The sequence below is a fragment of the Nyctibius grandis genome, chromosome 6, assembly GCF_013368605.1.
Source record: "Nyctibius grandis isolate bNycGra1 chromosome 6, bNycGra1.pri, whole genome shotgun sequence".
NCBI lineage: Eukaryota > Metazoa > Chordata > Aves > Nyctibiiformes > Nyctibiidae > Nyctibius > Nyctibius grandis.
Genome location: NC_090663.1, coordinates 59,020,727 through 59,164,905, shown reverse-complemented (window position 1 = coordinate 59,164,905; position 144,179 = coordinate 59,020,727). Strand labels below are relative to the sequence as shown.

The following is a 144,179-nucleotide window of genomic DNA, read 5'->3' as shown; positions in this document are numbered from 1 at the left end:
AAGCAGTTTGGGCTATTTTTCCCCCATAGAGAGTGAAAAAGAGAGAGCAGGAAGCTACAAACTGGGAAGGACTAATGCCAAAAGACAGACACCCTCTGCCAGAGCTGGATTTCACTCCTCTCCAGCATTTCAGAGGAAAACCCATTAATAGGTTCAGTCCCAGAAGGTTTAAATTGGGGGCTGCAGGTGATGGAGCAGTTTTGCACCAGGAAGATATGTGAGGTGGTGAAGGTCATCTTGGAAAACTGACACCTGGCACAAGGGGTACAATGACAAGGATGTGTGTGCTGCATCCTCTGGGAAAACAAGGGTGGTGAAAAAAGGGGCTCTGGGTAAAGAAAAATTAAGTGATTCATGAGTGCGTTGCCTCTGTTTTATGCTACTTTAGATCAAATCACCACTTTAATATTTGGCCTGTTTTATCTGATCAAAATTTTGAGTGTTGTATACCACAAATCACTTTGCTGACATGATAAAACTTTTACTAGAATGAGAAATAATGTGGCATGGTACTGAGTCCCAGTGAAAAGTCTCCTTGTGTTTTCTTGGGATACCAAAACAGGGATTAGCCCCCATTCCTCTGCCAGTTCCTTACCTCCTCTCTGTCTCTATGCCCTTCTTCGCTTTCAGGAAATCAGGATTATCTGAGGGTCACTCAAGCATCCTCAGGTAGAGCTCTCACAACTGACAAGCTGCCTCCATTTTGCCATTTCTTCCCTTTCCTCAGACCCTTCTTCCACTTTAAATTCACTGCAGGACCAAAGAAACCTCATGTTCTTCAGCAACGCTTTGCACAGTTGTTTTTGGGCTAGCGCTGACAGCAAGCCTGCAGTATTCAAAACCTCCCAAGGGGCCTGGATGCTTTTGCATGGGGAATCTGTATTACTCAGACTCTGAAATATCCCAACCCAAGACCTCCACATTTTTTTTTTAGGAAATGAATCTATTTTCAGGAAGAAAAAAAACAACCAACCAAACAAAAAAAAACAACAAAAGAATTTTTCTTCTACTGAAGAGAGAAAGTAACATCTTCTGTCCTCTGGGCAAATTTGTCCTCCCAGATCATCATGACAGATTGCATCTCAGATTGGGATCAGCTCAGACATATGGGGAGTGGGGTAGGGACCTCTTTTCCATGCAGCATGCGTGTAACCCTACAATGCTGGTGTTAGTGTGTCAAACTAGTTGTCACCCCCTGTCACACAGAAGTTTAAGCTGAATAAGTACTCAGCAACTCTAGTGATTGTTTGAAATGCTTGAACTGGCAAGATTAATCTGATTTTTCAACCTCCAGACCCCCAAGTTCATGCATGGGGTTTCTAGTACTTGTTATGTCCTATACTGACTGAATGCAGCAAACAGGCAAAGCCCAGCCATTCTGCTGTGACAAGATCACAGAAATCTAAGATGAAACAAGATCTGTTCCACACTTTTATGTAAGTAAAATTCAAATTTCTTAAAAAAAAAAAAAAAGGCAAGAGTTGGAGGATGCCTCTGTTCTTTTTCTCGCTCTTATTTGTCCCATTATACTCATTACTCTGCTTTCCTACATGACATCTGTAGGAGTCCAGCTCCTATCCCAGGGGCACAGCAAATCTTTCCCGTATTGGAGGAAACTAGTATTGGAGGACTCTAAGCCAGATGGAACTGGTTCAGTTTTAAATAAGCCTGAAGAATAATGCTGTTCAGTTAACAAAAACCTTTTGTCCTTTGCTATCAATAGCTTTGTCCTTTTCTCATATATTATTATAGGATTTCTATGCTGTGTGTAAGGCTCACCCTTACATGTAGAAAAAAAATATTCTAGTAAAAAATGTATTTTATTTCACTTGTATCCTTCAACTTACTCTAATAAGAAGTATTAATGTCACGAGCATTATATACCATGGAATTCAAGCAGTCAGTATGAAATGCCATATAAGCATACGTAATTGAGTCCAGCGCACTGACAACCACAGTGGTGGCTGCTGAGATCCTGAAGGTTAAAGGATGCTTTGCCTCTGGCGCGCACCCCTTCTGGAGGTCCCTTGTGTTGCACAGGGGCTAGAAAGGAGAAGAGTTTCCCTGTTTAGTTTAATGAGAACATGCAGTTCAGGGCTACTGCTTTCCAACTACAGTTTTACCAGAACCTATGGCAGATTTCCCCTCAGCACCTCCTGGTTGTCTGCCCCTAATTTGTCTCTCTCCCAGGGGTGGGGGAAGAAAATGTACCTGCATTTCAGGCACTGCCAACATAGTATAAAACCACTGATCACTGATTTTCATTGTGTGAGGACTGTGCATGGTGGTTAAAGCATGGTCACACAGCTTGGTCTGCTCCCTTTCCTGCAAGAAAAATAATGTTTACTAGGATGGCAGCTGGGGGAGGGAATACCTTTAAGCCTTGCATCTGAATCACTCAGACTTCAGCTTTAATCACTCCTCCAAGGGGCTGAGTAGGAAGTTAAAACAGCTGGAGCCACAATTTCAGTGGTATTCCTGAAGGTGATTAGTCTCTCATTTGCAGGATTTTTATTAAAGTGCCTGACTATATCCTGTGACAATTCAAAAGTTTAGCCACGGTGTCCATTACAAATGAGGGAAAACACATATTTTTTTCCAAAAACCCAGCTAAGGCTTAAATCAGAAAAACCAATACCTGTTTACATTTGACGGGGGAAAAAAAGCATAATTATTGCAAGAAAATACTGTCTTGGCACCACTCTCTTCTGCTGGGAAACGCAGCACCTGGAAGGCCCCAGAGCCACTCATGTGCAGGGAAGATGCTGCCATGCTTGTAGGGCAACAAGTCCGAGAGAGAAGTTTTCAGATTACACTGGGTCTTGTGTTAAGAAAAACAAAAGCAGCCTCAGGTATGTCTGCAACAAAAGGAGGGAAAAGTAGTTATAGGGAAGGTGGGAGTAGGGGGAGATGAGGGCTATGAAATGCATTTATTTCAATCTTGTGACGTACCGTAGATATCAAAGCACTTCAGTGAAAATCAGGAGAGATGGATTTTGACACAAATGTGTCTTCTGAATCAGCTAGATGCACATCTCTGCCAACATTATTCATAGGTGAACTTTGAGAAGTGCTAGCCTCATCAAAATGAAATCTAGATCACTTCTTCCCATCCCCAGACAAGCTAAGCTCTGAAGGAAAATGTATCATTAGGTGCAGGAATGTGAACTTTGACGAGCATAAAGGACTGGATGGACCTCCAGAGATCAGCTACTGATTTTTTTTTTTTTCTGAGAGTCTGTGTAGCTCTACAAGGAAAATGTAATTTTGTGTTACTGAAATACAATAAATTTCTCATTTCTTCGTATTTCACACAGGCCCTAACTTTACCAGCTACTGCTGCAAAAATAACTAGAGTGTTCATAACTGAGAATTTAAATGGAATATGACGTGCTATAATCCATCAGCACACAGCTTTTCTTGCATGCAGTGCAGGAGGCTTATCTGGAGCAGAGGCAGAACCTCTCTTCTAACACCACCAGGATCCATCCTGCTGTTGTAAAACGAAATTCTCTGAAACAAACTACGCAGTTCCTAGCGGCGTCAGGAAAAACCTTCAGCTCATTATTTTTTCTCCTCCAGTTTTCCAAATGGGTATTTTCTGTGGAGTTGCTACCAAACTCAGTCTGCAACCACGCTGGTCAAAATGCTGTTGTGCTGCTTGAGCGGCCCAGAGAGCTGTGTTAGTAGTGCGAAAGATGATGAGGGAGGAACAGGGGAGATGGAGATCAAATCATCAGGAGCTTGATACACCACCTAGAGCTACTCTGGCCTGAGGGGACTGCCACCTAGATGACAGGAAAGTGTGCTCTGTCATCACCGTTCTGTATTATGTTGTGATGTTGGCAAGATCTGTGTCTATCTGTCTGCAATTACAATACTTTCTTTCATTTTTTGGATGTTTCTGTGGAAGGATTATAATAGAAAGGAAAATGAGGAAATATAGGACTATCTTTTGAACTCAGTCCTCAGATCAACAAAGGAATATATTTGAAAATTATTTAGGTAGATTTTCAGTCTGCAAAGTAACCTATTTTGCCACGAAAGTGCCATGTAGCATTCCCTGAATACTTAAATTTGATTCAAACCCCACAAAATCATGCTCTGATGTGGTGCAGAGGAAGGTTTTTAAGATTCCCTTCTCTGATGACCACACCCAGAGTAGATCCATAAGTAGCTAACGTTTACATGAACAGCCCAGCTTCTTGGCTAGCTGTTGCCCAGGGGGCATGCTCTGACCTCCGGCAAGGCTCTCCTGGCCCTCTGGCACGCACCCTCCCAGTCAAGCCTGGACCCTAAGTCTGAAATTTAGGAAACTTCAGGCTCTTTCACCAAAACTAAAGAAAAGCCGCATTAGTTGTCAGTACTGGCGAACCTCTGTTCCTTCAAATCCCCATCGCCCCTGCCTCTGCTGACACTAGCAGTAAAAAAGAAAAACATTTTTCTGTTGACATCAGTGAGGCAAGGAGTGGGCCCAGCTTCATTCACACCCACACAGTATGTTTAATTAGAAACTATTTTCCTCTAAGAACAGGCATTTGAATTTTTCGAGATGTTGCAAAGAACTTCAAGAGGTTGTTGCCGAGGAGTGGAGGTGTTTCAGGTAGGAGGAGGCAAATAATGGTGGGAGGAAAAAAAAAAAGGGTCTTGGATCAGGGTAGTTTTGTAATGATGCATAATCAGAGACTGTTTGCATGTTCTTTAGATTTTTCAGAACAGTTTTCCATCCCTTTTGGGATAAATTTGACCATAATCTAGCTAAATCTATTTTCTAACCAGTTAACATTGGCCAGAATCACCCTGTGTAAGGGAACATATCGCAGCCACGAGGAACCTTTGCCTCACGCTGAAACTCGTTTTCCTTGAACCTTTTCTATCGCATGCTTTCAGTCCTGTTCCCAGGGAAATATTTATTAGTGTCATAAAAAGGAGGTTTGTGCTCGACCTAATTAACAGAGTCTGTGTCCATTGACTGCTTAGTGCTCGGCCGTTGGGATTTATGAAGGAGCCATTAACCGTTCGCCTTGTATGTACAGTTAGATGAAATGACTGCAGATCACAGCCCACGCGTGACAGTTTACTGGCAGTGGTAAAACGCGGTCAACGTCAGAGATTTCACAAGAGCTGTCCTAATTCGTGCCCTAATGACATGCTTGGAAGTTTGCATCTGTAAGTACCCTCACTGCTTGCACGATGTGCAAAACACAGAATTTGGGGCTGAAAGTTGATCTCTGACCACACGGAGGTCATTAGACATTAATAAAAAAGCCCCTTTTTACTGTAGTCAACAATATCCAATCCCTCCTTGTGCGAAGGCTCTGGGACCAAAGTCCTTTGAAAGCAGCTACTAATTTTTTGAGAAGTGCAACCACGGAGTGAAGTGTTTCTGAGGCTGCTCCTTTCCTCTGAGACATATGAAGAAGAAATTGCCTTTGGCCTTCCAAAGAACCCATACGTCCCGCTGTGTCTGTCACAGCTGGTGGAGCACAGGAGAGATCGGGAGTGCTGACCAAGTGCAAGTGCCGCTCTTGGTTAAAGGTGCAAGAGGGACTTGCTGGGAGTTATTAACACTTTCAAGCCTTCTTATTAGACATTTCAAAATAGATAAAGACAGGCAGGCATGCATGCTTAACCGTCCTGTGGAGAGAAGCTGCACTGACAGCTGTTTCTGAAACCCAATGATAAGCGTGGCAGGAAGAGCTGGTTTCTTGGGGGATGGGAGCTGCCCAGAGATGCTGTCTGATGGCAGAGGTGAGGAACCCAGAGTGGTAATGTAAAGAGAGAGATATGCAGTGACTCCCCGAAGCACTTCAGTGCCCACCGCTTTATTGGATCCCGGTGCAGTCCTTCCTGCTGCTGCTTAATTCATTCTGATTACTCAATAGCTGACTAAAATTGAGTAAAGCTGTCACTACCAGTGGTGAAGACTAAAATGTGCTGTGCTACTCTTGTTTATTTTCCCTTTAATTTGGAGAATAATGCAGCGCCGAGGCACAGCAGTGCTATGCCTACACCGCAGCCCACTGTTTCACTATGGCTGTCCCTTGGCTCTGCTCAGCAAAGCAGGGAGGAGGAGGAGGAACGGGTGGGGTGGCACAGGGAGCTACCCTGTGAGCATCTCCGTCCCGGGGGATGGGATGTTCAAACGAGCTGCTGTAGGCAATGCACTGCGTGCAGCTCATCAAGTGGAAAAATACTGCGTCAGACTCCAGTGTGGAAGGTACCTTTTGTCGGCTAGAAAAGATGACAGTGTTATTTAGCATCAGCACACCGACTGTAAGGGCTTCTGTAAGAGCGATGCGATACTGGGGGAGAGGGATGTCACTGGGGACGTCTGGGAGAGCCAGGGAGGGTCTTAGGGAGTGTGAATGTTCCAAGGGAAAGAGGTGGGCAAAAAAAAAATCTTTATTTATGAAGGAAGGACTGTGCAAGGGAGTGTGAGCTGGTACCACCTCACTCCACTGTCTGCCATTGATTTAGCCCTCTTGTACTTTGATATTATGGTTCCGATTACAAAAAATTGCTAATCTGTTACTGGATATTTTAACAGCTCAGTAGCAGCTGTTAGGATCATGCAGTCCCGTCTTTTGCTTGTAAATACTGTTCGTTAGGAATTTCGTGTAAAAATGTAGCTCTTTCACAATCAAACTTTTACAAAGCAAGAGTTCCGGTTTTCCAGAAAGGAAAATGCAAAGAAAATCTCTCATTTGCCATGGGGTTAGGACAGACTGAAATCATCATGTTTGTAGCACAGAAACAAAATACAGTATTTTGAATGAGTTCAGCATTGACCAGTACCACCCCCAAAACGCTTTCTGGGCGATGCATGTTGTGTGCCCAGTTTCCCCTACTGCAGCTCCCCAAACCGTGCCGTGCTTGTCCATCTTGAAAGAAAATGGTGCACGTAGCAGGCCAGTTTAGCTGTATCCTGCAGTCCCATGAGTGCCCTCATTTTTTGGGGGGGCTGGGAAGCCTCCTGGTAAGAACTAACCTACCAATTTTCTTTATCCGAGGCCTAAGCTGCAACATAGGAAATACATTTTGCATGAGAATCTCCACTGTGGGAGAAGATGTGGGGAACATGGAAACCACAACTGGTGGAGGCACTGTTAGGCCGTGCAGAAATACTATTTCACCTTGAAGAGAGACAAAGCAACATATTTTGATTTGCCTCAGCATACACGACTGAAACATTCTTTTTCGGTCAAAATTAACTTGTTGGAAAAATGTCGCCTTTGCGTTAAAGACATTTCATTCAAACATACTGAAAATTCCCTTTTGCATAGCAATTCAGATTTTTGCTCAGATGTGACTGTAATAATTGATGATTAGTTTGAGATACAGAAAAATAGTGATTGTTGTAATGTAGCATCAGGGGCTGATTACAGTTCTGGTTTTTTTCAGGGAATGCTATTTTTCCATTATAAATTTGAAGTTCCTATAGTATTTTTTTTTTCCCCAATGGCTCTAAAGCTAACATGTCCAATAGAAAAAAAATACATTTGGAACCATAACAGTTTCTAAGTCTACTGAACTCTTAATTGTTATACCTCAGCATATTAAAGGGCATAGTATCTTTGAAGTAATTTGTTACTATCGGTGGAAGGAAACCTGAGTAATGCCCATAACATTTTTAACTATTCAGCTTCATAAACATCAATTCATGGGATATATAATAAGTGCAATATGTAGCTACAGACAACTAGAATTTGTATTTGGGGGTACAGAGAATGTAAACCTATCTTGAAGACAAGTTACAGTACGTTTTAAAAACAGTAACAAGCTCACTTTCAGGGAGATAACTTTAAATGAGGAGACATTGTTTAGTGTTATTTGCTGGCTGAAAACGTGACCAGCATACAAGCTAACTGTGGATTTCTGACCTGCTCTAATGTTTTCTTCTGGCTTGATCCAGAATTGTTCCTTTCCTCCTGATGACTTATTAGACTATTTTTTTTTTATTATGTTTTTGTATAACTACTACTTGAGAAAGGGCACTAACCTTCCATTATAGGCCTTCTGGCACAAGGGGAAGCTGAGCATGATTGCAGCTTTAATATGCAATCATATTATAATAAGGGTTTTGTAATCAGGAGCCCATTGTAGATCGATTTTTTTTCAAGATACAGTTAAAAATGTCCCGGTTTCAAAGAAGCTTGAAAAGCAGTTATCTGCTAGAATTGTATTTTGCATAATATTAATTTTATAATATCGTATTTTGGCTTGTGCCTCTTTGAAAACTGTTGAACCACCAGACCCATTGCAAGAGTCTGGAAAACTGGGACGCCTTCTCATCAGGGACACATGATCCCACAGCCAAGATCTACAGGTTCATTTCATTTTGGAGAACCATATAATAAAGGCTGTAGCAGCTCATGTACTGTAGGAGTGAGTTGTGTCCTCTGCTGTGGCAGCCTGGGATTAGGGGAAGCCAGGTTTCCTCCTCGCACAAGCGAGAGACCAGAAAAAGTCGCGCTCCTCAAATGGAGTGACTGGGTTACTTGCTGTGAGGCACGTTCATGACTAAGTAACCGCTCCTGCTGATGCTGCAATCCTGGGGGCAAGCCAAAATGAAACACCAGCCAGCAATCAATGCATGAATTGATGCAGCTAATTTTCTTTTACTCTTTTTTTTCTTTTCTTTTGTGCAATGAAAACAAATAATTAGATGCCATGGACAGCTGCTTGATCCAAGGGCTATACCTTCTTCCTCCTGGTAAATATAATACTGAATCCCCCTCCTTTTTTTTTAATCAGTTATTGAGCAGCTCTGTGGGAAACTCAGAATCCTTCATGTAATAGTACGGAATTTATTCTAATGGAAAATTTACCATTCCTAAGGGGTGGAAGTGTAGCATTAAAAATCAATAAAGCAGTGCTGTTTACCCAAGACAATGAGAGTAGTCAAGTTTTGCCCTCTTCTGCTGCTGAGCAAATTCACACAGAGAAGGTAAGAGGCCTTTCTAGGGAGTCTTTGGTGGGGAGAAAAGCTCCACGGGCAACTCCACCTTCCCAGAAATAATGATGCTTTCTAAAGATATTAATAAACAGTGAGAAGTTCCTAATTCCAGTGAGATTTACTTGACTTTGTTACTGATACTTATTGTGAAAACCTCAATTCAAAGGTTTACTGGTATTCTAGACAAGGAAAAAAATTGTGAATGCTTCTAAACTGACTCAACATTTGGTTAAGGCCAACCTGTCAGTTTGATAGGTCGTTATCAACCAATTCTTAAACTGATTTATAGTCTTGGCTCCTCCAGTGCTTCAAGAACTAGAAAATTCAGAAGCTGAAGCTTACTGCTAAAGTTGCCTGCTGAGTTACTGAACTTTGAGGAAGATGGCAATGGGAGAGCATATTGTTTATCTTCTTACTCAAGTAGTTATGAAGGGGGCTTTATAACAATAGAATTACAAGTAGGAGTTTAAAATTAGGCATGAAAATGCAGTCATCCTCAAATAGATTATAAAAATGCAAAATCTAGAGATGTTAACCTAACTGTAGGTTGGACAGATTCTTACATTTTAAAAAATGAACACTTTCAGACTGATAAGGGTCCTTCAAAGTGAAATGTCTGAAAAAAAAGGGAGTGGGATGACAAGGATGGGTTAAGAAAGGAAGATGGGTAGTACAGATCAGAAAAGGGCCATTTAAGCAGCAATGTTGATATATCAGATGAGATTTAGAAGATCCATGAGACAAAAATTACTCCTTTTATATGGTTTTTCCAAATTCAGAAAACACAGATGAACATAGTAATTGTTCCATCCAAGCAGCAGAGAGCAGATGTCAGCCAACTGTCCCAGCTGAAGAACCCAACAGTGCTGTTTCCAGACCAAGAAGGAAATGAGAATTTGAGTCTGAGGCATTATGGGAAAGTTGTATCTGGTAGTTAATTCATTCAAATAGTGCTCAGATGTTGGGTTTTCCATAGGACAATACCCCAGACACAAGAATTTCCAATCTATTTCGATTTAAGCGGCAGTGAGTTAGTCTTTTGTGGGGGTTTTGAAAATCTTCTGACAGAAGGTAGGTCTGATGATCATTGTATTCATACAGGATGTGGATAGTTATAAGTGCAAATGGGAGTATTTTGTGTTGTGGGTGAGCATCCTTCCAACTGGCAATTGCCAGCTCTGTGGTGTGCCTCTCCCCTTCTTGAATTTGATGTAATTTCTGTTTAAGACCTGAGCAATGCTGCCACTAAGAGTTTCACCAAAACCAATATGTTACTGCAAAAAGAGTCAGTTTTGGCTCATCATACTTTTTTGATGAAAAAGGTGGTTAGAAAATTCCCAATTCAGCTCTCATTTCAAATGTCATTCTTTCTGTAGAGGAAAAGCTTTTCAGAAGACGGATTAAATTTTTGTTTTACCTGTGTCCTCTGAATGTGCATTTCCAGAGGCAGATCCCTTCAAATGAGAAGGCTTATTCTGAGCCACCACAAGCTTTATCCCAGGTTTTTTGTGCTGCCTTTTTTCAGAAACATGTGGCAATTGCTGGTAGTGATACACTGAAATTCAGACTTTAGCATAGCTGGACTTTGAGTTTAAAGCCTTAAGCACACACCTGAAACTGAGGAGCAGAAAGGCTTGAGGACAAGTCTCAAATACTCCTCTAGACACAGAGAAGGCAAGGAAGTGAGCAACCCCACACCCTATCCTAACTTGTACCCTAACATACTCTTCATGTCCAGCATCAGGTAAAGAGGATGCTTGCAGGTGAGTCACAAATATCGGGGTCGTTGTGGGTAAATTCTCATATGAGAGTTGTTAGCAGGGTTTCAAGCCACAAACAATGCTGCCTAGTCATCCAGGCTTAGCAGGGTCAAACAGAAAGCGTGCATTGCAAGACTTGGGCATGTGGAGGAGATAGGGAGGAGGGGGGAGTGTCTTCACTGGTTCTCCAGCTTTCTCTTGCTTCTTGCTAGCTTTTCATCAAACTAACTTCAGCCAACTGCTCTTCATTCAAAAGCTGTTTTCTTGCAATCATTTTGACTTGTTAGGAATGGGGTGGGACTTAAACCTACAGACTCCTAAAAAGTAATTGCTGTTATGAAATATGTTTAATTCTGGCAGAAAGCCCTCAAACTGATGATGAAAACAAACCTGAGAGTATTGACTGTATGAACCCTGCTTTAGAGAAAGCCTTGGTAAGCAAGCACTCACTGTCACTCAGCTCTGTAATTGATTGCAAACTACTGTGGAGAAAGGTGGGCAAAAAAAGACTTTATTAAAGACAGCAGTAAAGATTGTTCTGTTCAGCTATCATAGGTAGGAACCCAAGTTATCTTCCCACTGGGTACTACAGCATCAGCTGGCTGACAGAGCAAAGGAAGCGGATCCCCACAAAGTACTTACATGGAAAACCCACCATGACTTTTGGCAGATCTTAATGTTTTATTTTAAAACAAACAAACAAACAACACACGGACATATGTTGTAATTAGCACACGTCTAGAGAACAGCCCTAGTGGTTTCCCAAATTCAAAGTACCATAGTTGTTCATTACAGGGAGTGCTTGGTGCACAAACACTGCCACAGGGGCACTCTCAGATATGAAGGTGCTAGTTATATTTTAGGAACAGCTTGGGGAGAAATGGAAACCTCTGTTGTGATCAACAGAAGTCTGTCAGTGGATGTTGAAGTTCTGAAAGAAAAATCGCAATGTTTTAGTCACACTTCCTCTTTCTGCTCCACCCTCAGCCATGAATCTGTCCTTAACAGTGGTGTCTTGGTTTAGCAGCCAGTGAATAGGGGTCGATGAGTTTATTTTTTTTTAGAGCTGTAATGTGGAGAATGGAAATAGAAACCTTGGTAAATATTAGGTTATATATTGAAGAATGTTTAATTGCTTTGAATTATGAAGTGTATATGTTACCAGGGGACACAACCAGTTGTTTAAACTTAATTTTTACAAGGAGGCAAAAGTACAGACCAGAAGAGAAGGGGAATACATTAAAGAATATTTAGATAAGATGGATGTATTCCAGTCAGCAGGGCCTGATGGAATTCACCCCAGAGTACTTAAGACGTGGTCTGAAGCAATCGCTGAGCCATTAGTGATTATCTTTAAGAATTCACAGAGGAGAGAGGAGGTCCTTGAAGGCAAGAGAAGGGCAAACAGTGTATTATATTTTAAAAAGGGGAAAAGGAGGACCCAGGGAATTACAGACCTGTCATTCTAACTTAGGTCCTTAAAGGATTCAGGAACAAATAATGAAACAATCAATTTTCAAGTAGCCAGCTGATATGGTGATAAAAAAAAAAAAAAAAGAAAAAAAAAAAGGGAAAACATAGGCTTGTCATGAATGGTCAATATTAAATCAATCTAATTTCCTTCTTTGCCAGAGTAGCTTGTCCAGTGAATAAAGAGAAAGCAGCAAATGCAATAGTGCTTGACTTTTAGTAACGCTTTTTGACGTATATGACTAAGGCTAAGGAATATAGAATAGATATAATTACAATGGGGTAGGTGCATAGCTTGTTGAAAAATAGCCCTGCAGCAGCAGCTAGTGCTGGATCACTGTCAGGGAGGATATTTCAAGTAGGTCCTTCAGCAGTTTGTCTTATAGCTAGTTCTATTAAATATTTTTTATTAACAACTGAACAACAAGCAAACAAGCACAAGCTGTGGATGACGCAATTAGGAGATGCTGCAAGTCCTAGGAGGCCAGGATCTGAATTTGAAACAATATCTTCACAGCTTGGAGAAATGACTCCCAAACATGTAAATGAAATTCCATCAGGAACAGTCCAAAGGGTTGTGCCTAGGAAGGAGAGATGCAGAGACTTTATATGGGGGGAAAAAATAACCAGGCAGCAGCATGTTTGTAAAAGACTTGAGGATCTGCATCCAGTTGTAGGTGCCACCTTTTCCTGCAGGTGAAGAGAAAATGGAGAAAATCCAGGGAAGGCAGTCAGAATATAGGGTGCCAGGAAGCACAAACTGCAAGGGGATGCCGAGGGAGCTGGGTTTGTTCCCTTCAGGAAAGAGATGGCTGAGACTTAACATGGCAGCAGACGTCCAGTGCAGAGGTGTGGTGGCTGTGAACGAGACAGTGATCAATTGTTCTCTTTGGTTGTGGAGAGAATAACAAACAGATATTTTCTTGATTTACCACTTAATGTCAGGGTGAGAAGAGCTGGCGCAGGCATGCAAGGATGCTCCTTGCTGGGGTTTTTTCTTTTTCCTTAAGACAAGTCAGATGGTGCCTGTTGGGAACCCCTGGCTCCATGTCAGTGCAGGGAACTCACGCCATGAGGTTTCCTACAGCCGCACATTTCTACTCAGGGGAAAAAAAAAAAAAAAGCAAAAGTGTTATTATTGCTCAAGTTTCCATTTTAACACTGCTTTGACTATATGCCAGAAACTGTTTGATTTGATGGTCTTGCATTGCTCACCATGAAAATGTCAACATTTATTCTCTGTTACCATCCTCTGTATTGAAGATACTGCAGTATTTTAGTTCATAATAAGCCAGCTGGTCCATTACACATACTCTCTCTGTGAACATCAGTTACTGCCTGCTTTAGACTCTCCTTCTTTCTCCACAGCAGCATCACTCCAAACCTTATTTCATGGAAGATAAGAGACAAAATAGGCTTATATAAATATTAATTGAGAATGTTGTGAAAAGAGATTATCTGAGAATCTGTCCCTTGGAGAGAGCAGCAGAGCAGATTGTTGCATTAAAAACATCTTATTGCAGCTCTCCAGCAGAACACAGACACCCATAAATACTCTGAATAATCAGATCCGGACACAGGCAAAAACCTGAGGCTTTTCTGTTGTGTTGCTAGCAAGGGTGCAGCTCCCGATTTCAGTAGTTTTGGGGTCCTGCAGACCCCCACGTGAGTCTGAGGGCTCTGCAGGCCTCTGAGCTGAAACTGCTCCAGCAGAGGCAGCTGGGGGAGCACAGGGACAGCCCCATCTCTGCCCAGCCATCCCACGCAGGGTTACACAGCACCCTCACAGCCTATCCCATGTGTGAGCGCTCTCTTCGCTGTGAGGAAAGCACAGGCTGTGCAAACTTCACCCATAGCACCTGGCATGTGTTCCCGCACACTGTCCCTCCCAGGGTGCATCAGGCTGCCGCCAAAGCTGCGCTGCTGTAAGAGAAGGTTGCACAAGCATCTCCCCAAAATCAGTGGGGACTTCAGGCCCCAGACCCTACAACCGAGCTGTATTTGCACCGACACTGTTACCCTGCTGCCCGCTTAGGGGCATGTGGCTCAACCCACTAGTCGGTGACTATTTTGGCTAATGCTGCCACCTATTGCAACCTGGCTGGTCCCTTCTTTAAGTGATACATAGGCTACCCTGTCGCTGCAAGAAGTCATTGATTATAGGGTATGTTAGCAATAATCCCACAGTTAACGTCTGCTGGTTTGTTAGAGCGGCGAACACCCTCAGCTTTGCTTTCAGCTATTAATTAACCAACCAGTCATTAACTGCTGCTAAAAATTGATTTACAGGGAATTATTTCTTAAATAGCAGGAGGTATTTAAGAGGAAAATAAATTAAAACAAAGAACTGCTGGATCCTTGGGCACAAAAAGGACTCCTTGTAATATAGAGCATGGCTGGTACAGCACTGTAATTACAGAGTGATAAACAGTCATTGGGAAATACGTTCCTTTCCAGAGACAATGACATTATGTCTCCTGGAAAGAGCCCCTTTGTCTGCACTAATTGAATGATCTGAAATGAATGATGTTATCAGAAACCTAACCAAGGCAACTAATGTTATATTTATGGGTTATCAAAAATGTTTAATCACAGCTGCGGTCTCTCCAAGATGTGGCATGGACACTGCAGCATCCAAAAATATGATTGAGGGCCAACGCATCATATTATCATAATTATAAAGAAGAATTACAAGTTCTTCCATTGGTTCTGCCTCCCTCCACACTGGCAGAACAAATGAGACCTATTAACCTAAGTGCAAGCAAACACCGCCTCCTAATGACATTTTTCCCTCTCTGTGGACAGAAAGCAAGTGAGTGGTTGCATAGTTTTTTCCTAGGAAATAGTGACACAAATCAATTTACGGCACTTGTGACACATGAAACCCCACTCATGGTGACTCCTGTTGAATCTGCCTGGGTTTGTGCCACCAAGGTCAACGTTTGGGTTGACTAAGCAGGTGTTGCTGAGCAGGTCAAGGTGTGTTTGCCCTTTCCTGGCCAACCTGGGCCGTGTTTCACTGCCCTCTCCTGGAGCAAGAGGCTGCCTGCTCAGCTGCCTTTTAGGCCCTTTTGGTAGCCCAGCACTAGCAAAAATGTATTTAATATGGAGGCACAGGGAGAGGACCACTGCTTTTTCAGACCTGAGGCTGGGATTTCTCTGTGAGGCTCTGCATGAGATGGATGAAGAAGACATAGGAAAGTATCACTGAAAAAATAAGTCCTGTTCTTCAACTTTTGAGAACATTTGCTTTCATGGAAGTATGTCAGTTTTCCCCCTCACCTGCATTTTCAGGAGTTGGTTTCGTTGAATAGGCTGGCAAAAACATGACCCAGCCCAGGAGACGAGCAGTGCCCCTGGAGGGGCTCAGGAATAACTGGCTCGAGGGGTTTTGCTTGAGGGCGATAAGGATACTGAAGTAGACAGTACCTGAGGACATCTGACTTGCTACGGAAAGAAACGGCACATCTTTGGTCACTTTGAGAAAGAAAATTGACAGAGCCCTGAGCAGAGTCCTGTTCTTCTGCCTCCTGCCAGCAGCTGTGTCCTAACCTGTAGCCTTGCCTCTCTCACTTTCATTTGCCTGGATGTATCGGTGTAAATTGTATGCCTGATCTGTGGGGACAAGGAAAATCCCCTGTTTCAAATCTTCAGTCAGAATGTCAGGTTTTGTTTCCAAGGTTCATAAATGCTGCAAGAATTTCCTCAGTCCTACAATGAACACAGACATTTCTGAATAAACCTTTAAACTCCCAAGGTTTTTCTTGTTCAGCTTCAGCTGGTTTGATCTTATATCTGTTTTGGATGAGCTTGTATTTGTTATGGATATTCTGCAAAGGAAAATCCAGAGTAACTTCTTGCCTCTGACAGATCCCCTGTCCTTTCACTCATTTACAGCTACAAGAATATTTAACTTTTTGATTATCTGTAAAATAAATAGCTGCCTATAAAGGTCTGTAGGGAACAACAAAAACTGAGCAGGAAGCGAGGGCTGGGATATTTTGTGTCTCTTCATCCTACCATTCCTGCAGGACTGGATCTCAGTATAGTTCGGTACCAGGAGGTGGCACTGGTAATCGCAGGGATCTGCAGCAGACCGGAACGGAAAAGGGGTTGGTAAAAACTCCGTTGATAAGAAGTATGACTACAGCTGTGTGAGTCTGAAAAGGTCTGCATGTCTGGTTTGGCTTTATTTAGCAGCCTGCAGAAGAATGGGAGACTGCCTTTCCCTAGCCAAAATTCTTAATTCGGTCCCAAAAAGGTAGTGCAGGAGTTTTGTGGGAGGTTATAGGATGTGAAAAGGTGAGCTGCTGCTAGCAAGGAGAGCATCAGTAGCATGGGTCCTTAATGCATTTATACTATTTCAGAACATCATCAAACTGTTACCAGGACAGACGTACTTAATCCTTCCTAAATACACCTGAGAAAGTTCTGGCGCCCCTGGAGGAGGCAGAAGTAAGTAATACCAGAATGGTATTTGGACTAAAAACTCTTTTGTGATGGTCGTAGAGCTGGAGCAAAGAAACAGCCAAAATGCCTTCAGGCATTGCAGTGCTTGACTTCTAGGTCCCAGGGAGAGAAACCCAGATGCCTGGGATGGGGTAGATGCTTTGCCTTTCGGCATGAATCAATAGCCATCAGAGTAGGGAATCTTATTCAAGATGTTTCTCAGACTTTGGTCCATGGATTGATGGTACTATGTAAGATATCAGGAGGTATCCTGTCTAAGAACTGTGAAATTCATTTTAAACACTCATGCATGCGAGCAAGGAAAGAAGAAAAATTGGAGAATAAAAGTAAGAAGTGAACAATCAGAAGTCAGCCTGCCTGAGTTTTGCTTCTGATGCAAAATATTACAGTAACGCTGCACAGGGTAGCCCTTGGGAAAAATGATTGTTTAGGGGTTTTTTTAAAGATCTGGAACCACTCTTGTTGCCAGGGTGTCTTCTCAGGGCTGCAAGGAAGGCCAGCAACTGCCCAGCTCTCCTGAGGACAGGCTTTTTTCTCCTCGGTCTTTCAGAGACCAGAGAAGGCTACAGTCTTTTCTTGGAAAATGTGAAGGGTTCTTGTGGTAACTCTTGCTCGAAGGCATTTTGGAGATACAGGGAGTATGTTGTTCAAAAATCCCATTGGCCTACGAAATTTTAAAGCCACATTTTTGATCTCCAAAGAGAGTTTTGTAATTGCCAAGCTGTAAGAGCATGAAAAGGGATGTCTTCCTTGAAGCTCACTCTGGAGTTTCCTGATTTCGTTTCCTAAGCCCAATGGAGGCTTAAGCGCGATGTGCCAAAATACAGCAGCTGTGCATATGCCCATATGTGGACCTCTGCTGCACAAAAGCTGCTTCTAGTGCTTGGCTTAACTCAGGCAGAGTTAGCTGGGAATCTCAAGCACAGCCCTGTTTAGGCTCACCCTGGCATGCCTGAGGAGTAAGATATAGCAGGAAAACTAAACAAATTGTGGTCTATTGGGGGATTCAATATTTTTAGACAGCTGATGTGACCGGTTTTGGTGGGATATAAAGCCCAATCCCTCTCATTACGCTAAGTCTATCCAGCTCGAGGTGCAAACTGCCTCAGGCTGGGGAGCAAACAGACTCTTCGGTTTTCCTATTTTAGCTCTGGGTGTATGAAGGAGCCAATAAAACAATGATTGTTTTAGTTTGTCTGGTGGCGGTTGTCTCTGTATCACCAGCTCCTCTCAAAACAGTTACCATAGTAATGAAAAATATCTGCAAGGATTTAGAGATTTTTAGGGTCAACAAATCCACAATTTAGTCCAAGGAGTATCCAAGAAAGAAGTGATTAGGAGGAAGTCATACTGGATTACTCCTCCGGATGGTATATCTTCATGCACATCAGGACTTAACCCCAGGCCCTATCCATTTGCACACCTGATCTTTGCCCTTATATCCACATATCCCAAGATCAACAGGGATTGCCTGTTGAACAAATTTGCTTTCTTCTTTAACTAGGCTTTGACAAACTCAAAAGAAAATGCCTTGCCTAAACATTCATCACAGTTTGCTTGTTGTGCAGTAGGAATTGACCTGCCATTTATTTAATGTCATCTTTTTTCTCACATTTAATCAATACAAATTGATCTCTATTGTTCTTAATTCGACTTAATGAAGTATTGTACGTTTGAAACAATCATATACCTGATGAGGTAGATATGACAATTACTTTGTTATTTTTCTCTATTGTTATCTAATTAATGTAATTTTTTCTAATTCCAGCTTTACTTTGGAATTACAAATTCAAGGGACTTGATACAGGGAGAATGATTTTTTTTTTTATTTTTTTTTTTTTTTTAATCAGTCAGGTTGGAACAGACCTCTGGGATCATCGAGTTCAACCATTGCCCTGGCACCACCACATCAACTAGACCATAGCGCTAAGTGCCATGTCCAGTCTTTTCTTAAACACATCCAGAGATGGTGACTCCACCACCTCCCTGGGCAGCCCGTTCCAATGTCTAATAACCCTTTCCGTGAAAAAATGCTTCCTAATGTCCAACCTGAACCTCCCCTGGTGAAGCTTGAGGCTGTGTCCTCTTGTCCTATCGCTAGTTACCTGGGAGAAGAGGCCAACTCCCACTTCACTACAACCTCCCTTCGGGTAGTTGTAGACTGCAATAAGGTCACCTCTGAGCCTCCTCTTCTCCAGGCTAAACAACCCCAGCTCCCTCAGCTGTTCCTCATAGGTCATACCCTCCAGACCCTTCACCAGCTTGGTCGCCCTCCTCTGGACTCGCTCCAACACCTCAACATCTTTCCTGAAGTGCGGGGCCCAGAACTGAACACAGTATTCAAGGTGCGGCCTCACCAGTGCCGAGTACAGAGGGATGATTACTTCCCTAGACCGGCTGGCTACACTATTCCTAATAGAGGCCAGGATGCCATGGGCCTTCTTGGCCACCTGGGCACACTGCTGGCTCATGTTTAGCCAGCTGTTGATCAGCACCCTCAGGTCTCTTTCCACTGGGCCGCTTTCTAACCACTCTTCCCCCAGCCTGTAGAGCTGCATGGTGGTGTTGTGGCCGAAGTGTAAGACCCGGCACTTGTTCTTGTTGAACCTCATGCCGTTGGTCTCGGCCCATCTATCTAACCTGTCCAGATCCCTCTGTAGGGCCTTCCTACCCTCCAGCAGATCGACACTCCCACCCAGCTTGGTGTCATCTGCAAATTTACTGAGGGTGTACTCAATCCCAATTTTTTGGGATTACACTGATTAACACATAAATACACATGATAACACAAAAAACACATAGCAGTGTTTTTGATTACACTGCTATGATATTGAACAAAAATATTAGAAAAGCTGCTAAAATACATGCTAGAGCATGAGTAGCAGCATTTGAAATAAGCTTATTTTATGTTCTCTCCGGTCAAATGAAGGTTTTTTAGTGACTATTGGAGGATTTAGGTCAAGCTACAGTAAAAAGAGACTCTGAATAGACCCTATCAGCAATTTTAAGACTAATATGTTTGTGGGTTCCAGGTACTTGAATGAGCTTTGTGTGAGGTGTTGCCTGAAGTGATGGATAATTCATGGACTGGTCATTACTTTACATTATCCTTTCTTCTTTTTTTGTTATTTAAAACACAAAAAGCATTTGTTTACCCCCCCAATTTTTCTTAGATGCTTGACATGTCGTTAAATCCCTGTTTAAAAGTCCAAATAAATGTTTCAAGGGTCGAGTGCCCACAGTAAAGACCAGGAAAGATCTGCAGTGAGGGCTGTGAGCAGCTCTGAAAACGCCTGCAAAGATTTTCCTCACTCCAAGCTACGTGAAATATTTGAGTGGAGGAGAGAGGAGAAGGCTGACGTTTGGATTAAGAGTTATTGAGCACTAAGTATTTTTGAGACTGAAGATCTGGCAGCAAATAAGGTGAACCGAAGTGTAGCTTATCTGTTTGGCTGGATTTCCAGGGCTAACAAGTCCCTCGTCCAGGAAGCAGATTGATTGCCAAGGGCAGAGCGGGGCTGCAAAAATATTTTTTTACTGAGGATGCTTCCACAGGTGCTCTTCCCTTTTACTGATTATTCCCAAACAGCTTTTTTCCTTCATCTGTGTGCAAGGCTCACCTACATTTAGGTGCCAGCAATTTGCTCTTGAAAGGCCATTTTTTGATGAACTATCAGGGCAGGGGGCTTCACAATAGCCTTGAGATTGGTCCATAGGTGTCTGGACTTCTTATCCCACACCTCTCACCAGAAGTTAATTCTGTTTCACCTACAGGATTTTGTTCAAGTTGATTTTATGCAGTGGAACAGTTAGGGTATTGACAAATACTAAAGAATAACAACAAAACACCAACTGAAAGAGCAAATCTTTCCCTCAGCTGGTTTTATTTGAAACATCTGAAATTATTTCTGCATAAATGGAACTCCTTGATGAAGAAAACATTTCTTAAAGAAAAAGAAGCGTCACGGGGTGTGAGAAGGAGCTTGCATCTTGAATACAGGTTGGAAGAAGGGCAGAGGTGTAAATACTGGTCTTTGTAAATTCTCTGTAGAAAAGTGTTCTGTAATTTCCTGGGGATGGACTGAAAGACAGAGAGAAATTCAGCTCAAGAGGGTTTAATAGACTCCAAAATATTCATAGGATTTTTTTCAACTATCTTACGGTGTTCAGTTATGATGCTATGATATTTAACTTCTGTATGCAGAAAATACTACTCTAGGGAATGGTAATTTGATTTCTGTGGCTTATTTCCACAAGGGAAATATGTATGACCATTGTATGACCAATCCTGCCACACCAGGTCAATTTGATATTTCAGCTTAAATGGCTCCAGGACCAGTGAAGGAATGAGGAGGAACACCCCCCACACCTTGCTTTTTATCCAGAACCTGCTTGCTTATAGAGGAATGATTCCTCAAAGAATTAACACTTGCTGTTAAATACATAGAGGCAAGGGAGACCTTTTAAATACAATGTTCACATCTTTGTGCACATTCTTTTCCCAAGATTAAGATCTTTTGGCCTAGACTGCAGGAAGCTTCTCCTGTCACCTAATGAGCAAGCCTGAAGTACACATAAATGCAAACGTGCCGAGGAATTGAAAAAATATAAAAATATGCAAGCGACGGGATCCTGATTCAGGACAGGACCCAGCTACCTGCACTGGTGCTTGCCTGAAATTGCTTTGCTCTGCTATGAAACACTAGTCTGGGTTTTGGATGGCCTCAGTGAAACCTGAAAGGCGTTGTTTTGAAGTGCTGCTGGCTTCTCCTACAGTTCGTTGCAGATCTTGTTAGGAAAAGAAGGGGAGGAAACTGGGCAGCGCTGCTCAGCCACGAGGAAATGAACAATGAGCGTGATGAAGCCAGCAGCTGCAGGACAATGGGAACAGGCTGGGGCTATTTTTGTTAGATGTGAACAATCAATTGAACGTGTGAGACCTTATCACATTCCCTCCCTGCCTTCTCCCCCCTTTCCTCAGTACTGGAAATTTTCCCAAAGAGAAACAGCTTTCCTTTTCTCTTAGCAAAGTTAATTACCATAATAATTTTCTCTTTCATCTCAGAGCAGGTTTCTCTTGGAAGTCTTTGATGGCTTCCTCTGAGCGCAGTTATTGTCTTGCTGTGACTGACTGACTTGCAGCTGGGTCGTACTCAGCATCATGAAACCTGGAGCTGTGTTCACCGGTATTTACGAGTGGGTAAGGGTCCCCTCACCTCTCACTTGCTGGATGTGGAGGCTGGAAGAATTTCTTCCAAAGTTATCCTCATGGCAGAAATCTGAATTTGAACTGGGTATATCTTGCAGAGATGGAAAATAAACAGCAAGTGTTTGCATCCTATCAGATATAATGAGAAGAAATACATAATTAAGATGGTAATCAGTGCTCCACTAGCTGAATTCCCCCTTATCTTTATGACTCTTTTCTCAGAACAGTCCTTTTAAATGTCACAGCAATATTAGCTCCAACTGACAAATGAAAAAATGGAGGGACATAAACACATTGATTTACGATGTTAAGTGAGAAGAAAAAACATATTTTGCTCTCTCTCTAAACAGAACTACATTCTTCCTTTATGTTCAGACATAAGTGTATAACCTCCCCAATATAGTTACGTCTAATTTATATCATTTCAATGTTCTATGTGCCAATAGCAGATGTACTACATTAGATCTTCATACTTCATAAATATGAAAGGAATATTAATTTGTAAATGAGCTTTTATAATATCTTGTGGTATTTCAAGCATGCACTGAAACAGCATTTCAGGTTTGCTATTAATGTTTTTTATCTTCAGTTCTTCAACATTGTCTTTCTCCTTTTATTAAGCAGCCTATTAGTCATGTAAGATCAATACTTTCTGTACGTCTACCTATTGTCTTGATGTCACTGACATCTGGCTAGAACTTCATACCACAATTCTTGCTACTACTTTAATTTCATTATAATGTTGTGTTTACATTGGTAATATTTCAATTGAAATTGGATGTGTTTCTAACACTTACTGCAGTTTAGATTTACAGCTTACTTCTACTTTACTTTACTACAAGGAAACCACTAAATTGACTGTAATTCCTAATCAATATAGCTATAATTCTTAGAATTTAAATAGGTTTTTTAGTGGTCTTGCCTGTGCTGCTAAAGGATTTGTCATCCAGCTACTGCAGAATCCATTTCCAAACAGTTGATTTTTTCATTCTACTTCCAGTTACACAGAATCACAGAATCACAGAATGTTAGGGATTGGAAGGGACCTCGAAAGATCATCTAGTCCAATCCCCCTGCCGGAGCAGGATTGCCTAGACCATATCACACAGGAACGCGTCCAGGCGGGTTTTGAATGTCTCCAGAGAAGGAGACTCCACAACCTCTCTGGGCAGCCTGTTCCAGTGTTCGGTCACCCTCACCGTAAAGAAGTTTTTCCTCATATTTATGTGGAACCTCCTGTGTTCCAGCTTGCACCCATTGCCCCTTGTCCTGTCAAGGGATATCACTGAGAAGAGCCTGGCTCCATCCTCATGACACTTGCCCTTTACATATTTAAAAACATTAATGAGGTCACCCCTCAGTCTCCTCTTCTCTAAGCTAAAGAGACCCAGCTCCCTCAGCCTCTCCTCATAAGGGAGATGTTCCACTCACTTAATCCCTTTACCAAAACCATCAAGATTTAATTACAGGCTCTTTTTCCCATTTCCCACTGCCTTTCCTTCACCTGGACTTGGTTTGATGAGCGATGACGTTGTGTCATGAAAGCAAATCTCGAAACATCTAATGACTGAATCCATCATCATAACACTTCAATACCTACTGCAGAGGAGGAGATGCTGGTGGGTACAGCTGGCTGACTCCTCCTTCAACTCCTGGCCCCCGAGGGTCACTAACTTTCTCTTATCATCCCATCTCATCATCCCATTTGGGTGAGTACAAGTACTCATTCCACTGTCCAAATATACTTCTTTGTTCCAGATTTGCCTCTACCAGTTCACCATCATTTTTCTCAAAATCAAGCACAATTTCACAGGGAACAGCTGCAGCTCAAACTCAGCCCAGCACTGAAAACAAAGATAGCAGCTTTCTCAGAGTGGCAAAGTCGATGCTCTGACCTCACTGGTCATATCTGAGAAGCCTTAAACAGTGCTTGTGATCACAGTTCACGGTTTAGGGACTTATCCTCTATTTCAGGCTGATCTACAACACAATGACAGAACTTGCAAGCATTGCAGTGATGTGATCTACACCTTGAATAACTATTTTTGCCAGTGTTTTGGCTATGTTTCAGCTGAGGACCCAAGTGTGTTTCTAAGCGTGCCTCAGGCACATCCTGCTCCCATATCAAAGGGCACCAGTCCCTACCCCACGCCTCCCTCTTTCCCCTCTTGTGGGAAGGAAACCCAGTTGCAGGGGACGAGGACATCTTTTTGGACAGGTCACTCATCTAAATGACCAGGTGCTTTCTGGGCACACCTCTGGACTCAGCCACTGCTCAGCTCAAATGCGCCTGAAAGAGACTTGATCAACTTCTCTCCCTCTCACTAACCCATCTGAGAGGGAATTTGGCCTCGCATGTTTGAGCAAAACTTCAGACAAATACTGATCCATTGATCAGATCTAATATGGCATCTTGATGCAGACTGGCACTTTGTAGGCTAGGCAAAAGTTAGGCAAAAGCTCTGACTGAAAATAGATGTCTAATTCCCATTGACTTCATTTCTGCGTCCTCTTGGCTCTGTAGCAATAGAAGCTTTAAAGGAGGTGCTGAGTCAGACCCAGCCAGAGGTATTTTCTTTTTGGACTAGTTCCAGTGGACCAAACTGCTAAAGACTGGGGAAAAAGAGCTTCCAGACAGGTAACCCATGCCTAAGTGTTATACACTGTGCTTATTATTTGCTTGCTTTTTTTATCCCATAACTGACTTTTTCTGAACAGAATAAAATGAGATTCAGGAAAACCTTTTAACAGCCTACGTACTTCCATAACTTGGTTTCACAGGTTTCCTAACAAAAAAAGGAGCTTCAAAACCTCTTCCTTGGAACAGCTGGAACTAAACTCATTTCTTGGCCCTGTGACCCTTCCCTGGAAAGACTGCTGCCCTCTGACTTTGGCTCTGAATTGCACAGTGAAATGCCTAGAAACTGAAGCCCTGTTTTGTTGGTGCTTCTGCGTATTTAAGAGCTCTTTCATCAAGGAGAGATGACAGCTTTCTTTTCAAATCAACTCACTTAGGAAAAAAAAAGAGGAAGGGGAAGGAAAAGCTCTCAGCTCACACAACCTGAAGCTCATTTTTCATGTCATTGGAGACAGACAATATTTTTAATCCATTTCTCACAAGTGAGTCTGAGTTCAGTAAACCTGGGATCCCTTTCCACTGTCTCAGAGGTAATGAATTGAAAGCAAGTTGCCAGCAAATCCTGAATATACTGGGCTCTCCATCATACTGAAGTAGGCAAGGCTGATGGGACCCCAGCTACCTAACTTTAGCTCACACTGAACCTGCTTTGGGAGCTCCACCATGAGTAGATGGGTCCCTTCAAAGGCACCCACCTCTCTCTGCTGCTCACTGCTTTCTTAGGCACTGACTGTGTGGGTATAAACAGTGCCCAAGCTGAGCTGACCAGATCCTGTCCTATCTTCTAAGCAGCTTTTCTGTACCTAATGATGGAAAAAAGTCTTTTCCATTTCCAGTCCCTGTGCCTGAGACTGTAAATGTGAGTCATTTTCCCAGTGAAGAAGCTTGACAGGTTAGCAATGGCAGGTTGTTAATACTTATGATGACTTCAAGTGCAATATCAGATTTGTTGCCTGGCTTGGGGTTTGTCTAGACGGGTTGTTTTATTAGATAGCAGATGGTTTGGAAATTGTTTGCTGCGACAGGGCTGAGTGGAATCTGAATTCTCTGTTCCCAGACCAAAAAGGGGTGGGGTAGGAAAAGAGGAGAGCAGAACTCCCACGTTTCCCATTCAGATTGAAAAATGCATATATATATGTATATATATATTATTGAGAGAAATGAGCTTCACTGCACTGTGAAGAAGATCATTGAAGATCACTGATCCTTAAGCAACTCTGATCAATCACAGGATGAATTTACTTAGTACACTCTCAGTACCAATATTGGGAAAGTGAATTTACAATCTTTGACTGTTTAATTTTTGCAATTTTGAATGAGATAAATGAGCAACAGCAGGGCGTATTGGCTGGACCAAAAAAATTGCATTGATTCAGCTTCCGGTATAGGATAATTGGATCTACTCTGTTTATTTGGACCCACGTGGACAGAAGTTGAGGCTGCCTCCTTTGCAGAGAGGTCTGAGAATAAAGTCTTGCTGGCAATGATTTTGGATTTCTCTTTCATTCTAGGCCAGTCTTCATGCACTCAAATTAATTCATTTGCAGGGGAGGCAGCAGCTCGCTCTCCTCAGAGATAGCACAAGGCTCTGCAGATGGGCTTTGTATGTCAATATGGACTTAAGTGTGAAGTTTTAAACAATTTCCCCTCTGTCTTTCCTGACATAAAGGTCCCCCGGGGAGGAACCGGTTACTGAGTCGAAAAACTGTAAATGTCGTGAAGCAATGCCTGTTCTCCGAAGACATGAGAAGCTTTTGTTTCTGGCTGCACAGGAATGAAAAGCCATGTTTCTGAGCAGAAGCTGGGCCATCTGTGCTTTGAAGTATTTCAGGTTTTCTTCCCGGAGCTAGAGTATGTGCTGATAGAAAAAAATCAATGACAGGTTAAAACTGACAGCCTGCAGCCTCAGTTAGTATAACCGGGGTAGCGTACAACCGCATTTTGGGTTTATGATTCAGGGCTGAATGGTGCTTCTGGCTTCCTAAGCCCTTTGATACTGTATCTGTGGGGAAAAATTGCTGCTTCAGGGGCAGGGAACTGAGGGCTGAAGGCTGAGTGACTTAGTCTAGGGCAGCGAGCAGAGCTGACAACCTTGCTCGACAGGGCTTGGGGTACAAAATCCCTCATATCGCTTCCCTCACCACCTAGAGCAAGGGGAGAAGCAGCAGCTCTGACTGTGACTCCCTCTTTCTCAGGGATGGCATAATTGCACAGCAGCCTGTATTTATATCTGTGTGGGCAATCACATTTTTAAAGAGGATGATACACTGCTTTGGCTATTTCTAACCTTGTATAATCACAGCATCTGCTGAAATGTAACTGTAAAATGTCAGGGAACTCTCAAAGGTCACATCTGCCTTGGCTAGGCAAAAACTATCAGAGTTTTTGTGTCATCTTTTTATACTAGACCTCGACCAACAAACTCTGATGCTTTTGCAGGGTGCCTGCATCAGGAGGAAGAGGCACCTGACTGTGGGCCTGTACTTCTGTATTTCTGCATTTTGGATTCCCCTCTTATTGCAGGATGATCCTGGAGTGAAAGATTTTGGACTGGATTTCGTGGCAATGAGCTATCTCCCATATTATCTTCACTCTGCAACCAGGTATTAGCAAATATTTTACTATGAAAGAATGTATATCATTAATATAATTAGTGCTAATAACTCTTGTGCTTATTTTTCATGCAGAATCATGCCAGTGGCAAGCTGCTTATTCAGGGAATAAGCGATGCCAAATTTTGCAGTGACGTGCCAAGCGAAGTATTTGCTGACACTGACTGATGTCTGCCCTGGTGCTGAGGGCATGCAAAAAATGTGTTACTTCAATCTCCAAATAGTTTAAAGGAGAATATAGGCCTTATGCTATTTTTTTTTTCTATAAAGGCATGTGTTTGTCATGTCTGACATCGTTTTACCAGTCTATGGTTGCTGCTCATCAAATAATTGACAAAATGGGAATGCCTAAATTTTGCAAATGCCTTAGTTCTCAAATATTGGGCTGAGTTTTTGACTGGTGTTAGCCTCTACATGATGAAGGGATTTAAGGTTTATCAGTCAATAATACAGTGGCATCAGGATGTCTGGAGTTAGTACTGTTAATTTATTTAGTGCAATTCCCCAGGATGAGTAAATGCATTTTTTTCTGCACGCTAGAAGCTAATGCTTGATGATAGCTGCACATTGCCATAGAAACCAGGACAGGTTCAACTGTAAGTCAGAGGTTAATTTATAAGTATTTTTAAATTCATCTCACTCAGATGCATCAGTTTAGACAGAACTTGTCCAAAACCTGATTCCTTACAAAAAAATCTATTGTTCTATTCTAGCTCTTCCAAAAATACATTAACACAGTTCCTGTTTGCTTAAGGCAGATTCTCCATAAGGTGTTATACAAGATAACTGTCTGGTTTTGAGTGTTTGTAGCTATGTTTGCAAATGACAGAGTGATTGACAGAACAAGCTCTCTGTGGGATGGCTGTGGACCAGAGCACAGATGACTCATTGTGTATGATGTTGTTTCACACCAAAGTGTTTGCTCTATATACCGAACATGTGTGCCAGTCAATAGCAAAAAGTTCAAGAGCAAACACAGCTTAGGTGGAAATAAATTCATAGTGACTGAAATCATTATGCCCAAGTCAGAAAGCTAATTTAATCGAAGGGTAGATGACAAGCGAAACACCCATTTAAATGCCTTTTTAAAGCAGGAGGTTTACTTGGGATGGTTCCCGTGTCCTCCTCAAATGCTTGAGGGTCATGCAGCGAGAACAGAGGGTCTTGGAATTTCCTTGCAGAAAAAGCCTTTTTGTTCCAGGGATAAACAGAAATGAGTTCAGGTCCCTGCTCAGATCTCCCCCATACAATGGCAATACCCATTAATTGGGTACTATTTTTCTCTTGGAAACACAGACTTCTGCCAAAGACGGGCTTTCTCCCCGGCCTGTCTCCCCAGCTGCCTTTTCGGAGATCAGCAGAGATCTGAATAGTTGGTTTTGTATTGGGAGCTATTTATTCGCTTTGTTGCCAATTAACTCTCCCCTACAGCCCTTTGCACGTCTATAAGGCATAATTAAAAACAAACTCTTTTTGATTTGGTGATGCTGTTAACGTCCTCCCGGGAACAGCCCCAGTCTCAGACTGGCTCAGTGATGCGGAGGTGCCCCCCTCAGCAGAGGTGCCCCCTTCAGCTGACTCCTCTCTCCCTAGCTGAAATAATAAAGATCTGTGAGAACAACACAACACTACCTCAGTCCCTCTAGGGCACTTGACTGTACCTCTGGGCCACTTCTTCTTTCATTAAGAAACCCCTCCACAATGTATGTCGGAAGATGTCAAATCCCGAGGGATATTTTACTGAACATATAAAGGCAATTTCACCTATTGTTGTGTCCCCTCTGTGAACAGGTGGTAAAGGGACACAGAAGTATTCCTCTTATCTCACTGGCAAATAAAAAATTGCTTTTACACTAGTGTGGGACATTAAACTGTGAAATTTACTTTTTAAATTAGATTCCTCAGGGGTTGTGGGTATGAGCCCACAAAGACTTCGAGAGTCTTTAGTGGGCTTTGAATTGTGTCCATAAGAACCTGTTGTAGGTGAGGGACTGGTTCAGACACTGCTGTCCGATAGGGAGCACTGGGGTGAATCACCCACCCTTGGGTACCACCCTTCCTTGCTTGGATGGAGGGTCTTGTGCATGGTAATGTGTGCAGGGAGCTGGGGGGCAATGCACGTGTACCTGGAGGTCACCTTTAGTCAGAAAGCCTCAAACTCATTCCCCAAAATCTCTCAACGTCCCTTCTGCAAAGCTTGTTTCCACATCCTGGACCTTTTCTTGCAGCCCCTGTGTTTCTGGAACCATACAGCTGATGAAGCCGAGGGGTTCGTACCCTTCTGGAGTGACCCAAGACATGGCCGAGCTTTGTCAGCTGTAAGGCTCCAGATGTGGCCAGGACAGAACAGACAGGGAATTCCCGTTTCCTCATGCCACAGACAGGCCATGAGGCTGCAGTACCGTCCCTTCCTTTTCTGCGCTTTCAGAGGCTGAGCTGCAGCAATGGCAGCTTCACCCCAGCCGAGCCACCTCCTGGGAAGCTGGGACCAGCCAGAGGGAAAAATTCAACCTTGAAAAACAGCCAGCAGAATGGCATGCAGATCAAAGGGGTACTGCAGAGCTCAACTAAAAGAGATGCCTTAGAGACTTTTTAAAGCATTTTAGCTCACCCTTAACTTCCTTGAAATGGAGCACAGGTTCTCTCTGGGAAGAGAGAAAAATAAAATAAAAGCAGAGGTTGAGACATGCCTTGAAAAACACGGGCACCTGAGGAGCATTGCCATCTTCTGCACCCCCGGCTGCTCAGTGACTCTGTGTTGCTTACAAGAGGTTTGTTATTGCTGTCGTACCTTTTGAAATATGACACTGCAAATCTCTGAGGCTGGAAAAAATGTTTTGTGATGATATTTAAACAGTTTAAATGTGGTGTGTATGTATCCAATTTCCCACGAGGTGTGGGCAATGTGTATGGGTATGAAAGAGCCTTCTCAAGAGCAAGAGGTAGAGCAGTTATTTCAGCATTTCATGTGCCTTGGTCAATTTGTTTTAAATGAGAGGGATAGTGGTTTTTTTTTCAGTTTCCATCCTCTAGTTGATTTATCAGTCCATCAGTCCATAAGTGCATTAAAGTATTTGCATGTCAGTGAAGACTTCCAAAAGCGTACAAGCTACAGTGAACCATCCTATTTTGCAGTTAAATTCCATGTCTCTGATGGATTTCCCCACACTGTTGCTAGGAGATGAACGTACTGCCTAACAAAGGATATACTGACAAAAAATTTTCCAGAACAAATCTATCTTGTTATGGTAAATAGAGCCTCACATATAACGGATATGTCAGGATTTTATTTCCCTAGTGGTGGCACTGGAAAAATTACACACATCAAGTTAAGGTGAAATTTCCCCATCGCAAATGCGTTTTTGTTTTGTTTTGTTGACGTGAGAACTTTCAGTGTGTTTAATGCTGAAAGCGCTGTTGCCTTCCAGTGTGTTTTGTTGCTAGGCTAATAGGATGAAGACGTCCTACATTAGCGTTTTTCCCTCTTCCATTCTCTGCTACTTTTCCCTTTCAGGAAGAAATGTGGCTTATTATAGCGATTTCCTTTTTTTCATGACTCTTCTGGGAAACATGGATTCCTTTGCTTATTTTAAAGCAGGGAAGAAATGTGCAGGACTCTGGACATATTGGGATTTGGCACAGAAGCAGCCAAATGCAATGGAAAAGCAGATCAACCTCTTGCCTTACAGCTCTAGGCATATCTATGTTAAAAAAAAAACAAACATAGTTGAATGGAAATCTAATAAAGAGAGGAACTTCAGGAATTCTCATGGAAAGATTACTTTTCTAGAGAAGCACAAGTTGCTCGCTTTCTTATGGTGATGTAATGAACACAACAAATGGATTTGAACAGCAAAAGAAAATAGGGCTTAAGTCACATAAAATAAAACTCTTTCCTGGAGAATAAGTTTATCTCTGGTGTGGTGATTATATTCACCCTTCCACTGTTGTCCCAGCAGTTCCTATGCCACCGTAAGGGTCTCTGGCTTGAAACACATGTAAGTAGACAGCTCACTGTCCAGAAGGATATGAAGGCTGAAAAAGAGATTGCCTCTTACCTTGCAGGGGAGGAAAGGAGGCGGGGGAAACACAGTCCCCTTCATTTTCCTACATGCATCATTGCACAGGGGGAACAATTTGAACTTTTTTGTGTTAAAGCTACCGCATCCATTCCTCCACAGCTGTGTAAATGTTGGGCTGGTTTCATCTCGGGTGTGAATCAGCTTGCCCAGGTGAGATAGTCTGCACAGACCAGTGGCAGACGTGGTCCCCTCCTCCTCCATTTGAGAACAAGTGGTGTTGAAGGGAATTAGGGCAGAAATTGTCAGTTCTTTCCATCTCACTTCCTTGACCTGTCCCCTCCTGAGATGCACCGTTAGCTTCTGCCTCGCAGGGCACAGTGAAGGTGAGCCCACCAGCTGGGCAGAAAAATGCGATTGGAGAAGAAGGTGACACATCAAGCCTGGAGTGACTTGATTGCCATCTGTCATGGCCATTCCTCATTTCATGGGGAGACGGGTAAATGCTGTTTTTGTGGTGTTGATGTTTATGCCTTCGAGAAGCACTCTTTCCACCACAGTCCTGGATGTCCGTGTCAATTTTTGCAGCACTGGCAATAGCAAATAAAACTTGCCAGAAGCCAGAAATCTGCATTTAATTTCTCTATATACTTGTACAGAGTTTTAACTAGACACGAACACACTCAGATGTTATCTCTACTTGTTTTGACGGGTGGGGGAGAGGGGAAAACTGGGAAGGGCCTTGCAGCTCCCACTGTTACTGCACTTATCCGGTTTTCTGCTGTAATATCCTGTTTTGCGATGCTTACAGTTTAGCCAAACATTAACCATTTAGGACAAGACTGACCATGCTGGGAAGGTGCAGACCAGCACCTGTGAAATACAAGCAAAAATAAAGTGATGTATTTTTTCCCAGATCAAAGCCAAGCACGGGGAATATTTTATTCTATATCAAAAGATCACTGCCATCTCTTTGCTTTGAAATTTGGCATGGTGGTAGCAGTTAGGTCACAGTGCTGTTTGCTGAACATATGGCAAACCAAGCACATTTAGCCAAAATAAAAAACAGTAACTAAGCCCTTAAAGCGCAAGCAGGAGCACACTTGTATTCAGCAGAGACTTCAGTTCTCATGACTGCATTGCTTAAGGATTTGTTCCTTCCAGATGTGCCCTGAGGGTCTCCCCCTACTTGCAGCTCTGCAGGGTGTGGATCTGCTCCCTGTGGACCCATCCACCAAGCCTTGAGCAAGGTGTAGGAGGCACCGCTCAATTGTACGCAGAGGTACGGCTAGAGGGTGGATAATGGAGCAGAGCTGGGAGCTCAGGCAACCTCCACCTGAGCTAAATTAAAACTCTGGTCTCTGCTAAGAAGTGATGTCTTCTCTGGGCTGGGGGCCGCCTGCGATGGGATGACATAATGCAAACAAAGGGACACAGCCAGTACATTACACCAGGCAACCTGGAGTGGGAGGTTTGGGAAACAATCTGTTTGGTGGGAAAAGAAAGAGAGCCAAGGAAGGAGAAAAGATAGCCAAGGCGACAAAGGAGATTTTGTGAGGAGAGGAAATTTACTGGGTAAAATCTGAAGGCAGATTGTGAAAACCAGAAGCTCTGAGGAGTGGTAACAAATTGTGTATTAAAAGAGCACCATGGCACAGGAGCAGTTACTACCAGGAGACAGTGAAGTAACAACTGCAAGAAATTAAAAGAATGGGAAAGAAAAAACAGAGAAGAGAGTTTTTCCTTCTTCTTTTATGTTTATGCCAAGTGCTTATTTTCTTTATCCAGCACAGTGTAGTTCCTATCCAAGGATGATTCATGGGGGTGGTTAAAAATCAGTGTGAAGTTTTCCTCAGCTCTTTCCAGCTTTAGGCTGGGCACAAGAGTAACTTTCTTTGCCGGACTCACTGGCCTCTGCCATCTTTGTGGCACTGGTGACGTCTTTTTGGAAACATTAATAGGGAGATGGTTGTAAAGCTCCCATTTTCTACTGCCTACTGTATACCAGCAACTTGCAGCTGTTCCCGAGAGCCATACCCACACCACTGCTCAGCTTCAGAGAGTTCCCAGTGTTGTGAAGGGCAGCACTCCAGGCCCCTGCTCTCCTTGGCTTTTGGGTGTCAGCCAAAGCTGAACAAGGACTTTCAAAGCGCTCAAGTCCCTATTAGTTTAAAGGGAGCTTAGAGCACCAGGTATGAAGGCTACAAAGTATTGTGGAAATGTTGGTGACTAGGGTGCATTCACAATGGAAACTTTTTGCTTACCAAATAGTTCATCTGACTGATGCTCGCATACAGCAGTGACTCTGCATCACTGTCATTTTTCAGGTATTTACTGAGCTTCAACAAATTGTCTTCATCAGGCTTGAATCAGCCTGAGGCATGTTGGTCAAATGTGGCTGAACTCTGTGGCCCCTTAACTGTGAGTTAAATATATTTTTTGTTCCACTGAGTGTTTTTTGAACAAACATACTTTCTGGTGTGGTCCCTGTGGGATAGGGACTGCCATTGCCCACATATCTATTTTGCTCACGCATTGGCAAATTAAAGTGGAAAAAGCCTTTTCACAGAAGCTGCCAATAGAAGAAAATCCTAGCTGTATGCAAAATCCTATTGCTTCTGTGATCCTGCCCTTACAAGGTGTAATGACAATTCTTTTCCTACCCATACCAAATTAGATATTTTTTGGTACTTGAATATAGTATTCATCTGCCTTGAGTGGCTCCTGACTTTGTGAAGAACGGATGGCCCGTGGTAGCAATGGGCTGCTTCACTGAGCATCTAAAAGCTCGCTACAGAGTGACTTTAGTCTGCTTTAGTTTCTCCTATGTTCCTAATGCTGCTCTTCCAAAATCTCAGTTTACTAAGTATGCCTTGAGCTACAGTCTTGTCTCGTTCTCTTCTATTTCCCTCCCTCCTCGGCTCCCCCAAAAGTGTTATTAATTCAAATATGTTTCAGATACTTCTGTTCACTGAAACCTGTTTATAGTGCTCTTTACAAGAAATGGTTGGAGTTGACTTTAGTTCTCCACTCTGCCCTCAAAGAATCGGTATTTAGATTTCTGTGATCTGTTCAGGTATGTTGACATAAGTAAAAGATCCCTTAAATTGTATAAGATGGGAAAACTCCAGAAACAGAAACTATATTTATAGTTACCTGTAAACTATGGAATATCAGACATAACCTGATTCAAGTATGAGCGCATACACACTGTAAAATAGTCAAACCAATAGTCACAAACCATACTGAACTCTTGAAGCATTACGATGTCCTAAAAAGATTTTTTTTGTGGAAAAAATATCTTTATTAAGGTAGCTTTATTTTTCCTAATCAGACAGTAAGAGTTAATTGCACTGAAAGAAAAATATTTTGTAGTTTTCCTGCTTCACTATGATGTGGGTTTTTTTCAGAGAAAGAGTTTATTTATGAGGAAGTAATTAGTCATTGATTCTTCATTGCAATTACCTCAGTCAATCTATTAGCATGAACTTCAGCATGTATGAAACCAGTCTGCTCTGTTTTTCAAAGCCACACTGTAAAATTCTTAAAGAACATTTTGAAAGAAATTCTAGCTGTGTGCAGTCACTAAAAAAAGCTTATTTATTGTTCCCTCTTCTGCATTCTGAATTACTTAGAAACTGCAATTGCACAATCTTACTTTAATGTAAAAAGTCATTTCTAATAGCAGCACCGTAATGAAGATCTTTCAAAAGAAGGATGCAAAGTTAACCAGGTTGTGGGAACATGTATTCCAAGTAGATGGAATGGGATGTCAAATGTAGTTCCAAAATTTCTTTGAGAAGTAAGGAAAAATATTCAAAAGATTTTGTTGCATACTTCCATGATCAAAAGATGACTTATCTGTGACCAACTAAACATATCGATGGGTATGAACTGAGAATTAGCTGGGGGCAAATACTCATCCTTGCTTATCATTAATTTGGAGACATACTAGTAGTTACTAAAGTTAGCATTAGCATTATCAGCTGCAAGTGATTGTACTTTTGTTGCATTGTACTTCGAACATTTCCAGCATTCTAAATGTGGTTTCACTTGCTCTTCACCAAAGCAATTGATTTTTCCCCTTTCAGTTGTATACTAACAAACCTAATATACGTAATACACTAATTAAAAAAAAAATCCTCCTGTTAATTCAGGCATTAATGCCGATGACATACTTTGCCTTTGCAAGCAAATCTTTACTTTAAGGGGGGCCAAAGATACTGCTGAGCTATACATTTCCTCTTCTACTAGGAGTATCTCTTTAGCTAAACATGAGTCCTTGGACAATACTATTTAACTTGTTACAAATGTGACATATGAGTAGGACTAGGAAAACTTTATTAGTTCTGCAGCAGTTGCCTTGGTGTTTTCTGTGTTTTTTCCCACTTTTCCTAGAAAGAAAAATATTTCCGACAATGTTTTGTTCTGAAACGCTCTATTTAAATCACTTCCTTGGTCTTCTCCATTTGCATTCTGTCTTACGCCTGACAATCCATTATCATGAGCAATAGAGAAATTTCTATACTGACTACAGTAAACCTTTGGCAGTTGTTCCTCTTCTGACTGGTTCTGTGCAAAATCACCTCTCACTCCTGTCAGAAAAGACTAAATGTGGTCTTCCTTAGCAGGGTTTTGAATTTTTAATGGGACATGACTGTGATAGCACTGTTGTGATCTCACTCCAAAAGGGACATTACAATTAATTACAAATTCATAAGGACTGTAATATTTATTATTATTAGATTGTATTTCTCCTCATTATTATTAGATCATGATCTTTCTTTCTGCCTTGCATTTGTGTCCTGATGACGCGGTCATCCTCCTATACAACTGCTATTTAACTCATAAAAAAACACGGGATAAAATAATCTTTGGATACAAGTGTGGCATGCAGAGCAACCTAGCTGCAGTGCTTTTAATTAGACTACAGCTATTTTGCATATCAAATATATCTGTTTGAATTTCAGCAGGAGGTGATGTAATTTAGATACAAAGACTGTAAAGGCATGGAGAGCCCTTTGTGTTTAAAGATACCGTTTAAATGTAAGCCACTGCTCTTTGATATCAAGTATACAAGGTTTGATCAACAAAGTGGCCTGGGGAACACCAGCAGCTTTCAGCTGAGATGAAGCCACTTGGGTCCTCACTGAGGAGGAAGCATCTCCTCTCCTTCTCTCCCCAGGACCCTGCTCAGGGGCCCTGCTTCAGATTCCTCAGCTCCTCTGCTCAGGAGCAGTCTGACAGAAGGACCTAAGGGAGGGTCAAGTAATCTTTTTAAATTAATTTTCTGCCTTTGTTCCTCTCTTTACTTCCCACACAGTGTTTCCCGTAGTACAAAGAAAAATGTCTTTCTAGCATGCTTTCAAGTCCAGCGCTGGACATAGCACTTACTGAGACCTTGCACAAAAACCATGCTGCTGCAGCTGTGTGGCAAACACTTGCTGTTTACATAAACATTAATGATGAGAAGTTTTTCTTTCTTGTTTGCCATTTCCTTGCCAGGTTTGCAAGTACAAAGACAAAAGAACTGGGGAAATACTGGATTTAAACCAGTAACAGCTCAAAGGAGGAAGACACATCTATGATTTCAGATGCACAATTGTCAAGCAACAAAACAACACAAAAGGAGTCTTCCCTTTCTCACTTGCTTTTGATTTCTTTAATTTTTTTCCAAATAGTTTAATAGGTTCAGGTGATTTAATTAACAATTACACTGCTTGGGTTTGCTCTGAAAAGATATGAGTGAATCAAGTCTTCCCCTTCCTTTTGCTGCAAGTTAATAACATAAGGACCACTCATTAAACAAGAGGGAGCTAATCAAAGTAAGCAACAGACTAAGAGAAAATAAAGCCTAAAACCTGGTAGCCACAGCTAGCTGCTGGTTTTGGCTCCCTGCACATTGCAAGGGAGAAGGCAGCATGTAGCAGAAAAAACAGAGGGTTTTTTCAAGTACTGACAAGGAATGTACTTTTTATTTTTTCTTTTTTGTTTTTTTATGATACATTCACTTCAGCAAAAGGGCCTCACCATTCAGTTTAGCGGCCAGTACCTCCTGCCCGCTGCAGGCAGAAGCAGCGTGGCTGTAATCTTAACTAATTGTTGGTGCCATCTGGTGTGGGCCAGGGAAGTAGCAGGGACCTTCCCTCTGGCAGTTTCCTCAGTTGTTTTTTTTTTTCTGAGAAGCAACACCGTATAATTTGATAGTTATTGTGTTTTATCCCCCGAGGCGGCAAGCACCCTCATCTTTCCTCCTGTCCCTTCCCTGGTGGCGCAGGGCTGGGAGGAGCAGGCCCCAGCCATGCCTGGCCAAGGGCGGCGTCGGGCCGGGGCAGTGAGGCCTGGGCAGGGCTGGTTGTTCACAGCTTCCACGACTGTTAAGGTGTGCTTCAAAGTTGTTGGTATTTATTAACAAGAGACGTATTCAATAATAGTTATTTCATGGTTTTGTTTCGTGAGGAGAGCCCAAAGGCAGTGGTGCTGGAGGCAGATGAATGCCGGCTCAGGCAGGGCGGCCAGCGGGGCCCATCAGCAAACCCCAGGCACAGTTTCCACTCAGGGGTACATAACCTTTAACTATCCTCAGAAGAGCAAGCCTCATGCATGTCTTTTTTTCCCTCCAGCATCTCCTGGGTTCATGGAGTAACTTCACCCGCACCTGGCAGCAAGGGCAAAGGCCTCAAAGAGACGAAGCCTTGAAAAGTTACATGAAAACTGGCAGGTGGAGAGAGGATGGAGACCCCCTGGAATTGTGTCCCTTGTGAGGGAATTCGGTACCGCTGACCCCACACTTTGTCTTCTCTGGTGCCTGGCCAGCACGTGTGTTTTGGAGCCAGGAGAGGTGCCCAGGCAGGAGGTAGTGCCGGTAAGAGGGGTCAGGCATGATGGGGGCATGTGGGGAGGAATTGGAGTGGGGGAAACAAAAGCCTTGCAAGGGTGGGGGAAGAGCATAGGAGGTGGAAAGAGAGAGAGGTGAGTGACACAAACCCTTGGAAAACCAGGCTTTGCTAATGCATCTGCTCACAGCATGACTTGTTGGCTCCTCAGAGCTATGCCACCCTCCCCTCTTGCTTTCCTAAACAGAGCGTGGCTAAATTCCTGCAGTTGCAAAGATTTGGTTATTACTGAAGCTCCTTTTCCTCTTGACCTCTGTTTCTCTCTTGTCTGAAAGTTTACTGGCATATCCACGTGTTACAGATTTTTGTTTGTTTGTTCTTAGGAATTATTTTTACCATCCAGACAAATTGGGATGGTCCCAGGAAGGCAGGCAGCAGCATTGCTTTTATTTTGCTGACAGTTGTCATGATAGGTGGTGACAGCAGAATTTCCATCCACTGTGTAGATAGTTATTTGAGTGTGACATGACCTTCAGATTAGATAATCATGGGCTGTTCTTTTTATCAGATCTGCCAAGAAAAAAGATTACTTCCTTCAAAAACAAATTAGAATTCATGATTTTTCCCAAGGAAGCTGCATACTTTTTGGGTATAATAGGGAGATGTTTTTGTGGCTAAAATCCTTCTTCTTTTTTGTATATGAAGGGAGTAGAGTAAAATATGACCCTGACATTTCTTAATGATGCTGTGCACATGTGATGCTGTATAAGACAGTGGTTCTTGGGATCCTGGAGCTTTAGATAATGTAGGCACAGTCTTGTACTTCATTTGCTTTTTAATCCACTGGGCAATGTTATACAAGGAAAATATTTCACAAAATAGCCAAAAGTCTGCCTTCATTCAGGGATTATTGCAATTCATTCATATGTGAAGAAAATATTCTAACAGTTGCTGTCAGTGTTTTCGGGACAACAGCCCGCAATCTGCTTGGGTTGTGTGCCTAAGCCTTCTCTCTTTTATACTGCACATTTTGCTGTAAGATTTGTCAAAAAACAAGAGCTTAGCCCATGCATCTGAACATCATAGACCCTTGCACACTGTGTTCAAACTGTGCCATGGTTTTCTTTTGGGAGTATATGTTAACTGCCAAATATTATATTGACATCAGGAAGTGAGCTTTCTGCTACTGGAAATATGCACTGCCAAGTATAGCATTCCTAAGTAAATATGGAAGCAGATATCATTGTTTATGGTCCACCTATTCACCCATCCAAACCTCTGTACCCTGATGTCTGAAAGCAAAAGGGAGTTTCAAAAGTACACAAGACCACTTTTCTCCTCATTTGACTTTGGGCCTGATCAGACTCCTTGTGAAATCAATGCGCAGAGACTCTACCTCTGTGTGGTAGGAACCCCTTCCAGAGACTTTATTCAGAAGTGTGATGCGATTCAGCAATCATCTTGAGGTGATTGACCAGAATGAGAGACAATTTTCAGCATTATCCTAACTGTGATTCCACCAATATCAGGCAGGCCAGGGCTGACCACCTGAAAATCCCCACTGTCATATTTTTTGTGATACATCATCTGAATTTTTATGAAAGGCGCTGTTTTCATGGAAACAGGGACTGGTGCTGCAGCCTGCACATTGCTTTACACAGTAGTAATGGCTTTCCTCCCCATGAACTGTCATGCTTGCAATTTTTACATACATACGTGCATGTAAGTGAACCCAGTGTAGTACATTATTAATATAAAATTAATATACATTTGATAGAACATATCTCTTAAAATGAACACTACCTGAAACAATGAAATGTTTCACTTACTTAGCACTCAGCTCAGTTCTTTTCCTGGGAGAAACTCCCACTAACTTTGCCTGAATAAAGAATGAGAAAGAAAAAAAAGAAAAGGTTATGGAAGGTAATACACCTCTGTAGTTATAGAAATAACAGCTTTGCTGTACATTTGTCTAATCTGAGGCTATGTGTTCTAGATTTATTCGGGCTTTGGTCCACCTGCCTCAATTGCCGTAAACACTTCCATTTAAATATGGAAAGAGGTTAGTATAGAGAAACATGCTGATTCTATGCAGAGTAGTGATTACACCCACATGGATGCTGTGGGATGCATTTGGTTCATTGGTCCAAATGGACCTGATCCTCGCTGTAAAAGCCAAGGAGTCCTGTGTTAGCATCTGGTGGAGAGAAAGGGCCGTTCTTATATCCATATGGTTTCTTGCTGCCATTCTGGCTTGGGAGGACAGCAGGCATTCAGCACGGTGCAGTGCAATGTCAGAATCACTCCAGCTACTACCAGCCAGCTCTGAAAGAAGGAAACTGGGTTAGTGCCAGAGCTGCTTGCTTTTCCTGCTGTGATATGCACCCAGCACAGCTCAACCGGCCTAAAAGATCTGGGACGTTCTTTCAGTTTCTATTGGTCTCTTACAATTGTTAACTAACGTCGTTTGTTTTTTTGAGGAGATAGAGGGTTCATTGTGGCTGCTATGTTGTTTATATCCTACTGAGGATGTTGCAGAACATTCTTTAAACAAAAAGCTTTGACCTTTTATTTTTTAAATTCTTTGTGCAAAATAATCTGCTGTACGTTTACATCTTGCGCTCATCCATGTTGCTCTTGCTTTCACATACTCACTTATGCTTCTATAAAAAGAGTTTTTCATTCTATGTTTATTTAATATGTTTCTATGGCAATGTTTCTATTATATATTTAATACATATATACATATATATACGTAAATACATAAAGCTACTAAAGCCCTTCTCCTTTGGGGGCTATTACGGCCTGCATTTCAATAGACATTTAATACATTTTGAAAGTCCAATTAACCAGCTTTAAAAGTCCTGGAACTCCACAACTCAGCTATGCCACACTTTGTGTACAAAGCTTTGTGAGGGTAGCTATTACTGCGTTGTACGACTTGTTAAGTGTAGTTGAGTGCAGTGGGAGCCAGGGAGGCTGCATTTTGATCATTACATTTTAATAGTGTCTGCTTTTTTTTCATGGAACTCACGTATATGCAGTCCCTTCTACTATAAATCATGTACCGCTGTAGTCTGAGTTTTGGCTTAAAGTGTTTAAAGCTCCAATCTGTGCTTAATTGCAGGATGAAGAATGATGTTTTTCTGTCTGTCCTAGGAAGAAAGCATATCAAAGGTATTGCTTGTGGTGGCAGCATGCTTACTATAGACCCTATCGTAGAAATGACTTGAGAGAATTATTAGCTATGATTTATACTTGTAAGACTAGAAAGAAAGAAAATCATCCGACTGACATTATAACAGATAAAACTAGCAGTTCCGCAGAGTTTCCCACACCCTGGCAGCAACTGGGTGATCTGCCGCAGCGTTCAGACCAAATTTTGTGTTACCGTAAAAGCCAACATTAGGGTTTTTTACTGTAAAAGCCATCTTTAGTTTTTATACATATAGGTACATACATTTTTTTATAAATGTAGGTAGGTGATAGATTTGTTTGTTTGTTTAACTGAGCACTATATTGTACATAAGAACTTGTCCAGACGCAGAGGAATTGCAAAGCAAAGTAGCGCATGAAATGGAAGTGGAGGAGGGGATCTATTCCAAAAATAATGCCACACATGGCCAGACTTACCTTAGTGTGCTTCGTGGCTTAGCCCAGTCCAGCTTCCAAGCGCCTTCGCGAGAACCTGGTCTGAATTACCACGTCAGAATAGCTCCGTGTGTAGCAATGCTGCCTCATTCCTCATAACCTGTAACAAATAACCCACGCAGTCTGGAAACACGGAGGAGCAGCAGTGGTGGTGAATCTGACCTCATGAGCGTTCATCACAGCTGTGCCTGGGGAACAATGCGGGGTCCTCCCCGCCTGCCTCCCCACACGCAGGCTCCGCGGTGCTGGGTAACGCTAAGGCTTGTTCAGAAGCTGGTGTACAGCTTTATAGGCATGTATCTGCCTGGGCTCTGGGCAGGTTAGTAGCTCAGAGGGAGCCCGGTAAGGGCTGTCTCCCAGGGCAGGGTTGCAGGGTGTTTTGGGGAGCCCTGCAGAGGTCTTCTGGCTGCGTAACCCTGCACGTGGCACGAGGAAGATGTTCCCACTCAGCGTGGCTGCACAGGGCAGAAAGCTGCCTTCAAGGGAGCAAGCGCCAACGGTTGCCTTGCTTTGCACCCACGGCTGGAGCCTTGTGCCCAGGATGTGATGCGGGGAGCCACGCAGGGCACTGCGTCCACCGCCCCACGGCGAGGGTCTGCCTGGGGGACACGGCAGCACCGAGCACCGGCTGGGACGCTCCCAGCTCCCCAGTTCCATGTGCATCCCCACAGGGCGATGGCACTATGGTGGCTGGACCATGCGCAGAGCTCAGCCTCGAAACCTGAAGGCAAATATTTCTGGTCAGCTCTTGCAGCTCTCCTTGGGCTGTGCTCTCTGTTTCTGCTATTTCACCCGCTAGACTGGCATACAGATGGCTCACCCTGATTCCCTACACTATTGCAATAAACATTAATAAATGCACACTAACTTTTTTTTTGGTGTATGACAATGTGAGCAGCTTGGGGACAGCACGGACTGATCAGCCTAAATCAAACTAGACTCTTCTTTTGCTGGTATTAACCTGAGGAGCCCCACAGGTCCACGGGGCACTGCCACATCCAGGCATTTAAAAACATAAAAATAAAAATTATGGGCTTGTTTAAGAGGTTGCAGGCCTGGGCTCCAAGGGATGGGGGAGGAAGCCTTGTAGCTCTCCACTGCAGAGATCTTATGAACCTAGCTGGCCACAGCACGCTGGTTTTTTTGGGTGGATTTCAAGGCACAGGTGGCCAATCCCTCCTTGCTTGTCAGCCAGAAAAAGGCCACCCCATCCCTGAAGCCAGGGCTGTCACTCCTGTCGATCCCAGCAGGATCAGACAGCGACAACCAGCAAACGCCTGGTGTGACACCACCTCCCAGAACCTCCCTGATGCTACGGGTCTTGGTGTGGGCCTTGCCTGGCACCCAAACCTCCTGACAAAGGGTGGTCCCCACAGCCTCCAGCCCAGCCCTGCAGAGCCAGGTGGGAGCAAGAGCAGCCCCTGGACCTGTTGGAGCGAGTCCAGAGGAGGCCACAAAGATGGTCAGAGGGCCGGAGCACCTCTGCTATGGAGACAGGCTGAGATAGTTGGGGCTGTTCAGCCTGGAGAACACAAGGCTCTGGGGAGACCTTATAGCACCTTCCAGTACCTGAAGGGGCTACAGGAAAGCTGGAGAGGGGCTTTTTACAGGGTGTGTAGTGACAGGACAAGGGGGGAACGGTTTTAAACTGAGAGAGGGGAGATTTCCATTAGATATTAGGAAGAAATTGTTTCCTGTGAGGGTGGTGAGACACTGGCCCAGGTTGCCCAGAGAAGCTGTGGATGCCCCCTCCCTGGCAGTGTTCAAGGCTACATTGGATGAGGCTTTGAACAACCTGGTCTAGTGGAAGGTGTCCCTGCCCAGGGCAGTGGGGTTGGAACTAGATGATCTTTAAGGTCCCTTCCAACCCAAACCACTCTGTGATTCTACGATCCTGCAGCTCCCCAGCACCGCAGGCAGCCCAGCCTGGGGGGCTGGCACACACCCAGCCATTCCAAACATCCATCACCGCTCGCCACCTGCCCCAGCCGCTGACAAGTGTTTCATACGATCCCGTGAGCAGCCGGGCTGCGTCAACAGCTCCTAAGCCTGGATTTACAGTCGCCGGGCAAGGGGCCGAGATGAAAGTGGCGTTACAGGCACTCGCCCACCCCTCCCGGCCAGCAAAGGGGCTGATACGCCGGGCCGGGCACAGCTCCTCGGGAGGAAATCATGACGTACGGGATGTTCAGTACTCCCCACAAGAGATTCGTGTTTAAAAGGAAAACCCACCCCTGCCCCGCGTCCTTGGGGCAGCACGGCCTGATGGACAGAACACTGTGTTGAAGGGTCCGCACTCAGCTCGGTGCCTTGCCGCTGGCTGGCCCCAGTCCCTTTCCCGTGCCTCAGTTTCCCCGCAAGAACAAAGCCTTTAATCCCTCTGTAACGTGCTCCTGTGGCAGGCAAAAGCAGCATCTGAACCCCCCTACAACCCCCCAGATAAAGCTGCTCCCAGGGGAGCTGCCAGGAAGGGTAGGTTAAATCCCCAGGTGCCCCAGGCCAGAGGGGGCTGCTGCCCTGTGCTCCCCAGCAGCAGAGCGCAGGGAGAAGCCATTGTGGGCTCTGCCCCACGTCTCCCGTGCACCAGAGCTAAACAAAGCTGTGAAACACATGCTTGTTAGGTCCTGAGTCCCAAAGGCAGTAACCAGCGTGGGCAGCTGCAACCCATTTCACTCAGTGTCAGCCCTGTACCCAAAGCCCGGTGCAAAATGCTGTAGGGTCTAAGGACTTACGGGTCCCCAGCTCAGCTCCTTTGCAGGCCAGCACAACAGCCTGGCTCAGCACCTCCATCACCCCTCACCGTGTGGAGGAAGAAATGCTGCACTCACCTCCCCATGCTAACAGCCTGGCCACGCATCCCCTGCGCAGGAAAGGAGAGGGAAGGATGCCCCACGCTCAGCAACCAGCAGCATTTCAGAACAGTCCTTGAAATCCAGGAGGGCTTAGCAGCAGGAGGCAATAAGAGCCAAGAGCCCTTAATTAATTAGCTAGCATTTGTGCAGCAGGAGAAGGTTTCCTGGTAAGGCTGCCCCGTGGCACAGCCCCCTGCCAGGCTGCTGCCTGCTCCCCCCAGCACGCTGCCCACCACTCGTGGCATTGCTCCGTGTCTCGCAGGGAAACTTTCAGCCCGTTTTCTTTCCACAGCAGGCAGCGGGGGATCTCACACCGCAGGCGCCCAGGAGCGGTTGAAAAGCACCAGCAAAGGCTCTTGGCTCAACAGCGTGGCGTGAGACCATCTCCCATCTCCCATCACGAATGTGCACACCCATTCACATGGACCTAAGCGTGCCAACACCGGCTGCAGTGGGACAGTGCTGTGCTCTCATGCCTGGCTACCTCACTTAGATTTCAGCAATAAAAACAACCACCGCCCTTTGCAACACAAGGCTTGTTTATCTGCCTCGGACAGTGGTTGAGATCGGTTTCGGTGATTCAGATCCATCACTTCGAGCAGGCCCGGGCAGACAGGAAGGACCACAGGCGTGGGGGCAGTGAGGAAAGACTCGCTGATCTGAAGAGCAGAGGACCAGGAAAGCATCCACTCACCACCCCAGCTCCCAGGCAGAAACAAGGCAGCTTCACTGGGGTGGCTCACAGACCCACAGAGATGTGTGGGGTAAAGGCCAAGCTGCACACATTGCCCAGTCTTGCAGTGTTTTCCCCAAATTGCCCTGACAGCATGAAGGAATTTCTCCCTTCCCCCAGAATTTGAGGCTGGGGCAAACTTACCTTCCAGGGGTAAGGGATGAGCCTGGGGATGCAGCTCCCTGCCTGGCAAGCACAGCCCCAGCACAGGAGCCGTCTGTGTCTGCTCAGCTACATCTACACAGCACACAACCTCATGCGAGGGCAAGGCTAGCCAGGGGCTCTACAGAAGAGCAGCAATTACCTGCATTTATGTTCTCTGGCTGGGTTTTAACATGCCCAAGTAGGCAGCTGAGCTTCTAAGCCAGAGTACATGATGCCAGCTCTGCTCCTCCGGACAGCAGCAAACACCCCTCAGACATTTCTGCAGCCTCTCAGGCGTTCAGCACCGTGGGGAGGGCTGTGCTTTGCAGACAGTTTAAGCACTAGGCACTTTCAAAACAAGGTTTCATCAGCTCTGGGGAGCAGACAGGCTAGGGGCACTGGTGGCACACAGCTAGTGCACCATCTCTGGTTACTGGGGTCTCAGGGCAGACCAGCTGGGTGGGTCCTTCAGAGCTTCCAGTCCCCATTCCAGCCCACACCACTGGCCTCCACTGGGGAGGAAACACTACACAGCTTCCTCGGCAGCCTGCACTGTGTTTACCTGCCAGAGGCTACAGGCAGTTAGCAGGTATCGAGGCGTGCAGGATGGAGGTGGTTCGTCTTCCTCCTTCTCTACAATCCCTGCAGAGACCCCCACCCCTCTCATGCTGCAGCTGCTGCAAGAACAAACATGAGATGAGCAAAGCTGGTTTCAGATTTTTATTTCTTTGTACTCTTTAAGCAGGAGTGACTGAAGTAGAAACCATGATGAGTCCCATCAGGGAGAATAGCTTGAGAAAGACAGGGCAGGCAGTCACCCCTGCCCCATGCCAACCTCTATAAACATCAGCCGTCAACTTATGTGTACTTGTTGATTTCATCATACAGGACTAAGACAAAAGCACCGCCCATTCCTCGGAGTACGTTTGACCATGGACCTTTGCAAAACGCCTTGGAGCCCTCGTCCCGTGCAATCTTCCGCCAGCAGTCAATAGTGCCCGTGTACATTATGTCAGCTGCGGGAGACAGACAGCGTTAGGAACTGGATGCCTGTAACCCCCAACATCCAGGTCAGAAATGGCCTAACGTATCTGCCAGCTTCATAACCTCAAGTACAACCCATTTCTTGACTGACTTTCTCCAGTATTAGCCCATCAGAGGACAAGATCGCCCAGGAGATAGGCTGCTGCTGCTTTGTTACCCCTAACAAACAGTCACTGGAAGGACCGGTTTGAGCAGAAGGCATCTACTGTTTGCTTTGACACCAACACTTCCAGATCCAAACGCTATTGCACAGTCAGCCAGGCCGTGCCTGCTACCAGGGGTGTCTCTTCTTGGCCCAGAGACACTAGTTTGCAACATCCTTGGGCAAGCTGTGCCGTTCCTACCTACTGACAGATTATCTGAGTTGTGCACACCACCTTACAGGAATGCTGCAGGGACTGACCTGTCCGTGCCCCCCACCTAACATCTGTTTCCGCAGCCCCTCTCACACCCCACTGTTTGCAAGAGGAGAGGATATCCACATGGCCTGGTGAAAGCCAAACCGCTCTGCCTTCACCTCAGCTCCACCACCAACTGTTGATTCAGGGATGCCCAACACTTCCTACACAAGGAGGTCCCGCCTGGACCCGGAAGTTCCCGGCAACGAATCAGGAGAGGAGGGGGCGTAGCACCACCCCCTGTGATCGGGTGATAAAAAGCATCTGCCCACAGGATAGAGGGGGAGTAAGCAGTGACTGTGTGTGTCCCAGGGCGGGGGAGGCCACAGCCGTTGCAGCTTGTTGGGGAGAGTGCTGACTCTCTCCCAGTGCACAAGGAGAGGAAGGCGCCAAGGAGCTGTGAATCTTCTGCTGTCAGTTGGCAGCAGCGGCAGCAGCGATAGGGACTGAGGTGAGTGTGGGCGAGGGTGAGATCGGGCTGTACCGGGCGGGTTCCGTACTCAGGGCCACCCGAGCAGCAGCCCCCGAGTCCCGTCCCAGGAGAGGAGGGGGCGTAGCCGGAGGCACCGTGGGAGATTTGAAGGGCCCCCTGGGGAGCGCGAGCGACCCGGAGCGTGGTGAACAGGAGTGCGCAAACAGGGGCGCGGCAGTTTGCGCAGCAGTTTACGCGGCAGTTTGCGCAGGCAGGGCGAGCAGGGTAGGCGGGCAGGAAGGTATGGTTTCCACTCGGCGGGGCCCTAAGTCCCTTGCGGGTGCCAGAAAAGACATGGCAACCCAAACGGAGCTGCTGCGGAAGCATGCGGAGGTGCAGGTGGCAGGCTGCAGGGAGTGCCAGAGCCTGGCCCTGGCACTCGAGGGTAACGGAGACCTCACCTGTGTGAGGTGTGAACAGGTCGACGACCTGATCTCCTTGGTGGCCCAACTCAAGGAGGAGGTGGAAAGGTTAAGGAGTACAAGAGCATCCCAGGAAGAGGATGGTGGGCAGTGCTGTTCCCTGCCTGTCCTGGGGAAAATGGACAGGCCTAATGCTCCCCGGGTAGTGGAGGATCCTCTTCCTTCTCCACAAGGAGCAGGAGGAGACCTAGGGGATGGGGGGAAATGGAGGCAGGCCCCTGCTCGGGGTGGCAGGCGAATCCCATCCCAACCTTCCTCCCCTCCCCACGTCCCCCTGCAGAATAGGTATGAGGTGCTGGAGCCTGAGCGTCTTCCTGAGTGTCAGGAAGACACAAATCTAGGTGAAAGACACTCTACGGGGCTACGTAAACAGAAGCAACCAAGTAAGAGGGTTGCAACCAGCTCCAAAAAGGAGAAAAGAAAAGTAATTGTTATAGGCGACTCCCTGCTAAGGGGAACGGAGGGCCCCGTATGCAGGCCAGACCCGACTCACAGGGAAGTCTGCTGCCTCCCTGGGGCTCGGGTAAGGGATGTTGCCAGGAGGATTCCTCAACTGGTGAGGCCCTCTGACTACTACCCACTATTAGTATTCCAGCTGGGTAGGGATGAGATTGAAGAGAGAAGTCCCAGGGCTATTAAAAGGGACCTCAGGGCCCTGGGGCATTTGGTAAAGGGGGTAGGTGTGCAGGTTACATTCTCTTCAATTCCTTCGGTGTTTGGTGAAAACAGGGAAAAGACTATGAAAGTACAACAGATTAATATGTGGCTAAGAGACTGGTGCCGTAGGCAGGATTTTGGGTTCGATGACCACGGGGCAGCTTTCATGGCACCGGGCCTGCTTATGCCGGATGGGGAACAGCTGAATGAGAAGGGGAAAAGGGTTATGGCCCAGAAGTTGGCAGGGCTGATCAAGAGGCCTTTAAACTAGGTTCGATGGGGGAGGGGGATAAGACCAGGGCAGCCACAAATGAACCTAGGGGTGACAGGCCTGCGTCGGGGGCAAGGCCGCTAGCCCAGCTGAAGTGCGTTTACACCAATGCACGCAGTATGGGCAACAAACAGGAAGAGCTAGAAGCCACTGTACAGCAGGAAGGTTATGATGTGGTTGCCATCACAGAAACGTGTTGGGATGACTCTCATGACTGGAGTGCAACTATGGATGGCTATAAGCTCTTTAAGAGGGACAGGCGAAGCAGGAGAGGCAGTGTGGTAGTGCTGTATGTTAGGGAGTGCTTGGACTGTGTCGAAATTGAGGAAGATGGTGAGGATGACAAGGCTGAATGTTTATGGGTGAAGATCAGGGGGAAGGTCGGCAGGGCGGACATTATGGTGGGAGTCTGTTATAGACCACCCAACCAGGATGAGCAGGCGGATGAGGCGTTTTACAAGCGGCTGTCAGAAGGCGCCCAGTCGCCGGCCCTTGTACTCGTGGGCGACTTCAACTTGCCGGATGTCTGCTGGAAATACAACATGGCAGAGAGGAAGCAATCTAGGAGATTCCTCGAATGTGTGGAGGACAGCTTCCTCATGCAAGTGGTAAATGAGCCCACTAGAGGAGGGGCCCTGCTTGACCTGTTGTTTGTGAACAGAGAAGGACTAGTGGGAGATGTGAGGGTTGGTGGCCGTCTTGGGAGTAGCGACCACGAAATGTTAGAGTTTTCGATAGTGGGGGAAGTAAGGAGGGGCCAGAGTAGAACTTCTGCCTTAGATTTCCGGCAGGCTGACTTTAGCCTGTTTAAGAGGCTGAAGGGCAAAGGAGTCCAGGAAGGCTGGACATGCTTCAAAAGGGAATTGCTAAATATTCAGGAGCAGGCTGTCCCAGTCTGTAGGAAGACAAGCCGTCGGGGAAAAAGACTGGCCTGGTTAAACAGAGAACTTAGGCTAGAACTTAAGGAAAAAAAGAGAGCCTACTTGCTCTGGAAGAAGGGTCGGGTAACTTGGGAGGTCTATAGGGACGTGGCCAGGTCATGTAGGGAGAAGATTAGAAGGGCCAAAGCTCAATTAGAGCTTGATTTGGCTGCTACAGTCAAAGATAACAAAAAAAGCTTTTACAAATACATCAACAGCAAAAGGAGGGTCAAGGAGAGCCTCCACCACTTGCTGAATGAGGAGGGTAGTGTAGTGTCAGGGGATGAGAAAAAGGCAGAGGTGCTCAATGCCTTCTTTGCCTCGGTCTTTAATGTCAAGACCGGTTGTCCTCAGGAGACTCGGCCCCCAGAGCCTGAAGTTAGGGATGGGGGGCTGTGTGAACCTCCCATAATCCAGGAGGAGACGGTTAGTGACCTGCTGTGCCAGTTGGACACCCACAAGGCTATGGGCCCGGATGGGATTCACCCCAGAGTAATGAAGGAACTGGCAAATGAACTTGCCAAACCACTCTCTATTATCTACCGGCAGTCCTGGCTAACTGGAGAAGTTCCAGCTGAATGGAAATTAGCAAATGTAACGCCCATCTACAAGAAGAGTCGGAAGGACGATCCAGGGAACTATAGGCCTGTCAGCCTGACCTCGGTGCCAGGCAAGGTGATGGAACAGATCATCCTGAGTGCCATTACATGGCACATGCAGGACAATCGGGGCATCAGGGCCAGCCAACATGGATTCATGAAAGGCAGGTCCTGCTTGACCAACCTGGTCTCCTTCTATGACAAAGAGACCCGCTCAGTAGATGAGGGCAGGGCTGTGGATGTAGTCTATCTAGACTTCAGTAAGGCATTCGACACTGTCTCCCACAGCATCCTCCTAGACAAACTGGCTGCCCGGGGCTTGGATGGGTGGACTCTTCAATGGGTTAAAAACTGGCTGGATGGCCGAGCCCAGAGAGTGGTGGTGAATGGGGCAAAGTCCAACCGGGGCCGGTCACTAGCGGTGTTCCCCAGGGCTCAGTTCTGGGGCCAGTGCTGTTCAATATCTTTATAGATGATCTAGAGGTAGGGATTGAGTGCACCCTCAGCAAATTTGCAGATGACACCAAGCTGGGTGGGAGTGTCGATCTGCTGGAGGGTAGGAAGGCCCTACAGAGGGATCTGGACAGGTTAGATAGATGGGCCGAGACCAACGGCACGAGGTTCAACAAGAACAAGTGCCGGGTCTTACACTTCGGCCACAACAACGCCATGCAGCTCTACAGGCTGGGGGAAGAGTGGTTAGAAAGCGGCCCAGTGGAAAGAGACCTGGGGGTGCTGATCGACAGCCGGCTAAACATGAGCCAGCAGTGTGCCCAGGTGGCCAAGAAGGCCAATGGCATCCTGGCCTCTATTAGGAATAGTGTAGCCAGCCGGTCTAGGAAAGTGATCGTCCCTCTGTACTCGGCACTGGTGAGGCCGCACCTTGAATACTGTGTTCAGTTCTGGGCCCCGCACTTCAGGAAAGATGTTGAGGTGTTGGAGCGAGTCCAGAGGAGGGTGACCAAGCTGGTGAAGGGTCTGGAGGGTATGACCTATGAGGAACGGCTGAGGGAGCTGGGTTGTTTAGCCTGGAGAAGAGGAGGCTCAGAGGTGACCTTATTGCAGTCTACAACTACCTGAAGGGAGGTAGTAGTGAAGTGGGAGTTGGCCTCTTCTCCCGGGCAACTAGCGATAGGACAAGAGGACACAGCCTCAAGCTTCGCCAGGGGAGGTTCAGGTTGAACATTAGGAAGAATTTGTTCTCAGAAAGGGTTATTAGATATTGGAACGGGCTGCCCAGGGAGGTGGTGGAGTCACCATCTCTGGATGTGTTTAAGAAAACACTGGACATGGCACTTAGTGCCATGGTCTAGTTGACAGGGTGGTGTCAGGGCAACGGTTGGACTCGATGATCCCTGAGGTCTCTTCCAACCTGGTTGATTTTGTGATTCTGTGATTCTGTAGAAACTTACTTCCTTTACGGCCAGACTGCATCGTCATGCAATGACGAACAGTATCAACAGGGTACGAGGTCAATCCAGCAACTGCGGTGACGGTCTGAGCAATTATCCAGCTGACATCAATGTGGGTGTTCTTTGGGTCCGGAAGCATGCCTGCGGGAGAGAGGTTTTGATGAGAACGGCAGGCAAGCCACCAGCATCAGCCAAAATGCACTCCACGCCTGCCGCAGCCCGGCATCTCCCTTTTGGGGCCGTTTTGGTCAATTTACCCTTCGCGGTGTCATAGATGCCAAAGTAGGTGGCTCTGTAGATGATGATGCCCTGGACAGAGACATTGAAGCCCTGGTACAGGCCCCTGAGGCCATCCGACTGGAAGATTTTGACCAGGCAGTCACCGAGCCCTCTGAACTCCCGGTCAGCCCCGGCTTTACCCACGTCCGCTGCCAGGCGGGTTCGGGCAAAGTCAAGGGGGTAGACGAAGCACAGGAAGGTAGCGCCAGCGGCACCCCCCGATGCCAGGTTACCGGCGAAGTACCGCCAGAACTGAGTTCGCTTTTCCACGCCGCCCAGGAAGATCTGCTTGTACTTATCCTTGAAGGTGAAGTTGAAGGCCTGGGTGGGGAAGTACCGGATCACATTGGCCAGGTTGCCACGCCAGAAGGAGAGGACGCCCTGCTCCCGGGGGATGCGCACCACGCAGTCCATGATGCCCTTGTACTGCTTGTCGGCGGTGATCTGCTTGCTGGCGTGCTGTACCTGCGGGGACTGAGATGCCGCCGTCAGCGCTGCTCTCCCGTGACCCCCCGGCCCGCCGCCGCTGCCCCCCCCTCTCCTTGCAGCGACCTTGGGACTCCCCTGGCCCCGGCGCTCACCTGCAGCAGCAGCTTGACCCTCTCGATGGGGGCATCGGCGGTCTTGGAGATGGCGGCCGCCACCCCGCCGGCGAGAAAATCCTTGGCGAAGGACACGGCGGCATCGGTCATGGCAGGGGGCGGCGGGCGAGGCGAGGCGAGGCGAGGCGAGGCGAGGCGAGGCGAGGCGAGGCGAGGCGAGGCGAGGCGAGGCGAGGCGAGGCGAGGCGAGGCGAGGCGAGGCGAGGAGATACAGGAGGCGGCGCGGCACGCGGCTGAAACGGCCGCCTTATGTAGGGGCGGAGGCGGACAATGGGCGGGGGCGGACAATGGGCGGGGGCGTGCCGTGCCGCGGCGTCCCGCTCGCCTATTGGCTGCAGGAGGGAGGGGCGTGGCCAGCGGAGCGGAGCGGGGCTGCCGCAGCACTCACCGTGCGGCACAAGGCCGGTGTCCCCGGGCGGCACAAGGCCAGTGTCCCCGGGCGGGGACACACACACACACACACACACACACACACACACTGGCATCCCCGGCGCGGGGGCACACTCGGGATCCACGGGGTCACACGCAGCCAAGCACCCCCGTGGGGCACACACTGCCCCATCCCCGGGGCCCTGCCAGCACCCATGCCCGCGTCCCCCCTGGCCCCTCCGCGTCACCCGGGTGCCACATGAAGGCGACCCGGAGAGCGGGTGCCACGGCTGTGGTCTGGGCAGTGCGGGGGAGGCTTGGAGTCTGTTTCATCGTCAGGCACTGTGTGAGCTGACACAGGCAGGACGCAGGAACAGCCACGAGACCACGGATAAAATGCAAAGAGCAAATTTATTCCCGTTACCTCGCAAACCGGGGGATCTCCGAAGCAGCACCCAGGGCAAAGGCACGCAGGCGGGGACGCAGGCACCACGGAGCTCGGTTCCTGCTAGACAGAGAGTGAGAGAATCTGGGCCTGCTGCTTTCGCCTGTATATAAAGGATTTCTAGCAGGCGGCAGTTTTCCACTGTGCTTTGATCTTCTTGCAGCAGGGCCGGAATCTCTGGCCTCAGCAATTAGGTGCCCCTGAGTCTTATCACAGGCCTATGTTATCTGAATGCAGATGCTCTACTTGTCCAGCACACAAGACTGAACAATGAGCAGGTACAACTCCATTACACAAACCCCTTTTCCAAGTGTGGTAGCAGGGTCCAGCTGGGCAAGGGCCTCAGGGTTGCTCTGGGAGTGACCCAAGCCCCCAGTAACCACAGGATGGGTTCTGTAAAAATTAGGAAGTTTTTTTCCAAGCAGGAGTCAAAGACTTTGAAATTTAAAAATAGGTTTTGAGCCCTGTGAGGTCTGCTGGGATGCAAACTTAGTCTCCAGTCGTCATAAAGGATGAAGTACGGTCCTGCTTCAAGTGACACCTAGAACAAAAGCTGGCTCAGGGATAGGGTGATTTACAGTTAGGGTTAAGGTTGGGAGCGACAAAACACAGGGCTTCAGCTGACGTGGGGCTGTGGAGGGGCTGCCAGGTGGGGCTGGGACCTTCTATGCAGTTTGGTGAGGCACAAAGACAATCTGGTGAGTGCACAGCTCAGCACAAGTTGTCCAAAGTAGCAGCTACCAGCTGCCATCACCTTCCTCAGCCACACACCTCGAGCCTTGAGGCAGTGTTCAGTCAATGTTTTTCCATTCTTGTCATTAGAGATCTGCCTAGTTCGGCTCAGGACTCGCTCATGGACCCAGTCAGAAAGAGGAGTACGTAGTTTGTCACGCTAGCAGTCCCTGACATACTTCCATGCACTCTAGTTATGCCGTCAATGGCTAAAACAACTCCAGCACAGAGAATCTGATCCAATACATCATTAAGTATGTATTTCTTACCTTAACTAGAACTAGTTCACAACTATTTAAATCAAGTTGGGTTTTTCATTTCTAGATCTAAATGAATTGTAAGACCTTAGCTGACTACAGCAACAGGAAGCAGGGGCACCTAGTTCAAATGCCTGATTAAATGTCCTATTATAACAGATAAAACTAGCAGTTCTGCAGAGTTTCCCACACCCTGGCAGCAACTGGGTGATCTGCCGCAGCGTTCAGACCAAATTTTGTGTTACCGTAAAAGCCAACATTAGGGTTTTTTACTGTAAAAGCCATCTTTAGTTTTTATACATATAGGTACATACATTTTTTTATAAATGTAGGTAGGTGATAGATTTGTTTGTTTGTTTAACTGAGCACTATATTGTACATAAGAACTTGTCCAGACGCAGAGGAATTGCAAAGCAAAGTAGCGCATGAAATGGAAGTGGAGGAGGGGATCTATTCCAAAAATAATGCCACACATGGCCAGACTTACCTTAGTGTGCTTCGTGGCTTAGCCCAGTCCAGCTTCCAAGCGCCTTCGCGAGAACCTGGTCTGAATTACCACGTCAGAATAGCTCCGTGTGTAGCAATGCTGCCTCATTCCTCATAACCTGTAACAAATAACCCACGCAGTCTGGAAACACGGAGGAGCAGCAGTGGTGGTGAATCTGACCTCATGAGCGTTCATCACAGCTGTGCCTGGGGAACAATGCGGGGTCCTCCCCGCCTGCCTCCCCACACGCAGGCTCCGCGGTGCTGGGTAACGCTAAGGCTTGTTCAGAAGCTGGTGTACAGCTTTATAGGCATGTATCTGCCTGGGCTCTGGGCAGGTTAGTAGCTCAGAGGGAGCCCGGTAAGGGCTGTCTCCCAGGGCAGGGTTGCAGGGTGTTTTGGGGAGCCCTGCAGAGGTCTTCTGGCTGCGTAACCCTGCACGTGGCACGAGGAAGATGTTCCCACTCAGCGTGGCTGCACAGGGCAGAAAGCTGCCTTCAAGGGAGCAAGCGCCAACGGTTGCCTTGCTTTGCACCCACGGCTGGAGCCTTGTGCCCAGGATGTGATGCGGGGAGCCACACAGGGCACTGCGTCCACCGCCCCACGGCGAGGGTCTGCCTGGGGGACACGGCAGCACCGAGCACCGGCTGGGACGCTCCCAGCTCCCCAGTTCCCAGTTTAAGAAAACACTGGACATGGCACTTAGTGCCATGGTCTAGTTGACAGGGTGGTGTCAGGGCAACGGTTGGACTCGATGATCCCTGAGGTCTCTTCCAACCTGGTTGATTCTGTGATTCTGTGATTCTGTGATTCTGTGATATAAAAGGAACAAGTTGAAAAATCAATTCAGTGAAACTGTGGAGATGCTTTTAGTATTCATATGCTAAAACCTTATTTTGAAATGGTCTCACTGAGCTTACATGAGTTGTTTGAAGATAAAAAGAAGACTAAGAGTGGCATTCTCAGTAGGGATTTATCCCTGTTCCTTCTCAAGTGAATTGGATTTCCACACTGGCGGGTCAGGGGAGTGTTCTATAGAGAGAGCATAACCTAAACCAAAGCCCACTTACAACCCCCAGTCCAATGGGAGTGCTTCTCCAGTGTCAATTACTTCAGACAAAAATTTTAAAGGAGGTCGCCATTTCTATGATCTTACTATGGCTGACTGCAGTGATACATCTAATTACTGATATTACTCTGACCAGTAATAGAAACACATTGATAGTTAGACCTGAGTGGGCAAGAAGCTTGAAAAAGTTATTCCAGCAACCTTGAATGGTTCTTGATCTTGTTTGTTAAAATTATCCCATAAATAACCAAGGGATTCCAGAGAAACAGGTAAAAACACAATTCAATTCCAGGCACACAGCTGGGCTATCAGACAACCCTTCAGCTGAGACATGAGGGTCCTGGTGTGTTTCATGGTCATGAAATATGTTGTGAACAAAACCTTGCCTGGTTTTTGGTTTTGTTTTTTTTTAAGCAGGCATTAGGGTACAGTTGGAGAAATCAGCTTATTGCAGGACCTTTCCAGGACAGTTTGGAATGCTGTTTCATTTATACCCTTGTGGACTTCGCAAGCTCTTTTAAGCTACATGCACATTTGAGTTCCCCTAGACTGATTTCTTTAAATTTTTTTTTTTAAAAAAAAAAGGAGAAATCAGGACTCAAGAGCTGCTTGGAAGATGAACTTCCACATAGTAACACCCTAACAGGTATCTCTGATCTAACTGGAATAGGGGAAACCTCTTTGGAAGCCAGGGCTCAGTGTGAGAGTTTTACTGAGTTTATCTGAACTAGTGAAGCTAAGAGATGCCTCAGAGAAATTCTGTATGACAGCTCAGAGAAGATAACGCTTTCAGATGTATTTAAAACTTACATTTTCTTATTTTACAACTTGCTTTTGTAGTAGGTAATCTGAGCTGGTAATCCATCACCTTGTTTCTCAGGCACATGGAATAGAGAGGTCTGTCAGACCATGAAAACAAGGCAAGGTTGGTGACCACACAGTTGTGGCATGCTTGTCTGCTGCGGGGTTCATTGGAGGGGAATGCAGAGTACCACTTAAAATGAGAGGTATTCCTCAGAGAGCTCTACTGTTCACCAAGAAGCACCGGAGATGTCTGTGAAGGACAGTGCTGGTGTTGCCACTGCTGTCCCATGGAAGGCGGGTAACGGGCTCGCGGGTCTATCTTGTGTTGGGCATTACTTGACTGCAGCACTACGGACGGTACCGTGCAGACTTGTCCAGTAAAGTTCTAGCTGGGGATGGAAGGAAGGAAATCAATGAATCACCAAGAATCAGCACACAGCCCTTCCTGCTTTCTTTTGAGAGGTTTTGTTAAGCCTCTGACTAACGAAAAAACTGAAAACACACATGAGGCCCTGGTAATTACTGTGGGGCTCTGCTTTAAGCAAATCATGGGTGGGATGTTTTCACAATTGTAATAATGTTTGGTCATATAGCTTCCTTTGCTGCAATATTAAACTGCTCTTTATTTTCCACCAAATCAGCCACATTAGCAAAGAACAAGCTCATCTTGCATTTCAGCTACTGCAGTTATCTTCCACTAAGTAGTTCTTATCAGTTTACTAACTTTATTTTACCAACAAGGATGGTGAAACTAAAGCCAGGATGTGACCATCCCTGAATTCACAATGTGAGCCTTGCATACATGGCAATGATCCAAAAGGAAGATCCAGGGGGAAGCCCTTGAAAATTGATCTGCAAAGTTTCTTAACTTTGTACTTGGGCACAAGTGTGCACTAAAATCTGTGGAGAAACTTTGCATGGGTGAGCTCTTGAAAATACAGCTTCAAAAGAGCACTGCATTTGTTCACTTAATCTATGTTGTCTCACACTGTCATCCTCATCTTATATTCTTCATCACCTTGCTAACTCTGCTGCAGTGGGTTTCAGAGGCTCAGCAGTTCTAGGAGATAAACCAAAAGCCATTCTACAAAGTAGGAGCTCCACTCTGCTGTGAAAATGTTTTCTCCTTTTATCTAAGGGATATTTAGGGGTTTAAGCTCACGTCAGTTGCCTTTTAATCTTTGTTTTGTAATCTTTCTAAGACCTGTTAGCAAAGATATTTGCCACCTTGTTCTACTCACTGAGCAAGGTGGCTACAGTCTTAAGAAAGCTGCTTCTTCATGCTAGTTTTAGTGCCCCTTTGGATTAATTCCCTACTTGTCTATGACCAGTCAACACTATTATCCCACAGTCCATGTTGCAATCCTACAGAGGGTGACTTACATGAATTCCTTTAGACATACAAGTCTTACAGTAAATTCAATTAAGGAATTCAGAAAGATTCTTATTCTTTGTAAAATTATTCAAATGTAGTCACTAAAAAAATCCAGACAGAAAAATACATAGTATGTTCACTCTGAAGACTCCAGAGACAAAAGTTGCCCTGGTACGTAAGGAATGAATTAAGACAAATCAGTGCAAAGTGTTCTGTGAATAACCTAGAAGGACATTAAAAGGCTGTCCTAATTATAATTAAAATCAGCTTCTAAAACGTGTTTGTAAAATGGTTACAGTTTTTGTGTATAGGCGAGGCTTGAGAAAATAAGAGCATAATTACATTTTTATTTGAAAAGAGGACTTTCTAGGAATAGAGTTACACATTTGGTTTTGATTTGTGCTTCTGGTTTGGCTTTGGCTTCTGCTTAAGATTTAGCCTAGGCTTCGGTTTCAAGTGTAGCCATATCCTGGAGTTATGTTTTCTGTGTTCCAGAGGGTCTTGACAAGAAAAACAGAACCTCTTTAAAAGTAGCCAGTTAAAATAGCTTATTTTTATTTTTATTTTCCAATTCCCTGTAGGGCATCCTGTTACCAGTTACATAGCAGAGACAAACCCACTTCTTCAGCAGGAAAAGGCAGGTAGTTTGGTTGCTGGAGTGTATGAGATCCCTGGGGCCTCAGGGGTCCCTTGCCTTGCAGGAGGTGGGAACGGTGCCACTGCGCGGGCTGAAAGCTATGTGAGAGCCCGTGGAGCTGTACTGAAGACTAGGCAGACAGATAGGCCATGAGTGGCTTTTGCATAGATAACAAGATGGAAGGAAGGAAGCAACCAGGGGAAACGCAGCAAGGCCTGAGACAACTTCACAAGCAGCCGGAGGGAAGAAAGGAAGCAAGGCCATGGTCCTGGGATGTTCTTCTGCTTGGGGCCACTCCATGGGCCCTGCCATCCTTCCTCTCCTCCACCTACAGAATAAGTATAGCAATGGTGAGATTTGGGGTTGCGTCTAAAATGGAACCAGAAAATTAGAGCCCTTCTGATTTTGCATTTGACCTGGAAGTAAAACTCTAATAGTAACTGAAAGTCCTGGTGTTCTTATTTGTCCTTGGTTGAGAATGCACAGCCAAGATTTCAGGCTTGAGAGACTAAATTAGGCTCCTAAACCCCACATTTAGGTGCCTAAATAAGCTACTTTCCCAGAACCTGATGGGTGATTACCAGTAGCAAAGATCAAGCTACTAATCTTGGTGGCTAAAAATGATTTAGGAGACTAACACTAGACACCCACTTTTGAAGTGTGCTGACATTGAGTTTTAGCCCATTTCTGATTTATATATTTTTATTTTTGTGAAGTTTTTTGCAAATGCAAGCCCAAGACTCCTAGGTTCTCTTGATGTCTTGTGTTAATAGATAGTGTTTGCAAAACATTTGCCCTCACCCACCCCACAGCTCATCGTCGAACATTACAGGAGTTCAGACATTGGCTCAAGGCTGCCAGCAGCTGTCCCTGCTTTTTACTGACCAAGGAAATGCCTCTGGCAAAAGGTGGTAACTGCATTAAACTGAAGAAGGACTTTAGCAGTAAAATAGCCCTAGCTTTTCCACGTCTGAAGTAATTTTCCGTAGTAACTTGAGGAGTATCAGCCAGCTATAGAAGCATGAACACTATCTTCATTTTTCTCTCCTGGCCAATTACTTCTCCTGTTTTTATGATCTCCAAGAGAGTAATTTGGCTAGTGAGGCCTTAGTTGTGTAGGTTTGCCAGGTAGTCATATGGTTAGAACCCACTCCAGCTGAGTATATACTGCATTGTCTGTGGTATAAACGTGGAAAAATGTTACTTGTTATCAGTGCAGGTACAAAGGGGAGAAGTGAAATTTGAGTACATGAAAATGCAACAGAGGGGGGAAAAGGCAAACAGAAGCAATGCTCATTGCAGGGAAATGGAAGTCATGACAAAACTGTTGAGAACTGGGAAACAAAATGTTAGAAGTTTTGCAATACTGAACGCAAGACAAAAAGAAGTGTTCAGCCAAGTCTTTAGCTCCGTGGTGTTATGGGAGGTGCACAAACCAGAGAGACATGGCCTTGTTAGTGTGAGTGCCTTGTCTGTTAATTACTGTGACAAGTCTATATGCAATGGGGTACTCTTTTGTTGCTCTAACAGTTGGGCACTCAGGTATATGCAGTTCACATTAGCAAGGTCCTGTGTGGTTATAAGTGACAGCTGATTCCTGTATAAGGAGCAGCTGACTTGCAGAAGGGCAATATCAGGTGCTTTGGTTGACAAGTAGATCACATCTGTCTTACCTTTTAAAGAAAATGTGATGTGTGTTGCTTGTTCCATTCCCTGCTACTTAGCATTGCCTATACTCACTCGTTTTCATGCACAGTGAATGTCACAGGCCAATGGTTCAGCAAGTTCACAACTAACTCAGCCCTAGATCTGATGTGATAGAAAATTCCTGTTGTTGGTGGTTTTGTTTCTAACTTGCAGGTTCCGTTCTGTCCCATAAATTGGGCTAATGCCCAATGGAAATAAAGATAATCCCTATTCCATGTAGTTCCCACTCTGAGGCCAACATACTAATTCATATGTGAATGCAATATGAGGCTGAAGTAGGATACAGGAGATTTGCAGAAAATAGAAATACAGGACTTCTATTCACATACCACAGTTCCTTCTGAAGGGCTTGATTCTATGAACATTTGCATGTATAATTTTGTATGTTAAGATGTCCAGCTGAATTTAATAGGAATAATTGTTATGCACTCAAAGTACAGATTTGTTAATCTGTCACTAAAATAAGTGTAGAATGGTGTGAGCAGAATTTTCCAAAGTGATCAGCCCTAACACTGCTCACTGAAATTCATGAAAGGTTGGTTTTGGGTTTTTTTAATTGACTTCACTGGGAGCACAGTTAGGCCAGCCTGGAAGGGTTTGAAGAATCTGCACTGTAACTTTGGCTAGAGAGCAGATCTGGCCCTGCTTGAGCACAGATCTGGTCTGGCTGGATACCAGAAAACATTATTTTCTGTTAAATTCCTCAGCAAATATTGCTTTTTACCCTCCAAAACATGTACTGAAAGGATATATATTGCCAGCTCTGAAGATGACCAAATGTTAAAAAAAATCTTTATCAAATAAATCTTTCAACAAAAAGTAGAAAAACTCACTAAACAGCCAGCTTGATAAATAGTGTTCCATCAGCTCTACTGTTTGAAAGATTTTGTGAAAAAAAATCCATTTTAGAAGAGGGAATAAAATAAAAATATGGCCTGAAAGAAGGATATTTACAATGCAACTGCAAATGTCAGTAATCAGCAATCTAGCCTGGATGAAGACACCTCCCAGTCATTGTTATTCTTGAAGGATTTTGTGACTCTTCCTGTTGTTTTGCAGTCGGTGGCTCAGTGACTCACCCCAGGGCCTCCCAGTCAAACAACAGATTCCCAGGAAAATTAAAGTCTTTCTAACACCAATTGCTACCAAGGGACTGAAGTCCAGGAGCCCTGCTTCCCTGCCCTGCCAAAAGCAAGGAGTGATTGCTATAACTACTCAATCAAAGTAAGGAGACCTTGAAGGAGGGGCTGGCTGTGGGTTGTCAGTGAGGTACTGCTCCTCTTCCCCTTATTCATTGGTATTCTGCTGGAGCAGTACTAATGTCTAGATATTACTTCCTGAAACACATGCGTACTTTCTGATGCTTTTTTCTTTCAAGTACTGAGCCAATCGAGTCTTAGTTGTAGAGCAGATCCAAGCATCAGGTTATATAGCATCAGGGTATATTGCAGCAGCTATAAGATATGTTGAAACAGTCTCTTCTTGTAAAGCTGTTGTGCGATGAAGGTGACAGAAAACGGTTATGCCAATTAAATTAAATAAAAATCTTAGGTTTCCTCAAAGAGTACTTGAACAATTGCCAACACATTTCTCCTAACGCAGATGAAGCTATTCTGCAAAATGAAACTTTCTGTAAGTTCAGTAATACCCCTGCAAAGGAGGAGTTTTTTGCTATCATTACATCTGCTTCAGTAAATGTGATGATACAATGTGTCACTTCACAGGTTTTGGCTATTTCTACCCATCTTTTGTTAATACATGGATTTGATAGTCTGTGTATGAGGAATTGCCACCTCAGCTAGACCTTGATAGACTTTGCATTTCATCTTGTTACTCTAATGGACTAACCCTCAGGCTCCCCAGCTGTGGTTTGCACATGCAGGCTGAAAATGGTCCTCCGTATCTGTGGGTGATGAAAAAAGTTAGATAACTAGTGGATTAATAAATTGATGAATTATACATTTTCCAAACTGAAATTCTACCTCATAGACTCTCAGGATAGCAAGGGACCTACAGAAATGGGAATCAGATCTCTGCCACAAACCATGGTGTGTTATCTCCAACAGATATTTAACCTGTTTTTACATGCTCCTGGTGATGGCAATACTCCCCATCTTCAGCCAAACTATTCAAACAGTAGAAAGTCAGATGAAAACAATACGCCGTAGATTTATTGAGTGCTTACTTCCTTCATGAATGTGATTAGGGTACTCAGCCTGAAACTATAGTTGTGTGGACTGCATTGTCCCAGCCTTGCCATTGTTCCTCCCTTTTCCCATACCTCAAGAAACAAAAATAACTAGGCTGTAGAAGCAATTGATGTCCACCTGCTATTCCCAGCACTGAACAAAAATGAAAGCAAAGTATTAACTTCAGTGTCTGAAGTGCTGAACTTCAGAATGTAACTCCAGTTGATGCACTGGAGCTCACTGAGGTTTTGCTTTTCAGCTGAGCCATGGGGATTAACAGTCTCCTAACCTGATCCAACGGTAAAGGAAAATACATTATCTTAACTTGTCAGAGCATAATAGGTAGGTTGTATGTGGTCCTGTTCTTCATGGGGAGATGTAGGAGAGAAGCAACTTTTTAAAACTATTCTTTGCCTAGCCATCTTCTTGTGGTACCCCAAACTTATTTACATAGGTCTTGACTCCAAAACAGCATTTTTAAATGTTAAATTGAGATACGGTGTTGTTGCTGCAAACAAATACTGAGCATAGTTTTATAACTCCAAATATATGACAGCATATACCATAAAGTTAATTTTAAAAGGTGATTGGCATAATATGTAGTAGTTTATTAACAGCTTTTTGTTACTAGAAGCATTTTCCATTGCTACTGAATAGTCCTAAGTACAGTATGTGGCAGCACAGAATGTTGGTAGTCCATTTTTGTCTGTTGTTTGTGGGGTTTTTTTCCCTTAAAAAAGTTTTAGTCTTATCCCAGCTGTCTGGAACAAAAATCTAGATGAGTGTAAGCAGAGGTGAATGCGAGTCGGTGCATTCCTGATGACAAACTGTCCAGCAATATAACAAATTACCAAAAGCAAGTATGTGTGAAAATTTTTGTGCATTTTCCAGCTATCTGTAGATGATCTGAAATACCTGCTCTTAGCAGGTGCCCAAGATGCTTTTATTTTCATTTGGTTACTTACTGCCTGACTATTACATGCTGTGGAAAGCATTTAGTCCCTTCTGTATTGCTGAATAAATTGGAAAGTAGAAATGCAGAGAACGGGAAAATGTTTATGATATCTGTGAAGGGGTAGATACGCAGTCTGCTAGGAAGCTGAAATGCTGCGGGTATATTTTGGCACAGAGATTTTACTCACTTTTCTTGCCGATGTTGTTTCCTTATCAGACCGGACATGCATTGTATTTTGCATGTGTCAAAAAGTGCTTGCCAGCAGGACTCGTTCTGATAGCAACAACAGGAAGTCTGAAATACACCAAAGGAATGAAGGCTTGGGAAGCCAAGCTGAGGAGCAGCAGTAATAGCTATTCTGGATAAGGAGGTTAAGCCACAAAGAGTTCAAGCCTGTCAATGCTGGAAGTTGGATTGGAGGAGATGGTAGATAGCTGCAAAAAAAAAAAAAAAAGCATGAGGAAAAATGCCAAGCAGAGAGGAGCTGTCTTAAGTTCAAGAGTGGTTCTGTGCAACAAAATGTCTCCTAGACATTGTCTTAGAGCATAACTTGGTCTCAGGTTCATAATATATGAATTCTGGCTTCTTGTTACGAGTTCCAGAAAAAGCTGTTCGTTATAAATTGTCTCTTTACCTTACTGGTGTGACAGAGTAAGAGATGGAGGAAACAAGCATGCTAGCCTGACAGTTCCTGCATACTCTATCTGCCCAACATTAAATTCTGCTCAGCTGCCAAATCTCCTGTAACTCTCCCTTTTTCCAGCCCCACGTCCTGCAGCTCAGAAACTCCAAAGGTCCCCTAAGGAGTAGCCCAAGTCCCTCAAATCTCACAACATTGACAAACAGGAACAAAACTGAGCAATGAGGAATCTGGACATATTTTTTTCAGTGACGCCTTTTATGAGTGGATGAAAATGTAGGTTTGTAATAGATGCTGGGATACTAGCATAGCCGTAGTGTTGGCTGCTGAGAAAGCTATAATACTGTGTTGTATTTAGGTACAATACGCTCTTTATAATCAGATATTTTATAATGTTCTAAGATGTTCTTTTCTGGCACTAGTGGTCTGAAAACAAAGCTGACACTGTTAAGAACTATAACTTAGACAGACCAATGCACAGAGTATCCCCTCATGGGGCTGATGAGAAACTTGATACATTTTTCCACTGCTTGTGCAGAGGAAACCAAATGGAAAAGAAAAGACACAGAAACTCAGCTCGGCAGAAACTTAATGTCCAACAACATATTGCCCAGGAAAACTGACAAGTACAGTTGGAACAGAAAGTACATCTCACTTTTCAGTACTGAGGTCCACTGCAGTCTCATACCACTGCCTATTTTTTAACCAGGCCCAGGAAGAATGAGCTCATTGCAGTTTACCACAACAAAGACAAGATATATGTCTGGATAGATAGTGGCTGGATTTATTCAGCTTCTTGGAAAATTAAGGCACGGTTCAAACACATACTTCTGTTTTGTTTCCTCTGAGACAGACAACTGTATAATCATTCCATGCATTTCAAATAACATGAGAAATTGAGACTGACTCACTGTTTCCCATTTCATTAGCTCAGGACAGGATGCAAAGCCTATAAACACATTCTGTGTGAGTCTTTACATGACATGAAGTTCCTTGCTCTAGGTTTGCAAGCCCACATTTTTTAATATCCCTAGAATGACTGTTTATGGTCTCGCTCTTCTAGCTCTCCTGACTCCCCATACGTAAGCATGACATATGACTTGGGGCAGCAGTACCTTTCCTTCCATAGCTGCCACTGTAGTTACTTAAGCTTTTCTCTGGACAGCATGATCGAAATATCTATACATCAGTAACTCACCAATTGAGAAAGAATGGACCTAGAATGTTGTTCTTAGAAGGACCTTGGCTGTTAAGTAGCACATTGCAACCCCAAGTGAGGATCTCACAAAGTCAAGGGACAACCACAGGGCAACTAGTCAAGAAGAGCAACCAAGTACACCGCTTTTCAAGTACATAATCGGAGTACAGATCTGAGTAACTCCTGAAGCCAATGAACCAGGTCATCAGGTATAGGGTAAATTGGTGTCCTTCCATTAAAATATGTTGTCTACTGGATTAGGAAATAAGGACTGAGCACAAGAATGAGATTGTGTTTATTGATACCCGAGACTCATGAGATGGTGAAATAAACTGTGGCTCAGGATGGAAATACAGTTTTGGGAACAGGAACATAAAACATGTAAGTGCAGAGCCTTCTTTCTATCTATCTTGTGTTTTGCTAGCAGCAGCAATAGGAGCGTACAGTTAAGGGACAGATGGACAGAGGTAGCTCAGGAGCGTAAATTTTCTGCACCCTTTTGACAACTACATATATCTACTGAAAACCTCAAAAATACAACATCCTTTGAAATCTGGCACTCTAGCAGAGTGGTAACTGTATTTCTACAAATATGGTCCTGACTTTTATCAATTGCAAGTGAATAAACATTGAGCCAGTTCCTTCAAACATATTTTCACTCCCTGTAGTACATCAGTAGAGTTTCAGGTATGAAAGAATAGGAAAAACTTGCTCTGCAGTAATGAATATCCTTACAGAGTCTGTTGGTATTACAAACAAAGAATACTCAAGCCTGATAGCTAGAGTTGCAGTAATTCTATTAGATCTGGGCTTGAAAATATATTTTGTAAAACGAGTACTGAATACAGACTAAATGCATTTTGGTCTTTAGTTGCCTACATAAAGGCATCTAGGTACTTAGAGATTTAGTGGAATTTTTCACATTAGCAGCTGGTGCTGAATCAAATCAATGACATTTAAGCATTTCCGCGCTACAAAGAAAAGGTGGCTGTCTTGGGTTTTTAAGCACTTAAGTACATTTACGAGCCTGATCTTTCATATTTTTAACATTATTGTGTGCAGAGGAATTTGGGCACTGACATTTCTATTCCCTGAGGAGTTCCAATGACTTTCATAAGAAACTCAGAACAAAATATCTACATTTTAAAATGTCCCTCAGCATGGATTTTCAGACTAACTTCTATACACGACCATCAAAATATCTTGGTTTTGTACTGCTATATTCAAGCTTTTTGGATTTCTACTTCATATTAAAATTTTAATATATGTAATAGACTAAAACAAGTACTTTTAGAAAAAAATTTTAAAAGAACAGAAAGCATAACTTAACAACTGCATTTTTCAATGTAAATTTACTCTGTTTATGGAAGTATAACCAAATACAAAGGTAAATCATAGCTAATTTCTGATAAAATATCACTTTAGATATATTTGCTGAAATACAGATGTAGCAAAACAATAGAAGTTTGAGATTATTGTGTTCTTTTTCTATCATTCTGCTATAAGAGTTAAAATAACCATCAGTAGAAGGGATAGCAAGCACCAATAGGAAAGGCGGGCAAATGTAGTTGGTGCATTTGTTTCTTTGCTTTAGTAAATCATCAAAGACTGTGTGTCTTTGTATCTTTGTTTTTTCTTTTGTAAAGACTTTGACAAATTTACTCTTCACACCCACACTGGAAATCGCCAGTAGCCCACAGCAAGGCAGCATGGCTGTCCATTTATTTCCTGTTTTATGCAGTGGTGCTTCAAGAATATTGAACGATATGTAAAATTTTTACATTCTCCAAATCTGAAGGGGGTTATTTGAACCTCATAGGAGAACTGTGCATAAAAAGGCAATGTTTTGCTCCAAGAAATGTGAACTAAGAAAGAATATATAAATACAGCTTGAGACCAATAAATCTGTGACTGCGAATCCCCTGTGGCAGTAAATGGTTTCCCTTTAATAATGAAATACCACACTGGCAAAAATAAATATATAACTCAGGCTACCCCAACCATTATTGGACTACAAAATAACGGTATTTTAAAACAGAGAGACCTTTCATTCTCTAGAGTGCTCTTTGGTCATGTTTCAAGTTTTCTCCTGCAACTAGGAGGGCTAAAATCTTACTTGAAAAAATGTGGAAACTGAGACTGTCACACAGTCGCTTGTTCTGGGGCTCCAAGTGAAACTCCAGATATTCCAGCACTGACAGTTAAGACCACAGTTGGCAGCAGTACCCATGACCAAATTTCTCGTTATAAAACAAAGCACAAGTTGGCACTGAAGCTAAGCTTTTTGGTTTGAGGAAAGAAAGAAAAACATTTATTCAATAAAGGAAAATTTATTTTGGTGGTAGGGAGAAAAAAACAAGATTTCTGTTCAGTGAACACATGGAGGAATAATCTTTTGCTACAAAGACTGCTGGAAGTTTTTAAAACCTTAAATGGTTTCTTTTTAAAGCAAAAAGAAAAGTTTCCATTGACAAGAGTTGTGAGAATCTTTTCTGCAGTTCAGATACTGCAAGCCAGAAGCTACAACTCAGCTTTGGCCAGAGTTTTTCTTTCAGTGACTTATTTGAGCTGCTCCCGTTCTATTCCTGTTATTTCTTACTGTGTGTGCTGCTACTATCCATACCAAGTTTGATCTAGCAAAAATTAGCTGCCTTTGGTGTTGACATTAATGAGTATCTCAGAGAGATACAGTTCTCTTCATGCTTCAGGGAGGAGGTAAGTTGTCTTAGGACTCTCTGAGGTACAACTTGAGTTGCATGACGTGGTGCAAGGCAAAGATACTTGGCCCTTTCTCTTTCTTTCCCTCCCACCCGCTTGCATGAGGTTGGGGAGCCTTTTCCACACTTGTACCTGCGATATGAGTAGCTACTGCAGGTCTGCAAGGCTTTGTGCCCTTTCAGCCTTCAGTGAGTTGCAGGTAACCACAACCATCATCACCTTCAGCAGCAGCAGAGCACTGAGGGCTCCTTTGGATGCTGCTACTCAGATGAACAGCACTGAACGGAATCAATACTTTCTAAGGCATTCAGATAGTTTCTCTGGGTCTCAAAACCCAAGGAAAGGACCCTCCTCAGTCCTCTTAGATTTTGCAGAGGTTTCTTTTCAGTCAATAAAATAATATTCCTTTCTGTATCCTCTTCAGAATTAACATTTCAGGTGGTGGTTTGGCAATGCAGTAAATAAAAGGTTAGAGTCCCTCTTATCACATCTAACCTGGGATGAATTCACTCTCCGTGTTCAGATTTATCTTTTTGCTTAAAGGCTTTCTGCTGAAGTAGTTACTGCTTTTCTAGCCCATTCTAACTTTAGGTCCTATGTTGGTACAAAACCAGCATAAAAAGAGAGCACTGGCACTAACTCCCTGCCATATGCTCCGATCTACTTGACAAAAGTGTCATTGTGTGGCCCACCTCTACTCTGAATCAAGTTTGTATTACTGTGTGATCCTTTCCAATGATGGTGAAAACACAGTCTTGCTAAGGAGAACTTACACATTTGCATCTCTCATGGATGAAAATATCTAAGTTTGTCCAAATGAAGTGCCAGAAATTCGTTGTCTACCATCAGATTTGTATTGAGCACCAACTTCTGTCACCTGCAATAGGCAGAGGATGTGTCATAGCCTTAAGATGTAGAAGTGTAATTTCTTTAACCAAACAAAAATTATTCCACACATGATGCTGAGCTGCTATTGTTTTCCTCATCCCATGAATAAAACAATACTGTTGTTGGAAGCACTGTGGCTTAGCTTCTGGGAGCTCCTGCATGCAAAGCCATTCCAAAACTTCCCATTATAGCAAGAAACAGGCATAAGGAAAAAAATATCTTAATTACTGAAATAAGTATGGTTGACTATTTAATGAGTCAGGCTGTTTGTGAGGTCAATTTTTCCACCAAATTTTCCTGAGAGCTGACAGAGAGGGAGACGAGCAAACATACTTCACCACATTCTCATTGTGGTTGAAGTTTTATGATTGATTGCTGTCAGCTGCCTTGAATTGTTAAGGCACAGAGCACAAGAGTACTACAAGATCATATTTTGATAGCCTTTAAATCTAGAGCTCTGCTCGGGTTTCTTCCACAGAAGCTGGAGAAATGGCTGTGAGAAGGAAGGATACCCACTTTTCCCAGATCAGTGGGTCCTGAGGACAAGAGAGCTATTCTGCGCTGGCTTATTAGACAGCCCAGGTAAGATGCTCACTCTGAGGACTATATTCCCATCCCATGGCACAGCGAGTACCTATACAGAAGAATAAAAAATCTTTTCCACTACTAATGGAGCAGACACAGTCAAGGCTAGTTGCAACTTTTCAAATTAAAAAAAAAAACAAACAGAAAAACCACAAAACAGCCCAGTTTTCATTTAAAGAAAAAAAACACACTCCCCAGCGCTAACTCTGCAGACCCCAGAGGCTCTCCCTGCTGAAGTACCTTGCTGGAGTCACTTCCTCACCCTGTGCTGGTGGCCCCTCACATTCTCTCGGTTGTAGGATGGCAGCTCTCTCAGGGAGGCACTCTCTCTGCCTTTAACGTGAAGCAGCTGTGATTTTCACCAAAGCCACTTTACACAACACAAAGAAGAGCCAGGTGAGGGCTCCTGTTGCTTGTTTTGCTCCTCTGTTCCTGACTGCATTATCCCCTGCTACCTAGGCTCCCTCACTACTCATAAATGTTCCCTTTAAAAGTATCCCCAGCTACAGTATGGATGTTGGTGATGTATAGCATATTCTAAAGAAAGATCTGCCTCTGTTCAAAAACCTTCCTGACCTCGTGGCCAAAGAAGAACAAAATAAAGTATTAACAAAAACACAGTTCACTGCCAAAGAAAAGGAGTTCCTGTAAGGACTGAAACAATAAATCTCCTCCGTACTGAACTCCCAGAGGGAGTATGTTGTGTTTCCTCCTGTTCTTTATCAAAGTCCCCAAAATAAGCAAGAATGGGCAGTGACTAGGCACAGTCTCTACACACCTTTTTCCATGGAGTAATTAAGGCCTGCCTCAGAGTGAGAGAGCACTCCCTGCCCAGCTGTGTGAGGGAGAGCTGACAGCACCACCACCACCAAGCATGAAGCTCCTGAGGATTGCCTTCTTTTTCTTAGCTGTACTCTGTGTTTGCGCTGTAGGAGGTAAGTTCTTTGGTTTTTTTTGGATAGACTTGTCACATTTGTGGGGCATTTTGCGAGCAAAAGCTTAGCTGTCAGTAGCTGGATGCTTTTTTTCAGTGCAGTGATTGAAAGACTTGTGTGTTGGAGGAGAAGAAGGTACTAACTGGTAGTTGAGTTATATGTGTTCTGAGAAAAACTTTCCTGCCATTGTATTTTTGTGACAGCTCTCTTCCTAGGTGTCATGAAGATCCTCAACCTGAAAGGAGTTAAAAGCAAAGGTATATTTACAAAGGTTTTCTGTTCTGTTTTTCTTCTTTGAAATAAAGCTTCTTTTGTAGAGATGGCTTTAAGGGAGGAATTGAAATGTCTGTCAGATTTTGTAAATACTGCTATTGCAAATCAAATCTATCCTGATGGATTTCCCTGGCACTATGCCAGCAATAAGTTTGGTCAAGGGTATCTCTCAGAAATTATCTTAGTTTTGCCCCCAAAGATATAGGGGCTTACAGCATTTATCAACAGTCAAATAATGAGGGATGCAAGCCTAGGGGCGATATTAATTACTGAGTGCAATATCTTTTAAAACTGATTCTCAAATGCACAGATTTAATCAGACTTTGTGGTGTTCATATGGTCACTGAACGGCTGTTTTCGTCATCCTTTAGCTTGAAAGAATACAAAGCTTTTACGGTGGAATTAAATAGTAAAACCTGAAAGGGTGTGAGAAAAACTGTAACAAGGGCTAGAGTCTATCATCACCTTTGTGAAAGGATACATTTGAAGTCAAATCTGCTTTTTATCTGTACTTTCATTTGCTGGCCCCCTGGTGTGAATGCTTATAACCAAAGCCTCCAAAAATGCCTATAGATTGCCTGTAAGAGATTTTATGAATCAGAAGTTAAAGAATTGATAATACTACATTAACTGATCTAAAAAAAGTTAATCAACTTTTGCTCAGATTATGTGTTAAAATCTAGAAATGTCTCTTGTGGTGTAGCTTATGCTGTTGCTTGGGGTCACTGCTGTTAGAAAAAAAAATCAATAAAGGAGAATAAAAATAGGATTGTGCCACAGAAAGAACTGCTTTTAAAACTATGTTAAGTAAGTACAAGCCCCAAAAGTCTGGGTTGAGGTACTATTTATTCTCTGTCTGCTACTCCTAGTAAAAATAGCCTTCCTGTCATTGTTAAACCTTTAATTTCACAACTTCTGAAAAGCAAAGTGGAGTTGGATCAAAAGGACATATTTAACACAAGAGTCCATAAAGCTTATCAGAAAGCAACATGCAAAGGTGGGAGCAATTCTGTCTATTTTATGCAATCCTTTCTTTAAAAAGGATTTTCCCTGCTCTGTGTGATATGAACAGGGCAGAACTGATGACAGTGAATAAGCAAATTTCATATAGGATACATTTGCTGTGAAAAATTTTGGTTCTGTAGAAGTTTGGTTTTTTTAAATGCTTTATTGCTAGGTAGACACAGTAGTGAAATTCTGTTGGTAAATTCACATTAGAAAATGAAGAATACGTGTGGGGAAATTCAGAAATGTCTCTATCTACCTTGTGAAAGTAAAAGGACATAATCTGGTCAAGCTTCCTTGAGGCTACCCCATGCATCACCTGTTAAGACAGAAGCAGTTTTATTGTCTGTCATATGAGGCTGGGCCAAAGTCTTTGGATTTCCACTGTTTGTGATCGATCACTAAAGCGTCCTGGACATCTGGGCTGTAACGGCAGGATCTTATAATCTGAAGACAGGAATGGATGGTAAGGAGGCTGACATCAGTCTCCCTCATGCTCAGCCTCCTGTTTTTGAACGTTGGAGACAGCAGCAAGACATTTCTCCAGCTGCCTAGAAACACTTCTAGTATTTTAAGATTATGCTCAGTAAAATTTAGAGAAGGTCAAATCACACCCCGTTTTTTTAATACTCCCTCCCCCAGGTTTTTGGGGAAGTTTGTCTTCAAAGCTTACCAAGACAAGTAATGTGTGGGCTTGCAGCCTCTTCACATAATACACATAAGCTGCTTGTCTCTGTATCTTTTGTAAATCATGCAGAAGTGGACAAGAATGTTTCCATTGTGGTCAGTTAAAGAAGGTACTGAGTCTACTGTGGGGCTTCCAAATTTCATGCCTGGTCTTCAGCCTGTATGCTGGCAGCACTTTCTTGATAATTTTTTAATTCTTCTTGGGATCTTGCATCCTCAGAAGTCCCTAATATTTTGGTGGATTCTACCCTCTGTCAGCAAATTACTAGAGGCCCAGTTACGTACAGATGTGGAGGCCGATAGCCTCCTGATAACTTGTCCCTCCGCTTGAGGATTTTCACAATCCTTTGAAAGCTAAATGACATGCTTAAAGCAGGAGTTCCTTCATGCTCATCTCAAGGTGTTCAGTCCTCTTGGCATATTGCCCTTTATTCTTACCTGCTCCAAAATATATCTCAAATAGAAATGCTTTCTGGGTTGGTTCATAGCATTTCCAGCTTTAAACAACAGACAGCACTGGAATGGGTCAAATAATATATTGACAAAGGATAATAATCAAATATAAATGCTCTTGAGTCTGTGTTAAAACGTAATTACTTTTAAAATGTGTAAAGGTGAAGTTTGTTCTTCTAAAATATGAGCGGAGAGGAATTGGCATGTGCTTATAATGTAAGTGCTTAGAGGTACATCTTCCTGTGCCTTGGCCTTGTAATACAGCATGGCTATGGCTACGTGGCATAGCAGATGTCCTCCACAAAGTGCTTGTAGCACACCACAGCTTCCTTCTCACTCAGACACCCAGTTGTCTTTCTTACAGAAATGACAGCAGAAAAGAGTGGGGTTGTGCTCCTCAGCACCAGTCTGGATGAGTTTAGGTTATACACTCAAATGTATGAGCTGGAATGCACTGTCTCACATTGTAGACATACAGTGGGTGGGTTTATTAACGTCTGATTAGTGACCCCTGTTGACAGCTAGCAGTACCTTTATCCAAGAGTGCTCTTGTCAAAACTGATAGCACTACAAAAAAGCAAGGGTGCTTTTCATTTTGGACAGGTAGGAGCAACTCTTGGCATTGAGAGCCTGGTCCAAAGGCCACTGAAGCAATTTGGAGCTGTTCCATTACACTGTGGATCAACCTTAAATTACATGTTTCCCAACCCCCTTCCCCATTAAGGGGATGCTGTGGAGCCTGGGACATCATCCCAACCCTACAACACAGCACATTAATCCTGGCTATGGATAGCCTTTTCCTTTTCCATCTTCTGTGCTCTTAGCTCACAAGCCTTCAAGTCTTGTAAGAAATTAATTTTTAAATTTAAATACAAACTAAACCATTTTGAGCAGTTAAAGCTTTTGAGCATGGTCTCGCCTCATTCTGAGTTATTATTCGTGGCTGTGCTCTGGGTGAGATCAGCAAGGCACAGACAGTCACCGTCGGATCATTGTCTCATCTCTGAAAATTTGAGAAATGTGAATAGGCTTTAGATAACCAGCAGCTTTTTCACACCTTTAGCTTGCTTGAACCCAAACTTTGAACGTCTTGAGAGTTTGCCTGTTGTGAAAAAAAAAACCATGTGATTTGGGTGTTTTCACCGTTCCTAGCAGTTTGCAAAACTAGCTTTCTCAAAAATCAAATTGTAGTGCTGGAGCTTACTGTAGCCTTTAATGGAGTTTTTGTTTCTGTACAGATTTTTTTCTTTCTTTCCCCCTGCATCCCCCCCCCTCCCCAGGTGCCACATTCCTTTCATTCATTAGAGCTTTCTCATATTAGGCCAGTTTTGCCTAATGGGTTTTAAAGGTGTATTTATTACTGGACAGAAGAAAACTGCTTGTTCTAGCCCAAACCCGAATGCAAGTTTACTGCATTTACTGGGGATAGAAGCAGATGGCTTGATACCTGCTTGATAAGGAGATTATGATTTGCAGCCAAAATAAATAGAAACTGAATTTGAAGGGCAAGTTGCCCACAGCATTCGGCTCTAAACCTAAGAATCCATATAACATGCCCAACAAATGGTTGTCTGTTCTGAAAATTTACTAGAATGTTTTCTCTTTTATTTAGCTGTTTCTTTAATCTGGATTAAAGCCTGGAGTTCTTATTAATCTTTACTCCTTTATAAATTACGAAAAAAGGTCTGCTGAGGCTTATGTTTTAGTTTGGTTTTGTGGGTTTTTTCTAAATAGGAAAGGACCTTGAATTTGGTCTCCAATTGTTTGTACATCTGAGTCCTGTGTGAAAAACCTGCAAAAACACAAATTAAAAATAATCTTTAAGAAACTCTTAATCTTGGGAACGGAGTATTTTTAACTGGTACCATTCAGTAGCCAGGCTGACTTCACAGTCTAAAGATGAGTAAGGCCCCAGAGTAAAATCACATGGGAAAGACATCCTTATTACTTGTGTTACTCATGAAGGTGCGGGGGTAGGGTGGTGTTTGTATTTTTTGCTGAGACAACTCAAGGAAAGCTCTGTAATGGTTTTACTTTGCAATTCTGTAAACAGAGAGACAATGTTGGATTTGTGTGTGTAGCAGCTGTTATTTCCAAATACAAGTAAAGAATTAAAGACCTGGCTCCCCTAGAAGATAAACATTTACTTTTGGTTTCAGCTAGCACTTTAAAAATAAGTGTCCCAGATTTAAACAGAAGAGTCAAAACCCTGAGTTGCACCATGTCCTGCCATGCAAGCCACCATTATTGTCACAGCACCTGAGCTATCAAGTAGAGGTACCTTGGCATTCATCTCGTGAAAGTTGATCCTTGGATGCCCTGCTGTTAAGCAGCCCGCTGTATCAGGCAGACCTACCTGCAATAGGAAAAGTGATTTGACACAATGTAATATGATGCTATCTCTACGCTGTGCCTTCTGAACCTACCTCCCCATGTGAGAAAGCTGTGCTCTGATGATCACTTGCTGATATAATGGCTCTAAAGTAACAAAATTCAGCAGGTGTGATCTGCTGGGGTATTGTCCCCTTGCAGGAGAGGTAGAAAGAGGATAGGAAGCCCTCTGTTCCCACCTACACATGTACTAGAGGCTGGTCTGGAGGAGTCCAGACTAATTCCAAATAATTTTTTTTCTTAGTAACCAGGCTAGACAACATTCCCTTTCAGGCTAGACTAACTAGCTAATGCTCCAAAAGTTACATTTCAAACAAGTAACAGGGCAAGAATTTTCTGACTGCTTTTATGTGGAAAGAGGATGCTTGCTTGACTTTGGTACAGGTGAAAATCCTAGCCTATTTATCAATAGAGTATTTTTACAACAACTTTTAATCTCTTTTTTCCAATGGCACTAACAGGCTCCTGGATGTTAGCTGCATGTTGTATATAGCAATGCATCTCAGGCTGCTGAAACCACATAGCAAGTGGCACATAGTTTTGCATCATATTTATCGGCTGTAACCTTTTTGCCTTGTCTTATCACTCTAATGAAATTACACGTTTTCCTCAGGATAGGAGCACTACACCAGCCTTGCTGTCTGAAGATTTCTACAAGATACGTAATCATTCTAAAAAGCGCGTTCAATTTGTCTTAATGTCATGATTTCTCAGTGTGGTACTTGGTTTGAGGAGTGTCAGTGTAATCAAAACTGTAGGGTTAAATCAATTAAATTCCTGATTATATTAATGAGATGTTTATCCTTCCTGCAGATTTCTTCTTTCATAATCTTTAGCAGGAGATTAAGATCGTATTTGGGCTTGACAGGTTTGGCTATTGAGGCAAGGACTGATCAGAATAGCAAAAGCTTTGGATTTTAGTTAGTTGGGGGAAAACAGTGCCAGGAGATTTACTTACTTTCCTGGCCAAGGATTCGCATTATTTTCCTCTGTAAAATACCTTACTTGTTTGTTAAGGCATGCTTTCATTGCATGATAACTATTTTAAGTGATCAGAGCCCCATATATTCCTTCATTTTTCACTAGTTTTCCCACTTCTTCACATGGCCAACATTGAGTCTAGGCTTTTATTTGAAATACAGGGTTGATAACCTAAACATTAATGTGTGTGGTGCTATCTATCCCAATGTGAGGACAGTCTGAAATCATCTTTCTTTGACAGATGAATTACCCCTCCTCATCTCAGCATGGGTTATATATCACAGCAATATAGATGATGTAAATATCAGTGTTTCCGAACTCATTGAAAGGCTGTGGAAGCAAAAATATCACCAAATACTGTTAGGTGAAATGGCAAAAAAACCTGAGGATTGCTCTGGGAAGAAATGAGAAATTCAAATGTTTTCACCCCCAAATTCCCCTTGTCACATCCGGTAAAGAGGGGCGCCTTTGGACATGATACATGGCTAATGTTTCCACTGCCATTTGAAGTCCCCAAAAGGCAAAATTTGGGCTTTTTTTTTTTTTTTCCCCAGGAATTACACTGTCTGAAACTCCTACCAAGTTGTCCAAACCTCATTTCCCCTTGACTACTACAGATGGTCATGAAGGCCGTAGTCTGTGGCATGTCAAAGAAAATGTTTGGGGCCAGCATGCAATTCAGTTGTAGTTACTCATTTCTGCACAGGACTGTTAAAATCTCTTTCTGAAAACTACTGAATTCTTTGAATTATGGAACTTTCTGAACATCCTATGGAATTTAACTCTACTTTGCCACAAAACACATAGATCTTGGAAATTATAGCCAGTACCAAAAGCTGGCTGCCCACAAAGGCTATTACAGTAGAAGAGCTTTAGGTTCTCTTTAGGAAAGTTTTTTCTTACAAGAGTAGTATATTAATATATTTGCTGTGGTTCAGAAGGCAGCAAATATATTTACCAAACTGTTGGGCTTCACTTGCAACAACTCTCTAGAGTAGTTTCCAATGTGTAACAAGAGGAAGAACTTGTTAAATATCTATGCCAAATAACTCGATCCCTGAGATGTGCCAATGACAGCAAGGGAAGGTCACAGCACAGGTATTACAGGCAAAAAATCTCCCGGTGCAGGACTGCTTTTTGGTTCTCTGCACATTTTATCCTGTCTAGTTCAAATGGCTTCAGAGGAATCCATTATTTCCCTTTGCAAGCCAGTCCCTGTGCTAATGGCGTCACGCAGCTAGTGCATCTCAATGCTGTTGAATTCAAGTGAACCGGTGCACAATTTATCTTATCGGCTTAGTGACACTTTCTTGTAATGCACTATCTGTTTCCTCCCTAATTGCATTAACCTTGCATTTCCAAGAATTAGCAGAAAATACTGTTTTCAGGTGCAAAAAATGGAAAATGAGGATTGGTCATGTATGGAAGAAATGGCCAAGGGAGAAGAAGAGCAGAAGGGTTCGAGTAGGAATGGAACAACTTGTTCACAATAGTTGTAAATGTAATGGGGAATAAAATTATGCTAAGTGCCAATAAAAGTGCAAGTGATATCTATAGCAGTTCACCAACGTGAGATGATCAGTTCCCAGCTCACCAAGACTTCCCAGTGCACTGACTGGGACCCAGAGCTTTGACAAGCCTCAGCATCCTGAGTATGGTCCACTTTCTACTCTTCTAGGAACCTGGTTATCAATGTGGGTGCTGGTGTGGCTATTGCAGCAGTTCCTACTGCTCTGTGATAGTGTAGGTCCTTAGTGCTGACCCTCTGCTTCAAGTGGTCTCATAGTAACAACTTCAGTTTTTTAATTCCTACTTGGGAACATAAAGCACATGAGAAAAGCATTTCAGTTTTGCATCTGCCCTTAGCAGTTGTATCAGATTGGTAGAAATTCAAAATAACATGCGTATTCAATCAGCTTTGCAAGATACTCACAAACAAGGAGGTCTTCATCAGCTATATGTGCCAGTTACAGAAATCAGATATTTTCAAAGTATGTCCTTCATCCTTGCATATAACGTAACTCCAATGTGACTGTACTCCACTTTGGGCTTGCAAGCTCGTTTCGGGCTTTCCCTTTGGGATATTCTGTACCATTTAACCTTTGTTCTAGGCAAGAGCAAAGAGGGAAAAGATGGAAGAGGGACTCAATTGAGCATGGAATTACATTAATTATAGAAGCAATTTACAGTGTTTCCACAGAAGTTTTCTGATGGGAGCAGGTTTTTGATGCTCCAGAGGCTTTCAAAGCTTTGTCAGGAACAGAGTGGCATGGACGGGTGTGGCTGAAATGGGTGTCTAGGCTGATCCGGGATGTGCTAAAAATAAATACATCATAGCAGACACTGCAGTGACCCTTTCCTGAATTATACAATTAGTCATGTTGCTGGAGATGCATTTGGATCACAAACACAGAGCAGAAGAACTATGATTTTACTAACTGCTGCAGCATGTTGCAGAGAGCTACCGATTGACCCGGGCTCAGCTTCCCCTCTGGCTGTTTCATATCTGCCCTACCCAAACACACTCTTTCCTGGGAAACAAAAATAGGCTTGCAAATAGCATGGTAAGGAAAAGTATTGTAAGCATTACCCAGAGAAGGATGTAGTTTTCTCTTCACTTTCTGGGTGGGGGTGACTTACACCAACGCTCCTGTTCTTTCCTGTTGCAGAGGAAGGGGCTCTCCTTTCTTTTTCTTGATCTACTCAGCAATGCACAATATGTAAAAAGCTCTTTCTATATAAAACTGCACCCATTAAAGATATTTTCAAATTGATTTAGCATGACTAACACAAGGGAGGTGGCGGTTTGTTTTTCATACTGTAAAATAACCCTTAGTAACTCCTACCTTTTATCTTACACGTGGACAGACAAATATATCACCATCAAAGGGTGACAATCTGGTGGTTTAAATAGCTTTAAAGGGTTTAATTAAAACCTATTAAATAGGTTTAGCAGGTTTAAATAAAGAGAAGCACAGAGCTTGGAGCCTTTGTCCAAGGCAGGATGGAGTGCTGATGAGCATGCTGAGCACATTTATTATTTTATGGAGTGCAAACAATGTGCTCATCCCCCTGTAGTACACAGTAATAAAGATATCCACCAAGCTTCACGCAGGAACAGAAGATGCACTGAGAAAGCTTGTGATTAAAAGCCCTTGGTCGGGAGTTTGCATTTCTTCTGAGACAATAAAAGAAACCATGAAACTGTCTGGTTAAGCGCCCAGATTTCTATGTCCACACGTGCAGAGAGGCAAAGCATGCTGTGCTTGCAGATACTCAACAAAACATGGGGGGCACATGTCCAACCTTTCTCATTACTATTTTAATTGAGGGGGAGCCCTCAACGACCTACAGCCATGTTAGCTGAGGCCAGCCCTCAGCACTTGCTTTTTCAATATTTCTCTGTGTGGTGGCTCCCTATGCAGGAGCTGTTTGCTGGGTGCTCTGAGCAGGCTTTGTGGAAACAGTGCTGTTTGCTTGGGGAATTAGTAATTCCCAGCAGCTCTCTGCTAGTGCTTGGTGTTGGGTCATGCTGGCCACACACCTGGGCAAGCAGGAGGAGCACTGGGGCAGTGCTGGCACCAAAGCTGAGTTTCCTGCCTTCTCCCCATTCCCTGCTGGAGAAATTGCAGCAGGTCCCTCCCTTTCCTTCCTCTCCTCAGCTCTTGCTGCCGGGTGCCTCCAGCCCACCCGGTTTGCATTTCCTCTGCAGAGCCCAAGTCCCACATTGCCCCGGTTGCCGCTGTCTGTTCCCAGGCCATGCAGAAGCAGCCTTGTCACTGTCTCCCTTTCCAGCTCTGGGGCTTTGCATTTATACTCTCCCTTTGCTAACATCTTCCTCTCTCTCTCTTGTTTCCAGGTGCTTTTGCTTTCTGCAGGGAGGATGCTATGCCCTTCTGGCCCAGGAGCTTCTCCTTTCTGCCTTGGTGTCTTCTCCCATGCTCCTGCCCATGTTTCTTCCCACTCTTTTATAGCAGGTCGTCTCTGTCCTGTGACACAAGCCTGCAAACCAGGACCAGGAACTACAGTGGAGAAGTAGGAAGTTGAAATTAAATGTAAGATCTCAACATGTAGGATTTATATATTATGTTTTCAGTTTGCTGCTGAAGAGAGGCATGACTGAAAGGAGGGTAACAGGTTGGCAAATGGGAGGTGGTTTCCCAACTCCCTAGGCAGTGGCAGTCACAGGCTTCCATCTGGTTGGCATCAGGCAGCAAACAACGTGGTCTCTCTCCTTTCCTTATGTTTTTTAGCATCGCCTGTAGTATCTGACTATATCTCACAGGGGTTCACCTTAAACGTGACCGGTGTAACTTTGTTCAAGGTCCACATAGTCCTTCCAGTTGCTTTTGTAAGATATTCACAACAGAGAAAATCCTGAGGAGGAAAATGGCTTATATTGCAGAAGGCTGTGTTAAGAGCGTTTGCAGAAGTGCAAAAGCATTGTGAGACCAGGATGGAAAAACACTTTGCAGTTCTGACTCATGATGATAGCGCGGTGGCGGTGGTCCAGCATGGGACTGTTATTAGGGACACAGCTTTCCTTTCACCAAGTGCTGTCACAGCGTGAATAGTTGTGTGCAGATACTATTACAAACATATCTGAATGTATGGGTGATGCCATGCCTTGTGTATTGCTTTAGCATACTGAAGGAATATGAAGAAGGTTGTGTATTTTCCTTTGAGTTTGCTTCAAATTCATTAACTTTGCAAATGGCTTTGTTTAATTTAACATCCTTTACTACACACTGTTATCAGCTCCAGCCATTCACTGGATTACATCAGAACCTTGATTTCCACTTAAAATCTAGCTGATAGGACTATAGAGGAAAGGTTTAAAGTTTAAGTCCTTAAGGATTAAAGGTACTAGAAAGAGTATTACTTTTATCAAATTAATTATTTTAGAACACAATATCTGCAGGTTTTTAATATTTTATTATGGTTGGTTCTTTTTTTAATTATTGAAGGTTGAATTCATAGATTTTTTTATTTGTGATCTTAGAGGTTTTGAATAGAAAGAAAGGAATTGATGGTTTCGAACAATACTGTTAAAATTGCACTTAAGCCTCTTCTAACAGTACATCCCAAACCGAAGTTTATGTGATCTGGAAGCATGTATGCTTCCTCTAAGATTTTTTGCAGTGCTTGCTGGTTTTCTAAATGATTTGCATAGTATGGGTTAGTATTTTTTAGCCAACCAGCAACTAAGCTATGACCACAATTCAACACTGCTGTTTGATTTTGGGGAAGGTTCACGTCATGATTTCAGTCTTAACAAAATAGTCCAGATGAAATTGAAAGTACAGAGATGGCTGCTCTTAAGATTTATCAAAACACTGTAGATAAACCCCTCTGCTCTTAGAAACATGTCTGTCTTGAACCTGCAGATTTCCCGGCAATGCCTTTCTCTTGGTGTTAGGTAGCTCTTGTTTGTGCAACTAGAATGTGAGGGGAAAAAAGCTGTATCTAGTGGAACTAAAATAAGCTGCAGAAATGCAGAAGGAGGACTGAAATAACAAGTTATCTAAAATTAATCCCTTTCCTTGCTCTGTCCTACGTTAACAGCTTTCTGCAGTATTTTCAGAGGGTTGATTCTGCAGTGAACACATGCTCCAGACAAAGCAAAATACTGAGAAAGCTGAGATCGGTTGCAAATGCAAATGTTGTAGCTTGTATCCATATTATTATTACTCTGGAAGATCCAAATGATAAAAACTGCAGATCCAGTCGAGATCTTGACCTGCAAGTCTCTGTTTCTTGCACAACTCTATTAATGCTAGAGTGCGGTGCCATAGTGTATTGCAGTTCATAGTCCTCTAGAAGAGAAGAACATACTGTTATTCCTCTTTTGTCTATTGGAAAATGGGACACAGGGACTCTCTACATTGCAAAATACATAGAAATACACAAGTTGATCCGAAAGAGGCAGATTAAGTTACAGAAGCTCGATCTAAATGAATTAAACTGTATTGTTCTACATAGACATATCAGGGAGGATGGAGTAATCTCTACTCCGCAGCCGTAGCCATTTATTTTATTTGTGATGATATACCCAGGAGAGCTGTAAACCGGCAAGCTCACACACTATTTATGGTAGCACAGTACTGCAGCATGGATGCCACAGACATGCAGAAAGTTGGGTAGATCCTTGGAGAACTGGTCAGCACCATATTGTTACAAACCAGCCATAAGCATCAGTGGCAGCTACTTTAAAGCTACTTTCTTGACAGAATATTATCCTGAAGCTGTGCAGGAAACTGAGCACAGGTTTCCCAAACACTGCTTATTGGACTCTGCCTTCTCCCACTCAGCTGGAAGTGCAACCTGGGCCTCTGCAAAACATTACTGAGGATGAATGCCCAAAAAGAACCTAAATGCTAAACCTCACCAGGTACAAGGCCCATGTAGAAGGCCTATTTCTGCATCAGGAATTAAACCTTAGGTTTGATCCCTAATTTAATGTATTCAGCTGCACTTGAGTTCTGTTTGGAGGGCTTAAGTAGGGTTTGAGCAGTGTCCAAAACTTGTTTTTCTTTTGGCACCTGAGAGCAGTGTTTGTGCAGTGACTGGTTGATGGGAGATTAACTACTCATCTAGGAAAACCATATTTTTTTTTGGAGGATGTGGGATCCTTTACACAAAAATGCATTACGAAAGAAGAAATAAATTTATCTCAAGATTTAGGGTAGAAGGTCATGAACCAGGAGAGAAAGATGCGTAAGGAGTAAAAACAGAAATAAGAGAAGTGCGAGAACTACACTGGGCCTGGGGAAAGATCAGATGAGAGAATGAAGAGATGAAGCAGCAATTAATGAAAATTAAAGAGAAAACATAATAAACAACAGAGCTCCAAGGCAAGGGTAAAGAGGTTGTGTATGTTGTCAGGCAGCAGCTATTTATTGGGAACTCTGAGGATATCAGTACCAGCTTTTCTCACAAGGACACCTATAACTTTCTCCAGAAAGGACAAAATGTCAGATGAAGTGTACAGTCTTCCCACAGATACTGCTGGAGCAGCTGTTACAGGAGGCTCTATCATGGTCATAGGGGCTGGCAGAATTATCGTTTGCTTCCTGGACAAAGATCACTATTTATTTCTGATGGTGTGGAAAGAGAGAAAGCAGGAAAGCAACTTTGACTTCTCCATGACTTGTGTATAATTGCAAAGGCCCAGGGTCACACAAACAAATATAATATACAATAAAAAAACATAATGTGACAATGCTACCTGTAAATTCTGCTTTATAGCCTTGAAGCAGGGAATTAACATGTACAGGTTTCCTCAGGACACCTCTTTGCTAATTGCTCCCTGCTACAGCCTTTTGGGTATTGGTCTGGTTTTTGAAGGGGAATATGTTACATCCTGTCATGGTCGTCAGGAAAATGGTTAAAACACTAGTTTCTGGCTGTTATGCCATCAGCTTGACACAGGCACCGAAAAACCTGCAAAGTTTCTAGTCCAAATTTCCCTTGTCTGTTACCTCTAGCTTCATCCTCAGCAGATGTAATTCCTTCGTCTTTGTTGCAGCTCCTCACTTACTTGAGTGCTATCATGCCTTCTATTAATCTTTCCCTCTCTGGGCTCAACAAATGCAATGTTTGCAGTCCTTCCTAAGAGGTCATTTTTTTCTAGACCCCTGATGATTTTTATGGTTCTCCATTAAGCCCCGCTCCAGGCATCCACAACGTTCTCAACACCCTTCCAAAGCTGGACCAAGTACTTCAGCTGTGGCTTCACCAGTGCTTATCTTAAATGGAGGGATTTTAATACGAACATATGCTCCTGTCTGCCTAGTGCAAGGTCAAGTGAGAAAGTGTCAAACAGGCCATTTCACTCACTTTTTCTGTAGTGATAGTGACTTTTCCATAAAAAATAATTTCTTTTCAAAATTAGATATTGATGCCAAAACAGCATTTACATTCAGTGGTTCATGTAATGAATATAATCAATATATATTTTGAACAATCTATTAATCTTTAAAAAAGCTTTTGTTTTGACTTTTTGGCATTCACTTTTGTATGAGCTGTTTCATGTGGTGTTTTAAACTTAGTGGTTTGTGCCCTGTAGCATCCTGTAGCGTATGAACAGACCTACTGATATAATATCACACAGTCATTTCTGCTTTTTTTCTGTCTTGATTATAGCAATGACAGGCACCTAATTAATACGAGGTCAAAACCCACTTATCTTAGTCTTCCCAGTGTAAAGGTAAAAATAATGAGTGAGAGAGAGGGAAAGAATTATGAGAGCTCTAAGCTCAGACCTTGGAGACTGAAGCCTACATCAAAAGCTGCAGTTTGAGGACAACTGTGGGTGTTGGCCAGCCCCGGCTGAATGCAGGGACTCCTGAATTTCAAAAAAGAAAGTAAGTTCAGTGTTTCAGTTTATTCGTTTTGAAATCATGTTGATAGACCAGATATAAATGATTTCGCCGTTGCTTTAATTTTAGAACAAACGTACCATTTAAATCCAAACCAGAAAGGACAATAAAGGGAAATTCTGTGAACCTGAAAGAAAAAAAAAACAAAATGACGGTTTCTCTTTTTTTCATTTTGGCCTTGTGGACATGGCTCAAATGTTTTCCGAGCTCTTCTTAATTCCTTCTTATTTTTCCCTGCCACCCTTATTGTCTCTGGGCCTTCCTGCCCTTTCCCTCTCATCTTCTTCCTGTCCTCTTATCTTTCTCACAGTTCTGAGTTCTTCTGACCTTGTTACCTGCTTTTAGACATGTTTTTTTCTTTTTGGATCTTACCACCACCACCATCATCCCTTGATTCAGTTCAGTGCCACATCTGAGTACCTTTTAGCTCTGCACATGTTCTTCAGACACAAGGCTGCTGCATCACAGGTCACCTATGCTCTTTTGGCTGAGTTTATTGCAAGGGAGCACAGCAAATGGGAGAGGTCTGTGTGTGGGAGCAGGTGCCAAGTAGATTTTTGACTACTCTCACATAAGAGTACATTGAGGTGCTCTCGTATCAAAGGGATCACTAATTTTAGGCATTTTTGCATGTTGCTTTCTACTTGTTTTTAAAGTATACTTAATTATTCACCATTTTAAGAAAACAACTCATAAAACTCCACTTTATTCTACTCTGCTAATTAAATTTACCTTAGTTTATCTCTAGCCTCTGATAAAATCAGTAATTTGTGAATCATAACAAAACCATGATTTAAATTCTCAGTTTTTTTAGTTTTGAGGAAATCTCGGCCTACCAGCATGGTTATTAAATGGAACGCCTTTAAAGGATGAATAATCTAGGTATTGTAATGGACTCTCCACAAAGTCATGCTGAGTTAAGGGAAGAGTTAGGGAGTGAGCTAATGGGCCAGCTAGTGCATTTGGCTGGTGTCACAGACATGGTAGTTACTGGAAGATGTTATAAGAAACCATATGAAATGGAGGTACTGTTGAAAAAACATTCTGTTTTAGTGCCGTGACCTTGTGGCATGGAGATTTGCAGGAGCTTTGTCAGCAGCTTGTAATGAGAATGAAGAGGTGGAAAAATGTTCATTGTTTAGGGAAGCAAGATTGCTTTTTAGTCTATTTGGATAAAATTTGTTTTCAAAGTACTTCAAGTGTGGGTTATGAAACATTATTCTCATAGAATTCTCATAGAAGAGATGATGCCCAAGAAAGTGGGGCTCACTGGGAAGGGGCAACAACCCAGCTGAGGTCCATTAGAAATGCACAGGTGCCAAGAGAGCCTATAACACCTTGCACTGCTTGAAGAGGAGTTGTAAGGGCTCATCTGACTAGGCCTTAATATGTGCCCTCAGAGCTCCTGCAGTTGCATTATGTAGTATTTTTTTCCAGGTTAGATCTGTGACCCTGGCAGGCCTCGGGTGGCACTCGTAAAATGTTAATCGGAGCGCAGCACACTGAGCAAAGGGAACAAAGCTGACTGTTCTGCCCCATAGCCAAAAAAAAGAGAGAATGCCAGCAGATATTACCATGAATGGAGTCACACAAGAATAGTGACGTGCTGTCCTGACTCAGTTTTGCGATGTCTATATTACAGCATGCTCATACAGCACGACAGGATGTCACACTCCAAACCTGAAAGCACTGGGGGATTAGTCTGTGCCATTTTGCTCTCCCATTCAGTCACAGAGCTGATCTCTTCCTCCCCAAATGTACCCATCCTTGTCTCACAATGGTGTAAAATGGTTGTGAAATGCCACTGTTTCTGACTCAATGTAGTTTTATCACTCCCTTAACTTCTTTTAGTAGAAAAATACGGACACCCTAGAAATAAGACTGAAAATCTTATTTGAAGCCAAAACTCTAGTTGAGTTATGCTGTTATGCTGTTACTACTTTTCAGCACAGCCAGAGGATATAGCAATTATTTTGCTTTTGGTTTGGTGGGGGTTTTTTTCAGCCAGTTTGTTTGTTTTGTAATATTGGAGACTTTCACCTACTAACTTGACCCAGGATTTTTAAGACTGGCATCATTTACTGCAGTAAACTCACAACAGCTGGAGCACTGGCTTGAGGGCAGTGGGCAAAGTCAGTCATTACTCAACTTGGTGCTTCCCAAGATGAGGTGCTTCACCTCACATATAGAGATCAGGGTGATGCTGAAAACCCCTCCTAAAGTGCTTACACTAGTCAGGGAGCTAGTACAATTTTGTTCCTCCAAGGCAGGAGAACGCGTGCTTACTCCTGCAGCCAGTTATTTTAGTTAATCCTCCACCTGAAGACACAGAGCAACTGTGGTTGTATTCAAGGAGAGGAGGAGCTAGCAAAAAAAACCCTTTAATTGCTCCAGGTTTTTTTCCAAACTAGTCTTAGAGACACTAATACCTGAAGAAAAACAACCCGCACTCCAAGGAGGGAGGCCGTAGCAGATGCTCTCCGTTACAGCAGTGCGGGCAAAGTTAAGATGTTTAGGATACACCTTGAAAAGGTAGCTGGCAGAGTTGTATGGTTCAGTTGCTTCTGCTAATAGGCTTCTGAACTTGATTTTCCAGGAGGGTCCTTGCTGTTCTCTGACTTATATGCCTATGTAGTGCTAAATAGATCTTGAAGGTAGCTGAAGTAATGTGATTCTTTCTGTGTTTATTTCAGAAGATGGCATTCCAACCAGTACCGTCAGTGCAACCTTTTCTGCATCAACATCAAAATCTGGTAAGAGTTCAAATTCACTGTTATCTGGTATTCTGAAGCTCCCATTGCCTTTTTAGCTTTCAGCTCTTCCAACTTCTGGGAGAAATTAGTTGAATTATTTCATACAAGGTGATTGTAGAGCCATGTATTTCCCTGGGCCTCTTATAAAAGTCTGTTGAGAAGAAAGGATTGAGGGATCTCAGTAAGGAGAGGATTAATTAGAGCAGGCTGCATTTTTTGTTTCAGGTGAAAAAAGCTGAAATTCTCTGAGTTCCTATGCTCTCAAGGAGTGGTCCAAGTGTGATCAGGTATTTAAAAATTAGCTAAGACTTCTAGTTCAAGAGGTTGTCAGATTGAGAATAATTTGGGAAATAGCATCAGTTAAGGGATCAAGCAGCAGGGGGCAGCTGATTTGATGGATGTAGAGCAATGGAAGAGGACATAGACTTTACTGTTAAAGAATTACACAATATATGCCAATGTTCGGCCTCAGTAGGAAAGAGTACATGTGCATAAAGCTGTCATTTGCAAAAATGCTATTGGTAACTTCTTGAAACTATTGATGTCAAGATTCACTTTTGGGGGTAAGGGGATGGCACCAGTGCCCTCTGTTTCAAAAGCTGCATTCTCTCTCTCTTTTGCTTATGATTGTTTTTACTAGATCAAACTTAAAGTCCTAAAACTATGAAGATTTGACACAGAAAATATCTGCTTCATATGGTAAAGGTCTGGGATTATGGTTTACATCTTCAGCTGACACACTCAGTTCTCTATTGCGTAGCTTTGTAGTTATGAAAAATCAGTATTGACTATATTTCATTCATGTGAGCTAAATATCACTCCTCTATTAGTTTGAATATTGAAGACTGCTGCATTTAATAAGTGATGAGAGAAGAAAACTTGGACACAGGATTATGTTTCTTGATAACTAAAGATACTAATGAGTCTGGTTTGGAGCTGAAAGCACTGAAATAATAATGATGTATACACTTGAAGTGCTAGTAATGGAGGTGAATAAAATGCAACCAGGTGAAGTATGCATGTTATGTTTATTACAGCAGAAGAATTAGTCCCTTTCAAATTGTGTTGAAGTTCTTTTTTGTTTCAAAAACCCTGATATTCATGTCTGTTTCAAAGACATTTAATAAAGACCCAAGACCTCACAGTGAATGAGCTCTTCAAATCTTTCACTGAAATTTCTCTTGCAGCTTTTTATCACAGAAAGGAAAGGAGTATTGTTATTTATGCCTATGAGAAAAGCATCAGAAGTCCACTACGAGATTAAAGCACTTTGTGGGTGTGAAGCAAGCTCCCAAGGAGGTCCATTCTTTGAGGCACTGCTATTCTAGGTGAACAGCCAGCAAACTGAGAGTGGAGGAAGAGAGTAAAAGTTATATTTTAAAAGTTCTGGTGTGAACATTGCATTTAGAAGTACTTAAGTCATATGAGGGAAAATGACATGTCATGTCACAATTTGTTCCTATTCTGTCATGTTTCCTATCCATGAAAAGTGCTAGAAGAGGTAGTAGGACACATGTTGGGTTGTTGTCAGGGATTAAAATGAGCCTCTGTAGCTGACAGTAGCACTTTCTGTTTGTATTAGATTACAGAATTGAAAGTTGAAAACTGGACTCTTAAAATGATTAGTTATGGTTTTTTTAGTTGAGATCCCTCAGCAGCAATTTGGCCAGTCTGTTCCCTTGAGCATGTGCCAGGGGCACATAGGACCTGCAATATGCCATCCATGCACAGCAAGACATGCGATTTAAACCTTACTATTGCCTTAGTGTTGTTTGGGCAACTCTGCTCCCCTCTTTCCATACCAGCAGCAGCTGGAAGTGATGCCTGTTGCCCGACAGAGCCCTTTCACCTCCCCTCAGCCTCCAAATCTCACGCCTCTGCAGAAGAGAACTAGCAGGAGTCACCTTACAAAGGGCACCAAGTTCACTCTGGGGAATATCACTTATTCATCTCGTCTAAGATGTCCCAAGCTTTGCTGCACACCTCAGAGGAAGGCCTGCCAGGTGCTCTTTTTTCCCCAGAAATCTGGATGCAGAGGAAGAGGGACTCGGAAAGCTACCCAGAGAAGACAACTCAATCGGGGCTCAAGGTGGACAGCAGAGAAGAGGAAAAAATTGCACAAAGACTGTTAGGGTCTCTTCCCCTTCAGTTCTTTAGCTGTAATATATAAGATTTGTTCCTGTGTGTCACTCATACTTCTTTCTGGGGAGTTTACATCCCTCCTCCTATTAAACAGGTATGCAGCAAAGTGCTAGTCAGCAGTCCAGTCCAGCAGCCCAGTGAACCCATCCATCCACACCAGGCTCCTTTCCCCTCACCTCTTCCCTTGGCAGTCATACCAAGCACCTCTGTGTACCTCCCAAAGAGTGTATGCCTCTTCCGTAGGGGATGGCTGGAAGGTACAGCTGCTAACTTTCAGTGGGAAACTTGTGGATTTTCCACAGGCCAAACCTTCCCTCTGATACCAACCATATGCACTTTGAATCCTCTTTAAAAATGTGTGGGGGAGAAAGTTCTGTGAGGGCCAGACTTTAAACAGAAATTCACTGCCTTTGGGAGAGAAGGCAGCTAAAGGTAGGTGATGTTATATATACATAACAAAATAAATTAATAAAGGTGTGAATGCCTTTCTTGCAGTAGTGGAAACTGTGAACCCATCAACTTCACAAGCAACAACATTGCAAGCATCAGTGCTGACAACAACTGCAATCAGAGCTACAAATGAATCCATCACAAGCAGTAAGTGAAAGTTTATCTCAGCTAATTGTTGATGCTGTTCCAGTGGTCATTCAGGAAATTAAGCAGCGGTGCCTTTTGGCTTGGGAATTTGTTTTACGGATAGTGAACTCTGGTGAAATCTTGCAGGTGTGCGCAGGAGCTTCCTCCTGGTCAGGCTCAAGGCAGCTCCAAGCCAGGCCTTGTAACTGCATTATCACAGGTTTGGTATCAGTGGGATGACCCACCTATGGGACAGGGAGTGGCTTTCTCTGCAAAGAAGGGACCTCTGTCCCTGTTGATCTTCAAATTAAATGAAATATTCTTTTGATAATTTAAAGCTAGGCTGTAAGCAGGGTAATGGGTGTGTTTTGTGTGTATGCATATGTGTGTATACAAAATTGAGGAAATAATTTGAATGTCTTTCCTTTATTAGACTCCACACCTTCTTCACCTAGTACTACACAACAAATAACACAAGGTACAACAACACAGCCACCAGTAAAAATGACCACTACAGCAGCAGATAAAAGTGGCAGCACAACAAACAGTAAGTGATGATTTCATTGAGAGATTTCTGATTTATTGTATACATCTGAAATGTACGCTACGTTTCTGTAAAACAATGTGGAGCAACAAAAGGAGGTCAAAAACAGTAGTTTGGGTTATGGATTTGGAAGTCTGGGGAAGCAGAGCTGTTCATCCTACCATATTACATATCTTCAATGAATCTTGCCTGAGAATCTTACACAAAGAATATTACAACTTTAATTTGTAATGGAGGTGATCTGAAGCCATTACACAAGATTTGAATCTCCCTGCAGTTGGGAGAGATGTATTTGGAAGGGTTTTAATTTTTTTTTCTTCTGTGTTTTTTTTAGTAAGTATTTCATAAAAAATAAATGATTCTATGTGATAAGAGTGGTGTCAGAACAGTCTCCTTTGTTTTTTATTTTTATATATGTTACAATGCTACAGTTAATTATGCTCTATATTATTATGAGTCACAGTACTGAAAGCAGAGAGGTGGTACTAATTACCCTGCATCAATCTTAGGAAATACTTTTGTTCCCTATACGTCTTCAGGATAACATATGTGTTGGCCCAGTGCATCAGATTGGATTCCAGAAAAAGAAAATTAAAAAAAAAAAATCCCACGTATCCAGCAAGTAGTTGGATTAAATTAAACAAGTATAATGACATCCAAAAGGAGCTTGGTAAACTTAAGAGGAAATTCCATCTCCCTTTTTTGTCTATGAACTACACTGTAAATATTTGCTCAAGTCTTTTGCTGAACCGGAGCTTTGAAATACTCCAATTTTTATATTTAATTGACTCAAAAAATTAAAAAGAAATACTCCAGATATTTAACTCAGCTGTCAACGGTACACCAATGTTCTCAGAGATGACATTTAGAGCATACTGAACTGTGACAAAGGATTAGAACTTGACTTCTCTTCCCTTGATTTTCTTGCGTAAGAAGGGACTCCTGTCACAGAATCACAGAATCAACCAGGTTGGAAGAGACCTCAGGGATCATCGAGTCCAATCGCTGCCCCTACACCACCCTGTCAACTAGACCATGGCACTAAGTGCCATGTCCAGTGTTTTCTTAAACACATCCAGAGATGGTGACTCCACCACCTCCCTGGGCAGCCCATTACAATATCTAATAACCCTTTCTGTAAAGAAATTCTTCCTGATGTCCAACCTGAACCTCCCCTGGCGAAGCCTGAGGCTGTGTCCTCTTGTCCTATCGCTAGTTGCCCGGGAGAAGAGGCCAACTCCCACTTCACTACAACCTCCCTTCAGGTAGTTGTAGACTGCAATAAGGTCACCTCGGAGCCTCCTCTTCTCCAGGCTAAACAACCCCAGCTCCCTCAGCCATTCCTCGTAGGTCAGACCCTCGGGCTGCGTGCTTTCTCTGTGCAAATTCTCCTTTAAAGCTACCCCTCGTGGACCCGAGCCTGCTAAGCTGCCTGGAGAGCAATTACCCTTTCATTTAGTTATTGCATCTTCTAGTGATGCGGCTTTCCTGCTGTGCTTGGTGTAAGGGGTACTCTGATTGTCAGCCTGAAGTCTTTTGTGTTTTGGCTTGGCTTTTAAATGCCAGCATCGGTGAGTCACAGGATACAGTCTGGCAGATGCACAAACTGCTGAAGTGATACCGAAGGCCACAAGAATCTTTTTAAGCTTGCATTTATGACCATGTGGGCCTACCAAAAGCCCGCAGCATGATGCATTGCATCATGGACACTATTCCTAGTCTTTTCAGTTTGGCGGATGTTCCTGGCTTGCGGGTACCGCAGCAGCACAGCCACCTGGAATTAAACCTTGGTGACAGGTAGAGCTCCCAGCAGGGAAAGGAAAGCTAACGAGAAAAGGCATACCTGCCAGTGCAGCTTAGCTTTGGCCACTGCTCTGCACTGGTGCCCTGAAAAACTGGTGCTGGATGTACGATGGTGCTGGAGGTACGATGGGCCTGGGCGTGAAGTCTTCACCAACGCAACTCCTTTCTATTCCTCTTGTGTTCTCTTCCTGCCAGCTAGAGGTCAGTCCCTAGTTGCTTGGGTTGTGATTTGTTTTTAAAAATCTTCATTTAAGCTAAAAGAAACCCCAAAATCGTGTGATAAAAATGGCTGATAAATGAACCTAAAAACAGGGCAGACCTGCCTCTCACTCCCCTTTGAAAAAAGGAAAATTAAAGACAACATTGGGAACTGCCCTAAATTAAAAGACTTTGTATTTTCTTTCAATGCTAAGTAGTATTTGGAAAAACTGTGTATGTGAAAACCAATTTTAGTGTTTTTTAAGACAAAATTCTGGTCTGCCTTTCAAGAAAGTCATAGCCCTGGCTTCAGCACAAGGGGGTGGGAAGGCACACAAGGTAGTGGCTTTGGGACAGGGCACAGGGGCTGTGCGGATGTGTGGTCAGCCCTTGTAGAAAACCCACAGACCCCTCAACCACCATCTGGCTGCTGGCTACAACCATTTCTCTTTTTCCACCCCACGCATTGGCATGGCGAGGTGCCATTGGCTTCACTGCACTCTGCTGGCATCCCCAGCAGCAGCACAGTGCTGGGGGAGTAATGCTGCCTGAAGTGAGCACAGGCACAACAAGACTTCTGCTCTCAAAATGGTCAGGAGATGAAAGTTGTCTGCTCTCTCTTTTTCTTTTTTTTCACTAGCACTCGCTTCTCCTCATTTTTGTGCTGGCCATATGGGACGGAGGCAGAAATTGGCGGTGCCTTTATGATAGGTCAAAATTTACATTTACTGCACCTGTTTTTTAATAAAAAGGTGCCTCTGTTGTTTTGTAATGGAGGCCATCACTTTCTCTGCTTCAATCCCTGCTAAAATCTTCAGCGAATGATCGCATTTACACAGCAGAGATTTGACAGGGCTACCTGTCTCCGCTGCAATTTCTGTGGCTGCTGTCACCTTTTATTATAAACTCAGGAAAAGCCCCCAGTGCTCCACATGCTGTGAAATCATGCAAACGACTTTGCTTTTTTTTTTTTTTTTAAGTCTTCAGTATTCTTTTTCCTCTGCAGGCCATAAGTACAATCTCTCCCTTTTTGCCCTCCTGCCCTGTTTATTATATTGGAAGCCAGCAAGTAGACTTGTCTCCTTAACCTTCTTGTTTACTAATGTAAGGAGTCAAATCCAATAGCTCACATTTAGTCAGAAGAGTGACCCCACTTGTGCAGTCCGGGCCCCAAAACAAGAATTTATATGGTGTCACACTACAGCAAGTTGCATCTGCAATCAGGATTTCATATCCTGGGACACTTAGAGTTGTCAAAGAGAATACAAAATGAAGTGCAACAAAAGATTATGTTCTTCCTCCCTTGGATACGGAGCAAGTGTCTTATGCAAGGTCAGTGCTCAAGGTATTAATTTACAAGTAAGAATGGATTTTTGGCTGTTGTGGTTCTAATTTATCTCCTGTATGATGATACATCATGGTGCAATGAAATATTAAATATTAAAAAGTGAGAAAAGGAAAGAGTGCAGGAGATACTTTTTCTCTTCTTATCAAACCACTGGTAAATAAGATGGAAGCTTTACTTCAGTAAAACTACTGGAAGAGGGTTATGGTAACATGTATGGCTCAATTTTCCTCAAGTCGTTACCGCATGGTGTAGGTAAACACTGAGAGTATAGTTGGCTGCTGAGACATGTTAGGCAGAGAGATGTTTTAAAACATGTATTTTGAAATACTGGAGTTTTTTGCTTACCAGAAAATGTAAAGCTGCCAGACAGCAGAGGCAAACAGCTATGGGTGTAAGCATTAAAACTGAGATCTGCTTGGTTACCTCCCTAGCCAATTTCCATTCCTCTGAATGGGTGTGAAGTTGTATTGGTTTTGCTACAGTGGGATTTTTCAAAGCTTTCATGAATGCATTCATTAATGCAAATAGTTTCTCAGGCTATTGATTACAGGGGCGAGGCCTGTGTGTGTGTTTATGCTAAAGATACGAGCTCAAGGAAGACGGGTTAGTCTTCCATCTTACAAAGCCCTCATGCTGACTTTTTAACACGGTTTGGGTGCAGTTCCTTCTGCCCTGTAAAGGTGTTTCCTTGATTCATTGATTGGCCAAGTAAGGTTTTAACACACATACAGGTGTCTGTATGCTTTGCAGTGCATAGAGTATATGCAGAGCTTGAAGCATCTTAAGATGTCAAAGCTAGTTAGGTAACAGCCTGCTGTAAAGGAAATTTAAAGTACTGTTGGGAAATGCCAAAATATATGTGGATTATACATAGGTTAAGTAGAAAATCATGCTAAGATCAAGTGAGGATATGTGTCGAATTTCAGCTTGTCAAAGAAAATAAAGGGTTTCCAGAGCACAAAGAGTAAGGAAATACCTGAGGCTCAGACAGCAGCTTTGCAGGGCAGCTTCAGGTTCCCTGTTGTTGATTATCCCTTTGACAAATACGTGTTAACACACTGTCATTTATCTTATCAAAATATCAGCAGGGAGAGCTGCATCACCACCAGGGAGTTCTGCCACTGCAGCAATCACCCCTATTCGGACAGCTATTTTAAAATCTTCACTGCTTTACCATTTTTATTCATAATCAGCTGTTGACAACAAACCCATTAACTGATGATGTGAGTGCTTTCGCAGCAGCAGCAGCAGCAGCCGCCGCCCTCCTCTGCTGTACCGCTTTTCTGCGAGCCCAGGCCTCCCCCTGCCAGGCAGGCAGAAATCTTCACTGCAGCTGGCTGAGCCAAAGCGTGATGAATTACTGCAGCGATGTGTCAGTGGGGATGGCAGAACTGAGTCATCGTGTGCCCTCACAGAGTCCCCTGCCTGTTCCCACGCAGAGCACGGGCACCGCAGTAAGGACTTGTGCTGTCTCCTCCTGTTGAGATCAAATTAAACCTTGCATAGATATGAGTTATGGGATTTACCAAAAAGGCAGATTTCTAGCAGGCGCACTGTGCTGTCGGTGCGTACGTGAGCAGTGGCTGGATATGGATGCTTCTGTTCCCATAGGCTTTTGGCACAGAAGCTATTCGATCTGTGAAATGTGTTGATGGTAGAACCTATGCTGTGTATTAGGCGTAAGGCTTGGATGCTGTTTAAAAGCTACTTCAAAGCCACAAGTCAGCAGAGAATTGGGTTGCTAGGATTTAATCTTACAGTAGTACAGTGGAATTAAGGGAACCTTCCCTGCCAGGTTGCGGTTTTTATCTTGGAAGTGGTGAAAACTGGCACAGTCTTTTGCACTGTAGCACGTCTACTCACCCCTTGACACCAGGAGCGCACAGCCTGTTTTGCAGCCTGCTGAAATAAATGCAACAAGCTTCACACCAAGCTCTAGGTAAAAGCGTGAGTCATACCTGGTGGTACCCCTGAGTCGCAGGAAGAACCTCACCCCGGATGAATTTAAAAAAAAAAAACGAAATGGAAACACTACCATCCCCCTGCTCCTGATCCCCCGCCGAGGCATATCCAGCACGCAGCCCGTGTTCCCGAGAACAATCTGTTCTCGCAGCTCCCAAACACAAGAGCAGCACCCAGGGCTGGGCTGCTGCCAGGACTGATAGGATGCCTGGAACGTGTGATCCCCATGGGAAAACAGCTCTCCGCAGGGTTACATGGCAACTGACTGCTTCCCTTCTCATCTCTCCCACACACCTGATTGTTTTGCAGCATTCACAAAGCATGTTTGTGTTCAAATGTCTCTGCACATGAAGGCTTATTGTTATTCTGCCTTACTTTTCATTCTCCCATGCAAGCTTTTACTAACTTATGATAAGGGAGACACAAGATGGTTGCTGTAACTGTTACAAGCCCGTGCATCTTAAAGAGGAGGTTCTTTGGGGTTTTTGCTTTTTTTTTTTAAATTGATCTCATATTAAAATTCAACATCTAAAATTTGAGTCTGAAGCAACCACAGTAAGAATGAAAAGTGGAAAAAGTTAGCTTTTAAAGCTTCATTCAAAGCTTCTATGATGATAATGCAGGAATTAAGTTCTCAGATCCTTGCATTATACCATTGTCAAAAATGATATAGAGGGGCTTTTTACACTCATCTCTACTTCAGATTAGGCTTGCATATTGAAGGGGTACAATGCTGAGGTTTCTGGAGGGAGCTGACAGTGAAATTCTGCTTCTCATTCACTAGAATCCCAGGGAAACTTTTAGGCATCTAAGCTTGTTTAGCATAATTTTCAGTATCGTTTCCTTCCATGCCTCGATCTTCAAAGATACCATCCCTGGCTGTCAACTTCCTCTCAGTTCCCAAAGCTGTATGAACCCCCTGACTCCAGTGGCTTCAGCTCACTCTTTCTTAGCTCATTGATTTTTGAAGCTTGCCTCTCCAAGGTATTGCACTTAAGAAACAAAAGGGGAAGGAAAGGGCCAAGTTAAGTGTGTGGTGGTAGAATAGGGAGCTTTGGGTTTTTTTTCCCTGAGAAAAGGGTGCTTTGAGAGGCCAAACTGGTAACCAGAGTTTCTGCATAAAGCATGGGATGAAGCATTCCTCAACATTCACATGTTGCATGTGCATGATGTTGCACTCATTTAACTAAAACATGTCTTAAAGTTGTTTTAGTTCTAGTGTTTGAAATTCATATGAAGAGGCACTGGAAACAGTTTACAGCTCAGTCACATCTCTGATTTATATCAGAAAGGAAGTATAAGGTTACTCTTGGGCACCTCTATGTTTTATTCAGTAGGCACTGTCTTGCCTGTTATGCTGAGGTTTGAGTGTAGACATAGGAATTATCAGCTGTGCTGGAATAGCTTAAATTCTTTCTCTATGTCATTCAGTGACCTTCAGTTCCACAGGCTCAGGCGTCCACTGCACCACCGTCTTGGATTCACGCTAGGCTGCAAATCTTGTGACACAGATGGCCTTGATCCTCTATTGACTGTGTGAGAGCAGAAATAAGATACTTTAATTTTTCATACATTAATTTTCAGGGCAATATTATTTCCTAGGCCTTAACAGCACAGAATTAAATAATTAACTCTGCGCTTAATTACAATCCCTATAACTTTTTATAATATCACATTATGTGACAGTTATGGCTGAAGTTTGAGTTGGGTTTTTTTTGTTTCCATTTTTTTTTAAATTAAGGTTAAAGATAGAGGGCAGTAAGCGAGCTTCTCTCTTCTGCTTATGTTGCTCTTGGTGCAAGACTGTCTAATTATCCTGGGCTCCCAAGTCAGAGCTCTAGGCTGTCTTCTGGCACAGATGTGAGGGTGTTTCTGATGCTAGGATGTGCTTTAAATGTGCCTTTACTATGCCAGTAGTAACAACTCTGTAAGGATTATTTGTCACTTGACAAGCGGTTACAAGAAGTTGTAGTGTTTTCTGACCTTAAGTCTCTTCTATGATGGTGGGAGCATTTGTCTGAGGGATGGTCCAGGATCTAAGGCAATGCTTATACAGGTGTATCTTACATGAATGTTTGTCTCATTTCCAGCTACACAAGGAAGTGGAACACAATTGGCACAAAATGGGAGTTTGGATGCTTCGTCTACTAAGGGATGGTCTTTTTCTTCTACAGCCTCTCTACAAAAAACCACTTCTGCTCCTGGAACCTCAAGTAAGTCTTGTAAACATACACTCTATTTTCCTATACAGTTAAAAAGATGCAAATAATTTTGAATCTCTTCTTCACTTGTGCATTGTGCTGGAATGAGGGCCACCTGCTTATTCATGCAGGGTACTCTGTGTCCATGTCATCTAGCTATGAAGTTATGATGAGTGATGGGTGAACTTCAAAACATTCAGTTAGGATACTTAATGTTGTTACAAGAGGATATAAATTACAAAAGATAATAGCAATCCTTATATATGCTGTATGTGGTCATTGTGTAGCATTGACTGCCAGAGGAGGTCATTGAGATAAATTTTCTGGCTGCAAAGCAAAGGAGACAAAGGAGAAAACAGCTATAATTTTTACAATTGTTAATAAATCTGGAGGGCAAGTTAATGCACATTACCAATTAAATTACATTGTTCAAAGTACAACATGGTCCCATGCAGGGTCAAAAAGATATTAATCCTTCCCATCTCCAGTTTAGTTTTATTGCTTTTCTGGATGTGTTTTGGTGTATTTATCTACTAAACAACACAGCGGTGAATGTAGATGCCAGGTCATATGAGTGGTCATTTATTATGCTTCTGGCTGGCTTAACTTTCCTAGATTTTGAAGAACTGCTTATTCAAGTTTTCTTAAGGTCTCTTGAGCCTTCACTCAATACTTACTTTCAGCTACATGTGTGTAAATCCAATAAGGACACTGACATTGTTTGCGTATCCCAATTATTACTAATGTTTAACATCCCCCAAGGGATACAAAACTGTCTTTATGACCTCGGGATTGTGTTTGTGGGAGATAAGCATGCGCGTATACTGTGATTTTTCCTCATAGAGGATGGGATTGGATATAAAAGTGGAGTGTTATCATATGCTCAGTATGCACTGAAATGCTTAGAAACATGCAAAAAGATATTATAATAATAAGCATTTTAAGGAAGTTGGGATTTTTTCCTTTTTAATCCAAAGCCACTGATTTAGAGAGGATACTTTGCAATTATTTCAATAAGCCTATGCTCCGTAATGCATATATTGTGCACTGTAGTTACTTGATTATTCTGTTAGGGTTTGTGTCTTTTGGCAGACACGTGCATGGTATGGAAACCTTACCACTGGTACACTGCAATAAAGCAGTAAATTACAATGTTTTTAATTAAAGGCTCCCTCAAACAGGTAAATTCTTCAGGTTAAAATGAAATTGTAATACATAGCTGGCTAGGGATCACATGTATTGAATTACCTATTACATTGTTTGTACAGTTACATTTTACATTTAAAAATTGCCCAGAAGCTTTTACAACCTTCCTTGGGTCTGTCTGCAAAAGTCATCACCTAACTCTGCTCACTTTTCTGTAAAACCAATAAATCTTCTTGATCTTGTGGACTACCCAAATGCCAGGACTATAATTGCCTGGCTGAGAAAGGACGGACCCATCTATCCAGGGGGAGTCAGTCTATATGCTTGGCATAGCCAATACTCTTGAGTTCCCATAAAACTGCCATTTCAAAATCACTTCTTCCCGCACCAGGATTTCCACGCTTACACCTTTCCTGTCTCGTCACAGCACTAGCTCCTTGCTTCTTTGTTGCAGCTTAAGTATGCAAGAAATCCCATTTCTCACCCTGATGAGTTAGGTAGCTTATCCCAAATGGATACACCTTTAGACCACCCTTGCTCCCTTATTCTCTGTATACGTTAAAGGTCTTGAGAAAAAATGTTTTTGTTCCCTCTAAATAGTTTTATTCTCCTATGTGCAATTGCTCAGGGCCACGGGAAGCCATATGCTGCACCCTAATAACTTTTAAAGCAATGCAAGTGTGAAGCCAGTTGGTTCATTCTGTGCTGAGGCTAGAAGAAATGCTGACTCTCTCGCTGCCATTAGATTATTTCTTCCCAGCTCTTTGAAATTTCACATTCAGGAGCTTCTATAGGGGCTAGTTACCTTTTGTTCACTAGAGCAGAGACTGGGATGCACAATGGGACTGGCGCTGCAGCCCATAGGGGATAGTAGAGCTTGCAGCCGAAGGCACATAAGCCACAGCTTCTGCGTGGGAGCTCGGGGGAAGACAAATTAATGTGAAATTGATCCAAAACAGAATGTTTCTATTTGGTAAGCTCAACCAAAATAATTCAGCTGGCTAACCTCAATGCAAAAGAATATATTTAGTTTTGAGACCATTTTCTGTTTTTAAAAAAATTCCATTTTGGTGAAAATTTCTTCTTGCTGCAGAAAAAGAAGAAAGCACATTCTGAAGAGAAATTTCCAATCAGCCATATCAAAAGATCAGAGTGTGGGTGGAGTGCCACAGAGAGTTGGAGAGCGACTGAAATGAGTGAGGGAGCCTAGGAAAGAACTTGGAGAAACATCAGAGAACGGTGTTGCTGTATTAAAGGAGATTGAAACCACGAGCAACGGAGGAGGGGCTGTGTAGTTCTCACCCAGGCTAGAGAAGGCAATAGGGACTGGTTTTAGCAGAGAGAGTAACCTGCATGCGTGCCATTGACACTCACGCTTCCTTAACATTAACTTTGGCTGTCGTGTATAATATACCTCCTACTCATTCTCCACCTCCATAGAGGATTCCTTGCTAATATTTAATTTTCTCCTTTTGTTTAATTAATGAAAAATTGGAGATTTAATGGATCAGTCAGGGCCTAAACACATCTGAAAAGCTGCAACTGTTGTAGCTTTTTATTCTGTGACCTAAACAACAAAAAAAAACCCAGGAAGCAGTATGAGCTTGAGTTCAAACAGCAGGGTGGTAAGATCAAATGATCTATTATAATAAACTGTCAGATGAATCAACCTGCTGCATCTATTGATATCTTTATTGCACTCCTCCAATTATAAATCCTACTCACTTGATTCACAGGAGGCACCTCCCTAAGAAAAATTCTTACGAGTAAGACAAGGAGGGTTTGACTCTTCCTGTACGCAAACTGTGTAGGAACTCTGGATAGTGATATTAGGTAAAAATTACCCACTGTATCTTCAGCTTCTTGACAAAGAGAGAGACACAAAAATCAAAGTGCCTGGGAGATGGAAAACAGCAAAGCCTCAGTTAACACAATTACAGATCTATTTCATGGTCAGGAAAAGGAGGGTTTTTAAAGTTCTTAATTTTGCTTTGATTTATATTGTGGTATCCCCTCTGAGTAATCAGCCAGATTTATTCATTTGTTTTGCCAGTGAACACAGTTTCATGTGGCTGCCCTCCAGAAACAGAAGCAGCAAACTGCAGGGTATCCAGGCGGCTTAGGTAGTGGTTGTTGGAGAACAGAGTGGGGAGAGGTTAGCTATTGGTCTCTTTCTCCATCTGTCAAGCTTCTAACCAGCAATGAACTGACTGAGGCAGGTATTTTCAAATCAGACCACTGTCACGTGCCGAATTTTTTATCCTTGTCCTCTTTCTGCACAACGAGGACTCAGCACAGCCAGCGTTGCACAGCTCACTTTTCATGATGAATCTGGAAATCTTCCCAGATTATTTATGCAGAGCATCTGCCCCCTAACTCGCAGCCCCAAAGGACGTGGTAAGCTCTGAACAGACAGCTAGAACAACTACAGTAACTATGTTAGCAAGTGAAATGCTGCCTTTCCTTCTGTCCTCTTTCTGTAGAACAGCAGCACATGAACCCACCACCAAAAAGGGCACTGGATGGTTATTTAGAAAATGCAAACTGAAATCACCTGCTGAACTGCTCCGATAAGCACAGCTTTGCTTGTGCAGCAGGGCTGAGAAATCTCTGAACAGAGGGTGAGCTGGCGCCTTGCTTGCATACTGGAGATGGAGGGAGAGAAAGAAGGGCACCAGATTTTTCCTATATAAGTTTTCATGCTCTAGCAGAATCTGAGTGAGATATCTTTGGGAAAGAAGCTTGTAGGTTTATTGCGCTAGATGTGTGCAGTTTTTTAAAAATAACAAAGGCTCAGGAGACTCCTACAGTCCTTGAAGGAAGGGCAGGGTGCTGCTGACATGTTTCCTACCTGGGATCATTTCTGCTGACTGGGTTTACTGAAGTGACAAGATCTGGCCAGGACAGCAGTGTGGGTTTTGGTTGTGCCTGTGGGTACTGAACTGCAGGTTACCCAACCCTTCCTGTTCGCAGAGCGTAATGTCACCTGCATACAGCTTTGACAAACCTTAAGTCTTTGGGGTGAACCTGGAGATCAGTCTCAGGCTTGACATGCTTTTTCTATTTATTTATTTGCCCTAATTTGAGCCAAGATGGTTCACTTTTTTTGCAAAAGTAAAGTTAAGGGAAAATGTATAATTATGTTATAATCTTGGAGGGTTTTCTCAGGAAAGCTCAACTCTCCTCAGGCTTGGGAGACAAGGCTTGAAGCTCCATAGAGAAGTGACCTATTTGTAAGACTTGACAAGGTCTTCTGCCTTTCTCCAAGAATATACACGCACAGGGCTTTACCGTTTGCTTGTTCAACAATTGCTGTGTGATCACATGGTATTTTTTCCATGGGATCCCACTCCTTATAGGCTGAAGGAAAGGCAGTATTTGAGTAACAAGCAATCATATAATCTTTGGATGTTTCCTTAATGCCAGGTATGCCTGCTGTGTTCTGCACTGTGTGTCATTCCAAACCTCCTTTGACAGGAGAGTTATTAACTTCCCGAAAGCTTTTCCTTGGCTCTTGTTGTTAATGTTGCCCAGACATGCTATAAACATTGCCTAATGAATCATCACAGAGATCCTCTCTGAGCAAGGTGACACCTGCTTTTTGCAGATGGATTGATGAGATGATGAAATGCTTAGGAAAAAAGTCTCCTCTGGATCCTAGGAAGCCAGGGTGAAATAGCCATATATTTCAGAATACTTAACATTACGAATATTTAGTATGTTCAAAAAGAGCTCTTACTGCTGACTTTTAAGTACTTGGCTTTTCAACTTGAATGTGCTTTTCATGCATGTTAGTGATTAAAATACAGTTAAAGCTCTGCCACATATATCATTAGCAAAAGTGGTTATTTGCACCCCAGTGGCTCAAGTGATCCATGTTTTTAACTGGGTGTGGAGGGGAGGAAAAACAAGAGCTGCCACTCTGGTTTTCAAAGAGTACATTTGCCTCAGTAGAATAAAGTGCTTCACTCATGTTACAGCTCCGGTGGTAGGAGCTGTCTTTGTGCAAAGCATCAGTCCGCAGCACAGAAAGAGTAGCAAGGGTGTAGGAGTGGATTTGTATTCCTCCCTGGGGAACCCGGTCAGAGGAGGAGTGCTGCAATCCTGGGCACTTAGGGGAGAGGCTCAATGCCTGCCCGGAGCTACAGCTGCTTTTGCGCTGCTCCCTCTGTGGTCTCCCAGCCTGGCACAGCGGGAACACAGAGGACGTGATGGCAGGTTACGTCCTGCCAGGGAGCTCTTGGGACAGGGTCAGATGCACCATGTTCCCCACAGATGCTGTGGCAGCAGTGAACCCTGAAGAGACCCAGCGAGGGGGCTTTTATGGTGCCTTCCAACCTAGAGGAAGGTGACCAAATGCTGTGATTTATACCTCAAAATAATCAGCGACTGCTGAGGATATAACGTTTGAGGGATTTTTTTTTTTCCATGGTAGCTCCAGTAATCCAGTGTGAGAGGCCTCACCGGACAGGCAGAGTAGCAGTCACCCGCCCTGGCAAGAGACAGTCTGTCTTACACTAACAGATAAATGTTTTACTGCCAGTTCACACAGGTGGATATTCTCAAAGACAAGGACAAGTTAGGTGCCTGGCTCCCTTTGACTTTAGAGTGATCGCAGAACAGATTTAATGCAACGTAATAAAAATCACTGTGGGAGCGATGGTTGTCTGTGGCTAGCCTCCAAATGTGAAGTATTCACAGCCGCTTTAATTTCCAAGCATGCTACAGTCTAGACACACAAAAGCAGCAGCATACTAACAAAAAGCTAACAAAAAATTAGTGTTCTGCACCAAAAACTTGTGAAGTGGCCAGAGGAAGCTGACAGTAGTGGGCCGGTAAGTATTGTTCACAGTGCTCTGCAAGGTTCGTTTCTTCTTCATTACCAATTCTTCTTACTCCTGCTGCTTGGCAGTCTGCTAGCCAAAAGCACCAAGATAATTAATGAAGATTTGTTTTTAAAGGGTTTTGTGACACTTGAAGACATGGCTCAATTAGGCATTTGAGGTTCTTTTATTAAAACACTTATTTGTCAGTTAAATACCAGCTATTCACTCCCAGGCACTTATTTGGTTTTAGCAGAAGGAATTTTTTAGGAATGTATCAGTTAATTCAAGATTTTCTTCTCTTAAGCAGAATAACAACCTGGCATAGGCTGTGCTTTGGATTCTGCTCCCATCTATAAGAGATGTCCGCAGACTTTCACAGCTCAGACTTTCTGGGCTTGGGAACAGCGTCAGCGTGTCAGTTCTGGGTCAGCATTTCTTGTGGGGTTACTGAGCGTGTTGCTAGGGTCTGCCGTTTTGTATGATATGAAGACTCTGGGCACCTAATCTTAAAACGGCTCCTAACAAACCTGTTCCTTCTGTTTTATTGCAGGCCTTCATGTGAGCTCCCTGACAGAATCAACAAGTAAGAGCTCTGTGCACACTGATGAAAAGGGCTGGTGTGGAGTGGGAGGGGGCAGCTTGAGGAAAGGAAATGTTCAGGGAACAAGGAGGCTCTGGGGGAAGAATGAACCTGAAGCATAGTACAGAGAAGCAGAGGAGTGATGCTCAACTTGTAGCAATGAGTAACTTTGCTGTGATTTCAGCTGAATGCCATGTTGGACTAGCAGATACTGAAAAGAAAACACAAAAAAAATCAGGCCTGGAATATTGTGTGATGCAATGGGAAATTGATATATATATGAGTGTCTACTAAGGGGAGCTTGTTCTTGTCAGTGGCTCTCATTCTTCGTCCTGTGGTTAGGAGCAGCAGGTCCCAGAGTAAGGCAAGAGTTTCCTGTGCTAGTGAACCTGTATTGTCCTATTTTCCTTTCTCTGGGCTTATCAGGAAACAGTCTCTTTTGTACTGGTCCATGCAGTTCTTGCTGCTGCTGCCAGCAAAGTTTTGTCCCTCCTGTTACCATGATGGATGTACTACTCCAATTGTTATTCTGATCCCAGATCATTCCATAGCTGGAAAATATCTTCCAGATTGACTTTCCAGATCCAGAGAAAGTAGACGTGATGGGCTGGCTTGTGAGAAACTTCAATGAATGAAGTGGATAACTGAGTTAAATGTTTTAATTCCTCAATCCATTTTAGGCTTTCAGTAGTGCTGCTTTTCAGCTACTGTATTTCTCATTGATGGTCTCAAGTAGTCAAAATGCTAACCTATGGATTTCTCTTTCCTGCATTACTCACATCTTGGTCATTTAAGAGAGAACCAGAAAAATAACCAGTGAATTTGAATCCTCAGTTTTAATCCTGAGGAGATGCTGCACGAATGCAGAGATACACATTCATGTTTTTCAGTGTAATTTGTTTCTGTTGACATTTTCAGTCAGTATCCAGGATAACTCATTGCTGTGATAATTGCCTGCTTACCCTGTATATCATGCAGTATATGAGGTAAGGTAGTGAAAAGGGCAGTAGTATTTCCCTGGGAAATCTAAAGCAATCACATAGAATTGCGAATTCATAAAAATTATTTCAACCACTTGATGATGGCTTACAGTTTCCATCCTTACATTATCACCCCTCAGCAGACAGGCACCGCGGAGAGAGAACTAATTCTTCAAAGAAACATAGTGATTTTTCAGAGATAAGGGTCTCAGACAATCATTGTTTCCTACACTATAGCATCAGAATGTCTCAGCTGCAGCTGTATTGTTTAGGCACCACACAAGCACATAGTAAGTGATCATTTTTTCCCCAGGAGGTTTCAGTCTCTGGCCAGACAAATGAAAGGAGGGGACTAGAACTTCTCTCTTATTAGAAAAGGCTGAGAGAGCTGGATTTGTTTAGCCTGGAGAAGACTGAGAGGGAATCTTATCAATGCTTACAAATACCTAAGAGGCAGGTGTTGAGAGGATGGCTGAGGGCCGTAACCTGTCATTGGTAGCTCATAACCTGTACGTGGACAAGCAGATGATCCTAGAGAAGACTGCAGCCATGCAAAGTGTGTGTTTCTTCTAGGCCACACTGGATAAACTTTTCCACCCCTCTTGCCAAGTTATCCAGGTATTATTGAGAAGAACTATAACTGTGGAGCACCAAATGGCTCCAGAACTGAGGACACAGAAGTTGTTTTTGGAGGGTCATTTTTTGGAGGGAGCTGTTTGGGGAGTTCTGGCAATTACATGTTAACCTGAAAGGCAACATTTCTTTTGCATATCTAGCTTTTGGCAGTCCTGGGAGCAGTTCGGGAAACCAGAAAGTGCCAGAGAGTGCTATCCACTATTCTAGTGAGTGTTCCTGCTTTATTGTCCAGCTTTTGGGTTTTCAGGTGATCAGTTTGGCTTTCGAAGAGTGATTGGAGCAGCAGAGAAATGAAACTGGCAGTTTTATTTCTAGCCTTACCAGACAGACCCTATTACAAACCCAATTTAACTGCCTGTTATAAAACTCCTCTCAAAGAGAAACAGAGCTTAACAAGTTGACACCACTCTTACTGGAGAGCAGCACAGTTATTCCCAAGGACTAAAGTCAAAGTGATAAAACTGGAAAAAAATGTGAACAGAGTCATCTCCTGTGGGAGAAGACACAAGAAAACGTATGAAAATATTGTTCACTTACCATTATGAGTACATATTATACGAATATATTGTTATGAATGTATTATATGAATATATTTTTCATATTGTCGTGGGAGAGAAGGACTAGGAGGGAGTCTTCTGCGAACTCTTCAAGCACTTGACACATGATGCGTGTTACTTAATCTTTTATTTTAATATTATGCATCTCTAGGGCAAAAAATGTTGCTGCAGATCTGCTATTTCCTACCCAAAGTACTGGCTTAGCAAAATATGTTTGATGTTTTTCCACTGTAAACTTGTCCCCAGGTTCTCCCTCTAGTTCCATAGATGCACACACACATCTACATGAATATTAAATATTAATTGCATCAAGAGCCATCAAAGATGCTATTTCTAAATATCGGGCAGGCATGATGGCTGATGCTGAGGAAGGCTGCGGGAATGCAGCCACAGCCTCTCCCGAGACAGGGCTTAGGCCCGCAGGTGAGAAAGCGGCTGCTAAATTTGAGTGTGGCCGATTGCTGCCAGAAAAAAGATAAACGGGGAGAAACTGGGCTTATATATTTCCCCGGGAAAGCTTCTCTTCGTCACATAATTCTTTCCTTTTTGCTTCTTGGCTGGGAAACACCTGTCAGGAAATGGCAGATGGTGGGAAATAATAAAAGGAAAGAAATGTCCTCATTTAAAAAGGAGATCTTGCATTTTCTATCCCTGGTTGTAAGTGCTGTGGGGAATGCTACTGAATTATGTAACTCCTTGGTGTCTTTCTGGGCGTACAAAGTTAAAAGAGAAATAATCGCTTCAGTTGCTGAATTTCAGATGAGTCTTGTTTTCAAAAAAGAGGAAAAAGAAATTCCATATATTAAACATTTATTCCTGAAACATGACTATTTTGCAAAACCTTTAGGGGCCATCAGGACTGGTCCCCAAGCTGACTCTATGTTCTCTTTTGCAGGCGTTATCTTGCCAGTTGTCATCACCTTGATAGTCATTACCCTTTCTGTCTTCTCACTGGTGGCTTTGTACAGAATGTGCCAGAAGAAAACTCCAGGTATTTGGTTTGCTTTCTCTGTGGGGGAAAAAAGGTCAATGTGGTTTTTATTATTAAAAGGTCTCTGGGGTCTTTTTAGATTACTTTAACCATAGATGTTGCAGTAGTCTGACAGGAAAGCTTCTTGTATTTCAAAGTATTTTGCCTAAAGTAGGAAAGTAGCACTTCATTTTCAAAATCAGTAGGAAGAACAGAGGGAGCAAAAACGTCTCTGATTTTTGGAGAATATATAATGTCATAAAGCTTTTTGTTCACGCTTTTGCAGCTACAAAGAACTAACAAACAGCTGTGCTAACACCCTCAGTCAATCAGGTAGAAAAAGACAGTGAAAAATAAGTTTGGAGATACTGTTTAACAAAATCACTGTATTTATTTTATCTCTATTCTAGATACAGGCAAATAAATATCAATGCTTTCTTTTAGGAAATACCTGATATATGCATACACACAAACACACTTATACATCATGCATATAGAAGTAAAATTTTCCAGTTACAGTATAATGCACATGGGCACAAAATCCCTGAGCAAACTGTGTTTTCAGAAACAGTCATTTTGACAGATCAGCTAAAGCCAGTATCTGTTTCACTGCTGTTCATGAAATACTTAAGATAATGGGGGGTGTAATTCCATTAAATTCCATTTGCCTGAGTGGGCCACAGGCAAGTGTATTTCTCCATTAAGTGAACACCCAGATTTGAATCCAGGCTGGTTTTTCTCTCCCTGTGAGCTGGCATGAGTTAGGAGACCTGTGCAGAACTTCAACTGTGAAACCAGCAGGCCTTGGAAATATAAAATCACAACAGGGTGTTGAAGCTGTAGACCAAGGCAAGCAGTGTGTCACAACCAATTTAGCCAATGACACGGAAAATCAAACCCAGATAAACAGAGGAAGGTGGGATCCTTGCTTAGGAAATTACTGAATATTTGGAGTCAAGAGGTAAAGATATGATGTGAAGAACATTTCCTCAACAGCCTCCCCCATGCACAAATGCCAGCAGGCACAGTACTAGCAAATTCACTTGGAAGCTAGAGTAGATCAATATCTGTGGTGCTTCCTGCAGGATTTGTTCAGTTCTATCCAGTGTGCTTCCCCCACAGGTGGATATCCCTGTGCCCAGTGCCATGGGGCTAGAATTGGCTCCTTGTCTCTGATGTAACCTCTCAACTCCATCCATCTCCCCGTACTTGCACATAAGAATAAAATATGTTCGGTATATGATTCATTTGGGGAGACACCCATTCCTCATTGGCGGGGGTGACAGACTCTTCTCAGATGTCATGCCAGGTTAAACCCCCCTAGAGTGTACAGCCTGGCAGTTTGTTCTGTCACTCCCCTCACCCTGTATCTTTTACCTCAGTTCTTATGTACTCAAGAACCGATGCATGCTAACCTCCTCTGTGCCAGCTAGCCGGGGATTTGAGAGCTGCAGGGAAAAATGCGCTTCTGTTGTGCTCTTGTGCAAGTCACATATCATTCTCCCTGGTTTCCAGAAGTATCAGTCCGAGCAATATCAGTTCACTTTCATAGATGACATGATTATCTTTTGGGAAGATGAACCAGAAAAGTACCAATTGCCCTTCAAGCTGGTTGATTGTGTTAATGTACTTAATGCAATACTGCACAATCACAACTAAGCCTTCTGCTAGCAGCTGCAATAGATATGTCTAAATGTTTACTTAACTGAGTTCCAGCGGTCAAAATGATATTAACTTTGTTCCTTCTTTCAGAGAGACAAGAGAACGGCACTGAACAGTAGGTTAAATCCTATCTTTTTATTGCTTTGACATCTATCATGGGGCACTTGTGAATGCAGCAGATTCTGCACAAGATTTTCTTTGATCTTTCTTTGCTTAAACATAATAAGCAGTTGCCTCCCCAAAGAGAAATATCCTGTTGAAAGTGATGTGCTTGCAGTTATTGTACACTTGTATGTATGATAAGCAGCTGTTACAGCATGGATAGAGATGTGATGGCTCTCAGCTGCTTTGCAGGAGATCCTTTTGAAATGGATAAATGGCTTATACTGTGCCACAGGGTCAATTGGCCCAGGGTTTTTTTTCTTTTTTTCATTTTTTGCCCCATTGATTGGGTTTTTCCCCCATCCTTTCCCATCTCCCTTCTTTTATTCATGTTTTCACTTGTTTTAATGTGTTTTTATTCTGGATTATTTTTCTCTTTCTTTTTCTTGTGTCCCCCATTATTTAATTTTCCTCTGTCCCATCTTCTCTCCACTGTCCATTTGCAGAGGCTCAGTTAAAGCAGTATTGGCATAAGGAGTCTCAGGAGAGTGGAATCGAGAAAGATCCATTAGAAGATATATACTAGAGGCCACTGAGTATGGCTGCAGCCTCTATGTTTTGCATGACCAAAAGCAACATTTGGGCTGCTGATTTTCTTGCTAGCCCTGACTCCACGGACGTCTGGAGTGGTCCTTCTTGCAATTCAATGTGGCTAAAAGCCTTGTATTGGCAGAGAAAAAAAATGACTTCCTCTTTTCCCCTAGACGTACTACTTCTGTCGAGCACTAGATTGAACCAGGAGTCGTGCAACTTGATTTATTACGTATTTTAAGAGAAAAGTGTTTGCAGAGATATTGCTATATGGTGTTTTCCACCACCAGGATTTATGCGTGATCCCATGCAAAGCCATTTCAAGCCCACCAGCATAGACTGGCATAGGTGCTGCCTCTTCCAGATCATGATCTTAGAGTTTTGTTTGGCTGACCAACACGCACGCTGAGCTGCATGCTGACTGTCTGCTTACATGTTTTCTGACTTCAACAGGGCCCAATCAGATAAAGAAGGAGTCAAACTTCTTTCTGTGAAGACAACTTCTCCTGAGACTGGTGAGTGTTTCCTCTGCGCGTATGTCTGTCTCTCTGAGCCCAGAGAGGAGCAGTTTTGGGATGTCATTTCCCATAGTAAAACCATTTTTGGTTCCTGTCAGGTCAAAGTCACTGCAAACAATTCCTCTACAGTGCAAATCCCCAGAGTGGGGGCCTGTAGAGCTGCAGTGCAGCTGCACTCTGTGTGTTGTCGGTATTTGGAAGTAGGAAGTATGACTGTTTTAGGGAAAATAATTTTTTAACATCATTGATGGTAAATGATCTACAGCTAAGCATGTTCAGGAGTAACCGTAATTGTGATATTTATCAGCTAGATCTGGCTATACAAGGAAGTTTGAGGAATAGTAATATCCCAGGGGCCAAAAATTTTGGGAGTCAGTGCTGTATGTAAACAGGGCTCTGCTGGAGTTGACGTTGGCGGTGTTCAGTCAGCCCTGTACTCAGCCACCCTTTGCATTCAAAATCCTACTCTCATTGCAAATTCCTCTGTCCTGTGCTTCACTGATCCAGTTTCTTGCAAAATATGTGTGTAATAAAACCTAAAGGAACAGAGGTTATAGATAACATGCACAAAAGAAAGCAAAATCTCATCAATATAAGTTAAGAGATGGATGCAGTTATAGGTTCTGCAAGAAATAAGAGTAGCACAAAATAAGACTGAGGCAGAACAAAATTCTGACTAATCTGATTCCCAGCTATTCAACAAAACCAAAAAAACCCAAAACCTCTCATGGTAGAGCTACTCATGGTGAAACTTTGCTCCTCTACCCATTGCAGTTTGCTTCCTCAGCCACCTTTGGTCCTGCCTCATCTGCAGAAGTCCTCTAGGAAAAACAGCCTCTTACTTTATGCTTTTTTAGTTATAAAACCCTTTTTTTTAAGGTTTCTGGCCATCTGTTTCCCTTACTGGCATTTCAGAGATTGCCCTTTAGCTGTTCTGTGCTTTCCTCTAAATTCTCAAGAAGTCCTCTGAAACACAGCACTTGATCTGAACTATCCTCTACTTGCTGGCGAGGCACCGTTTGCACTTTGCAGCCTTCTCTGCAATTCCAAGAAGATTTTTTGCAATCCAAAAGACCCACAGGGCAGCTCTGGCAGCCCTCAAACACACGGGAGTCATGCAAGGTCCCTGCAGCCTCCCAGGCACAGAGCAGCACACTAGCAGGCTAGAGGAGAAGAAACATGCTTCATTGCAGGCTGCATCATTGTGCCCCACTGCTACTGAGCAAATGCAAACTATGCTTTGGCAATTAAGTGACTGGACTTCAGAGCTTTATGATTTGGGATTTTTTTGTATTTTTTTTTAGTATATGTCTTTGGGAATGGACTTTTAGCTTTATTTTAAGGGGTATGGAGTTGTGTGTATGTTTACATTTAAAACCATAGTATTTTTTTTTGAAAGCTGAATGAAGTCAGAAACTGGAACTCATAGACATTCTTTCATTGATTCTGCCCTCATATGAGTTTCAACAATTAAGTAACTTCATTGGCAGCAGCAGGATTATTTGTGTTTTACAGCAGGGTAAATGAGAAAAGACTCAGGCTCACTGTTTTTTTTACAAGATGAGGTCTGGTGCCTGTTAATCAGCTACTGGTTCACCAAATATCTGAATTTCTTCCATCCAGAGGATGCTTGATATTCTTTTTTACTGAAGTATGATCTATGCATGCTATAATTGGAAGGTATGAGTCATAACCACTTAGAAGACAAGATTCTTGCCCTCTTCTCATTAATACAATTCATATTTAAACTAGCTACCGTTTTCTCTTGAGTTCTTAAATCTTTATGTGTTTCAAAATTAAACATGCTTTCACAGAAATGGAAGTCCTGTTTTTTTCCCAGGTTTTTAGAGACGCTTCACTTCTTAAATTAAAAGCACTCTGAAAGAAGGGCCTGTTTTCTTACAGAAATACTTGTCACTCAAACAGGTAATTTTGAACATGTTAGGGTGCCTGCCCATTTGAATAAGATTTACTTGCTTCATTAAAAGCACAGGCATAAATGCAAGTGTTTCTTATGGTATAGATAGAAACCTGAGAAATGTCTGACTCATGGTCCCTCTTACAGCTACAAAAAAACAATTGCACTGTGTAAAACTTCTTTACATGTGTTCTTCTTTTTCCTTTTTTAGACACATAAAATCCAGCTCAATTAAAAGGTGAATTCATTGTCCAGCCATTTAGAAAGTGTGTGTTATAGCTGCCTCTGATTGTACATACCAACAAACCTACAAAAGGTTTTGACTAAAACTAGAAAGTTGTTAAGAGTAACCTTAACTTTTCAGGTAGACCTAAATCATCCTCTCACTGTCAATAGGCTGCTCAACTGCCTAAGGTCAAGCACACATACAACAAAGTTCTGCTTTAACATGTATTCAGTTTAAGCTTAATTATAAGTATACTTTAGGGGTTTTTTTTAATTTTTACATTTATTATTCCAAAGAGAAGATTTTTAATTGTTTCCAAAATGTCTAAAAAACATGTATACAAACCAAATAAGGATATGACCTACAAACTTCTCAAGCAGGCAACCTAGAAAAACCTTGTGTCAGTGTTGTGCACGATATATCTTGATTAAATGTTACAGTGAGTTTAATTTTGCCTTATTTTATTTATCACTTGTCATTTGAAAGAGGGCTACTCATCCCATCTGTCTTGAACCTGTATCTTGAACTGGAATGAGCTGACCTACAGAGGTCCATTGACTACTAAAGGATCCTATTTTAGGACTTCTAAAATTAGGTTCTGACTATAAATTGAAAGAAAAAAAGAAAGACTCCTTTTTCAGAAGCATAGCTGAATTAGATTTAATGAAGGATATTATTTCAAATACCTAAAATTAATGTGAAAGAATACAGGAAAAAAAGTCTTCAATTAAGCCTGGACTAAAGTAATGTTTTTTAATTGAGCAATATCATCAGCAACACTAGGTAAAACTGAGCTATAATATTCTCATTTTTTTTTAAAACTCTTCTTAGAAAGATGGAGTTGCTGACGGCTTAGGAGCTTTAAGGCACTACTGGTTGAGAATTGATGTAAAGTGAAAAAACAAACAGACAAAACTAAACTCTTTGAATTTTTCATGCGCATTTGCCAGTGAACTGCAACACCTGATGCAAGACAAGTGCCTGTACATGCTTCTTATGTGAAAACTCAACGTGGATAAAAAATGCTCACGATAGTGAATAATCTCAATGTGCAAATACAGGATTTGCTATAGCCAATCCACGTTGACTGTACAGGCAAATTTAGGGTGGCTCTTCCTAGGGATAATAAATAGTCTTCTACAATACAGAGCTCTAGAAAATCTACCTGCAAAAATATTTCTTATATAAGATTCAATACAGCCCACAGAACTGCATGTTTCGCTTGTCAGTGGCGGATATGTTTCCCCAGAATATAAGATGGAGGGTTTTACGTGATGACTAAGAGATCAATACCATCATCCATGATGTTAATGATAAAGTATTGCCTATCTCGACAACATACCTAACTTTTGCTGTAACAGTTCTTGCATATTTCACTGAAAACCAGCAAAGGTATCGATTACCTTTTAGGACTCATGAAAAATGTTGAGGGATGGAAATTCCTCAGTAACAGAAAGGTTGAGGAATAGAAATTGGAGTAAGGCTACTCCATACAGATGAATGATGCGTGATAAAAATATTGATACCTGAGTAATGACTTGATAATTTTCTTTTATGGCCCTTGCCTGGAGTACCCGTTCTAGAGCAGGTAAAATGTATGAAGGGCCTTTATAGTAGCAGCACACCAGTTCAATATTCAATATAAAGTCTTATAGGAATGTGGTAGGTGACATAATACTTCAGAGTTGTTAGGTATAATCCTGGCTGTGGGAATATAACGGAAGATTGGCGAGGAGGATTGTAAATACGCTCAAGTGACTTGCACCTGGGGTGCCAAAAAACACATATATCATACTAGTAACTGTTGTTTAGTCTTGCGTGCTGGACAAGTAGAACATCTGCATTCAGATAACATAGGCCTGTGATAAGACTCAGGGGCACCTAATTGTTCATGCCTGAGATTCCTGCCCTGCTGTGAGAAACATCAAAGCACAGTGGAAAACTATCGCCTGCTAGAAATCCTTTATATACAGGCGAAGGCAGCAGGCCCGGAATCTCTCACTCTCTGTCTAGCAGGAACCGAGCTCCGCGGTGCCTGCGTCCCCGCTTGCGTGCCTTTGCCCCGGGCGCTGCTTCAGAGATCCCCCGGTTTGCGAGGTAATGGGAATAAACTTGCTCTTTGCATTTTATCCGTGGTCTTGTGGCTGTTCCTGCGTCCTGCCTGTGTCGGCTCACACACTGGCAGCTAAGCATAAACTGATTCATTAGGGCAAGTTTTCTAACCAGTGTGTGCTCTTTTAAGATGATAGGGTAGGATATTACTTACTCGGCTTCTAGGGGTATTGTTTGTTCTGTGTTGAATTTTCTGTAAGGATATGAAATGTGTCAAAGCTGACGTGGCTCAGATTTTGGTGAGGCACTTGGAATGGAAGGTGTCTGGAGAAGAGTCCATGGTACCTGTCTGCATTAGGGCTTCCCAAGACACCCACTGTGGACATAAATGAAAATTCAAGTGTTGCTACTAAAGAAAACTGGGAAAATGTACCAGGCAAACATGGATGTTTGAGGAGACACCTGACCTGTCACATGTGAAACACCCTTAACTTATTGTAATCCCATTGGAGAAAGGGATCAGTCAGTCTCTAGAGGCATGCTCAGATTGCAGTGCAGTATGAAATAGTATGAACCGAGGATGTAGAACAACCAACATTTCCCCTATGCTCCACATCTCTTCCAAAAGCTGCTGTTGGTTAACAGTAATAACAACGTTAGAGCTGTTATCTGCTTCTTCAACTGGATGTACATCCTGCCTGCAGATTTTCATAACATTTCTTGGGTACGTCCCTTGCACAAGATGAGCTACCTACCTTGAAGATATGTGGGATTTCATGACATAGGTTAATTGGACCCCGTAACTTCAGTCACTTTTGAGATTATGCTAGTTTGTGCCTGTAGCATTCCTCTGGACTTCCTGAATGTCCAAAGCCTTCTTTGTAAAGGCTTTGAGGATTTCTAGCCTTCTATGTCAGAGGCTGATGACTCTACTGTACATAGTGACCAAGCACCAAAATCATCACAGAACAAAGAAAAAACCCTGGTTCTCATTCAGCACAAAAACTTGCCTTGGTCATTGGAATAATACCCATGAAGTTTAGCACCTGACGAAACAGTCCACTGTGGTGCTAGGGTTTGGACCTGGAAAATCCTGTGGTCTCCTGAAATGATGTGGTTGAATGACAGTGTCTTCATCACCACTTTCCATGAATCTCCAAATGCTGAGACTGTTTAATTATTCTGCCTGTGGCTGTGGTAGAATGGGACAAATCTGGAGCTGGGGTAGAGGATTATTCCTCCTTGGTTTCTACTATGCTGAGCACATCTGAGCATGGACCGTGGCATTTAAGGAGGTAAGAAATCTTTAGTTTTTACCTCATTAGGGGCCCAGCCCAAGGAAACTTACCCCTGCCAGAGGGCACAGTTCCATAGCAGGCCATGGGGTTTCTCAACATGCGATGGTAGTTTCACCTCTCTCTCATTTTGTCTAGGATGCAGGTGGATGCCTCTAGGAGCAGGTGAAGAAGCCGGCTCTCTAGGTGAGGCACTCTGTCACTGAAAATTCCCTTACCTCCTCCTCTCACTTGAAAGATAAGCAATGCAGGTCAGCGGAGAGCAGTCTGCTGGCATGCTACATGCTTAGAAGCGGTAAGAGCAAGTTTCCTACTAATGCGAAAGTATGATATTGATTATTTCTTTTTCCTATTATGAGCTGTACTTTCAGTGTCTTATTTTCTCCCCTGCAGGTAGAAAATCTAGAAGCTGCTTCATAGAAAAGGGTCCACTCACAACAAAGAGATAGATCAAGTACCTGCTTCCCTTTCTTTCTCTTTCTCATTTTCTGATACTCTTTTTTTTTTTAACCTTGTATTGTATAATGGCCTGAAGTTGTGTTTTCTTTTTTCATAGAAACTGAAGAATAAACTTTCTCAGCTTTTTGCAGCTCATGGCTGGATTCTGTTTGTGTTTACTCACACCACAAAAATCTGACTGCACACACTTCCAGCTGAGACTTTTGGGTAAAACTGTAGTCAAAAACAAAAACTCACCACTCCTGTCCCAACCACCGCTGCTGGCAGGTACTGCTCGAGCAGTCTGCATACTGCAGCCAGCACTGCTTCACTCATTTCATACTCTGATCCAAAGCCTATTGACATCCATGGGACCTTACCCAGGGAGCTACACCGGCTCTGGAGCCTCTCCTTAGACACATTATTTTCCTGTGATGCAAAGTGTCAGTCTTCCAAGTAAGCCTGCCTGATTTCTAGTGTAGGCAGAGCAACCAGCTGAGAGTGGAACTGATAACAAAGCATTGATATTTACTACAACTATTGAATATTATCTTCTCCATGGTAATATATTTCTCAATGAACTTCTCCTACACCTTCTTTTTTAAACAACCTTGTCAATTTCTCCCTTTCACGCCCTATTAAATCTTCTATTTCTGTATAATGAACTAGGAAGGTAAAAACATGTAGAAGGAAGAAATAATAAAGGAAGGAAGAAATAAAAATAAATTAAAAAAGAAACAAGAGTTCTTGAAAATCTTGTTCCTTTGTTAGTGCAAAACAATGCAATATTTGAACTGGTTCGCTTTATTTTAGCTTTTCAAAACAAGATTTTTATCTAACAAAAACGTTTCCCTTACCAAAAATGTATAAATCTTGTTGAAATATTTCATTCTTTTCTACCAGAAACTTGTGCTTTCCTTTTCTCTAAAAAATTATACTATGAATTATTGAAATATTTTCTGAAGACCTTTTTAGATGAAATTTAACACCATCAGAACTTCTGAAGCTCTATCTTAGCAACACTTTATAAAGTTTTAAAAATAATTTTAGCCAAAATTGAACACTTGGGAAGCAAACATCATTCCAGCACATTATTGTTGAAAAATTTTCAGTGTTTCTCATTGAACCCCATTAGATACCAAGTTTTCTACTCATCTCCAAAAGGCTGAAATAAATTAAAGAGCCCTTTTTAATGTCAAGAACAGCTGTCTGAAAACCATTGACAAGTCTTTTCTGTTTTCTTCAGGAGTGCAACTATTTAATTTGGCTGCTAATTCTTTAAATGGCTAATCCTAATTCGTACTATAATTTTCAACCCAGGCTATAGATCACATGCAAGCTTTTTAATACATATTCACTTTTCCTAGAATCATAGACTGTTAGGGGTTAGAAGGGACCTCTGGAGATCATCAAGTCCAACCCCCCTGCCAGAGCAGGACCAATCTAGTGCAGGTTACACAGGAACACATCCAGACGGGTCTTGAAAGTCTCCAGTGAAGGAGACTCCACAACCTCTCTGGAGAGCTTGTTCCAGTGCTCTGTAACCCTTACAGTAAAGAAGTTCTTCCTCATGTTGAGGTTGAACTTCCTGTGCTCTAGTTTGCATCCATTGCCCCTTCTCTTATCACAGGGCACAAGTGAAAAGAGGTTGCACCTTTCCTCTTGACACCCAGCCCTCATATATTTATACACATTCATTAGATCCCCTCTCAGTCTTCTCTTCTCCAGATTAAAAAGCCCCAGGTCTCTCAACCTTTCCTCATAAGGCAGGTGTTCCAGTCCCTTAATCATCCTCGTAGCCCTCCATTGGACTCTCTCCAGTAGATCTCTGTCCCTCTTGAACTGGGGAGCCCAGAACTGAACGAAATACTCCAGGTGAGGTCTCACCAGGGTAGAGTAGAGGGGGAGGAGGACATCCCTCAATCTGCTGGACACAGACTTCTTAATGCACCCCAGGATACCATTGGCCTTCTTGGCCACAAGGGCGCATTGCTGTCCCATGGATAACTTGTTGTCCACCAGGACTCCAAGGTCCTTCTCCACAGAGCTGCTCTCTAGCAGATCGCTTCCTAACCTGTACTGGTGCATTTTATTACTTCTTCCCAGGTGCAGGACTCTGCACTTATTCTTGTTGAACCTCATTAGGTTCCTCTTTGCCCAGCTCTCCAGTCTGTCCAAATCATGCTGAATGGCCGCACAGCCTTCAGGTGTATCAGCCAAACCTCCCAGCTTTGTATCATCAGCAAACTTGCTGAGAAGACACTCTGTCCCTTCATCAAGGTCATTGTGAAGATGTTGAACAGGACTGGACCCAGAATGTAGTATATCTGTCTCTTCACTTTCTTGCCTCTCATGCATGTGTCAGGCATTAAATTGTCTTCCACAGGTGAGCAGAGAGGCAGAAGGCAGTTTGCTGGAAGCATTTGGGTTTCCCCACCCTCATGCTTGTTTACATGGGGCTCTGTCCAGTCTGGGGATGCCATTTCCTGTTCATCTCCGTGTATAAACCTCTCATGCAAAGAAATCCCAGTGCTATTCCTTGGACACGTGTTTGGAAATAGGACAACTGGAAACACATCCTTATCTGGAGGCTTATTTGTCTGCCTATAATTGCTGGCAGCAGCTCCACTTCTCCAGGGAAGGAGGAGTGAAAACTGTCTGTAATCCCTAACTGAAGTTGTTCCATGTTCGTTTTCCTGCTTTGGAGGAACTGAGCTGCTGTCAGTGATAGCAGTACAAAATAATTTTATAGTTGTATCTTTCTCTTTTTTATAATTTAATGTTCTAATCATAGTCAAAAATTAATTAAAGTCTTATGCCTTTTCTAACCCCTTGAGAACTGCCTTGGAAATACTTTGTGGTAATAACCCACCATTTGAGAGCAAATCTTAGGGGAAATAAGCTATAAAACACAGAGAGAGTAGTAAAAATCTATTGTGTGGACCGTTTTTGCTGGTTGTCTAACAAGGAGACTGGCTAGTTTGTATGGTGGTTGGTGATGTGTTCCCACAAGACTCATTTGTCCTTTTCTCTTCGCACGTTTAACTGATGCAAATATATTTTCTGTTTCCTAGGAGAGCACTCATCCCAGGGGAAGAATAAAACTCGGCAACTCTTCACACCTCAGCAATAAATACGTAAGTTTATTGCTTTTGACTTATGTCCTGTAACATTAGTGTTTGTTAGCCTCGGCAGTGCTTGTTAGTCTCAGTATTGTGCCATGTAACTAAACAACAGGGTTAAAAATGCAAAACAGAAAGAGCAATGCCTTCAGTTGGCGGCAGCCTCAAGGAGCAATGGGTTAAACAAAGCTCAGCTTGAGTGCATCATCACAGAGTCCCAGGCAAACCAAGGGACCAAAGAAGCTGCCACCTCACAGAGGCAGACCTTTATAGACATAGCATTTGGCTTTAACTGTTGAGCATTTCCTGGTTGTAATTCCCTAGGTAAATTTTCTTTTTGTTTGTGTGAGAAGTGAGAGATTTTTAAGGCAGTTACCTATAAAAAAAGGAACTTGGTACCCAGAAGTGATCAGCTCCTTTGATTTCATGAAAAATCTGTGTCCATTCCACACCATGCAAAAGCAAGAACTTTCATTGAGGTGGTTTATTATGGCTTGAAAACCTTGGTGGCTAACATGCAAAACAGGCAGGTGTTGGACAGTATTTTTATGTGTGCAAGGGCAGAGACTGTCAGAGCACCTCTGAAATCCACTGTTTGTGAGTGGGCGCTGCATTTTCCTTCATGTACGAAGCTTTCCCAGGCACCACAATCTCCACTTCACAGGGAGTTTATTCTCTTATTTGTGGGGAAATGGGGTCCTTTGCTGAGGACAGGAGAAGGAAACAGCTGTGGGAAAGGTGTAGGCTGTGGGAAGGGCCCTGTGTGACCAGGGTAGTGCAGGAAGGTAGAGGAGAAGGATGGCCTGAGGAACTAGGTGTCACAGCATATGTGGGATGGACCGGACAGAGGCAGCTATGTTGGGCCCAGATGAAGCCCAGCCCTTCTAGAATGGGTCCCATCACCCTTCACTGAGTAAGATCTGGCTGATCAGAAATGTGGAAAGACCCTTTTGCAAAACACCTTTGGTGTTTTTGGCCTGTTCTCATTTACCCCAGGATGTACAAACTGAGCTTTCCTGCTGACAACGGTAAGGACAAAATAACCTTCTTTGTCCCTTGAAGCAGAGCAGAAGAATGCAATTTCGCCTACATTACTGAAAATTCAGAAGTGGTTCTGTTTGTGCAGATGCAGGACCATGTCCTGGACAATGGATTTATTCCTCATTGTCTATCCCATATTGGATTTACTCTATGTCATCCATTTCAGCTTACTGTTATGTTCCTGAACAGCCTTACCTGGAAAAATAATCTTGAGATACTGCTGTCGTTTCAGATGTGAAGCAGATGTTTTATCACAATATGCAGGAACATCCCATCAAAGTTGCAGTTCCACAGGAAATGTGCAGCAGCTGAAGCTTTTTACCAGGCAGGACACTTGTGTTAATGACCAGCTCTTGACCTAAATCTCAAGTGTCTCCTGTCCCTTCTGGAATGACACATAATTTTTTGATGGCTTAATAACTGGTATATCATATGTATTTATTATTTTCACATATAATAGAAGCAGGAAAACTTTCGAGAAGGTTGAAGAGAATGTAAAAGTCAGGTGATGTTTGCATAGTTGTTACTAAATACATTTTCTGCACATACAGGAAGGAATATGTTAGCATACTTTGTTGAACTTATGGTAGATAAGGTTCTTTTAATTGTATGTAGCAAAATACAAATAGGGCCTGACCCTTGAAACAGTACTGGGAAAATTGCCACTATGAAAATTAATTCAGTGATTTCCATGAGACTCCTCACTGTAGCACACACTTCACTTGTCATAAATGTTTACAGGATGGGATGCCTGGGTGAAATGCTGAAGTGTGTACTTTTTTCTGTGAGGGGGGGGGAATATACCTTGCACTGAGGCTCTTTGAAGTTCTGTAAATTACTGAATATAATCCTTGTAATGTAGCAGGCAACATAGTTTATTTTCACCTGTTCCTTGGCTAATTGCATTACATGTGCTATAAATGTCTCCTATATAGCCTGGGGTGCACGGTGGGGATCAGCAAGATAAGCAATTTTACAGATGAACCTTCTTCCTTCTGTTCTGAGTAATGCATGGGAATCCTGTGGGTTATTGAATAATTCTGGAAGTTTAAAGAGTGTTTCAAGTGCTAATTACAGACTCTCTTAATTTGTACAGAGCTGGCAATTCAAAAATATCAAGTAGTGCTTCTACCTGCATGTATCCTACTTTTCTAGAACTATAAATGTTTGAAAATTATATTAGTGTGAGCATCTGCTCAGTCTCAATCCACTGACTCTGGTAGCATGCCAAGAACCTCCACTGTTTTATTGGCGAATGGAAAGAAGACAGCTGGTGGTGTAAGTGCAGGACCAAGAGCCAAGACAATCATCTAAGTTTTGATACCTATTGATACAATGCTTTTGAGGAACTTCTCTCTCCAGTTTCCCTCTCTGAAATAATAAAACTTACCTAGCAGTACGGTAAGAGATCGAGCAGATTTGTTAGTTCATGTTTATATACGAAGCTGAAAAGTGTTCCCTGTGCTTGACCATTGCTCTTATTTCTACTTTGATGGGTCTAATAATCCTCTGTCTTAACAGCACCAAGAGAAACTTTTGATGAAGCTCTGTAAATCATGGGGAACCAACAAGTGTCCTCCATGCTGCAGCTGAACTTATGTGGTTCATTCAGGTATTCCTGGATCACTTGGGTTGCTCAGGAGCAGAGGAGTCTTGGATGTGTACTTTGGAAAGTTCAGGCCATCTAAAATACGCTAGCTGGCATCTGCAAGTATTCAGATTCCTGATTGCTGAGGTTTCCTATGAAAAAAAGCAATCATTGTGCATTTTCATGTTGATTTAAAAAAAAAGGTATTTTGTAGCATGTTGCATCGTACTAAAAGGACAGTAGTAAAAAGCAGAGAAAGATTGTGAAATATATATATATGTTTGAGTAAAATTTGTTCAGAAACTACCATGGTGTGTCAAGAAAAAAAAATTAACTGCCTATTAAAAGTTATTCTCTTTATTAAGCGGCTTTTATTTTACTCTTTGCAGAAATGCAATTAATTACCCATACCTAATACAACTATTGTTCATTACTCTGCATTCCTGCAGCTTTACGGTGAGCCTACAGAGGAGACATTAGATATTTGGGGCATGGTGGTGGCAGGGGGAGCATGACACCTTACAGAAGGCATGCTGGGGGTGGCAAGTGGAGTACAGAAAATTCCTCCTCATTACAAGAGTTGATGGGTAGAGAGCAGGGCTCACTGCAAATCTTGGTACTGGAAAAGTGAAAAACACCAAAACGGGGAAGATGTTTGGGCTTTTCATGACAAGGGGCATGGCAGATAACCAAGCTCTCATTGGAAGGCTGGGAAATGTACCTTAAAATGACCAGCTAGTGTGAGTGTCCGTGAAGCAAAAGACGAGGGTTTAGTGGAGAGCAGAAATGAAGAACCTGTGATCCTCTTAACCCCTGAGGTGACAGAGCTTGTGATAAAGGGAAACGTATGAACTTCTTCCATCCTTGTGAAGCATCAGGAGGGAACTGATGGTTATATGAAGGAGAGAAGACAGATTTGCTTGAAGGATATCTGTAAAGCACAGAAAGAATTTGGAAGAATATTTGGGGCTCGCTCTTCTGCAAAGCTGGAGATGCTGGAATTGGCTTTAATAGGAGATGATGAACTGACTGCAGAGAGAACTCAGTCATTAAAAAAGAGAAGTTACATGCAGTAGCTAAGGTAGATGAAAAAGAAATGAAAAATCAATTCCAGTTGTCTGGCTCAACAGCTCTAGTGTAGTATATGTCAAAAAAAATCCACTCGAGTTTTCCTAATCACTAGCACGGCCAAAATAAACCCCAAAAGTAAAAGTCAGTCCTCCACATGCAAGGATTGTCTATATGAAGATATGTAGGAAAGTGGATCTACATTTGTAAAACACTTTCCACTAAAGTTTGACTAAATCTTCTGTGAACAGTCCCACCTAAATGGAGTGTTCTTCAGCTTCCGTGTCATAATTTGCTACAGAAGCGAATGACATCCACTTCAGTGTGGAATGAGCATGCCCATGTGAATATGATTGAACTGGATCCGCTTTCAAATTAGTTCAGCTCATGAGTTACTAGTTAAATAAGTTTTTAGGTCAAGCATATGATTCTGATCTACATGTTACAATCCAAGGCTAAAGAACATCATTGGCTGGCAAAGACTTTGTTTGGGGTATTGTTAGTCACTGTCAGTAAAGTCTGTGGGGATCAGGTTTGCCAGGAGAAAGGCGTTTTCAGCACTGTTCATCTCAGGCTCAACTTGGGAAGGCAAGTCACTGTCTTCAAGGACAGAAAAGTTTCCCTGAGCCCTTCCCAAAGTCCTAACCCTGTTTAGTTAAAAGACTTGCAATATTTTGGGAGTGACCAGCTGCAGCACATTGGGATTTTGGACCCAGTCCCAAACAAGATAGGCAGGTACTAAAGAAAGAAAAACAAACAAACAAAAGGTGTGGTACAGTGTATTGACTATTGGCTTTCTACTCTAAGATGCTGTATCAAGCAACTTATTTGACTCACATAAGAGAAAAAATACCATAAAGAAAAAGACTTTGATCATTATTTACGCGAAAAAGGTCCAGAAATGAGAAAACAGCATGGAAAAATGAAAATAATTATTTCTAAAAAGTAGGAGGTGAAGAGGTAGGCGTTAAGTGCTTTAAAAAATCCCCTGAGCAGCTTATTAGCCTTCTAAGTGCTTAAATATTCGTTTTTGCATGTTTGACGGAGGGCCTCATGTGAGCTGCTCATGAACAGGTCAGTCTTTTGTTCGTTATTCTGCTTATTGGATCATAGGCATCAGTCTGGCCCTCGACACCTCCAGGTCTGTGGACAGGACTATCTACAGGCTACTTATGGCACTGCTCAGAAAGGTGCTTAAACACAAAATATTCCTTGGGGCCCTCTGTTCGATGTGGGAAAGCCATACTTTCCAACGGCAAGGCTGCTGCAAGGGGAAGCAGCAGCACGATCTGGATACTTCACACTCCAAAACCCCCAAAGGCGTTTGTGGTTTTGGAGCGACTCCACCCCACTGAAGAGGGGTGAACCATTTAGCCTCACACTGACACACAGTAGGCTTTGAGAAGGGCATAAAGCACGTAAGTCTTGCTGGCTTGGAATGGGGAGGGCGTGTGCAGCGTCTCTGGGATAACTTGGTTGCCAGCAGCCCTCTGCTGACCCCAAGATCTGGCTTTTCTGCCATGCCTTGTGGTGGCAGCACTGCTGTTTGCAGCCTGCCCTTCAATTTTTGGGCGAGGGAGCAGCACAGCATTCTGGCTATTGAATTGCTGCTGGATTTCTGTGGCGTCAGAGCGCTCCCCAGGGCTCACCCGCCAAAGCATCCCCCGGCCCCGCTGCTGCGTGACGGGCACTTCCAGCACACTGCGCCCACGGGCAAAGCACTGTCCTCAGGAAGCTTTAAATATACGTCTCATGACCTCTCTGGCATCATTAATTATGGCACCTCAATTTCTTGAAATTGGGACTCTATATCTAATAAAATAAATGAGCTTAAAGATTACTCTATTGATTCCCAATTGAGGCAGCTTTTCAGTTCATGGCCGAGGGCAATCTATAAAACACAGGCTTTAATTAACCCCGCTGAATGCAGCTGACGTGAAACACCAATACCCTCAAAATATTCAGCATAGACAGCTGAAGGATCTTCTCTTCCATGCTGCATGCTCCCCTGTTTGAAGAGCTGCGACAGAGGCAATTCCCCACAGGGCTGCGCCGGGGCCAGGGCCAGAAACCTCTCTGCTACTACCAGCACCTTCATTGCTGGAAGTGCCAGCTTTGCCTGTAGATGTGCCCATCTGTTTGCCTTCCACCCATGGCTTTGCAGGCAGCCAGGAGTAAGACCCTCGAGCAGCCTGCTGGTGGGTGCAAGGGACACCCAGCAGGTCCTGCCGGGGCATGGGGACCCCATGCCGTGGCAGGCAGCTCCGGGGCTGTTCTTCAGGCAGCTACAGGTAACCCTTCATCCTGTGGCTGTCATGTTGTGGCTGCCACGTTTTGCTGTACCTGTTCCCCCGAAGGATCTCCTGTAACTTCAGGGTATTAAGCAGCGCTAGGTGCTGCACAGAGTTTAGTCCATTACTGGAGGTTAAAGCTACAGCGGTGCCTCAGCAGGGCAGCCCTGACATGGGCTCTGATGCCCGTCAGGACACTCACAGGTGGCAAAATTCATTTCTTTCATCAACAGCACATGATCCAGCCTCTTCATCCTCCCCTTTTGGTCCCCATGGGCAGACTTTCCAGAGGAGGGAAAAAAAAAAGATGCTCTTTCTGCTCAACTTGTGCAAGCACAGGGGGCTGTGTCACACCCGTCCCACTCCCTCGGTTTCTGCCTCTGCCCCGCTACTGCCATCATTCCACCAGGCCATGGGACAGCCCTGGGAATGGCTCTCTCCTTCAAAACCTGCCCTAGGGATTTGAACCTGCAGCATCTTTTTGGAAAAGCAAAAGGAGCAGCGCCAGGACCTCTGGCTGGCCGAGGGCAAAACACAAGCCTGCCTGCAGGAAAGCGGGGTCTCTGTAGCAGGGATGCCAGCTTTTGGGGCCATATCATAGCACTTAAGGGACGAGCAGAGAACAGTGCAACCACAGAAAAACCCACTAAAAATAAAACCCAAAAAAACCTCACTAAATAAAACTGGGAGGTGAGACACGGCTATGCAGGCAAGGAACATTTTGCTAGTTTTCATCTCTGCTTTCCACAGTGAATTAAATTCTTCCAGATGTGAAGCTTTCTGATAGAAAAGCAACAGTGTTATTGTGCTCTTTATTATTATTAACAACTTTCAGGTTTCTTATTACAGCAGTAGGACACTTCCCTGGTCAGGGTTTCTGTTCTTCTAATGAACGTGGCTCATTTGTCTCCCTCCTTCCCTCCCTCCCCACTCTGCTTTTTGTCTGCCTGCTCTTTGGGTAGTAATTTGATGTGTTGAGCTCTCACCACCTCCACTGCCCCCAGGGCTGAAGTTCTGACGATGCTAAACAATTAAAATGCAATGCAATTACAGACAGTACAGAACAGCAGAGAATAAGCCAGCAAAAATTCAGCCATGCAGAACGCTGAGGAGACTGGGTGGCTGTCAGCCTCTGACTCCAGGAGATAATTTGGTTTTTCTAAGAAGCAATAATTGAGCCTTTCGCATGCGCCATGGTTATGAACTAGTCAAAAGCCTGTTTGCTGTGCACCCAGGAGCACCAGATGGATTGGATAGTCCCCGCAACTCTTCGAGGGCTGCCAGATTTACACTTCAAACCTTTTCTAGCTCCTATACTTGTAAGTTATTCTTTTGACAGCTTTTATGCATATGAGCGCCTTGTCTGAATTTAGCTGGCGAAGTGAGGGAGGAAGGATGAGGAAGAGCATGCCGAACACTCCCCCTAACTGGAGGGAGTTCAAAGCCAGAGCTGAACTCGGCTGCTTGCATCCACCCTAAGAAAAACCTACGGGAGAGACAAAACCATCTCCAACCTTCAGCCCTCAGATTACGGTAAGTGCTGTTTGCTGCAGGTCAGGATGCAGCCACAGGTGCCCCACACCAGCCAGTTTGATCACTCTCAGATGCTTTCAGTCCTACTTTCATGAACCCCATGCATACCTTTCCAAAGAAGACGTAGTACCAGGGAGCTCAGAAAAGAGCTGCTACTATCAAAAAAGTAATTGGAGGGACTTTTCACCTGGGATTTAATGGTTTACCTCAGTAAAACACACAGCTGATGCAAAGGGCAGAGAGGAGGCGACTGCAGGTACCTGCAGCCGCTCTGCACAGAGTACTGAGTGTCAGGGCTGCTTGGACTTGCAGGTCACATCCCTAAGGTGAGTGACAGAAAACCCTAAATGCTCGCCCCCTGCTTGGCCAGAGCCCCTGCTCATGGCAGGGGGGCAAACGGGCAGGATCGGGAGGGAAAGCACCTCCTGGGTGCAGACTCTGCATGGCTGCTGCCCTGGACTTGCTGGGCTTGCCTCCTGCACCCTTCCCAGGTCACTCCCTCACACCCTTGGGAGCTGCATCCCAAAATCCGTGGGTGTTCGTTGCAGATATGGACAGCAATGGCTTAATCTTACCGCACTACAGTGATTTAATCTCGGCTCTGCACGAGGAGCCTGGCCTGGGCCTCTGGGAGATGGAGATAAAATGGGACCTGGATGTGAATCAGGCCACGCTTTCTTTCTGTTGAAGGTGGATGCTTTACAAGCCATGGCAAGCTTTCATGGTCTTGTGCCCTACTGTGCTTGGCCAAGGGGCTAGGAGAGACACCAGGGTGCTCACCCTGCGGGGGAGCTGGCCCTGAGGCACATGTGCCCCCCATCACCCCAATCGTTTCCTTCAGGTGCTGCCACTGTGTGATCACCAGGGAAATTTGGCCCCCATGCACTGCCCTCCCTCCCTTCCTCCCTCCCAGGTAGATTTCTTATTGCTGTGGCTGCTTTGCAGCCTCCTCCATGGCAATAAGTGCTGCTGTTTGCAAAGTATGGTGACTTTGAGGTGTATTCCATCCCCCAGAAACCTGGCTGCACTCAGGCCCCCGCAGTTGCCCAGGCTTGGCTGCTAGCTCAGGAGCAGGAAGGCTGAGCTCTGGGAGGAGGGGTTTGCTGGGGGTCTGCGCAGTATCTGAGTACATCTCAGTCTCTGGTCCCTGGTGCACGGTGATGGCCTGTCTCACTGAGTAGCTATGCCGGATGGGGGGAAAAATTGTTATTATCCTGTACCCATGTTTATTGTCTTTTTGAGAGCTGCTGCTTTCAGCTGCTCCCTCGGGTGGTCTGCTTTTGCCCTCTTCTGAATACTCATGGCGTTACAAGGGGGAAGGCACCTGCATCTCTCCGGGCTGTGCCTGCTGCCCTCACACAGCCACGAAAACGTCTGCATACCAAGAAGAGCTATTTGTGATGGGCACCACCTGGTCCTCTCCTCACAGCCGCCATCGAGCTCTGTATGTCAAAAAAATACAGTTAAAAGTTCCATTCCAAACTCCACGTTAAAGTTTGGAGCCCGACTCTTTGCTTGTTGTGCCCAGCCTCAAAACCTGTAAAAGACACAATCTGGAATGACGCTTGCCCCCTTCAAATGGTTTCTCAAAGCTCATTGTTGGTTTTAAACTTCTTTTAAAAAGCATTTTAGCAGTTCTTTGCAACTTTGCCAGCCTGAAGCGGTAGCATGTGCAGGAGCACGACACAGCGAAGGTGACTGATTTCTCTCCCCTGGGTGGAGTGACATGGAAGGAGGAGCAGAAGCGGGAGCTGGGCGGGCAGGGAGGGCTTCAGTCTGCTGCTGCAAGCAGTGTCTTGGGAGCAAAGGTAAGGGATGGCTTTTGATGAATTAATAGTGCAAACACGCTGTCTCTCTGGCCTGGGCTTTCAAAGTTTCAAAGAAACAAGGGAAGCTGCAGCTGCTGGTCATCTTTTTAAAGGGTAATATTAGGACAATGTTAGCTGCTTTCCTTTTATTTTTATTTTTTACCCTCCAACTTGCTCACCCCCACATGGTGTTTGCAGCTCAAATGGTGTTATTTGCCACCAGCTGCCTTACCAGAAATATTTGGCAGCCGAACTTGTTGCATCACCCTCCCAAGCCTCCTCTCCCCACCTCCGACTGTCGCTGCCCCATTTGCTGGGGCAATAGCCAGTCTGAGATGAGACCAACACCAAGAAGCTCCTGTGTCATTTGCATTCATCTCTCGTATTAATTAAAATCTGTCTATTTTCTGTTATGCTGACTTGCAATTTCATAACAAATGCCAGAGAAACAGTGAAACCTTCTGGTGCAAATCCTCCCTCTCCTTTGAGAGACCTAATACGAAGTGATCTCTGACAGTCTCTGTGCGCTTGCATGGAGAAAACTCTTCCCCACTGGCATCTAATAGTGATGGCCCAAAGCCCCTGACAGGTGAGCCCACATCAGGTCTGGGCTCTCGATCAGGTTAATTTTCTTAATTATACATGTTGTGTTAAGCAATACTCTGAAGTAACACAAAATACGAGTTACATAACTAAGAAAATTAACCTCAGTCACTTTATACAAATAAAAAGGTTGCTGGGACATGAGATGATCCTGGGCTGGTTTAGCTGGAAAATCTGGAATCGCCTTCCCTGCTAAAACCAGCCAGGAGCCAGAGAGGCATCCTGCCTGGGGAGCCGTGGGGAGAATACGGGTCCCACAGGGCAGGCATTTGCCAGGCAGGGACCCTGGAATTTATTTGCTATGCATACGTGTGTCAAGCTGCTGGTATTTTTGGTGCCATGAAGGTTCTGATGCAACTCTTGGAATGGCATTGCCTTTGCTTCTGCAAAAGGACAGGGGGTTGTTTGAAGTAAAACCACCAAAGACTGGGATATATTCTTGTTGTTTATTCTAACTACAGTCCTTTAATATTGAGCAGTGATAGGCAATCTAGTATGGCTGGTGATGGTCTGCGTTAAATGGATACTGTGCCTTTCCACCTGAAAAGAAGGCTGTCTTCTCACTGTCTCAATTCTGCCGTGTTAGCAGTTCCTCTGCCCAGCCTCTGAATCACACCGCACAGGATTTGGGTTCGCTAACCTCTGCTTTTATAGGAGCAAGTTCCAAAACCAGCCACCCTCTGTTTTCCAGCAGACGGTGGGGAGGGAAGGTACAGCACTGAACTGGTTTTATTGTGGACCAAACTGGCTGCCAGCAACGCTTCCCGCAGCGTGCTGGCGGCAAGGCAGAGGCCTGGCGTACCCGCCCTGAAGCCAGCGCAGTAGGGGAGCTCAGAGCAGTAGGAAATGAGTGGTGGCTTATCTTTGTGCTGGAGAAAAAGAACGTGAAGGTCTCTTGCAGAGGGAGCGGTGCACCAAAACACTGCGGCGTCCTGGGTGTACCCACACCGGGACAGGGAGGGCTGGGCTCACGTGGGAGCCCCGCAGCATGTTAAGAAGCAAAAGCTGGTTTGGCAAGCCAATGCCTTTTAATAATGCATTTTAATACCTGGCTAGGAACATAATGTTCTTTGTAAGGACATCACCTCTGGGTGCTGTTGGAGCCTCTTTTCTGTACCAAACTCCCCAAGCAAATTTCTAGACACTCCACGAACCAACAATTTCTTGCCTTTGTTTCACCACGCTGCAGGAAATGACAGCTGGTGCTCCGACTTCAACCAGCATTGCCTCCTGGTACTGCTGTACGGCCTCCCCAAAATGCCTTCAAGGCACAGATGGTGGCTGAACTGCTTTGACGATCTCACATACTTCGTGTTTAATTACTTAAGGACATCTTTAAAAAAAGAATAATAATGATCCTTGCCTTTTGGTATATGCAGCCCATGCTGCCAGGGCAGCATTTCATCTTTGCAGGCAGACACCACCAGGAGGTTGACAGCCATCACTGTCTCGATATGCTGTCGGGTTGTGCAGGGCTGTAAACCCAGCGCCATCCGGTTTGGCTGTAGGAGTCAGGTGTAGCAGCAGGTGAATTAGGGTTTTCCCAGCCCGTGAGCTGTTCTGGCAGGGCACAAGAAGAGAGTGCAATATGAACAGTGGGGATGCCCAGCACATGCTCGTTGGCTTTGTAAGAAACATGAACAAGGAGTTTCATCAGCCTTTGCAAAAGCAGCAAAGCAGCACAACCCTCCCTGGTTTGCCACCCCGATGCTGGTGTGATGCCGGGGTGCAACGATGGAGCGTGGTTTCTGATAGGCAGCACTACGCGGTGAGGACCAGTGAGCAGCCCAGACCAGCACAGTGATGAACACTCAACCAACAGCAGATGATTTCCCAGGCCTGGTTTCTGTGCTGAGCAGCCTGGTGTCACGCTGCCAGACCTGAGCTGGCTCTGAAACGGGAAAGGCTTTTGCCGTGCCAGGGTGCTGTGCCCGCAGCGCGCTGCAAAGCCAGGCGATGAGCCTGGGAGCTGCTATGCCAGCACAGCTACACCAGTGTGTCTACCCTGTCAATGGTCATGCTCCTGGAGAGGAAGATGCTGGCTGGTTTTTTTTGTATGCAAAATGAAATTTCTGTATGTTTTTTCCTTATTCACGTTCACTTGCATCAAAGCCTCAAGTTTAGGCAGCACCAGCACAGCAGTGAAGGAATGAAAAGGTTCTTCTAACGTGATGTACAACAAAACTCGAGTGTGAGTGTGTTTCTCGGTGGACTATTTATTTGCAAGCAGGTCCATTGCTTTGGGAATAACAACAACATAAATATAAAAATAACAACAGTGGTCTGAATGTGCTCTCTTAAGAGACCTCTCTAGGCCTGCTTACAAGGAAAGGGGAAAGAAAAAGTCTCACTCCTATTGGAAGAGACACCCTGTCCTTACCCAGGACTTCAGCTGGTTCCTGAGCTGCACGTCAGCGCTCAGAGCACAAGGGCCTCCAGCTCTGCAAGCAGAGCCCTCGTTGTGTACCCTCACCTCCCTCAAAAAAAAAAAGCTCATACCTGCCTGAAAAATACTGCTGAGGTAGGATGGACACATTACCTTTTCAGGTCATTTATTCAGCAGGTGGTGGAGGGGAGGGAGTGCTTTGGATTTGCTTTGAGTTAATTCTGGATAAAAACACAACTGTGAAAAGACTGGTCGAGAGGTCTCGGCTCTTCTGGAGGGATTTGACTGCTTGACGTGGGAGAAGCAAACAGCCCAAACAGTTTATGAAGTTCAGCCCTGGGACAGGGGCAGAGGGGGTGGACGCGTGGTAAGGAAGCTTGGCTCTTATAAACTGAGAATTGCAACCAGATATGCTGAGCTTTTCCGTACGCAAAGAAACCATTTCTGTTCCCTAACAGCCGTTTATAAACCTACCGCTGTGCAGATAATCTTCCCAAAGACAACTGGACTTGACTAAAATGTTACGTCCATCCATTTTACAGCAGTTACCTCATAACACAGATGCGAAACGAGCTAGGTAACAGCCATCCTTATTCACGATAGCATGCCAACCTAGACCATAACACTTTCAGCTTTTGCTCTCCTTTCCTAAGGCAGTTGGGTGTCTTGTTTCCACCCCACTGCTTGTTGGGTTTTGTTATGGTTTGGTTTTTTTCCCCTTTATGGCATTTCACCTGCAAGATGCTCTGGGGAGTAGCTCTCAACCTGGATTTCACATCACAGCTGTCTCAGGGATGTGATTTTTATTTTATATTTTTTTTAGCTGGAGTGTTTGCTGGGCTCTTGCTTGAAAAGGAAAATGGTTTTGGCTGTCTTCTGAAAACAGGATGGTTACCAAGAATTGAGTATTTGCAATTTCTTTTTTTTTCCCCCAGCTGTGTTGCCTGCTCAAGCAACCGGTGTGAATGGTTTCTCGCCCTCCCAGAGAGCATTTAGATGCTGCCAGAGCAGCAAGGTACAGGGGCTACCACCCCAGCTTGTGCCGCAGTGGTGCCAAGTGCCACACAAACTTGTAGGTGTTCTTGGGAGTGTCATGCTGGGACCACAGCAGGAGTTTGCCAGGTAAAACAGCTCTGAAGAGGCAGCAGCTTCTCCCTGTCCTGGGACACGTGGGCTGCCCCAAGGGGGGAGTCATCGGGGTGGGACTGGGGTGTGTTCCCCCCCGGCTGCCAGCCCCTGCACATCTAGGTGACTTCTGGTCACATTGGCTTTACATTTGGTTTCACGGGTTTGGCAAAGGCCCGTTTGCCTGGCAGGCTGCTGATGGAGCGGGTGTAAAACAAGCAAACAAAATCAAAGCAGCAGTTTGGATAAAACTTCTGTGAGATCTCTTGGAAGAAATAAATGTATAGCTTACTGTCCTGGTTTTGCAGGGATAAAATTATAAAATCAATTTTCTGTTACATTTTTTTTCAGTTTGTGGACAGCCATGGCATGATGATCAAGGCCATCAGCAGTGAAAGCCAGGGCAGCTGACCCAGGCTGGCCCACAGGTGTATTCTGTAACATTGATGTCACGTTCACTATAAATGGGAAAGCTGCCTGGGGAAGGAGGGAGGGTTCTTTTTTGTGGTCTTCTCTTCTCTCCCCTCAATGGTTGCCATCTCTGAAGAGGTTCACTACTACTATATGGGCTAAGTATAACTTTGTGCCTTTTGCATTAGCATTGATATTGGTTTTCTTATTTTATTAAATCTGTTTAAATTTCAACCCATGAGTCTCCCTCCTTTTCCCAATTCCCTTTCTCAGTTGGGGAGGGGTCTTGGATGATAGAACTACTGGTTATTGTTTAGCACTGGGTGCAGGCTAAATGGAGACACTTACCAAATATACAACCTATGAAATCCATAAACTGCAATAGAGGACTAACTGATTCCTGTCCTAAAAATACCTATTCAATAGTTGCTTTACAGAAGAAAGCAGTGCTTTTTGTATAGGACAGCTTGCAGCAAACTTTTATCTTTTAAGCCAAATAGACCAGAAATGTCAGTGTAACAATGCAACCATCTTTCATTTTTGTTTCTCCCCAAGAAGGGAGAAATTTGGCATTCTGATTGCAAATGTCCTTTAGGTCAACCCTGGGTGCACTGCACGCAGTGGGTGAGTAACAGCGCCTGAAGTCCATGCTGGTTTAGTTTTTCCCTGGGGTTTCCATCCCCAGAAACTGAAAACCCCACTGATTAAATGGAAGAACTTTTCAAGGAGAAATGCAAGATGTGAAGCCCCTGTGCAGGGCTCCCACATGGTGAAGGATATTTCAGCAGCGACAGCCCCTGAGCTGCAAAGCGCCACAGCCAGCTGGCAGATGGAGATGCTCGCAAGCAGTGAAACCAGAGCCTGGGAAACGTGTAGGTCTCACTTAGCCCGGCAGGCAACTAGAGAAAAGACCTGTGCTTTTCAGCACAATGCTTTCTTCTAAAAATATGGATGAGTAGGCGCCATCAGCACTTGCTGGCGAAGTGCTGTGTACGTCCCTGTGACTGGCGGGGACGCTTGCTGCCAGCCCATGTCAGCACTGGGGTCTAGGAGATGCTGCTGGCTCCCCATTCCCTCTGGAGACAATTGGGCCTTTTTCAGTGGGAAAGATAAATGGTGTTGAAGATGATAGTGACGGTAATGATCATGGTGATGGTGTGGTCCCCGACGGGTTGCTTAAGGTCTTTGCTCCACTAATTTAAGTTTCCTCTGTTTTGCAGCCTACATGTTAAATACACCAGTTTATACTGCTGTATTCTTGTGATTGCCCTTAAACTTACAGGCCCTTTAGAAGGGGAATAACTTCATGGGAGCTGGCAGTGCTGGTCTCGAGGTAAGGATTTGAATTGTGGAAGGGCTCGTGCTTTCTAAATGTGCAGATTTTAGCTTGGTAGCTGAAAAAAAACCCCACCAAAACCCAAAAAACCTGAAAATGAAACCCTTCCTTATCCCTCCTCCTGAATATTTATTAGTCTGTTGCTGAAAACTCTTATGAGACTGTTTTAACTTTAACCCTAGTAAATAGCAATTAAAATGAAATCAAAGGATTGAATTTTTTTTCTCTAACTAGTGAAAAACTAACAATTTAGACCTTTATTTTGAGTTTCTGAAGTCTTGAGGGTTTTCAGCTGTTCAGCTATTTCTCTGCCCATGTTTCACAACAGGGTTGGGAGGAGGTTTGCTCTGGTCCTGGGGACAACACCTTTCCTTCCTCCCAAGGCCCTGCCCTGCTATGAAATAGGGTGTGAATCAAGAGGTGACACAGCAAAAAAAAAAGTTAAATTAAAGTGAAATCAAAATTGAATTGATCTTCTCACCAGTCTGCCACCACATGGGTGTTTGTAGGGAGCAGCTGGGGCTCCCAAGAGCAGCAGTGACCCTGTCTCTGCCCTGTCGGGTGCACCCTGTCGGGTGCAGGGATGCTCCTCAACCCCTGGTCCCATGGGCGCTCTCAGGTGTGGGGAGGATGGTGGAAATCCATCCAGTGCTGCGGACAGCCTAAGGATATTTTTAGCTCATGCTCTACATAAGGAGGATGGTTTCTTACAAATTTCTGTTATTACTATTGTTGCTTTTGGTTAATTGGCAAAGTACTGAGTGTTTAAGGATGGGTGGAGGTGACTCCACCATTTTCCTCAGTCCTGTGTCTGGGAATTGAAGAAAAGTCTCATTTTGGTTGTCATATTCACATCCTTTTTTCTCATATTTGATGCCTGGAGACTGGTATGAGGTACTTTATTAAATTGCTCTAGCACCTTAGCATTTTTTTATATCAAGTATTAAATCTCCTTTAGGATTTGTTCTTATCTAAACCTCTGCCCTTTGGACCCAACATTTTTGGAAGACAAAAACACGTAAGCTGAGATGAAGCACAAGTGGATTTGTTGGAGTTTGAAATGTCCCACATGTTAAAGCAGGGACCCTTCCACGCATGCCCCAGGGACAGCTGAGACTGGCCGAGAGGACTCCACTTCACTTGTATTTCAGGGCAGGACTTTTAGCAGGAGTGTGTTATCAGGCACGAGGGAGGAGGGAGCACTGAGGAAAAGGAGGGGCACCTTTTAGTAAGTCAGGCATTTCAAGGTGATCAGGCTTGATCTTCCTCGTTGGTGCTGGCCAATCGCAGCAGGGGACTGGGAGATATTTATTGTAAGGCTCAACACTTAATTAAAGCTGCTATTGAAAATATTCATCATTCCGTGGTGGGAGGGAGGGAAACCTCTTGCCCCTTCTCTGCACGTCACAGGGAAGCTGAAAAGGCCATGTACCTGTTTTATCACCTTCCATGAGGGCCAGCTTTGAAGCAAGGTGTAACACCTCTGAAACAGCCCCACCCCCTGCCTTGCCACTTTGGGAAGGAAGACGTTTGCATCTATTAACTTCCAAAAATAATAGGTTAATTAAAGCCGACTGCCTAAACTAAGCCCAGATTGAGCTGACTTGGTATATTAATCACCTGGAGCTACAGCATCAGGATTTTCACACGATGGCTAAGGTTTGGCAGGAGAAGTCACCTCAGAAAGTGAGCAACCCATGGTTCACTGGCCAGGGGTTGTCAAAAATCTCTTCCAAATCACGGACGCCCTGGGGATCAGAGCAAGTGTCATAAAGTAATTTAAGTAGAGTAAATGTAATATAGGATGTCGTATAACAAAGTAGCCTGCTGCAGAGCTATTGCTGATGACAAGAAAATCTATGTTGACATGAGAAAACCCACTTGCCACCCCAGTTGAGTCGGTGTTACCTCGCACTATCTTTAATAACCAAAATGCTTTCGAGCTGTGTGTAGGTAATAAATTGGACTCCACAAGGCGGCAGAGGTCCAGCAACTAGCCCAGTCCCTCAGCCCCACGAGGCTGGCCGTGGTTGTCCACAGTGAGCCTGCCCACAGGTAAGTTGGTTTCGCTACCATGGAGACCCAAGCAAAAGAGGACTGCATCGCCCTCACTGCTGCCAGGGATGTGCGGCGGATTATCAATGGGAAGGAGCACGGCGCACGGCTTGGGACAGAGAGCATCCCCAACGAAACCCTGCAGACCAGTCCCCTTAAATCCACAAGAGGTATGCAGGGAGATAAGCAAGGATTACCAGAAGAAGTCCCCAAAAGATTATATTATTGATTAATAATAATTTGTACCAGTCTCACTAAGGATTGCATTTCACTTCATGTTTCAAAATGTGCCTTTGCTTGACTATAGCAATGGTTGTGATTTCAGAATAGGTTTCCTGAAGTCTTCACAGGGAAGTGCTGGTAGATGTCTATTAGGGAAACATATATTAAAACTGTTCAAAGTAAGTAAAAACATTTTTTTAACCCCCCTGATGGTAGGCAATAGTGTGTGATTTGTTCTGCAGGACAAACATCTGATTTTCTTGTCTCTGTTTTTTCCGATTCTCCACGGGGGTTTGAAATTCTTCTGCAGAGTCTACATGGGCTTGAAAGCTGAGCAAGATTTGTAGCTTGCACCAAATCTGAGACAGCATCTATGAGTGTACTCGCAGGGAAATGTGCATATGAGGCTCTTCAGGTGGTAACCAAAAGGGTATTATTTTTCTGTATAGCCTGCGTTGCTTTTTCATACCCAAGGCCTAACACTTGGAAAACTCATCTTTGTAAATTGCTTTCTGTGAAGGTATCACATAGCGTTTTATACAGCATTGGGCAAAAATTATCTTTAAGGATTGGGTCACTATGGTAACCATGTCTTATCTCAAAATCAAAAAGCGGTTATGATTGTAATTAAAAAAATATATGCTTTCTACCAAGAATTATTCTGAATTAAAATTCATTTTCTGTTTCATACTGGAGTTATTTTTATTGCCCCCAAAGGCATCAGCATTTTTTATAACTTAGCAATGCAACACTTCATAGAGAGAGACTATAACCTGCTTTGAATGTACTGTCAGAAATCGTGGTCTATGACTTCAACCTCTTGAATACTTCAACAGACTCCAGCAAAACACCAGGAATGCTTTTTGTTCCTACAGAGGGGAAAGTATAAGATAAACAAGGCCTCCCAAAACCTTGTGTTTCATCACAACTAGCCACGTAACCTGAGCCCAGTGATGTGCAGACAGAGGTCCAGGTTTGCTGCTGCAAGCAGGTGGGTTGGCCATGAATTCAGAGTTTCCTTTGGCTTAAGCAGAAGTTTTATTTAAAAAAGAAAAAGAAAAAGAAAAAAACCCAAACAAAAAAAAAAACCTCTCGGCTTTTCTTCCTTGGGCAGTTATGCTCATCACTTCTGTTCCCAGGTCCATGGTCACACATGGAAACCTTGGCAGACCGTTGGGACATGGCAGACATTCGCAGGTAAATCACTGTGGCGGCCTTTAAAAACTGTAACATAAGTAACATGAGCTGCTCGCAAAGCTGTTTTTCAGTTCAAGGGAAGAAAATCCAGGCTTGGGTTTAGGTGAGCTGCTCCAGCTGGCTCTGAAGGGTGTTGTCCACAGGTGGCTTCAGGGAGGAGAGGAGCCCCTGCTGCTAATATTAACCATTTCCAAGGGGGTAGCAGCAGGGTGGCACCGTCCCTCCATCTCAGGCCTGGGTCTGTGCCAGGCCAGGAGACTTTTAGTGGGATTTTTGGCACTCACCCCTGGTATTTCATTTTTTTGCAGGCTGCAGCCTATTCATTCTTCAGCTAACACATTATGGAGCAAATATCTGCCTATGTTTTACGTAAATAGTAATAGAATTGGTTGCCTAAATGTTTCTCTTTTCCACTCTTTCCAAGAATGGAAAAAGAACAAATGTTTATTTTCCTAAAAACCTGTAACTTTCAACATAATTTTTTTTTTTGGCTCATTTCTCCATAGTACAGTTGTGAATCCCCATGGACTCTTGAGCGTTTTCTCCTGGAAGTGGATTTACTGCTCAGTGGCCACAGTTATTCCAGCAGGACACCATGGAAAGCCTTTTTGGTGCCTAAAATGAGGAGTTTGCTCTTCCTGGCCTGGAGGAGCAGACTCCTGTGCTCCAGATGAGCAGTAATGTTAATGAGCCATGGACTAATAATTTTTATTCTTTCAGAGCCGTTCCAGCCATCCATCCACAAGAACGGCTCTCAGTGGAGGAGGAGTTGTAATTAATCGAGCTGGCTGAAGGCTTTTGGGAAAGGCCCCTGTAAAAACCCCAGCCCCTGGTCACCCAGAAGAGCCCAAACATACCTGTGGAGCCCGAGCACTGCACCCAGGATGGTGGCAGCGCTGCTCGCAGCCACATAGCCCCTGCCTGCGTTTCGGGGCTGGCACAGAGATGCTCTCAGCACCCAGCTACAGTCTTCCTTTCACACAGGCTAACATGGTGGGCTTTCCAGGCGAACCTCTTGCCACCTAGAGAAGGTAAATACTTAATAACAGCTATAATAAAGTCGAGTGGCAAATGACTTCATTAAGCCCGGAGTAATAATTAGTTTAATCAGCTGAAGTGCAGCTCAATAAAGCGCACTTCAGAGGTGAGTTACCTCCAGTGTGCTGTGCTGGGTGCAAGGGAGGATGCTGGCAGCAGAAGGGCTCTGTGGACCCATACTGTGGTGCTTCCCAGGTGTGGAGGGACCCGGTGTTGGGGCTGTAGCATCAGAGGGATGTCTTTGGGGTGGGTTTCCTGACTCTGCAGTTTGCCCCTGCACAGCGTGAGCACAGGACTAAGTGCAAGGCAGCTCCTGAAGCAGGAGAACTAAACCCTCTGGCCTTGAGGCATGCCTACAGCTTCACCCTGGGCATCCATCCCTCAGGTCCACCGGGGAGCAGCAGTAATTTGGTCTTTCCCCAGAGACTTCCTGGGGGTTCTTCTATTCTTCTTTGGCAGCTGAAGCTAATGGTTCATTCCCCAAAACCCAGGCTGGTGGCTGCTTTTTGTTCTCTGTTCAGTTTTTGAAGCATCCAGCAATTCCTCTTTTTTTTTTTTTTTTTTTGAGCTGCTGGGAAAGAGTCACCACTGAACCGCGTTTCAAGCTACGGGAAAATGTCCTATTCCTCCTCCCCAAGTGCAAGTGGGTTTTGCACTTGTGATGGTTTTAATATCGAGCAGTGTCTTCAAGTGCGGTATCACTTGCAGAGCTTGGATCCTCTGCACTGCCATGTGTTGTTACCCTCCTCCGCCATCCTCATCTTTCTAGTTTCATGATGGCAGTTGCTTGCTGGCACAGCCCTACCCTTAGATATGAGAAATGAGCTTGTCTGTGTTGAGACTAAAGACAACATTTCTGGTTTTCAATGTAGGGTGTTTGCAGTGTGAAATCCTGCTTACCACCAAGGACGTGCATCAAGGTCCCAGCCAGCGAGGACCACAACTCCTCCCTTAACGAGCTGCTCCATGAACAGTGAAGTTGAGATGTGCTACAACAAGCAGGACAAACCAGTGCCTTAGTGCTGCAGCCTCAAAACGAAGGAAAAGATGCTGAAGATCTTTACCCTGTCCCAGGTACTGGGAACCAATCTCCTCCTCCCTGCTCTCCTGGCACTGCTCGGGGTCAGAAATGAAAGAGCCCATCAGAGAGGGTTTGGGGGGGAGAAGGACCGTGGTGTAGCACCACGGCTTCGGCAGTCCTTGCATTGAGCTCTGAGGAGCCCTTGGCAATGATAATTACTTGAGATTGCAGAGGCTACAGCAATCAGAGCAATGCTAAGCTTGGAGGAGCCTACTTCAGTTTGAAGTACATTAGTGTGCCCAGTACTGGAGAGCAGAAACCGGTGTGACACACCCTCACATTGTGAACTGAGAGACGTTTGAGCTGGCTGCCAGGATGATGCAGCCCTCCATCTGCTTCCTCATCCTGAATTCATTTCCTCATCCTCTGGAGAGAGAGTAGGATGTGATGGTCCTTGCTCATGGGGCATCAGAAAGAAGGAAACAAAAGGGATTTGCTCACAAGACAGAAACAGCATGTTGCCAAGGTAGAGCCAACCCGTCATCTCTCTTCCAGCAAACAAAACATCAAGCAGAGAAAAACCCTTCTAGAACTCCAACATCCACTATCCTCTACCCATCGCGCTGAAGCTGAGTCAGTGTTTTTAAAGAGCTTCCCTGTGCAGGAGCACCTACCTTGCAACCTGCTGGTGGACCAGCTTGAGGGGCCAGGGCTTCACGCTGCCTTTGCTTCTCAAAGCAACATCCTGCTGTGCTGTGACTTTTTGGGGACCTCCCCTAGATGTGCCAGCGGGTTGGTTAATGGAGTCAAGGGAGAGGAAAACCAGGCTGAAAGAGGTGGCCAGCAGATCCAAGTAATGAAGTGCAATGTCAGCAAGGTCTCTGCTTCCTAGCAGAGGTCCTTCAACCAGACACAGTCATGGGTGAGAAAGGAGCTGTGGATGTGTTGGTTGCTGATGCCTTCGACAGATGTTGCATGTGAACAGATTAGTCGTGCTGAAAGGTGAGCACCTAAACGATCAGAACAGCCATTTACAGTTCCCTGGGCAAGTTTAGTCTTCCATCCCTGTAAAGCCACCCCATAAACCAAATGAGGCAGAGATCCTGGGAAGAAAAAAGTTGTTGAGTACCGTATGTGCTGGAGGGGGCTGCACTGCGCTGCAGCACCAGCTGTCATGCTGCGTCCTCCCTTCTGGCTCCAATGCACAGTATTCTTCTCATGCTTAAAAAAAAAAATCCCAGCAGCTTTTCAATAAGGAAAGCCAAATTTATTAAATTGCAAGTTCCTTCACCCTGGCTTTCCAAGGCGAGTTTGGCTCTAGATGCCCCCAGGATGCGCTCAAGCTTCCCAAGCATGCAGCCCCACAGGCAGGTGCGGGGCCAGCAGGTCTCACCACAGGTGCCCATCTCCCATTACCCATTTTCTACACAAGGTGGCTGAGGCGAGGGGATGCTCACCTAGAGCGGGGACATCCCACTTGCACAACCCTGCTGCTCCTGCAATTCAAGCTGCTGTGCCAGTCTGTGGGACCCCAGGCTGGCAGGCTTTATTCCTTCACTCCAGAGGATCATGAATGTGAAGGAAGAAGGTTTTCCAGAGCTCAGTCCAATGTGCAGAAAAAGTAATAATTGTGTTGCCGATGGCACGGGTTTTCTGTGCTGCAGCCTTGTGGCTCGCTGGAACACAGAGAAGGCTGCTGCGTTGTCAGTAAGTGAATTGGACACCTGAGATACCAGCTAATGTGCTCCTCCATCCTACAGGTAGGGGTAATTCTTTAAACATTTCAAGTGCAAACAGGGCACTGATTATCTAGGCTTGAAAGTGGGAGAAGGATGAAAAGAAACTGCTCAAAAACTATTTTTGAGGAAGACAGAGGAGTGTAAGGAGGGATTTGTATGTGTTGCTTAACATCCTGACTAGTATGAGGGAGAGCAAGAGGGAAGAGTAGGAAAGGCAGCCGCACCATGGAGGAGATTTCTCCCCATGAAGCAAGCAAGGCAAGCTCTCTGCCCACCGACATCAGGTCGCCTCCCTGAATTTCCACTGAGCTTTGGGCAGCAGCAGGCACTGAAGGCTTTTCTCTTTCCCTTTTGTCCAAAACAAAACCACCCCAAAGCAGGACAGTGGTGTCAGCAGGTCACCCCAGCTCGTGTTTCCCCAGGCAGCGGGGCAGGAACACGAAGCAGAGGGCTGGCTTTCAGCAGGGAGGGGTGCCAAAGTTTGCAAGTGACTTCTGCAACACCAAGATGTTGCACGGCAAAACCCATCAATGTTGTGCAAGGACGTGACTCATTGGCAGAGGCTGGTGCATTTAGGGTTGGCAGCAGCAGGCGGGACATGTTTTAGTGCCCTCTCCTCTGCCTGCACCCAAAGCCCATCTGCAGTTTCAGCAGTTGCTGTATCAGCCACAGCCCGAATTGATGCTGCCAGAAAGCCTGGGCTGTGAGCAGCCGGGCACTGCCTTTATGGCTGTGGGTATTAATGCGCCTGTAAGTCACTCATCCTTTTTCAAAGGAAGGGTTTGCACCAGAGATCCCAGCCAGGTCATTGGTGGCCTCATTGCATTTCTTTAGCTGATAAAATACTCTTGTATGGGAATACCAGTACTCTGCAATTTAAATTACACGTTCAGGCTGGTTTTTTTTAGGGAGCACTCACAAGCACAGGCCTCTTACAGCACCTTTTATTCAAAGGTAGATAGTCAAAAGACATCTTTGCAGATGTACTGTTGTATTTAGTGATGGGAAGTGTCACTGTAATCACCTTAGTGATGCTTCTGCTAAGGCTTAGAAAATTCATGGTCTCCTGCTGTCTTCCCCTCTGTCCAAATCTGCTTCTCCCTGCTTTTACCAACAGAAGTACCCTCTGCCTCTTTGCTGAACAAATGCAATGGGAAAGAGAAGAGAAACCCTTCAGGAGTGTGTTTTCCTGCACCAAGCAGAAAAAACTGGACGCGTTTTGCCATGGGGCTGCAAACTGTGGTCAGAGCAAAACCAGAAAATCGTGTGCATCTCCCATCGCGAGGGCTGAGGCACTGGCGGCTGCTGTTCAGCCCGCCTGGCCTCCTGAAGCAGGGAGGGGAGCCACAGGGATGCAGGGCGGGTACGCAGCTGGGAATTAAGAAATATAATAAGTTCCTGTAATATGATAAGGAGGTGTAGCTCATTCACGAATGTTGCTGGCACTCCGGCTGCATGCTGGGCTCCTGTTATGTTGAAAATTGCCCTTTTTGTTATCTAGAAGGAGCCCACAGGATGGCGGTGGATGTACCAGTTATCTCTGATGTTTATTCATATGTTTTGGTTTTAAGATGTTTAAAGCTCACCAGGGCTACGTTATTTCATCTGGTTGAATCAGGGCAGCTCCCAAAGTCCCCAGGCCTTCCCAGAGCAAGTCACTGCTCAGACCCACTGCTTGTGAGGATTGGCTCCATTTAGCGTTAGTGCTGGTGTCACGGGGGGACGAGGTTTGCCGTGGTTGGTTTGACTCAGCAAGTTAGATCGAGAAAGCTTTGAGAGGAGCTTCCAGCAGGTGTTATGCCAAATGCTGCGGTGTATGGATTTAGCTCTGCTCAACTGCTGCAGCATGCTCCTGCTGCTTGGCCGGGTGACCTGAGTGCTAGAACTGTGATGGTGAGGCATAGAGACAGAGAGAGATACAAAATTTCCATGCTCAGGAGCCAAGACGAATGCAAAAGAAATATCAGAAAAGAAATTTTGCA

At 43.8% G+C, this 144,179-nt stretch overlaps 2 protein-coding genes across 4 annotated transcripts; one reads left to right on the top strand and one right to left on the bottom strand.

Annotated features, from left to right (window-relative positions):
• Window positions 1-46,211: 46,211 nt before the first annotated feature.
• LOC137664910 (ADP/ATP translocase 2-like) lies at window positions 46,212-52,519 on the bottom strand. The gene is made up of 4 exons (XM_068403549.1): window positions 52,409-52,519; window positions 51,806-52,292; window positions 51,549-51,689; window positions 46,212-46,369 (listed from the first exon to the last, which is right to left on the bottom strand). Exons 1-4 carry the CDS (start codon window positions 52,517-52,519, stop codon window positions 46,212-46,214), a joined length of 897 nt encoding a protein of 298 aa, XP_068259650.1.
• Window positions 52,520-70,245: 17,726 nt separating this feature from the next.
• On the top strand, window positions 70,246-122,724 carry EMCN (endomucin). 3 transcript variants are annotated; one of them, XM_068402823.1, is made up of 13 exons: window positions 70,246-70,418; window positions 87,283-87,342; window positions 89,980-90,081; window positions 90,494-90,607; window positions 98,006-98,128; window positions 104,639-104,671; window positions 106,425-106,490; window positions 107,737-107,832; window positions 109,564-109,588; window positions 110,620-110,681; window positions 116,314-116,361; window positions 119,688-119,750; window positions 121,009-122,724. In XM_068402823.1, exons 1-12 carry the CDS (start codon window positions 70,358-70,360, stop codon window positions 119,744-119,746), a joined length of 849 nt encoding a protein of 282 aa, XP_068258924.1. In that variant the 5' UTR covers window positions 70,246-70,357; the 3' UTR covers window positions 119,747-119,750; window positions 121,009-122,724. The 3 variants fall into 3 exon arrangements, with proteins under 3 accessions (XP_068258924.1, XP_068258925.1, XP_068258926.1); XM_068402824.1 differs by lacking the exons at window positions 119,688-119,750; window positions 121,009-122,724 and adding an exon at window positions 116,569-117,501; XM_068402825.1 differs by lacking the exon at window positions 116,314-116,361 and having other exon boundaries at window positions 70,247-70,418.
• Window positions 122,725-144,179: the final 21,455 nt, after the last annotated feature.

Bases quoted from the DNA above. Each gene is read 5' to 3' on its own strand.
- LOC137664910 (XM_068403549.1), bottom strand. From the start codon at position 52,519: ATGACCGATGCCGCCGTGTCCTTCGCCAAGGATTTTCTCGCCGGCGGG. The intron at 52,293-52,408 runs GTGAGCGCCGGG...CAGTCCCCGCAG, and splicing joins GGGTCAAGCTGCTGCTGCAG to GTACAGCACGCCAGCAAGCA. The intron at 51,690-51,805 runs GTAAATTGACCA...TCTCTCCCGCAG, and splicing joins CATCTATGACACCGCGAAGG to GCATGCTTCCGGACCCAAAG.
- EMCN (XM_068402823.1), top strand. From the start codon at position 70,358: ATGAAGCTCCTGAGGATTGCCTTCTTTTTCTTAGCTGTACTCTGTGTT. The intron at 90,608-98,005 runs GTAAGTGATGAT...TCTCATTTCCAG, and splicing joins AAGTGGCAGCACAACAAACA to CTACACAAGGAAGTGGAACA. The intron at 109,589-110,619 runs GTAGGTTAAATC...TGACTTCAACAG, and splicing joins CAAGAGAACGGCACTGAACA to GGCCCAATCAGATAAAGAAG.